Source organism: Serinus canaria, chromosome 2 (genome assembly GCF_022539315.1).
Source record: "Serinus canaria isolate serCan28SL12 chromosome 2, serCan2020, whole genome shotgun sequence".
NCBI classification, from domain to species: domain Eukaryota; kingdom Metazoa; phylum Chordata; class Aves; order Passeriformes; family Fringillidae; genus Serinus; species Serinus canaria.
In genome coordinates, this window is record NC_066315.1 from 134,187,475 (window position 1) to 134,331,653 (window position 144,179).

Consider the following 144,179-nt stretch of genomic DNA (forward strand, 5'->3'; position numbering starts at 1 on the left):
TGCAGTAACAGCCAAGTAAGCCTGTATTAGCCAAGTATTTTCTCAGAAATTCTGTAAACAGATTGTGATTGGGACCTCTCAGGAAGAAATGTCTGAAAAAGTAAGATTTCAAGAAACAAAATCCTAGAAAAATTGAAGCATGGTTTTCAGAAAACCATCTCTTTAAAATATACACATTTTACACTTTGTATAAGCCTATTTAGGATATGCTGAACAAATGAGCCTTAGTTGTAATTGAACACAGAAAAGGAAATGCTGATAGGGAGTGTTTCTTGGTGGTTGCAGCCATTTAATTATTATAGAATGGTTGGAAAGAGACCTTAAAAATCATCTAATTCCAACCCCACTGCCATGGGCAGGGACACCTCACACTAGACCAAGTTGCTCAAAGTCCCATCCAGTCTGGAGCTGAACTTTAGGGCATTCACAACTTCTCTGGGCAACTTTGTTCCGTGCCTCATCACTCACACCGTAAAGAATTTCCTCCAGTATCTAATCTAAACCAGCTTAAATTCAGTTTAAAGCCATTATTAATGGCTTTAAAGCCATTATTAAATTCTGTTTAAAGCCATTAAATTCAGTTTAAAGCCATTTTAAATTTCAGTTTAAAGCCATTATCCCTTGTCCTACCATGCCCTTGTTCAAAACCCCTCTCCAGCACTCTTGCAGGCCGCCTTTATGTACTAGGAGGTTGCTCTAAGGTCTCCCAGAGACTTCTCTTTCCCAGGCTCAACAACCACAAGTCTCTCAGCCTCTTGTCCTAGACAAGATTCTCCAGCCTTCTCCAGCCTTTGTGTCCCTCCTCTGGACGTGCTCCAACCTGCTGATGTCTCTGTTATGTTGGGGTCCTCAGAGCTGGATGCATTTCTCCAGGTGGGGGTCTCACCAGAGCAGAGCAGAGGGGCAGAACCACCTCTCTGGACATACAGGCCATGCTTCACATGATGCAGCCCAGGACATGTTTGGGTTCCTGGGCTGCAAGTGCACATTGCTGGGCCATGTCCATCCTCTCATCCACCAGCACCCCCAAGTCCTTTTCTCCAGGGTTGCTCTCAATCCATTCTCTGCCCAGCCTGCTTTTGTGCTTGGGATTGTCCTGCCTCAGGTGCTTACCAGCATGCTGTGCAACAGCACCCTAGGTTCCTCAAGGTAAAAAATAATTTAAATAAAATAATAAAATATCATTGACTCTCATAGAAGCAAAATAAGAGAAAGACTACTTGATACATTGTTCCTGGGAAACATGATTAGAAACACAGGAGTAACACGGAAAAGGGATGAACTTTTTCCCTGTGTTCAGTTACTTCCAGATGCAAACAAGAACTCCCTTGAAACAGACACACATTTGGAGTATGAGTTCTAGTCATTGCATATTGTAATACCTCTGAAGAGGTAACCATTTTACTTGACTTTGTTTCCTCTGTTGCAGGAGACAGCAGAGCATGTTTCCAGACACGTAACTCACAGCAAGAAGAATTTGACAAAGAACAGCTGGAATTCTCATCTATATTGAAACTGCCTGCAGTAGACCAGAGGTGACAAAGGCATGTAGATTATGATTCCTTTACTCTTTCATTCCTCCATTTCCCAAATATCATTCTTAACTCTCTGTCCCCAAAGATTAAACCTTAGGTTACTAAGTAATATTCATATACATATAAAAGCACTTAATTTATGCTGCAAAGTAATAAGCTACATATTTTTTTTCTACAGGACCTCTGCAGGAATTCTACCACCTTGATTAATATTATTGGACAAAAAATAAAATTTAGATGCAAAACAGTCATGTAATGGTAATACATTCACTGAGCCTTTCCAAAAAGCATTTTCAAGACAGTTTTAAAAGGGCAGAATGAAAAGAGGTTTACAAATCCAGTCCAACTAAAAGTAAAGAAAAGCTTTTCAATATTGGATATACAATATAATCTTGCTGAGAGGAGAAGGAAAATCAGGTTCTTTGGAAAGCTTCTGCATTTGGACGGTTTTTGCAAGCCACAGCTGCTTGCCTCCCTCTTGTTATTTGTAATTAAATCTGGAGAATTTATAAGAGAGTCAAAACAATCACAACTAAAGAAATACTTACTCTTCTCTCAACAGATTTTAACAGAGTTCTGAAATAATATTGGTAGGGAGATGCAAACTAAAAGGCTGCCTGTATTTGTGTCTCTCAGTACTTTGGTACCACAGATGACAGCAGCTTTCTTGTCAGTACACAACATATTAGGCACCCTTTGCTATGGATTTGTAAGCCAACTATGAAAGAAGCCCAACCCAGGGTGGAGCTGTCACAACTGACTCTTTGGAATGCCAATTTAAAATAAGAAACAAAAATCTTCAGATACAACTATTCAACTCAATTAACCATACCAGTTTGTTAAACCAAAGCATCCTCATTGGCTTGAATGCTCTTACATTGCAAATATACCATGTTTTGACTTAGGCATCACAGACAGAACAGTTAAGTGACAATGCAGCATTTGCAGTGGCATCTGAGGCAGAAGGAGCACCTCTGAGTGTCCCATCCCAGGTTACAATACCAGTGCTTTTTCTGTCAGCCGTTTTCTATTTTCTCATTGTAAATAAGTCACTTGAAATGAAGTATAAAGTCAAGTCAAAATGGCACAACTGAGAGTATGGCACCTTAACTAAAAGCACTCGATGTATAATTGCCAGCTATGTATTGACCCTTACTATGCTTCTGGAAGAAGCTACTAAAATGTATTCTAGAAATGTGAACAGACTTTACTGCAAGTATAAACAAGTCCCAAACCAATAATTTAAAATATGCACATACAGTAAACTTGCTTCATTTTATTACCTGTATAAGAAACATAATACCCCATTCATTTTTCTCACATTTCATTCAAAACTACTGAATGTCAAACTATTAAATCAGTTTTTTGGTCAACCATATTTGAACTGGAGATTTTTTTCTCTATGATACATTCTACTTGGCATACCATATGCTTGTAACTCTTTATCTACTTTTTTCATAGGTAAACAGTGGCATTTAAAAACAGCAGTGAATTATCAAAACTCACAAGTATAGCAAATAAAGTCACGTGGAAAAAGCAATGCATAAATCTATTCCTCTGTGCAATAGCAGCATCTGACAATTACTTTGACAAAGATGTTAATGCAGAAGACATTTTCCCATTGCTCTGAAAAAGCTTACTTCCATGGCAGCAAAGTCAAAAAACTCACTTTCTTACAGAAAAATTCTAATGAAGAAATTTGATTCCCCTGTAAAACATCCCCTTTTTGATTTTCAGCAAATTGTACTGAACTTGTCAGATCATCAACCTATTCACTTCTATAACAAATTGTTAACACAAACTACAGCAGAGCACACTGAATAATTAATTTCCAGAGTTCACCTTTATTAAAAACAAGGTTTTTGTTGTGAGAACAAATAATCTCTCACTCGTAGCTTGAAAGCCTAAGATAGGATCATTGGCTTCCAGGGTTGCTACCAGCTGCTTAGCAACCTGTCCTACTTGTCTTCCTTCCTTCCTGTTGTAGAGAACTGTGGCCAGAGGAGTTGGCTGGCGATAGATGAAAACTCTTCGCAAGCACTCGCAAAGAGCAGCGTAGGAGTAATCTGGAGCACAAGCCATGAACTTCTTGTCTTGCTTTGATGCTTGGACATAACCTGTATAGCCCAAGGAGAAGGGATAAGTAATAGATCGGTTTCAACAGAACTTTAACTGGCTGATAAAAACCCAAGCTTAACTTACAAAATAATATGCAATTTGTAACAAAAAAACCACTGAAAACAAACAAGAACAACTAACCAACAAAACCTAACATCAACCAAAAAAACCCCAAACTATTCTTATTACATCAGCCAGTACTTTCTGAGGGGATGCATTAACCAGTTTAATACCAATATACAGTTCCCCTGTACCTCATGTTAACTGGTGCTTTGGATACATATGTACAGCAAGATACTCTTCCCACATCTGGCTCCTCTCTGCCTCACAAGGTCTTTCATTTTCTCAGCAGGATCATAAGGCCACAGACATGGTCCATTATGAGCAATCTTGGCCCAATATTAGTGGTCTAAGTAGAATAAATCTCTTCTCTCTTCTCATCTCCCAGCATCCTAATTTAAAAATTAGGATTCTGAGCCTACCTAATCTTGAACAGACACTCAAAACTTGTCTTCGGTTTAGAACTCGCTAAAAAAAAAGTTATTTTTTAACACACTGTAATTTCTGTTAAAACCCTCCCTTTTCCACTTTCATTACAGGACTCCAGTATCAAATTGGCTCAATTCAGACTGATTTCCTTTCACACTTCTGTAAAGAGAACTGAGATGCAATTCTTTAAAGTGATCTACCATCTTTCTGCAAGTATTTCCTTCCCTGCTAGGGAAGTTATTTTGCTTCACTTCCATTGAAAAATGCAAGCCAATGGTTATCACATGGGTCAACAAGACAGGACAAATCTAAAAGTCACATATTAAAACACCTCACCATAAGATTACACAGACCTAGACACATGATCAATTAACTGCAGCTATTGCTGTGACTTTGTGTGAGTGTTAAGGTAGTGATTATGCTTTTCAGTCTCTAACTCAAGGTCCGTTATCCAAGGAATTCTCCTTTTTACTATGCAGTTCTGTGCTTACATCCTATACAAGGTCTGAAAAGTCTTGTCTTCCTCCCAGGGCATAAACATCTCACTTCTATGTTCTCTTATTTCTAAAATTAAGCTACTGTTGCTGTTGACCTCATGTTAGAGATAGAAATGAGACAAAACACTTCTTTCTTTGGGCCTAATAGCCAAGTTTTTGTTGCACACAGCTCATTTTTACATGGTATCAGAAGGCAGCGTGTTTGCCTCTAATTGGTTAACAATCCACTGAAAGTCACTTCACTGGTCAGTAAATGGCCAGTGCACATGTCTACCCAACCTTCCTCTTTCTAGACAGTTTACATATTTCCTTCACGGATTCCCAGGGGATAGACTTCTTGTTTTCACAGGTGCAAACCCTTTTTCTTACAAAAACAGACTGTTATGCAAACTGATTCTTATGATTCTTTTCTCATGGGAACTTAACAGGCTAGCTTAGCCAGAACAGCAAGACCTAAACCATGTCTTACAAGGCCTCTCTTCTATAAGGTTTTACCTATATGCAACAAGCTACCACGCTGCTACCAACAGAATTATAACTTTTAATTCAGATTTAAGTAAGTGAAATATCAACATAAGCCATACCAGCAGTATTCACATAGAAAAGTCTCAGAGGTGTGTGACACAAGTTAATTTCTTACCTAAAGCATTAAAAGTTGCAATGTGTTCCCACATATTCTCTGGTTGGTCAGAGTGAGGCTGCCAGAGAAGAGCATCAACATCATGCCTCAGGCAGAAGCATGGCATTTCTTTGGGATTCACAACCACTGAGAAAAGATACTGGTTGCTTCCAAGATTAATCTGAAAACAAAACAAATACAAAATATTGATTCAAAGCACAAACAGCAGATTCTGTTACACATGCTGCCAAACTTAGTATGTGATCAATAGTTTTATGTTTGTTACTTGACAAAATGTTTGAAAACATTAAGCTGCGTCCCACTGATCAACAGCTCAATACACCACAGGTGCTTTACACATTTCAAGGAGATGCAATTAAGTTTGTTGTTGGAGTAATATTCAGAGAAACATTATGTCCATTACACAAGCAAATGGAAATGTGTTTTGTGCAGAAATGGTTTTCTAGGATAGATCCTAACCTATGACTTCTTATGTTAGGAAAATATTCTCTTTAAGTAATCACATCTGGTTTTCTGCAGGGCTAACAGGGAAGGAAATACTGTCCATCTCAGAAAAAAGCTGGCAGGCACTGAAACAAGGATTAATTAGAATACTAAAATTATGAAATGTCATCGTATTTTAATTTACTTGCAGTCAAGTAACTACTAAATTTCAGATTAGCACACTCTTCAATAAAAATGTTTGCAAGAGTTGTGGGTAAAAAGCTGTACCAGCCCCATTTCTGAAGGGAAAGGCCCCATAATTACTAACAAGAAACCCCAAACAACTTGAAAGAAGAACTAAATCAAAGTGAAAATATATTCCTGTATGCTGAAAAATATACTGAAATACTCATATTTCTACATACTCAAACATGGACAAAACTGCAAGTTCCCACAGAAGAGGCTGAAATTAATATTTCCTACCCACAGTAACTGTATTTTGATCATAATGCTTTAAACACATTAAGCTTTGAATTACTTTTATGCCACCCATTTTAAAAACTCTTTACAAGCACTCTGGAGTTCATACTTGCTCCACTATGTCTTGCTGCCTGCTAGAAAGCAGCCTTTTGTGATGCACAAAAGCATCCCTTTTGTGATGAGCTCATGTTCCTCCTGGTATGTGAAATGTCTCTGGGGCATTTCTTATCCTCCAGTGTGAGCAGCAGTAGTTTAGGCTGAGTTAGTTAGAACTTTATCTAGTCTGGTCTTGCAAATATCTAGGACAGAGGCTGCACAACTTACTAGGCAACCCAAACCATGCTACAACCATGATGCCGTTTTTGCTTTCATCCAGTTTCAAAAAAGAAACCCCAAAATCACACAACAACGAGTTAATCTGTAATGTTTTCATGTGATTTTGTTGTTTCCAATTCTAGGCAACAGCCCAGATCAAATCCTAGCTCACTGTTAGTCAGAGCTGCTTACAACCCAGATCAAGACTGCTTCTGAAGCATTTTGCCCCCAGTCTGTTATTTTTAGTGTGATTAACAAAGAAGTATTATAAAGTGATCTGTGCTCCAGCTTCTTAGTAAAAAGGTCAGGTTTCTACCAGGCTGTCCAAAAATTACTGAGGAAAATGTAAACTAAGTAATCTAAAGAATTTTATGCCTCTGAAAAAGACCCTTTCCTTATAATTCCTTTGATAAAACTTTGTTTTTCAAATGGCTCACTTCTGAAAGTATATGTATTTTTTTTAAGGAGAACAAATGGAGCTTTGTTTTTATACTAAAATGACATTGAAGGACACATAAAGATTGATAATTTCTGTTGCTACTGTGATTTGATATTATGGAAGATATTTATGTTATTTCAAGAGTCTACAAATTTTTGTACTGATAATAGAGGTCAATTTCAAACAAAAAAAAAGTTTAAAGTATTTCTAAAATAATTTTCAGTACTTACTATATGAGTGATTTTCAAGGTTTCACCATCAAATCTGCACAAGCTTGCACCATCTTCAAGAAAAGCATCACATTCTTCTAACTCTTGAGCATTACAAGGTGGCTTTTCCTTTTCAGGGTTTGGATTCTGAAAAAAAGAATGGACTACACTGAAAATCCAAACTACTGGAAAAAAAAATCCTTTTTATAATAAAAAAAGCAACATAAGGAACAACTGAACATTAAGAATTATTTGCATATCCATACATACTGAAAGATTAAGCTATTATGTACTTACTCAAAAATTAATAAAACAATTTCTGCTATGGAGGACAGCAGAAGCAGCAGGTACAATAAAATCAATTCCATTTTGAGAAAAGGTACATAAACCACTAAAACATGGACAAGAAATTCCAAATTATTCCAAATAATTCTCTAAGTAGCAAAAGCATACAATCCTGAAAACATATGCACATTTAGTAAATGTACATCAATGTAAGCTTGTTCCATCTTGTCATCAGAAATGCAATTAAAAATGGATTAATTAACTTTATAAGCAGCTCCAAACACATGACACATTTTAGTTTTGTTTTAATTTTAATTTATTAAAATCTGTTTTAAATTAATGAAAATATATGATTAAAAGATCATCACTTTAAGCTCAGTAGGAAGTACACAAGAAAAGAAATTTAAAGCTCAAAAAAAATCTAGGGTCAAAAAGATATACTACAATATCTTGCTTACAAATACTGAGGTAGAGAGAAGTCAGTCTGGAGTACTACATAGAATTCATTTTAATAACACTTTTCAGCCTTACTAAAAACAAAGTAATAATCCAAACTTAATATATCAAAAGCCACAGGGAGGCACACTTCACAAGTTTCAGATGAGATGCCATTGTCTAATTAAAAAGTACCAAGCAAATATCAGCAAAAAATTACTTTTTTTTTTTAATTTTACTTGAAATAGATTTTGTGTATAACAAAAATGCCAGAAAGTTCATGAGTCATGTTTATACTTTCCTAAATTTTCCTTTTAAACATGTCATTTACACTCTATAGATCAAGTACAGTTCCCCTAGCAAGACAGTAAAAAAGTTTTGCTAACCTATTGATAAACAAGAAACAGACATCTTTCAAAATCATTTAATTAACTGCTTTCAAACAAACTGGCACATCCTAAACGGTGGGAACAAAGTTTATTTTCAGGCTTCTGTTTGGTGCACAGACACCATCATACAAGTTAAATTCAATCCCCCATGAAGATGTTTTACTGTTTAATGTACATTAACAATTCTAGTGCCAGTAGTTTGTTACATTTTCAATTAAAAATTAATAAATAGCAAAAGAACTGATGAGCTGGGTCAATGCAGTGAAAATAAGGGTAGCAAGAAAAAACAACCTGCAAAAGTACAAGAATTTTAAGTATTTGATTCTTGATTCTTTACCATTACTTCAGAGGTAAGATGCATCAAACTTTCAGCTATTTCAGAGCATTGGGAGGGGTCCACAATGAATTCCCCTCTTGTGTCACCAATTATTAGCTCTGTCCACCGACATCCCTCATTTTTCTTAATCAGAGAGATTTCCAAACTAAAATGCAAAGAGAAGACAAAGAGCAGCATGTGAAAACACTACATCCATTTGTCAGATTAGTCAAAAAGCTCTAAATGTACATAAGAGCACTTCTCTTCAAACCGAATTAATAAGGAAAATCACATAACAGAAACCATTATCATTCAAATTATAAAATAAACTATTCTAACCAAAAAATATTCTAAAGAAAAACAGACTAAGGATTCGATTTTTAATACACAAACCTCAGGGTTTTCAATGTAAGTGTAGTTTATCCTGAAGCAGTCTCATTAAAATATTTAAAATATGGCAGGAAATCACTTCTACAGCAATCTATTCAAAGACTGTCAGAATTTTACTACAGAGGTTTATTTGAAACATAAGCAGTAGTTCTTAGGACTACTTAAGTGTGCCCTACCTCTAAATAACATCTGGGACAAAAAGATTTGTATTTTACAGACCTCAGGAATAATACCTCAACTAATTATCTATACTGTCTATCTAAAATAATATCTCAGAAGAGATAAGATTTCCATAACAAGTAAAAAAACCCAACAACAACAAAGAGAGCCCAGTATAATCACTGAAGTATTGGGAATAACTAATTAAGTAAATGAAAAATAAGACACAGCCTGATGCACCAACATGGTAATTCCATATAAATACTGTGTTGGACAAACACATAGATATAATGGTAAACCTGAAGTCAATTTTATCATACTCACTTTTTAGATACACTTACAGGTTCTGCAGCAATGACATCTGTGGTGCTCCTGACAGAAAACCCTCTAAGTTACTAATTACTGCCCCATAGCAGCAACAATTTAGTGCACTCTGAAGCAATCACACTGGTATTAGGAACAGCATACTTTTACAGAAGACATTTGGAGCAAGTTTTTGACTTTTAATCAACAGATTTATATTAGAGTTGCAGTTCGAACATTAAGAACTGAGTGCAACTTATTACACTGAAGTATGGAATTACCCTTTCCCATTAAAGAAATAGCCTGATATTCATGCAATAACACTCACTGGAATGAGTAATAAAAAAATCAAGTTATTCAGCTTATAAAAAATCAAGGTATTCAGAGTTATCTTTCAGGAGGATACCTAAAACCCAACAACCCCACACATTTTAATCACAGTCAAATTTTAACATCCAGTTATAGTATAACCTATATATAAATATTAGTCCCTCTAATTTTTTTTTTTTTTGAGAATTACTGTCCTTTACAGTTAACCTTTTGGAAACTGCAAAAAGCCAACCTTATCACAACTCAGAGGGTAGCTTTTGTTTTAGATAAACAGCTATGAGCTGTTGAGTGGATCACCTGGTGGTGTACATGTTTCTTCTTGAGTTCATTAAAGAGTGTGAAGATCTCTGAGATAACCAGACCAGCATGGGTAAGCGAATATATGGCTCAAATACTAGACAATGCACAAGGAAAAACCTGACAATGTTTTAGGGAGCTCTGAATACTTTTTTTGCACCCTCTCCATTCTTTTATATTTTTATTTCAAAATGAGAAAAGCACAAAGAAGTTACTTTTCAAATAAAAGTAGGAACATTTCTATTTGAGGTCTACAGCATGCTAAATTCACACAGATTCATTTTCTATAATGCACATAATATATAACTTTTTAGGAAAATATATTAAGGAATTTATAAGTCAAGCCTAACAAATTTTGGTTGTAATATTACTAAAATGCTTGTTTGTGAAAAATAGAAGAGAAAATAACACATACAAAAAGGAACATTCAAGACTAATCAATTCTGAAATATAGTGAAAAAAATAATTGTTGAACCAATTAAGTTTACTCATCTTAAAAATCTTTGTTTAACATTTTGATACTGGGTGGGTTTTTTCCCTGGAAAATAACTGCAAAAAAAGGGATTACTTTCACAATTAGATAAAGAAAAAGTACTGAGACAGTAAAAGCCAGTGAAGTGTTTTCAGGAGAGGAGACATTCTTGCAAGAAGGGACATGAGGCGTAGCATTAAATTAACTTCATCCCAGAAGGGCCAGAAGTCAGATATGGTCTATGTTTCAAAATCAGTGCCTATCAATAAAAAACCTAAAACATATATAGAATACCTTTTGTCCTCTCTAATTATCCATGTGCAGCTTTCGTGGTCCACAGATGAATAGAGCTTTCCTTCCATCAAAGGAGGCTGGTCTTTTAGTGTAACACATATAGTATCAGGGGAAAAACGTATTTTTATGTCATCTCTGGTGATGTCTTGAGGCAGGTGAACTGTTATGGTCACATCATCTTCTGTCTGCTGCCAGTAGTAGAGAGGGTCTACAATTGGAAACATGCAGCAAAACACAAACTAGGTTACAAGGATTACTGGATTCCACAGCACTGAGTGCTGAGACACATGGGATTTTCTGAAAGTGTGTTTTTGAAAAAGTGGAAGTTAACTTTCACTCTGAACAATTTACCCAAAATATATTCTGAACACAAAATAGAGAAACACCTTTTTAGTAATTAAATCCATTTGTGCCCCTCATTTGGAAAGTAATTTATATTCATGTCTATACTCAAATAGGCTGATAGTTATACAATGGGCATTAATTATTACTCTAAAGTTTACTGTAGCATTATGAAATTGGAATGCAAAATATACTTAAATACAATGAAACAATAATGATTAATAATGTGGTTGAGGAGACATCACGTGCAGTATACTAAGACAGTTGAGTACACCCGGAGGAGAGCAACAAGGCTGGTGAGGGGCTTGGAACACAAACCCTATGAGGAACCACTGAGGGAGCTGGGGGTGTTTAGCCTGGAAAAAAGGAGACTCAGAGGTGACCTTATCACTCTCTACAACTCCCTGAAAGGTGGTTGTGGTCAGGTGGGGGTTGTTCTCTTTCTCCAGGCAGCAACTGACAGAACCAGAGGACAGAGTCTTAAGCAGCACCAAGGGAAATATAGGTTGGATATTAGGAAAAAGTTTATTATGGAAAGAGTAATAAAGTAAGTACTGGAATGGTCTGCCCAGGGAGGTGGTGGAGTCGCCATCCCTGGATGTGTTTAAAAAAAGACTGGGTATGGCAGTTGGTGCCATTGTCTAGTTGACGTGTTAGGGCTGGGTTGGACTTGATGATCTTGAAGGTCTCTTCCAACCTAGTGATTCTGTGACAAGCTACTGGATGGTAGAAGTACATATTATTCAGATATGTGAACACTTTTTTCTCATATATTTTGCCAGAAGTTATGCTGACTACTCAATAGAAATGATTCTATAAGACCAAGTAGTCTTAATCTGCCTCAGCTAATGGAGATGAAATAGAACTGCTTGCCCAGAGGTAGTGATCGACTTTTATTACTGTGTTTGGAAGCTGTCTGATTAGTAAACTGCTAGAAGAAATGGTCTTTTAAGAGAAATGTTTATACAAAAGGAAGACTATGACAGCATGAGTGGGTAATGCACAGAACATACAAATATAGATGAATATATTTTCTAAAGAGCAATCTTGTACAAGTTACCTTTCTATTTTGAGAAAACGTAAAGTATGGGCTCCCCTTGAAAGCTCTCAAGTTGGCACAATCCAACCCAAAATTCCACTGATCAAAGCCTCATATCAGCAACTGTAACTCGGGAAGGACTCTTGCACTGTTGCCCTTTGTCACAACTGCCCTGCTTGCAATGGATCAGTCACAGGTGCTATAATTATACTTCCCCCAGAAACTATTACTGAGACATGACAGCCTTCAAAATTGTCAACACTGACACAAACTGTATCTGATATTAAAAGTCCATTACACCTGCAATTTTATATAACTGTGCAAATAAAACTAGAGCCTACATTAGGGTAAGCAAAAGGCAACTGCCTTATGGTGCTCAGTGCACTGAAAAACTCCTTTGCCTCAAGATTTATATGAACAGACTATTCTTAATAAAGTTACATGGACAATATCACAGTTGTCACAGTGTTTAACATTGCCACATTCCCGAAATTTGATCCTTTTGTATTGTTTTCCAAATAGATTTTCATACTATTAGCAAAGATTGTGCTACTATCCTTAGAAAGAATTTGTTGGAATTTGTTGACTAACCAATGTTTCATATGCAGAAACAGAAATCAAACGTGAAATAATCCAACATAATTACATAAACATAGACATTACAGAACTTAGTAATACTTAGAAATAAACAACTCTATTAATAGGTTTTTGCATACTTAGGTTTGTTTTGATTGCAAAGAAAAAAAAAGTATGAATGCATTGAAGATTTTCTGAACGGCTTTCCCACTGGAGCAAATAGAATCCTTCACAGGAGTCTCATTCTTTAAAAAGATTTTTCAAAACAATTATTTAAATTTTAGAGAGGCAGGAATAAATTACATATCAAAAAGCTTTCTGATGAGTAACAGTTTGGGCAAGTCCATGGCCCCTTCCCATCTAGGGCGACTGGTTTCTTAATTTGAGTACTTCAAATAGACACCTAAATTTAGGCATTAGCAATCCAACTAATACCAAAAACTTATTATATATCTGTCTGCAAAATATCTTTTTGTTTAAGACAACAAAATTCTTTAAATGTCTCCTGTTCAAATAATTGTGCCTAATATAGGTTTATGCACAATACAACTGCCAAAAGTAAAAGCAAACAAACAAAATCAATCTGCCCATAAGATAGATATTAAAACATTTATTGCTAGAGTTTCCAAACAAATGCTAAACCAACAAGATGTCCTAAGTCAGAGAGCAGCCTATCATAACCTGTCAGACTAAGTCTTACCTTTCTTTTCATTTGATACTTTTGCTTCATCATTTTCTTCTAATTTGCCACTGTCACTTTGCAAAAATGTGAATGGTTTGTGCGAAATAATCATTAGACCATCTCCACTTGGCTCTACTGCTGCATAATGGGGGACTGATTTTCCTTGCAAAACTCTCCTTTTAATGATTTCATACCTTTGATCACCTATAAAATAAAATATTTTAAAGTCACAATATATTTATAGAAGACAAATTATTATCTAAGGAACACATTACATTTAAAAATACTATGCAATCCTACCTGTTAAATCACAGTACCATGGTTTTCCAGTGAGTTATACTGGATTAATCTAAAACTGCCTTTTTTTCTAACAATGTCTTTGCTGATCATAGCTAGCCCAGCACACTCTCTGTACAAATAATATTTTTCTTGTAGAGAAGGTCAGAAGAAAGCTAAGCATGTCACACTTTCTGAATCTCACAAGGCAGCATGGTGGTTCCTCATTTCAAGCTTTTACAGCAAGTATTCCTAAAAGTTTGGTTAATGAAAGAAAACCAACTCTGGAAGTTGTACTTTCATTACAGTCCTCTGAAGTACCACAGAAGATATGAAAAGACCCAACCACTGCCCCCATTCTGATTTATTTGCATCCTTCCATTCTTTGGTTCTTCGGTAACACAATAGTGGTGAGTGTGATCCCTTTGTCCAGTCTGCCAAACAGGGCAGAGATTTCACATTTGTTGGTGCCAAGAGACATAATGATGTTTTAAGGCTTTGCTTTGATGAAGCACAGATTATGGTAATTTATGAGATGGCTTGTTGCTTAACTACTTACTTTTACTAAAATCTGATTTGATAAACTGCATTCACAGACAGAGTTTCAAGGAAAGGCAAGCAACAGCAACTGACTACTGATGAAAGATTGTAGAGTATTGTAATTTCTCAAAACAGCTTTTATCTTTGAAACTGGTTCATACATCAGTGTGATTCATGAGATGTTCGTTTAAATGAAATAAAAAATTATTTTTCTCTTCATAATTAAAGATTGCTTTGAATTTTGTTATTTGCATCTCTAGTGACAGTCATTCAAACATTTTTTGTTCCCTGGAAATGCTGGAGAACTGGCAGGACTTTTTGAAAGATTTTTAAATCCACTTTTAGGGATTCCAAGAATATTTGTCATAAGTTATAAAACACACAATGTAAAAAAGAATTTTTTATGAAAGTGTACTGTATTAAAAAATATAATAAAAGTCTGTTTTGGTGCTCTCATGAGTAACAATCTTCAGTTCTATACTGACTGTGTTACTGATTTAGTTTTTCTTCTAAGTTACAAACAGCAATGTTCAGAGGATCAATGTTCTCTTGCTGAGCTTGCCACAAAAGAATAAGGCAGTTAGTCTCGTGTGGCTTTCTGAGAAATAGTTCCATCATCCAAGGTTTCAACAGCAGGAAAAAACTAAAGCCACTGAGAGCAACACAGCTGGTGAAAGGTCTGGAAAGAATGTCCTGTCAAGACTAGGTGAGGACTTTAGGCTCGTCTAGTTTGGAGAAAATGAGGCTGAGGGACAACCTCATTGCTGTCTATAGTCTACCTAGGGAGAGGAAGTGGAGACTGAAGTGCTGAGCTCTTCTTCTTGGTATCCAGTAACAGGACCTATTGGGAATGGTTCAAAGCTGCACCAGATGAGGTTCAGACTGGACATCAGGAAGCATTTATTTTCTGAGAGGGTGGTTAAACACTGGAACAGGCTTCCTTGAGAGATGGTCATAGCCCCATCTATCAGTGTTTAAGAGGCATTTGGACACTGCTCTTAACAACAGGCTTTAACTAGTCAGGCAGTTGGACTAAATGACAGCTACCAAATGAACTATTCTATTCCATGCTATGTTATCCATACTATGTATGTAGAAGGTGGAAGAACATTTGGCTAATAACATCACAGTATGCCTCAATTCTTTAGTTCAACTAGTGAAAGATCTTTTTTCTATCAGTATCAAAATTTTATTTCTTGGAAGATAATGAGCAAGACCATATCAGTCATTCCAATAATGTCTAATAATTTAATCCACACATCTTTAAAGCAGTGACACATGGGGTCTTGTATCCTTCATGTAAATAATGATACTTAATGTACATATATAGTCATATTGAATATATAAAGTACCATTTGTAAAACTTTATTAGGATAAAATATTAATTAGTAGGTATTAATATACTAACGAATATGTTTTCAATGTGTTGGTCTAAAATTAACATCATACTCTTATTGCAGGAAAATGCAGAATATGCAGTATTTACTTTTTATGCTATAGGACTTACAATTATCTCATACTACTTCCAATCCCCTACATCATTAATTGGAAGCTAAAGAAAACAACAACAACAACAAAAACAACCAAAGACCCATGTCCAGCTGTACAATGTTTTAAAAAATACTACAGACATTAGTTAGAAATAGTTCCATATAACCTTGATTGTACAAGACCAAGCTAAACAGAAATTGTATTTCATAACATTCAAGTAAAGTGCTATCTTGTTTTCTAATTATCTTAATGACACAAGTGCAAAACTTTACTTCTTGTTTTCCAACTGTCTGTCAAAATTTAGGTCTACAACCAATAACTTGATCTTGAAATATAAAAAAAAAATACCTATGTAAAATCTCAGCTGTGGAAAAGAAATATCAGAACGTGTGGAAAAATAACTGCTAATACAAAGAATAAAAATATGATGTTTATTTTTTTAACCATTACTCACCAGTAATATAAATGTAAAACACTTACCATCTTTTCCTTCTGCAATTGTAACCCATTCCAAAGTAACATGAAATCCACTTCCTTTTGTGTCCAGTTCATCTTTTTCTACCCTAAGCAGCAGCACAGCTAGTGAATGTGCATCAGATTTTACAAATGAAACACTGTGTGCTACAATAAATGGACTTCCTAGTTCTTCATTAAACACTATCTAGAAGACAAAAACATAATAAAAAATCAGACAGTTAAAGCTGGAAGCCTTGCTCTTTTACAGAAAGTGGGGAAAGGTTTCACTGAACATCAAATCAGCAACAGTTTGTCTCCCACAAATCTCTCTGCCAACATGAACCCACAAATGTCACACATTTCTGGTTCTTCCTTCTGTGGCTATCAAGTTGCGGTACTGAAATGTTTTTTAACACTATTGTTTATATTGAACAATCATTATAGCAGCCCATTAAACAAAGCACTAAGATCCCCAAACCTATGTGCATTGTGGCTGCTTAGCACTGCAATAAACAGAGGTACAGCAACTGATGAGAGCAAGAGGGTCTATTAACACTGCCTATCAACTGGGCAAACAAGTCTCACATTCAAGATAAAAATGCAGGCACTTCCCCAAGGCTCTCACTAGTTCTTCAGAGACTTCAACATTATGAAAATCTTTGTAGACATTGACATGTGAAAAGAAGACAACATAAAGGTCCAAAGCATCATTGCCAGTGTTCAATCACTAAATGTGCCATTATTTAGCTTTGCAAGACATCCCATTTTTCTCCGCTATTAAGTAAGAAACAAAAAGCTATAATGAAATGAAGGAGAATAATATTCATGTTCAGGAGAAGCTAGGGTTAGAAGTTCTTAAATTTTTATTTATGTAAATGGATTGGAAAAGTCCCTCTAATATTTAAATTAGTTAGGCAGAGTACATAACTATTACTGTCATACTGAAAGGCTATTAGGCACTACTGTGAATATAAAATGTCATTGATTATGAACTTAAAGTTATAAATTTCATTAATTCATGAAAATTATTTATATAATATTAATAAATATTTCATTAATTTTATACAGAACAACTTCGTATCTGAGTATTAAACATTTGATATCTATAGCTGAAAGTTTTATATCTAAAAACCATGTATTCCAGCTTCTTTCAAAAAAGTACTCATTCAGCAAAAAACTGAAGATATAAACAAAATTAATCCAAACAACAAAGAAGAAGAAAAGAAGCATAATTTGCTAGAAGATTAACACATGAAAATGAAAGAAAAAATGAACGGATAAATTACAAAGAATTCAAGCTGCAGCAGTTGAATGAGTATAGACTCATTCCAGCTGTTGTTACTGAAACCTGATAAAGTTTGAGGATTTATAGGGTTGTGATTTTACTCTAAACAACTCTAAATCACTGCATGCTGTACATACTCAACAAGTCAATTTAAATGATGACAGAACCTCAGATATAAATCTCGTATTTTTGTTACACTGACTACTTCAATGTAACTTATTTATGTGTCAGCGTTCTCACGCAGAATAAAAAACAGATGGTATTTATTACCAAGAATCTAAAAAAAGGATGATCAATTTTCTTTACTGAACTCTCAAAAGATGTAGAGAAAGGAGCTAATCCATCATGTTGAAATCTTACACTTCAGTATATACACCTACATTTCTGTCAATACTAAAACATCTGTGGTTTCTTAGGAAACTACCCTCTAATAAAGAAAACAGATACAAAATGCAGGCACTTTTTACCAGATTCATCTTCATAAACAAAAAGGAACTAACCACAGAACATGAGACTCACAGCTTGAGGTAGAAATGTAACAATTGTATTTGTTGTGTAGAAGCAGGATAACTAATATTATTAATGCAGCTAGATAACTTTGATAGGGATATATGTACAGCTCCTAAAAATATTATTTATTGCAGGACATACCTCCCACTTTTCAGATGCACTGCTTCCACGCTTGCCTGATTTAATTAAATACAGTCTTCCTGTACCATCAGAAAGGGTAACCCACATGGAGGATGGGAAATGCATTGAGGCACAAAGGCGATTATCACACGCAGTCAAGTCTGTAGGTAGCCTGAAAACTTCTCTTGGTTTTTGCAGAGCAGTGTCCTATAAATAAACAGTCATGAACTAAGACTTTATGAAGTATTTATTAATTTCAGTAAATATTACAGGCAAATTAAGAATAATAAATCTCAGTAGGAACATACCAGTTTTGTGTATCATTGAGCATATTTGGAAAAAAGTGGGTAGCAAGCAGAATTCTCACATATGTGTAAAAGGTGGTAGAAATTCCTCAAATTGACTTCTATGAGTGTTTTCTGGTATTTCAGTACTCTTTTTCTTCAATTTTAAGCAGTAACTATATTTTGCATCAGAAAAGGCTTTTATTTTCTCCTAGCATTCCTATATAATAATCACTTACCTCAAATAATTCTAGTCCCAGGAAAAATGTGGAGACTTAAAAAGAAATGAAAGCCACGGAACTGTACTCAAACTAGTACATAAAACTCACCCATACATTTAAAAGAATTTTAGCTTACTCTGTTTCACAATTGACAAATATAATTTCTCAGCTTTTCTAGAGTAGTCACTTTATTCAAAAAGTTAAGAGAAGTAATAACTAAGATTAGCCAGCAAAGAAAAGCTGTGCTAATTCCTACCACACTTTCAAATAACTTTTCTATCACATTATTATTACACTATGGAATTAAATCCAGCTGGTAGCCAGTCACTAATACTGTTCCCCAGGTCTTACCATTGGGGTCAGTCCTGTCTAATATTTCTGTCAATCATCTGCATGAGAGATTTGAGGGCACCCTCACTCAGTTTGCAAAAGACACCAAGCTGGGCAGGAGTGTTGATCTGCTGGAGGGTATTTAGGCTCTGCAGAGGGATCTGGACAGGCTGGACTGATGGAAGACCAATGGTATGAGGCTCAATATGGAAAAGTTCTGGGCCCTGCCCTTGGGTCACAACCCCAGGCAGCACTGCAGGCTGGTGGCAGAGTGGCTGGAAAGCTGCCCAGTGGAAAAGGACCAGGAGTGCTGGTCAACAGTAGCTGAACATGAGCCAATGTGTGCCCGGGTGGCCAAGAAGACCAATGGCATCCTGGCCTGCATCAGAAATAGTGTGGCCAGCAGGATTAGAGAAGTGACTGTCCCCCTATGCTGAGCACTGGTGAGGCTGCACCTCAGATCCTGGGTTTAAGTTTGGACCCTGCACAATAAGAAACACACTGAGGGGCTGAAGTGTGTCCAGAGAAGGGCAGTGGAGCTGGGGAAGGATCTGGAGCATAAGTCCTGTGAGGAGCAGAGCAGCTGAAGGAGGTGGGGTTGTTTTGCCTGGAGAAAAGAAGGTTCAGGGGGGACCTTATGGTTCTCTGCACTGAACTGATCGGAGGTTGTAGCCAGGTAAAGGTTGGTCTCTTCTCACTAAAAACAAGTGACAGGACAAGAGGACATGTCCTCAAGTTGCTCCAGGAGAGGCTTAGATGATATTAGGAAAAATTTCCTCACCAGAAGGAAACAACCCTATAAAACAGGCTGCCCAGGGCAGGTGGTAGAGTCACCATCAATGGATATATTTTAAACATGTGTGGATATGGAACTTAGGGACACAGTTTAGTGATGGATTTAGCAGTGCTGGGTGACTAGTAGGACTGAATGATCCTAAAAGGCTTTTTCAACCTAAACAATTCTATGATTCTACTACACGTCAGGATAAGTTTATCTGGCACTGTTGCAGCGCCACACTGCAATCTTCTTTAAGCTGAACTACAGATAGCTTTTGAGCAGGAACAAACAGGGACACTATGGTGAACAAATTGCACAGATGATATAATTCTTCAGTGAACAATCAAGATGAACAGATTTTTTAAAAATTATGCATACCACTACATTTAAAGAAAAATCAATTATTTCCTACTCTGTTAACGTTACACAAATCAGCTTGATTCAATAAGAGCGCAAAACGGATGTTAGATTAACAATTTCATCTATATTTCTAGTAATTGTTCCTATAAGTCCTGCTTTAGTTCTATGTTGTGTTCTTAATTTCCCGATAATTCAAACAGAAAAAAAAAAAACTGTTTTCATGCTGAAAACTGGATTTCCAACTGTTTTTATTAAGTATAATGGCATGTCTTCCAGCATATCTTTTAGGGATTATTTTTTATCTTCTGCCTTCACTCTCAGATACAGCTCTTTCTTTGCTGAATAAGGCTTTGTGACCGACTTTCTGCTCGTTATTTGGCTCATGGAATGTCAGCCATGCTGCTGCTTGTTCAGGATTAAGATTTACCTCCATTTTTTGTGTTGAAGTAATCTCTGAATACCCAAGATGCTTGTTAGGTTAAAAGAAAGCTCTAACAAAATCTTTATGATTTGAAAATAAGTTTAAAAACCAGTCAGGACATGCTTTATTAGCAATACAGCTTGATCAGCTACTTATGAAGTAGATCAGGCTGCAGTATTAAGAGTACAAACAAAATATTCTCACAGAAAAATATAAGATGCAAACTGGACATTCAACATCACAGTCACATCTCTATACTGTGTTAAATAAATGAAATAGAACTTAATAATTTGAAGTTTTTCAACTGAACTAAGAAGCTGTTAAATAAAATGGGCTGGCAGTCTGTCACAAGTGGGGTCCCTCTGGGATTGACACCAGGCCCCACACACTGAACATCTTCATAAGGCACTTGGATGACAGGATTGAAAGCACCCTCACCCTATTTGCTGATGACACTAAACTAGGTGATGAGGTAGACACACGTACCTACAAGAGAGCCTGGAAGAGTGGGGCAGCAAGAATGCTGGGAAAATAAGCAAAGATAAGCATGGTCCTGCACCTGGAATGGAACAAGCAGAGAGCTCAGAACAGGCCAGGGTCCATGTGGCAGGGAGAAACCCTGATGAAGGGGACCTGAGGGCAACAGGGATAACAAGCTGACCATGAGCCAGCAGGGCAATGCTGCAGCACCAAAGGTAAACTGCATCCTGGGCTGCAGCTGCACAAGTATCACTAGCAGAGATAAGAGGTGTGATCATCCCACTCTACCCAGTGGTTATTAGGCCCCACCTGGAGTAATGTTGAAAGAAGACATGGAGAGATTGGAAAAGGTGCAAAGGACTGTCTCCAAAAGTCCTTGCGCTTGGGCACGTGAATGCAATACAGAGAGAGCACATTGTGCATGCAAAGCATGCAGTGGCTGCATTTATTAAGAGTCCTGCCTTCAAGGGCATTTCAAAACATTCCTATTTTCCAGATGTTAGTGAACTCAGATGTGCATTTAACACATGCTGAAAGGCAAGCAAGAGAAATTGCATTTGGGTAAGTACCATTTTAATAAGCAACAGCAAAAAAAGACCAGATAATAAGCAGATAGCCTGCCTGCCTTTTGGGCCTACTTAAATTCATATTTGAGATTACTGTGTGCTACAAGAAGATTATGAAACCTGCAATGGAAAATTCACACATTTTTAATTATTAGAAGCATACAGGGTCAGTTTCTGATGTCAGCTGTATCCTACACCCCTTGGACTATTCTGCTAATTTATAACACATTCAGAAGGGGAGAATGAAAGAATTAAAAGGAAAAAAGCCAAATAAACCAAAACCACAACCCAAACAAATACCACACAATCACAAGATACAATGAATTTTAGCTTCCTCATGTTTTATTTAATTTTTATATTTCACTGAAAGGTATTTTTTTTTCCTATGAAGTAGAAAAGTTTTCCATTGTAACTAGCAATGATTACTGAGCCTAGTTAAAAAATAGTCAAAATCCTGTGTATCTTATCACAGAAACAGGAAGCATCATTCTTCTCAATAGTGACTATAGGGATATACTATATGACATTACAAAAGACCACACTTTTGTTGGCCTTCAAGTGAATTTTAACAGAAAGCTTCAAATAGTTTTGGATGCAATTAAAATAAAAAAGTATCAACTACCTAATCTTCTAAAGATCACATCAGATTTATCAGCATTGAGCAGGAATTTCAGAACTCAATCTCCTGAAAAAAAATGAAAAAAAATCTTTACTACAAAGCCTTAAAAATTTCCTTTCAATAGGCAAAAAAGGAAATTATCTTCTTCATAACCTTTCTGTTCACTAATTTAACTTTAGGCATTTATAAGAACAGTCTCTAATCTCATTTTGACAATGAAAAGGATGGACTTCCTTGATGAAACAGACCCTGCTCTCAATCCCATTGTGTCAGATTAGCTTTTTGACTGACTTTGTTCACTAGGTGGTTAACTGGGATGATAGTGACTCTCTGCTTTAGAAGCATGAGGGGATGGTCAGTTTGTAGCCATTTATTATACCAGCAAGAACTGGCTAAAACAACTTGGCACTATTCAGGCATGGGTCAGTGCTGGTGAGCAACTGTATTGTCCATCACTTGTTTTTCCTTGGTTTATTTCTCTCTCTTTTCACTATCATTATTATTTTCTGTTGTTATTATTATTAAATTTTGCTTTCTATAAGTTGTTAAACTGTTCTTACCTCAATCTGTGGGTTTTACCTTTTCTGGTTCTCCTTCCCATCCTACTGGGGATGGAGGAGCACCAGTGAGCAAGCAGCTGCACTGTCAGCTGGGGCTAAATGACAATACTGTACAAACATGAGATATTTTACAAAAGATTTAAAATAAAAATTCCTTTTTTTAAGGAAATAACTGGGAATGAGAAAACAATATAGCAATAAAAAGAAATGAAAAAATAAAAGTTGTAAGTCATATGGCAATTCCCACAACGTAGAAATAACAAATACAAGACTGTGTTTTTATGAAAAATCAAAATACCTAGGCATTTGACACATCTCTTTAACTGAAAAAAATGCCCTTACCCAGCATTCTGAATAACAAAGAGACAAGTATTTAACACTGTGAAACATGACAGTGAAAGATTTTGTTGTTCTCTATCAGCTTTCTTATTCTGACTTGTTTGAAATAGAATGCCCACATTGTGTCTGGTGCCACTAACAGCTGTTCTAAATTGAAGTTAACTGAAAGTTACAGAAACAGTATTCCACAGCTAATTCTAATTGGAAATTAAAGAGATGAAAATATATATATCATTAAGGATTTTAATTAGGTGAGAAAAGAGTTCCTCTTGCAACAATTTTTCAATTTGTTTATCTGAGCATAAAAAGAAACCAAGTTGTCTTTGCAAGAAGAGCTTAAGGTCAAGAAACTAATCCAACTGCTAAAGGAGAAAATTTTGAATGTTTTGCAGCTATACTGGAATGCTACAAACACCAAGCAATCAACAAAGTTGCGTCAGATGCATAACACCCCAAACAATTAAAAAAATCTCAAGTCAGTAATCCTGTCACTACCCTACCCATTGGGTGTTTAAAGCAAAGTATCTGTGTGCTGCTGGCACACCAAATGAAAAAAGTCCAACAGCTGTAACAGGAGAAGCTTAAAGCTATTATACAGTACTTCGAGCCAAGTTAGAGCAACAACTTCTTCAATCCGGTATAAAAAACCCACCTGAATACTCATCCATCAACACAGAAGAACTGCTTGTGTTGATCACTTTTCTTTTTTCAATTATGTGTGATTTTGAGCAACTGGCAAGGAATTAAATGCACTTCTCTTCCTTCACAGATGACATCTTTTTAAACACCTAAGTTACAGGGATAATTCATGATATATGATAACCTATACACTGTCATATTAGAATCAAAGCTGCAACCAAAATAAGAAATAGAACTAGAAATAATGATGAGTTAGAAAGTCTATGTGCTCTTTCACTCTGATTTTAGGATGAACTCATTACCCTGTTCCATCTTCTGTTTTAAAGAAGACTGACATTAATTTTAATTGCAAGCTGTACTTGGCCAAAACCAATGCTATTTTTAATATACATTTGACTAATATATGGCTGGGCACATTTGTAATGAGACACCTTGTTGACGTTTCTGAACACAAATTCCTTTTTATTCATATGCAAACATGTTTCCTTTACAAAACAGCACAGTATCATGTATAAGAACACAACATGGTGTCTATTTATTCACAGCTTAATCAGTTTTATTTCCCTCTTCAGGCAGAGCCAAAACTTGTGACCAGATATTAATCAAATGTCATTATCTTGAAATAGGTTCTAGAGAAGAATATTTTGTGTGTCAATTTATAGGCTGTTGTAAAATCTTTTATCTGCTAAGAAATAAATTTACACACATAGTGCTCTCCTAGTAAAGGAAATGCATTGGGTGTCTGTGTTGTGCAGGCAGAGGAGACCTGCAGGGGTGGCCTCAGTGAGGAGGGGTCAGAGCTGCCCAGTGCATATACAGCCACTTCCAGCTGGCTCCACTGGACTCTCCATTGCAGATAGTCGAGCTTGTCAGCTAAGCCAATGATGTGAAACAGAGGTATGCCTACAGCCCTTGGAGCAGACCATGGAAAAGCAGGCTGCCCTCCTGAAACCCACAGGGGACAGATATCCACACTGCTGCTCATGGAAAAAACACACAGTAGAGCAAGTACAAGTTTCTGAACGATGGAGCTTGTTCCTGGTACAAGCTTTCTGTGACCTTCTTTCTTATCATCCTACACTAGTCCTAATTGGCAATATATTAAATAATTTTCCCCAAAGTCAAGTCTGTTTTGCCCATCATGGTAACTGGTAAGTGATCTCCCTGGTTTTATCCTCATACACAAGCTTTTCTCTCCTTTTTCCTCATCATCTTGTTGAATAGCAGGAGTGAGAGTGTTTGGGTGGGCATCCAGCAGCAAGCCAGGGTTAACCAACCTCAAAGGATAAAACAAAAAATGAGATTATGACAAGCCACTGTTAAGAGAAGGCTTTCTTTTAGCTGTTTCTACTAGGAATCCAGATGATCTCAAAAGTTTTGGAAGAAGTCCTAGAAGATTGTTTTGTCACAGTAAGAGTCTGCTGAAGTCTCCAACTGCTACACACTATGAAAAGGAAAGGAATATTTTGCAGCTTCAGTTCTCATCCTACCATGCTCTGGAAACCTTTATTTCCTGAAAATCTAAAACTACAGTTTCAGAATTTTTCTTAGTTTAGTCCTGACCTAGGAATTTCTGTCCCCAGAACCTTGCACAGGTTAAGCCACATGCTCTCAAAAACCCATGCATAGCCTTGTGTTTTCTTTTGTCTGACAGGGTTTCGAGTCAAACTCTGGCAGTATGACAATAGGCATTTTCCTTTCTACACAGTCTTTTCTTTCTTAATGCCCAAGTACTACAACTGTATGTGCCAGAAACATGGTGTCCATAGAACCATGTCCTTCCCTCTCTGAAATGAAGTATAGTTTTACAAGGGAAACAAAAGCATCCCTGCATTAAAATGGCTCAAAAGAAATACTGTTTGATTACTTAGGACCACCAGTATAAAAGCAGAAATTTCAGTCTTGTTCTAGCTTGCTTATACTATTTCAACTTCCCTCACAGCCACCAGCATCTTTTTGCTTCCAACAAATGATGCCTAGATTAAGCATTTCTAATTCTAACACATATACAATGACTGGGTTTTCAAGCTAGTAAACAAACATCAAGTAATACCAGGGAGAAAGAGAAAACAACTAGAAAAAAAAGCATCTTCCCTTTCCTTCAGCTTGTCATCATGTCCATCTTGCCCAGAATGGAAGCAGATCTACCACTATGTAGAAGCCTAAAAGAAAACAGCTAATGTGTATGTCTCCAGCAGTGATAGCCATAAGCTGTGGACTCAACCAAGGTTTGTTGGTAATAACACACTGTGAGAAAGAACAGGATGTGGCTGGAGACAGGGGCCACACAGAGGTAGGACAGCACTTCTCAGGGACAAATGTCCTTGTTCTGGCTCCTGGAGATAAGCACAGCATAGTACAGCATGCATATACGAACAATGTGGAGAAGTGGATGTGGACATGGACTGCAGGTGGGAAGATAGAACCAGAGACCCCCTAAGCCCTCAAACCTATTTCCAGAAGGGACTGAAAGAACAAACTTCACATGATAACTAAGGTGTATAGAAAGCGAGTCACCTATTTTCCAAGTTGAGAAACTGACCCATTAACAGGTACCCCCACCAAGCCCAGGCACCACCTCCAGGACCCTGAACATCCCAACAGCCCACTGCTCTGTGTTTGTACTAGGAGGCCAGGGACAAATATTTCAATTTCCATACCAAATGTTTAACTCACTGAAAGACCTCTGTAAGCTTTTGTGAACCCTCTGGCTTTTGTTTTTCCTTTTGGCCACAAGCATCTTCAACTCCTGAGTGCTCCCGTCCCCTTAAGTAGGGGTACAGGGCCTATTGCAACACACACGGTAGCAACACTAATGCAATATTTTTAACATAAAGAAGTCAGAAACTTCACTTAAAATCCTTTTATTCTTCCTGGTGAAATGCATTTTTGTTGAAATATCTTCCACCTATCTTCATGGCAATAGCTTCCCCCAATTTTTGCATTTGGATCCTACTTGCAATATTTTCTATCTCATCTGCTCCCATCTTTTCCAATCCAGTGGTTTAAAAAAAAAAGATTTTATTCTTACCAGAGTCACTGACAGATTCATAACCCTTCCAAACTGATCAACATAGTAGACATTATCCTGGTACCAGGAATCAAGGTGAAGATAATTATACATGCCAAAAGCACGCATGTGGTCAAGGGTATATTGATCATCACGAAGCTGCACTTCTGCTACAGCTGGAGGGAAAAGAAAAACACTATTTTAACAATTATTTATTTACAGCTTAGTAATTTAAAATTTAAACTAATTATTTAAAAAGAATTCTTCAATTTTCATTCCATAGGTATGCTTTATTTGAAGAAAAATACATTATGTATACATAGTTTAAAATTTCACCATACACTTGGAAAGCAAGTCATCCACCCTGAAGGCCACTGCAGTCATTTGCTTTGATTATCTCATCACCATTATCATTTACAGTGGCCTGTTGTGGTGGGTTTGCCCTGGCTGGATGCAAGATGTCCACTAAAGCCACTTGACATGTCACTTTCTCCTCAGCTGGACAGGGGAGAAAAAACATGAGGCTCACGAGAGAGGATGAGCACAAGGAGAGATCACTCACCTATTACTGTCACAGGCAAAACAGACTCAAGCTGGGGAAATTAGTTTAATTTATTGCCAATCAAACCAGGATAATGAGAAATAAAACCAAATCTTAAAACACATTCCCCTCCAACCCTCCCTTCTTCCCAGGCTCAACTTCACTCCCACGGGTCATTCATTCCCTCCTCCCCTCTCCAGTGGCACAGGAGACAGGGAATGAATGGAGGTTGAGGTCAGTTCATCACACCTCTCTGCTTCTCCTTCTTCCTCATTCTCTTCCCTTGCTCCAGCAAGGAGTCCTTTCCACAGGAGACAAGCCTTCACAAACTTTTCTAAGGTGAGTTCTTTCCACAGCCTGCAGTTCTTCACAAACTGCTCCAGAGTGGCTCCCTTCCACAGGTCACAGTCCTTCAGGAAAAACTGCACCAGCACGGGTACCCAGTGGAGTCAGAAGTCCTGCCACCAAACCTGCTGTGGTGTGGATTCCTCTCCCCATGAGATCACAGGTCCTACCTGGAGCCTGCTCCAGCATGGGCTTTCCATGCCATCACAGCCTCAGTCAGGTGCATCCTACCTGCTCCAGCATGGGGTCCTTCACAGGCTGCAGGTGGATCTCTGCTCCCCTAGGGGCCTCCATGGGCTGCAGGGGAACAACCTGTATCACCATGGTCTTCACCACAGGGGACTCTCTGCACTGGCACCGGGAGCACCTCCTTCCACTTCCTCCTCACTGACCTTGGTGTCTGCAGACTGGTTTCTCTCACACAGCCTCACTCCTCTCTCTGGCTGCAGTTCTTGTGCAGCAGCTTTTCATACCGTTCCAGTTTATTACCCCAGGGGCACTACCACCATGGCTGATTGGCTCAGCCTTGGCCAGTGTCAGGTCCATCTCAGAGCTGTCTGGGATTGGCTCAGTCACACATGGGGGAAGCTTCCAGCAGCTTCTCACAGAAGCCTTCCCTTGCAGCCTCCCTGTTACCAAAACCTTCCCATGCAAACCCAATAGACCTCCACCCTGTCTCTCACCAGCATGTGTTGAAGTCCAATTTATCAATAACCTTCACAGAATGAAACACACATCTACAAACATGAAACAACAATGTCAAACAGAATGAAACACACATCTACAAACATGAAACAACAATGTCAAATGTACAATATTTTGTATTACAGAAAGGGAAAAAAAAGTCTGCTCTATAGTAACTCCAGGAAAACAGTAGCCAAAAGAAATATTCCATACATCCACATGGATTTCATGGTCTTAAATACTTACTATACCAACACGTGCAAGGCAAAAGATTAAAACAGTACAAAGCAGAATTAGTTCACAGTAATTACCAAAAAAAAAAAATCCACAAAAAAACAAAAAAGCACCAAACAAAATTACAACAAAAATCAAAAGCAAACAAACAACAACCCCCACCATGTTCTCAGCACTCTCACTGAGGTTGAAATTTCCAGAAATGTCTAAGATACCATAAAAATTTCAGACTACGTTTTTCTACTTGAAAGAGGCTGCAAAGAATAGCTATTCACTAGAATACTACCTTCTTCAAGGCAAGAAGCATGGTACCTACAGTCATTCATTTGTGCAAGATTTTTCCAAACAGAAAACCTCTACTTAACTAATAGTAATCAGGACTGGATGATCTGTTGAAGACTAACCAGGTTTTTATTTAAATTATGTGCGGTTTTTTCCTCCTATTCCTTATCTGTACAGAGATACAGCAGCTGTAGTCCAAATAGCTCAAAATACATTAGCAGAGGTCTAGTTCATCATTCTGTAAACAGTCTTAGATAGAGATCAGAACTCCATTTCATTCTCCAGTATAGTTGACCCAGGATTCTTAGTTTTCCTATAGGGAACTTATCTTGAACTTCACCTAACACAATTCCTTTACAAAGTTACAAGTAAACATTGTCTATGTTAAGTCTTAGTCTATTATAATTAGCACTCAAGCCCAGAGTATGTGAAATGCACCTCAAGGCTAATCCTTCTAATAGCAGATTGTCGCTCCTTATCTTTCAACTTCTACTTTCTTCCGTTTTCTGCTCAGTACTACTATTTCAGTATTTCACTTCCATCCCATCCCTAACAGGGACCATTCACAACTCTGTGCAGAAGCACTCAGATTTTTGACTCTTCTTTAGCATCTACTTGAACCCTACTGCAGCAGAAGTAGTTTACTGTGGCAGAATACCAATTCCTGTAAAGAGCAGATCATTTGGCAGTACCATCAGTGCCAGTGCACAGCTACCACAAACTCAACAACCAGACAATCCCTGTATGGCTCAGAACAGACCCCTGTCAGAGACACTAGCTAATAACATAACAGTGGCTTTAGGAAACTATGCAAGATTATGTTGCCTGATTAATAAAAAATCCAGTCATACTATACAAAATGCTTGCAAAATCACAGCATAATTAGCAATTAGTCTCCTAATCACTGTTGATATTTGCAAACCATTAGTTTTAATTCCACCCAGATCAAATCATTATTCATATTCACCACAGAGGAGGGATTTCCGTACCTCTGCAATTAACAAATTACTGTTCCACAAGCTACAGCCCTTCAAAACACCCTAGAATATCAACAAAGGAGTGAAAAGAAAATACACCTGTCTTAATGGCAAGGACTGCTACCCATTCCAATTCCTACTTTAATTTATTAGAATATTTTACTCTAAATTACACTGCAAAAAAATAGAATATATTATGAAAACACATTTTAAAGCTGTTTGTGTAACCAAGCTTTATCAGAGATATTTTTCCCAATACAAGAGATGACATGAATGTTTTGTAAACAATTAAAGACCGACCAAATATAATCCAGGATAATTATTATCAGTGAAACCAAGCGCATATAATCTACTCCCTGTATAGCTGATCCTATGAAATTAGAAAATAAATGCAGAAACACGTAAAGATTTTTTAGCTGTCCTGGTTTAGGGCAAATTTAGGAGAAAACCTCCAAAAGGGGGCCCCTCCAGAAAGCAAACCCACACGGCCCCTCCCCCCAACCAGTTCGGGAAGGATTCCTCAGAGAGAAGTGGAAAGAACCTGTTTATTTAACAGGCACAGCACCCCCCAGCACACAAAATGAACAATACCGGATGACACCACTCTTTCACTGCTCTGACAGAGATGACAAATTCAGAAAGTCTCTCCTGGGGTGGTTGCTCTGTTATCAGTCCCTCCGGCACTGGGGCAGCTGCTGCAGCCAAAAGTGCAAACTCTCTCTCAGTGTTTCCCAGGTCCCAGTCCGGAGCAGGTTCGAGTAGGTCCAAAAAGGAAAGAAGAAACAGTCCAGGAAGAAATTTGGTCTGTTTAGCTAAACTAATGAACAGAAGCAGAAAAAGCAAGAGGAAGCAGGAGCAAAGCAGAAGCAAGAGCGAGAGCAAAGCGAAAAGCAGGTCAAAAAGCAAAAGCAGCACAATGTACTGCCCCGTCTCTGTGTCCCACCAGCCGTGGGGGAGTGGCAGATAAGAGACCAAAACTTTCACTCTTCAGAGCCAGTCTTGAAGGCACAGAACATAATATCCAGCATAAACTGAACACACGAATGGGGATACAAGCATCATAACGTCATCCCAGGACATTAGCACAAAACCCCTGAAATGGTAAGGCTTCCTTTCTCCACTTCTCCCTCCACACTCCCCTAGTTGTGTTGTTCCCATCAGAACTGTAACTAAAAAACAGTCCAAACACTCCAAACTAGATGATTCCTAGAGTAAAGGTACAACTTTTCGTGAAGATTCTTGGAACAATAAATTATTGATTAGCTGATTGCAAAGTGATAAATTTTATAAAATCTGGAAGAATATGAACTCTCTGTCCTTTAGTTTTCTAGATTAGTTCTGATAGGCCCTGAATAATAAAAGGGATCAGGAGTAGGATATCCAAATCCCTTGTATTATTGCAATATGTTATTAATTCCATAAAAAGAAGTCAGAAACTATACAATACACAGGTGATTTGAAATTAGGAAATCTGACAAATGTGTATTGTCTTGTCATGAAACATTTTAAATGAGGAGGCCAACTGCTTTCAGAATGTATTATACATATGTATAGCTCTGCCAAGATGAAGCAATTAAAGAACCTATTCCATTCTCCATTAATTGAAACCCATACTGTGACCAAGTAAAATCTGTCATCTGCTATCACATACCATGTGCTTAGATACTTTATAGAAGATTCTACACTAGGATAAAATTCATTCCTTCCTTTCTACAGCCTTCAAGATTCAAGGTTTCTTGACAGTCTTTCAAAAAAAAAAAAAACAGAAAACCAATGGAGCTGAGTGCAAAAAAATAAAGGAGAAAAGAGAAAAGAAACAGAGACTTTTAATAAAATAAATTCAGATAAAGGTAAGTTAATATAAATGTATAAATGGAGAAGAAATACTTCAATCAGATCATTACCTTATTCAGTCTCACAGTTACACAGTTCTATGAGTTTATATTTAGTTGCTCAGTCAAGATTTTTTTCTGATTTGTTGTTGTTTGGTTTGGGTTTGTTTTACGGTTTTTAATTTTTTTCCTGGATTTTAAGGTTTTTTTTTTTTTTTTGTTTATGTGATTTTTAAGAGTCAGACTAATGCACCAGTCTCAATGGGTTCACTAGTTTGTTTGGGTTCAATTAAGAAGCAGCAATCAATGGCAGCTATTCAACAGGACCATACGTGGTCTCTTTCAAATTTCTGATAAACACACCTGCACCATGATAACCCAGCAACATTGATTCATACACAGTTATTCATACCAGAAAAGAAAGCAAGTAGGCAGACTGTATAAACTAAATGTCAGCTTTCAATGTTATTTCCCAACAACCCTAGTTGCATGGGATATTTTGGACCAGTATAAAGAAAGCTATGCTACTTTTTTAGAATTGTATTTATCTCTACTAGTTCCATGCTTTAAAAGAAATAATTTGACTCAAAATAGTTTAAACATAATTAAAGAAAAGATTTGCACTCACAATGCCTTACTTAGAAGCAAAAGTTCTAAATACAAAGTAATTCATAAGAATCAAAAGAAGTAACACAGCCCTAACCTACCTGTTACTCTAAGATCCATAGCTAGATATTATTATAATTACTAGTCTGTAATGCAAAAAAAAAAAAAAAATCTGCTCTGAATAAAGAACACTCAATCAAGGAAGTTATACTTTAAATGAATAGAGAGGTTTTACATCTGCCACCAAACACTATGAAGCAGAACTGGGGGGAAAAAAGAAACGTAGAGGAAAAAAGGATGAGGAACAACCCCCAGAAGCCCCTCCATTTTTAGATGTTTTCCTGAATACAAGAAAGCAACTTTACAAAACTGCAAAAATGATTCTGTGGCATCAAATATTACATGCTTGTATGTCATGCCTTGTTTTGCAATGCCACCCAGTGGAAGCAATTTTGTATTGCAGACACACTGGTCTATTAGTAGAAGAGAGAATTTATTTTCTAGTATTAGCCTTCAAAGATCCTTCTAACCCTCCATTAATGCTTTTTCTTTTAATTATAAAACCCATGTTTTTGTTGTTAAAGGCAGCATCTCATTGTTGTTGAGGAAATATGTGCCTGAGAACTAAACTTCTATGAATTACAGCTGCAAATGTGTGAAAAAGCTCTCAATTTCTTACTATTTCCCATACATTAATTTAAACACTTTTTTATATTTAATTTTCAAATACAAATGAAAAATGCAAATTGAAATCTCTATAAGTGTTTGAAACATACCAGCGCCTTTTGCTCCATGAAAAGTCACAAACCTGTTTTCCATGTAGCACTACTAAAGAGCAACTTTTCACTGAGACAGGCCCTCTAAGCAGCGTGCATTGCCACCATTTTTCAAAAAAAAGTGATAAAACTGATAAATGCACATGATCAAAGGAATGCATTCTCTGTGTATACTCCTGGCTTGCATCAGCAGCTCCATCTCTAAACAAATGTTTACTCTGCCTTCCAGCTGTAGCTATACTGAAAAGCATCCACTACTACATTACAGGTACAAATGGTCCTGCAAACAGACAAGATAGAGAGGAAGGTGATCAGGGACAGCCACATCTGAATAAATTCCAAGCCTCTGGAAAGGAAAGGGAATTATGAGACATCTAACCAGTAAACAGCAATAGTCTCTGTCCCTCTGGGAGCCTCCCAGGAACCCCTGGCCAGGCCCGAGTTGGCAGACACCAGATAAGTAAACCTGACACAGCCGACAGCGGGGAGACACTTTCTTGTACCCCGAGGGTGCTGAGGGCAGCCAGGCCAGTCGCCTTTGCAGCAGAGGAGACACCAGAGACATCGGTGGGAGAACGGGGCCGACTCTTAGCAGGGATTAATCCAAGGTTTTATTCAGGGGCTCCAGGGAGCTCCTACACCTCAGGGGGCCTCCTGCCAAGAGCGCTGGGGAGATGTGCCAAGGTTACATTTAAAGGGAGGAGGAAACCAAGAGTAGATAACATTTTACCAACCAATAAATGACCCAAAGGGATGGGTATGGGGGATAGACATTTCGGCAGCGTATAAAACAAGTCTCGAGGGGCTGACTCCTGGCCTCTAGCTAATCACTCGACATCTTGGACTGAAGCTTCTAGATGGAGGGGATGGGATGCTGAGTGATTGACAGAGAGCCAGGATGGGGATTTGGGGATGATCTCACCAAGGGAGAGGAATTCTATAGGTAAAGGGAAGGGGGCACAGTCTGGGGTAAACTACTTGGGAAAACTATGGGGATACAAAGAACAAAACTATTCAAAGTATTACAAAGTATAAAAACACACTACAAGAAGTCTTGATCCTTTAAAAATGTTATGCAACTTGGACATGTTCCTTCCTTTGCCCTTGTGGGGCAAATCCAAGGATTTGCCCCACAATCTCTGCTTTGGACACTGCTGAGCTCAGATTAGGGCAGAAGAGATAACAACAACCAAGATGCTCATTCAACCCTCCTAAACATTAGGTGAAGTAAAAAAAAGGCATTACAAAACTCAATGCAAGGAAGCATTTGAAAATAAGTTATGGAAATAAACTTTAAAAAGTAAGGAGAAAGACAAAATGTACAGTGAAGAGCTAGGAATTAAAAGCATATTAATAAAGGACTCATTACTAGTTGAAATATATTACCAGGCAGAGAGATGAGAAAACAAATTACTGTGACAGTTTAGCATTAACTAGGACAGAATGGGTTGGAATGTAGAAGATATAAAAGAAGAACATGCAAATCATAGTATTTAAAAGAGAAGGGACAGTATCATACTTCCCCCATTCTTCTTCACTGTGACCATACATTTTTAGAAATTTATTAGAAAATCACCTTCTATCGCAGATCTAATAAATAAACTGTTTCTTAAAATGTCAGTTGCATATCTGACCACAGCAAATTCCTGGCAACCATAGTCAACCAGTTGAAAGCATATTAGAACTGAACACTAGGTTTTACATGATGGTCAGAAAATGAAGCTCACTGTAGTCCTCAGGAATGTGACAACCACCACAAGCTGTCACACAACAGCACATGCTGCTATCCACCTGCTCTTGGGGCTGGAGACTGCATCAATTCCACAGGACTTTTTTTTTTTTTTGGTAATTTTATTTTATAGCTAGCAGTGAAATTCATGAAAATAGATAATAAACATTTCAACTACAGCTAAGTTAAAACTCAGTTCTACTTAAGAACAAGCACTTATTTCTTTTTATTGTCATGTATTCCAAGTACTCTAAAACTCACATAATCCTCTTAACTGCCACCAAATTTGGGATGCCACCCAAGCAGAACTACAAATCTCAGGTCATTTGAGACACTCATTAAATTTTTTTCTGCAAAACAAAAAAATAAACTGCCTTTTTACATTAATCTTCCAGATTCTACTACATTATTTTTACAAACAGTTGTGAATAAAATCAGAAATAATGGTACTGACAGCGCTCCTCAACATTTTACTTTTTTTTTTTCAGCTATTGCACTCAGTCCCACTTTGAGGAAATTAAATCAAATTCTTCACACAATGACAAGTATTTATTTAATAACCCAAAAACTACCAAGCTCTTCATCATGTTCTAGAGGCTTTGAATCTGCATACAAGTGTGCTGGAAAGCAGAAGTTCTTGGCCTTCCCACAGACTACTGGCTTCTTCTCTCACACAGTGCTTTGAAAAAGCCACAGCCTACACACCATCCACAGTCTCTACAACTCAACCCATCACTCCTGCACAACAAAAAATCAAATTTTGGAAGGACACCCTAAATCTAACACGTGTGTAGACCACTCACTGGGAAATACAAAAGTCAGGTACAGAACACCTCTGCACTGTGAGTAAACTGCCTTGAAGGACACAAAAGAAAACCAGCAAGGAGAAGGAGGCAGCCGTATGGCCAAAGAGCAGGCTGCAACCAAAACATCTGGAAGACAGATGTAAGGCCTGATACATGTCCTGTTATTAATTCCAAAACACAAGAACAATAAAAGCTTTCCACTCTTCAGAGGACCAGTATCTATATCTACATATGCACACACAGAACAGAAAATATGAGTTCGTATTAGTGACTCTGTAGCACAGTTGAGTAAGTTAGACTGAATGAGTCAGTGTATTTGTGCTGTGGGAAGTGGGGAAAGAAAAGAACACGGTCACACATATCAATCCTCTACTACACACTTACACAGTTTCTGTAACCATTATGTAAAGTATCTGAAGGGACAAGAACTGAGTGGATCCATCTCTCCATTAGAAACTCCATTGTTCATGTATTTAAATGAAGATCTATAATACTCACCTATTTAGAACAGGTGCACAATTGACTATCCAAGAACCACAAAGTTTGCTTGACCATAAGCAGAACAGCAAATAAGACACAAACTCAGGGAGTGCTCCAATGCTACCCTGCTGCTCTCTCTGACACAACTGCAGCACACTCAGAACATGCACCCACTCACCTGCATTTGGGCTGTCTTCTGAAAGGTGACACCTAAAGCAGTCTTACAGTAAAAATGTTACTCTCATTAAATTGTGCAGTCCTACCACAGATACACTCACAGTCTCATTCACTTAACATTCAATAAAAAATTTATCTAAAAGCTTCCTTCCTACTGCTGACAACTCAGCATGGCAAAAACACCTTTCTGATCTACCACGAACAGAGTATGCTCTACACAAAACTAAAGTAGCATGTAATGGATCACTCTGAGGACAGGTATCTTGTACAGTAAATATACAGAGACTGAGATTAATCCACACAAATTGTGTTTGCTGTCTCAGCTTTACAAAGAAAAGCAAACTAATTCACCCACTTTACAAAAAGGCCTGAATTTCTCAAATCAGTAAACGCAGAGTGCTGAGATACTTCAGGGCATGGCTAAGATTGTAGGCACATACCCAACAGGACTTTGTGCTAATGAACTCCTCAGTGAATTAGCGTGTTAATGGACCACGCTCAAACACTAATGATGCTTGGCAGAGAAAGCAGGGCGTGGAATGCATGACATGAAGATTCACCTCTGAACTCTGGGCAGAGTAAGAAAGAAAATTTGCTGAGGTTTGTACAAGACGTTAATTTCATACGTATTTCTCTAAATGGCATGTGCTCCGTTCACACTCCGCTGGGAACTACCTCAGCCGGTCATTTGGCCTCACCTTGCCTGCACAAGCAAGAGCAGATTTCGGACACAAGTTTCCTTATTCATTTAGGAACTAAGAGAACCAGGAGCGGGCTAAGGCAGAGGTCTGACAAGTCAGACACCTCGGTCCACCACGAAGCCACCTGGCGGGGAGGAAGCCGGACGCCCCTGGCCAACTGCAGCAATTATACCGGGAAGAGCCGAGACGAAGCGCCCGATCTCTGAAACCCCCGCCGTTCGAGAGGCGCGGGACTCCCGGTGCTGCGGGCCGGGCTGTCCCCAGCTCGGGGCACCCTGTACCGAGGGCCGCGGAACACCGCGAGAGGACGAAGGGAAACGCGGGGGATCCGTCCCCCTGCGCTGCCCAAGGGATGCCCGGCGGGATCAGCCCCGCGACGCGTCCGCTCCTCACCCGCGTCCAGCCCCAGCTGGTAGCAGGCCAGCGGCTCCAGCGACAGCTTGTATCCCTCGAACTTGGGGTCCAGCAGCAGGCGCTTGGCCTGCAGGGAGCAGTGGGCGGCGCCCGCCATCCCGCGGCTCCGGGAAAACTTCGGGATGCGCCGGCAACTCCGCGGGCCCTCGGGAAACGCGCGGCACTGGCAGCGGAGCACCACGGGAAGAGGGTGAGCGGGCGCCCGGCCGCCGGAGTGCATGGTGGGAGCCGTAGTCCGGGCCGGGAGGCAGCCGTGGGCCTGGGGCGCGTCGGGAGCTGTAGTCGCCGAGCCCGGACTACGTTTCCCGGCGGCACCTGCACCCAGGAGCGGTGGGGCTGGCGGCGCGTGGTGCGTCCTGCAGGCGGCTCCGCCTCTGCTGCACGGACCGGCGGGGCTGCGGCGGCGGTGAGCCGGGAACCAGCCGGGAGCGAACCGGACCGAACCGGGCCGGGCCTTTCCGCGCCGCTCCCTCGCTCCGGGGCGCCACCCGGCTGCCCGAGCGCCGGGGGCGCCGGGCGGGAGGGCCGGGCTGCGGAGAGGCCGCGCCCGGAGGGGGTGGGCCGTGCCCGCGCAGGCGGCCGGGTGAACTGCCGGTGCCCGGCGCTCGGGTAGCCGGGTGGGTGCCGTGCCGAGCTCGCCCCTGAGCTGGTCACACACTGGTGCTCCGGTCATTAAACGCGGGGACGTGTCACTGGACGGGACACTGCATGTCATTCTGTTTTGGTCACTTTTTTTTGTTGAGTGAATGACACCAGCATTTGTCGAAACTCTGATTTGCTCTGTGTAGGTTTGTGGAAAACCTAGATTTCCAAAATGAATAAAGATGCGCAGATGAGAGCAACCATTAATCAAAAGCTAATAGAAACAGGAGAGCGAGAGCGGTAAGTTGAATTCCTACTCCATGCCGGTGAGAGGCTTTAAATACATCAAGACTGCACTACACCTAGAAGTACAATAAAGTCCATAAAGTAAATTCAATTCTAAATTCTTTAAATGCTTGCACATGAAAGTCTTGAGTGTTATACAAGCTATTTAAAAAAATGCCTTTTGAACAGTTTTATTGTAGTTTTCCCATTGAAAAGAGATAGTGGGGAAATAAAGGATGGGTTAATGGTTTATGAACTCTGAAGCTTTCTCTTATGTAGGTATTTTGTGTTGGAATGCCCTAGATTCATGTAAGAATCATCCTTCCATTCAATTTGCTGCAGCTAAATCTTGTTATTTCCTGATAAGGAAAGGAAACAAAACTTTCCTTTCTGCTTTTAAGTGTTTGTTGTGTTTCTAGCTCTTCTCTTGTTAGGTAAAGCAATATATTTTAGAATACATAAAGGAGCGCTTGTGCAAGTCATTGTAGAGATCCCAACCAAGGCAAACAAGTAAATTGCACAATTTTTTTGGCCTATTGTCTCTTCAGTCTGTTTTATTGATGTTGTATTTACAAAGCACTAGAGTGCTTATGACATTTCCCTCCTCATCGTTTCACTGTGCTTACAACACCATGCACCAAAAGCTCTATTTCCTATATTTTTAATGGCCTGTATGAGAAAATTTTTTTTTCCTGGGTCATGGCAAAGCCTTGTGCCTGGTGTAACCTTTTGTAGCCTGATGTGGTATGGTATCTCTGCTCTACATCTTTCCTGGCTGTGACCATCCCCTTGAAGATTGCACAGAGCTTGAGAAAAGCAAGCAATTTATTGAAATGGTATTGAGATCTATTTTATGCTAATTTAAGAATAGGAAGGGTTTTGTCAGGATGTCAAAAGCTGTCTGATAAACAGGCTTTATCAGAGCTGTACTGTGATCAGAGGCAGAGCACTTAGATTTCTTGAACTAAGAAATATCCAGAGGCAGCCAATTTCACCTGTATTCTTACTCTGCTTTTTGTCATCAGTTCATCTGCCCTCTACACAATTCACTGAGTAAAAGGTATTAGACCTACACTGTTCAACCTCTGGCTACAATCCTTTCATTCATGAAAACAGGGTTTTGCTAGAGTTACTTAGGATTGTACAAGATAAGCAGGCTTCCTAGCTAATGGAGAAAAGGGTAAAAGATATTAAAGGTATTTATCATATCTTACTTTCATTTTCCCTTCTTCTGTTTTTTTAGTACTAATTTTTATCTAACTTTTCAATATTCTATTTTGATATATGGAGTAGATGCTTCATTGTGGCAGATTGTTGTGTCTTTTCCAGTAATGCCTGAATCCTTGTTGCTTAAGTTTACATAACTAACCATGCTTAGGAGGTTAAGGTTTTAAGGTACAGGATCCTTCATTTTCACCCAGAATGAGATAATGTGTAACCTGCAGTTGAATAGTGCTGAATTCTTCCTGAAAGGCGAGGGAGAAGGTTTTACTTATTTTAAAGACCTGGTATCAGGTGAAATACTCAAACTTTGAAAGTCTGCATGCATTTGCTAGCAGAGTAGACTCAGTCAGGTCAAGTAATTCAAGGACTTCTACTTTTTTCTCTGTGGCTGCAGTGTCAGCATTGCCTGAAGCAGCTCTGTGAGTTAGCTTCGGGGCACCAAATCCTCATAGTCCAACATGGCAACCATTTCTGCTGCTGCTCTGGGAGCTCTTGGGTAGTAATTGTAGGCCTGACTTTCATACTGGAGCATATTTAAGCTGTCAGGAATGTTTGCTGTTCTAACAAGTTTTTTATTGTTTTAACAGCCTTAAAGAGTTGCTGAGAGCCAAATTAATTGAATGTGGCTGGAAGGATCAGTTGAAGGCACATTGCAAAGGTAACAGTGGTCAATTAATTAATTTCCTTTGTAGTCAACTGAGATTCTGGACAAATCAAAGTCCCAGATGAAGGCTTTACTGACAGTTTAAACAAGACCTGGGCAAGAAGAATGTATCCCTGGCAACTTGACATTTATGTTTAAACATGCTACTGAATTGAGATTACTTCTCGGCTTTGATTTCTGCATTTTTCAGTAGTGTGCAAGGCACTATAAGTAAACAGTTGTTTCATACTGATGAAACATAGTGATGTGTATTAATAACAGCCTTTCTTTTGCTATAGATTTATTCCTTTTTCTCTGACATACTTTTTGACTTGGCTGAAATATGTACAGAAATCTTGTTTAAACCATTTGGAAGAGTAGTAAGGATTTACTGTCTGTGTTCTTCCTTACTGTATGTTCCAAAGTGTTTTTCCAGTTGCACCTTTCTTACTACTGTGTAAATAATGTGTTTTAAGAGATAAGTGAGCCAACTTGTGAACTGCTCCAACACTCTAGTAGCAGGCACATCTGGTAATGCTCAGGTGAGATAAAACAATTTCATGTTTGTTTTTAAAATATGAGCTGATCAAGATGCATCAGCAGTGACAGGTTCCTATCCTTAAATCTCTGGCATGAGCGAAAGACTAAAATCCACTGTACAGTGCAGTAAGTACTGAGCTAATAACCTAGATTTAGGTCCCATGCTACTTTGTATTCTCCCATGACCATGTAGGCAGGTTTTGTCTCTTAATCACCAGCATAGGTTTTGTCATTTTATGAATGGATTAAAAGACTTAAATTACTGGTCTTGGTCTTCCCCAGATGTCATTAAAGAAAAAGGATTAGAACATGTTACTGTTGATGATTTGGTGGCAGAAATCACTCCCAAAGGCCGAGGTAAGAAAATGCAAATGTGGATGGAGTAGTACATCAATAAACATACCTACCTCTATTTCATTAGTATTTTGAAAGCAGAATCATGAGCTTGTCTGTGTTGGATTCAAGGAAAACTGTTAATAGCTTGATAAATACAAATAAAATGTTAATAGCTTAATATTAACAACCAATGAAACATGTGAATTTTTATTGTGTAGCAGCCTTCAGATTACTTTTGCAGATTATTTAGTCATGTCTATATTCACTTTGATAATTGACTTAATGGTCCCAAGTTGTGTATGCAACACAGATGTTTTAAAATTGCAAATCTTGTAAGATGGAAAATCAGAACTAACAGTTCTAGTGGAATGGGAAGAGTAAAGGACATAGCATACAAATACAAAAAAAAATTAAAATCGCTTAAGGAAACTGCAATCCTCTTTATATTGTTCCTCTCAGGCTCTCTAGCAGGGTTTAATGTTAGTGGTAGAAACTTATTCTAAAGTTCTAAATAAAAATAGAAACTTATTCTAAAGTTCTAAATAAAAATAGGCTTTCAAAATAGTTTGCTTGAGACCCTTGCTAGACACCAGATTTCAGATTTTTTTTGGTTGTTAAATTTGTGAAGAAAAAAAGGTAGGATAATCACACTTGTTCTGGTGATTATATCCTGTTTTCTGTTAAATAATCCTTTTCCTCAAATGTTCCAGTTTTCTGGACTATGAATAAGCAAAAAAAAAAAAAAAAAAAAAAACCCTGACTAGTAACGTATAACATTTGTTCTCAATTTTAGCCTATTTTAAATGGGAAAAATATAGATGTGCTATATGAAAATCAAGTCATTTCAGTTACTTTAGGTATTATCAGAATTGCAAGACAATGAAAGAATAGAAATGGCTATAGTAAAAGTATGGTTTTAGCATACTTTTTGTTTTGTATTTTTTTACTTCTTGCTTTCTTATTTGTGTTTCAGCTTTGGTACCAGACAGTGTAAAGAAGGAACTCTTGCAAAGAATAAGAACCTTCCTTGCTCAGCATGCCAGTCTTTAACTTTGACATTCATCTGGGATACAGTTTCCTGTATTACATCAGTCATGTCAGGATTTGGAATGCAGTTTACATACTTCATAAGGATGAAAAATCATTAATTTTTCTTTGCACTGCATTGATTTCTTAAAGTTGCTGTTATTTTAATAAAAAATTTTGTGGACTCATGGTTCTAAGGTGGTTCTCTCTCGGTGGACTCTAATGTGGTGTCACCTGTTCCAGTTTTTAATAATCCCTAACTTTATACAAGTGTGGAACCTTACAAAGATTTTCAGAAAAGAAGCACAGTTAACAAGTATGTTGACCAGAAAAGCAGAAAGGTATAAAAAAAAGTGTGGAAAATGGGATATGACATACTGCTGAGCATAGCTTTTCTGATTTTCCCAGAGTAAGCAGGACAAAGTTAAAACTACGTAAAACTGTTGGTGAAATTCCTTTTGTACTTCTTTTCTAGAGAATGAGTTGTTTGAAGTCTCTGACATGGGATGCAAGTATTTACTCAGCAATTCCTAAGAGGTTGAATTCTTTAAGAAAAAGGCAGTTTTATCTTTTATCAGCAATTTTTTCACATTTACTTTGAGTTGCTTTTCTAATTCTGATTTCTATCTTTGCCCGTATTACTGGGTTTTTTTTTAATGTGGATCTTTGGGGCCTTTTGAAATTGAAGTATAGTTCAGTACTTTGCCACTGTAACATGATGCATTTTTAATTGTATCTGGAACTGTAACATCAACCAGGTCTATACATAACTGCAAAAATGAATTTGATTAATAGAGAGGATCAAGAAAGAGGCTTTGAAGTGAAAATGTTTAATTTTTCTCATCTTTTAGAATCATTTATAAAGTGATGCACAAGCATAAGAAAAAACTGAATGAGCAATCGGATACTGTTGTGACTCGGTGGCTATTGTGAAAAATTACTGACTCGAAATAATATTCATACTCCCAATTAGAAGAATACTGGAAAAACTGTCCCTTAAAAAGCATTCCTCTGCCAGTGGGTTGTGCTGTTCCAGCATTGCTGCGAGCTCCCGGCTGAGGAGCCGCTCGGGGGCACCCGCGCCCTTCGCCCGGAGGGTGGTGGCAGCTCCCATTCCCTCCCCAGCCCCTGGGCCTGCGGGCAGAGAGCTGCAGTGCTGTGGCACGGACACAGGGAGCGCTCCCCTCGCTGCCCGCCCGCTGGGGCACTGCGCTCAGCCCGCAGCGTCACCTGCGCGGGGCCGGGCACAGCGACAGCGGCAGTTCCAGCCTGAGAGGGCTCCTGTGCCGGGGAAACAGGTCTGGGAGAAATCTGGCAACGGCCAAAGGTGAAGTTTGGCAGTAGACGGGAGTTGGTATAATTAGGGCAATACCAACATCAGCGGGACAAGATATAAGTGGTCATGAACATCTTTGGTCTACAAGGACCAAGCTCCTGCTAAGACTGAAGCCAAGATCGCGGGTCTTCCTCCTGCGCTGGTTTAAATCTACCTTCATGTCTATTAGAGCGTATTTGCTGTATGTCACTGCCTCTATGCTGTTAAATAATGGTGGAGGTTGGAAAGAAAACAATTTTTTCACCTAAAGATCCGTCTTCTTTTTAAAATGTGTTTTTGCATTCAGTCTGTATCATTGATTACCCCTGCTGGCAACTCAGGACCACACAGCTGCTCACTCACTCCCCCACAGCACTAAGTGGGATGAGGAAGAGAATCGGAAGGATTGAAGTTGGAAAATTCATGGGTGGAAATAAAGGCAGTTCAATAGCAAAGGTAAAAGCTGCGCACACAAGCATAGCAAAAAACAGAAAAAATTCACCACTTCACATTGGCAGGCAGATCTGCAAATACCTTGAGGAAAGCAGGACCCCATCCCAATTTTGCAACACCTGTGAGGTTAGTTTTAGCCTCTTTGGTGCTTTGCACTGCACCTCTTTTCCTCCCAGACCATTTTCTAGTAGTCACTAAAGCTCCCAAATTTCAGGAGTTTTTGCTTTTTTTTTCAATTGCACTTCATTTGATGATATCTCCTTTCCAGAGTGTTTGTAAGTTTTCTGTTTTGCAAGATTTCGTTTCCCTTTCTAAAGGAAATGAAATTTCATTCAGGAAGGGAAACGAAATCTTGCGATTTCAATGGGGATCAATTGGGCAAACTTTGGTGCATGTCCCTGCAGTTGATGGCATGCCATGCCTTTTGATGGCTTTCACTTTGGCGAAGATTTTCCCTTTTGTTTTTTAAAGTATCCATGCCATGTCCCTCAAATCTTCTCCTCCAAGTTGTGTCTTCCTCCTTGATTTTTTTCCCCTGCTTTTGCAACATATGGGAGGTGATTTTTGGCCTCTTTTGGTCCTTTGCACTGCACCTGATGTAAACCCGGTCCATTTTCCTCCAGTCCTTAAATTTCCCAATTTTTTTTTTTTCCTCCAATCTCATTTCCTTTGATGGTATCTCCATTCCAGAGTGTTCATAAGTCCTTCTTTTCTGTTTCGGCCTTCAAGGGGGATCAATTTTGGCAAGCCTTGGTGCATGTCCCTGCAGTTGATGGCATGCCATGCCTTTTGATGGCTTTGACTTTGCCAAAGTTTTGGTTTTTTTTTTAAGTATCCACACCATATCCCTCATATCTTCCCCTCCTAGTTGTGTCTTCCTCCTTGATTTTTTTCTTCTGCTTTTGCAACATCTGTGAGGACAGCTTTGGCCTGATTTGGTCCTTGTACTGCACCTGCTTTAGGCCCGGTCCATTTTCTTGCAGTCCTTTAATATCCCCATTTTTTTTCCTCTAATATAATTTCCTTTGGGAAAGGAAACGAAATCTTGTGGAACAGAAAACGAAGAATTACAAACACCCTGGAAAGGAGATATGATCAAATGACATGCAATTGAAAAAAAACCACAAAACCCCGAAATTTGGGAGATTTAGTGACTACTAGAAAGTGGTCCAGAAGGAAATGAGATGCAGTGCAAAGGACCAAATTAGGCCAAAACTGACATCACAGATAGTGCAAAAGCAGGAGAAAAATCAAGGAGGAAGACACAAGTTGGAGGGTAAGATATGAGGCACATGGCATGCATACTTCAAAAAAAAAAAAAAAGAAAAATCTTCGCCAAAGTGAAAGCCATCAAAAGACATGGCATGCCATCAACTGCAGGGACATGCACCAAAGCATGCTCAATTGATCCCAATTGAAATCGCAATTTCATTTCCTTTCGGGAAGGGAAACGAAATCTTGCAATTTCAATGGGGATCAAAGGGGCATGCTTTGGTGCATGTCCCTGCTGTTGATGGCATGCCATGCCTTTTGATGGCTTTCACTTTGACGAAGATTTTCCCTTTTGTTTTTCTTTTTTTTAAGTTTCCTTGCCATGTCCCTCAAATCTTCTCCTCCAAGTTGTGTCTTCCTCCTTGATTTTTTTCCCCTGCTTTTGCAACACCTGGGAGGTTAGTTTTGGCCTGTTTTGGTTCTTTGCACTGCACCTGATGTAATCCTGGTCCATTTTGTTTTAGTTACTATAGTTCCCAATTTTCTTTTTTTTCCTTTAATTGCATTTCCTTTGATGGTATCTCCATTCCGGTGTGTTCGTAAAGCCTTCTTTTCTGTTTTGGCCTTCAACGAGGATCAATTTTGCAGAGCTTTGGTGCATCTCCCTTCACTTGATAGCATACCATGCCTTTTTATGGCTTTTACTTTGGCGAAGATTTTTTTTTTATTATTTTTATGTATGTGTGCCATGTCTCTGTTTTCTCCCCATCCAAGTTGTGTCTTCCTCCTTGATTTTTTCCCCTGCTTTTGCAACACCTGTGAGGTTAATTTTCATGTGTTTTTGTCCTTTGTACTGCACCTCATTTCCTCCCAGACTATTTTCTTGTAGTCACCAAATTTCCCAATTTTTTTTTCAATTGTCTTTTGTTTCATCATATCTTTTTTTGAGCACATTTCTCAGTCTTTCTTTTCTTTTTCTCAAGTCTTCATTTCCTTTCCTAAAATAAAATCAAATTTACTTTCTTTTTTCACAAGGAAATTAAATGGTAGAAGCCTGCCTTCTCACTATGGCGTATTCCCTACTGATTAAATAGATTGTATTGCCAAAACCTTAATGTGTTCTGGAAGGAATTTGTATGGGCATCTTAACAGCCTGACGTTTCCTAATGTTTCATGCTTGTAATTTTGCTTTTCTGTTTGAATGTTGACAAAGAGTAACATCCAGTTTCTCCTTTAGGTAGAAAGTTATAGGAAAGGTACACCTTTGCTACACTAGTGGTTTTTAAATGGTTTTAAAGTTAAAGTCAGCATTGCAAATGTGTTTCTCTTTGAAGCTGGTTTCCATAGGCATAAAGGTGTCAATTCCCACTTCTTCATCATAGAAGTGCAGCCTGTAAGCTTGGCCACAATCATGTCCTGACTTGCTCTGATCTCTACGGATCCTGGACCAGTGCAGACTCACTGGCTTGTCCTTAGATCTGCCTCATCACCAGAAACCTGCCTGGTAGTCTGGATTCTGAGCTGCCCCTCGATCACCCTGCTCACATCCAGATTTGCAGGGTCCTTGCCCCATGGTCAGATACATCATGTTTGGCTCCTTGTCCCTTTGGGACCTGTTTCTTTATGAAGAGTTGTGGATATGTAGTTATGGTGTCTATTAGGGCATGGGAAAAGGGAAATGATGGAACTCTATCTGATACCAGTGCCTCCTCACAAGAGCCATCATCCCTCATCCATCCTCACTGTCTGACACACATAGGGAACACAGCAGCTGAGTAAATCCCGTGGCAGGAAGTCTTTATTGGAAGATATTTAAAGACCACACAAAGAACTGAGTGCTACAGCTTGGAGTTGAGTTGAAAGGAATGCTATATTAGTGCTGCTCAAGAACTGACTAGATTTCCACAGGAGAAAGAGACAAACATCCCCTTTAGCTCACCTACCGAGTGTAACACAACTGGAGGTTTACACAGAGCTCTGGAATGCCTTAACATTAACATCACTTAACCAGCCATTAAAATGGACAAGCAGGTGGTGAACAAACTGGGACACTGGAGTAGCACCTGTCACAAGCGACTTCAAGCAACGTTTGTATTTTAATAACATCCAAATTTACAGCTCAGCCTCCATTCGACCACAGATGAACACCTTTACTACCACGCGTGCAGCAACCCGACACGGCTGCAGTCCGATGTCTTTTTCCCGCAGTTCCCTGGAAGGCCAAAGAGCCGGCTCAAACCCCCCAGCTCTGTGGGGGCGGGAGGAAGGCGGACGGGGCAGGGCGCGGGCCCCTGGCGGGGCGGGCCGCCCGGCACGGCCGTGCCCCAGCCCCTTCCCCAGGCTCTCGCACGGCCCCGGGTGCCCGCGGCCCGAGCGGCGCTGCCGGAGCGGAGCGCACGGGAGGCGGCGCGGCCGGAAGGGGCGGGCGTGTCTCCCGGGTGACGGGGCCGAGATGGCGGCGCGCGAGGCGGCGGAGCGGCGCGGGCCCGGTTGTGGATGAGGGGCGGCCGCAGGCTGCGGGAGCGGCCGCCTCGGCCCCTGGAGCCCCGCGACCCCTGGCGAGGCCTCCCCTCTGGGGCAGGTGAGCGGGAAGGGTCGGTTCCTACGCTGTCGAGTGCCGCTTCTGCCTTGCTGGGCAGGGGTTCGGTCTCGGCACCTTCCCTCCTGGGGCAGAGCTGCCCGCGCGGTTCTCCCGCAGCTGCGCCGCCGCCCCGCTCTGCCCCGTGCTCGGGGCGCCTCTGCCCCGCGGCCTTCGCCCAGCGGCGGGGCTGCTTGGCCGGCCCGGGAGCGCCAGGCCCGCGGCCTCTGCCCGACCGGTCGGGGCCTCTTCCGGGGCGAAGTCGTGGGGATCTTGTGGTTTGCGAAGAACATGATGTGGCGAACCAGTAGACAGGCAGCATTTGGGAACTGAGGGGCTTCGAGCCCTGTGGGAAAAGGCGAGGGTACACGGCCTCTCAGAACTCGTGGAGGGACGGCATTGCTTGGGGTTAGCTACTGTTTACGCTGACGAGCAAATTTAATAATACATAGAGTGAAAATTCCTTAGCACACTTTTAAATACTTAAGAATCTCTTAACAGCTCACAGAAAAATTAAGTGCTACTATTTGGCTTCAGTGCTGTCTCTAATAATATTCAAGATTTGGCTGGTCATTAGAATGGTGGGGTGTTGCTTTTGGTCATGAATTCACAGTTTAAGTGCCTGAGTTGCATCTTTAGTGCTGCTTTATAGCTCTATGGAAATACACATGTGCACTGCAGAGACTTCTTCAGGCCGTCTTGTAGTGTCATTGTTTGTAAATAGCTGGTTCTCATCAAGACAGGCATTGCAGGATGATTTTGTAGTAGTAATAATGAATGTGCTCATTTGTTGTCTCTGGCATTCCATGTAGTTACAGAAAACTTAGGTCTAGGATGGCAGATAAGGAGTGGAATAGAACTGGGGTCTCTTAAACTCTGGTTCTATGTCTGAGAACTTCAGTTTTGTGAATTGAGTTACGTGAATTAGTGCATTATGTAAAAGACTTGTTGCAAAGTTGTGAAGTGAATGAAGTTATAGTGTGGTCTCAAAAGATTGCATTACATCAACCTGTGTTCTGTATGCTGGTTTTCACAACACAGTGGCATCTATAGGCAAGGAATTGTCAAAGAATAATTGATCATTTGGTAGACATAAACTTTCTATCTTAACTAATATTGCCTTGAAGAGTAGAATTTATTGTAATTCAAGACAGAAAGCTTCAGGAGTTCACATTAGTGAAGCTGTAGCTTCAGTTTCTTGGAGATGAAGTGGTGAGATGTGGTGGTATTACTGCAGAAGTTTTATGACTCTGGGAGTAATATGTTTAAAAAAGAGTTGAAACTCTGTATGTTGTATATCAGAGTATTAGTGTCTAGAAATAACTCAGGAATTGCCAGCAGTCACCAACTTTTGCTGCCTTTATTTTGAGAGACAGACATTTTGTCTTGACTTTTGGTGTCTTCTGCAGCTTTCAATAGTATCTCTTTCTGGATTTGAGTGCCTTTGATGACTTTACTCTGCATATGATTAATGTGAGTGAGATGTCTTCTATCCCAGCTACTTCAACTGCCTAGTTAGGGTATTTGCACTGAAAGTTTGAACATTAGTGTTGAAACTACAGTACCTTTACAAATATCTCACAATCACTTACCTACAATTAGATAGAGGAGATGCCTCCTGATCTTCCCTTTCTGCTTCTCTCCCTAATGCCATATTAGCATGGCTTTAGGGTTCAGTTATGCTGCTTCTTAATGTATCTATTTATCAAACTCAGTGGTCAAGACAGGATTTTTTTCCCACCACACATGTGTTCCCAATATTATGTTTCTGTGTAAAGTGATGAAAGACCAAGAGACCAAACAAATCAACCAGGAAGCGGGCAGTGGAACCTCTCAGTTCTGTCTTTGAAATGCAGAAAGTGCTGATTGAAAGCTCTTCTTGAATCATTGTGTTGTCTTTTTTAAAATTCAGAGTGTCTTTATACATCTTGTAACATACATGATTTGGAGGAGGGTTTATGTGCTTGAAAATGGGTTTTTTATCGCTATCTACTAATCTTAATAAAATTCCATCTCCCTGTGAACCTATTTCTAATCTTTGATGTGGCCATTCTACCAGAACTTCATACAGGATCCCCTTTTAAGAATTTCTATCCTTACTACTGAGACTTTTCTAGGGTATTGTCAGCTGTTCTAGTGACAGTACAAAAGCACTAGTATTCTATACTAGAACCAGTATGGATTTTTGGTGCTGATAAATGTAAACACTCAAGGCCGTGTTAGTCTTTAGTACTAGGAAATTAATTTCTTGTTTTGCTTTAGGAGGGTGAAGCGTTTTTGGTGTCTCCTTATGTAAATTGGAGGGGAGCCTTTCAGTTTCGGCCAAGTTATTTTAAGCATCATTGTCTGGTTATTTATCTAGCTGTGTTTAATGTGGGCTAAAATCATTGATTCCAAGGTGTGTTCGTGTTTACATTCCAGGGTTACAAGTGAGCTGATGTGAAAGAAAGCTGATGTGGCAGTAAAAGATGAGTTCACTAGCAGGAAACAAGTTTCTAAAATAATTTTAGTGCCCCAGAGTGACTTTATTTTAGAATTGGGTCTGTAGAAATCCTGTTTAAGTGGTATTTGTATGTGCAGTTAGATATGAAAGAGGAAGTGTTTCTCCAGGTGCCAGTGTGCTTATTGTACAGTGATAAAAGTGAGAGTCTTGTTTATTGCACCATAGTTGATTAACCAGTCCATCCGAGGGTGGACTATGCTGGCTGCTGTCAGTGAAGTCAGAGGTGCCAGGATGAGGCCGCTGTTGCAAGCTGTAAGCAGAGTAAAAATGTTCAATAAAATTCTGAACTTTGCCTCCATTCTATTTCCTTTATGGGTCCCTATAATGTTTGAGTTTCCTCATTCTTCTCACTTGGTTCTAAAGTGTATAATATCTCATGGCTGTTGTCTTTTAGTCCTTTCTGGGCTCATGTTCCATGTGAACACCTGTGACTTTTTACCAGTCGAAGACAGTATGAGATGCACAAGTCAAACTCCAACTAAATTTGGTGTCTGTTACAGAATTGCTGAGTTGACCACAAGTATTAAATTGTCTAAGATTCATGTCTGGATTTATTTGCTTGTTTATATCTGTTGTAATGGAAGTTCAGTTGACCATGAGTCTCATAAATGTAACAAAGCAATTCCAGTAGTGGGAGAAGGAAATCTATCCTGTTTTGTAAATGGAAAGCTGAGGCATGAGGTGTGATACAAAGAAGATTGTATCAGGCTGGCAGACAACCCTTACCAGAGTTTCTGAATTTTAGTCCAGTATTTCACATTTGCCTCTATCTGTTAAGAAATGTTTTAGGATTCTTGATGTAGCACTGCAACTTTGCCTTATGTCTCTGTCATCCTGTGTTATAAGTGACTTCTAATAGAGTTGTGGTTCCTTTTGGGATAGTTTATCAAGGAAAGGCTTAAGAAAAGAAAGACTGTTGTGGCCTGCAATTTAGTATTACACTGTTCAGTATTTTTCCCAGGAGAAAAGGTACATGGCTGTGCTTCTTTCCAGTGTCTGAGAAAGATGGACAAGAAAAGGATGAAAAAGTTGTTTCACTTCAGTTTAGTATAATGGTATCGTGAGAATTAAGTTTTCAGTGAACTGAGGAAAGTTTGGGTTCTGTGTACATCTGTATTTGTACAACTACTTCCCATTATAAAGTGGTTTACCTTGAGAAATTTAATTAACATTAAAAAACTCCCAAGCACTAAAGAACCCAACCCCAAAAGGCACCAAACAAAACTCAAAACCTTTAGCAAACCTTTAACTTTTCTAAAGTTAGTAGAGGTTTCTAAAGTTAGTAAAGGTAGTGCTGTTCTTAGAGCAACAATGCTCACTTTCAAGGGCTGTTTCAGACAAAGGGAAAAATGCTTGACTTTTCCTTACCTTGAGACAATAATTGGTTCAAGATTGTGTTTTAAATTAATTTATAAAAAATAATATTAAATAAATACATATGTATAGCATCATATAATACATAGCAGTGTAAAAAGCAGGTACATTGAGGAAAGTTCTTTTTAAAGGTAAATGATTGCTAACACTACTATGGCTGTCTGATAGCATATTGTTGACAAAAAACTCTGTGCATTTGACAGTTTATAGTGTAGGGAGCTTAACTGGGAAGACTGAAATCAATGCCCAGAAGAGAGGTGGGCAAAACAGTCCTTACTATCTTAAATCATAGAGTCACTAAGGTTGGAAGAGACCTCCAAGGTCATCAAGTCCAGCCTTTGAAGGCCTAGTTCTAGTTCAATTGAAATGAAATGCAGCTCTATCACAAATATGGCCATATGTCTCATTGTAACTCTGAAGTCTTTGCCTGACACGTGGAGAGGTGCAAGTTATCTGATTGTCATGGCCATAATAATAGCTGTTGAACTCTGCCAAATGGGCATACTGGAGATACTGGAAACATAGTCACTCTTATATGGGAATGACTTGGGAAATGGATTAACTTTTGGGGATTAGCTCTTGTGGACTTCACAAGTCCACTGACTCTGCAAGCCAGAGTTCTTGTGGATTATGCTTTTTTTCCATTGTTTAACTTTATATTGAAAACTCAATACAGTATACAATTCGATATATGAAAAAAAGGTGAGTTGAAAACTGGGCTCATTTATATGTACACTTATATGTATTGGTAACTGACACACTTGAACATTGTTCTGGTTTTAGTTTTCTAGTTTTAGTAATCTTCCTAGTTCCTTGACTTTAGGCATAAATAATATTGAGTCTGCAAAGGTTTTTGGTGGCTTCTCAGTCAGTAGCTAGGAGTTTTTAAAATGTAGGGTCTGTCTGTACTGTCCAGTGTAGCAGTTAGATAGCCTGAACGAGGGAAAAGGGCTTTACTCTTGCTAATATTGAGTACTGTTCTGCTCCTTCCCTCCTGCCCCCCAAGCTGATAAAAGTGAATTCTGGTAGAGTGGAATGAGCTTCTAATGAGGCTTTCTTTCAGAAAAGATATACCTTTGTAATAGTTTCAGCAGGTCACATGCTCTTCATGCCTCACATCCCAGGCAGGTAACTTCTAGCTGCCTTTCCTAAAAATAACATTTTCTTTCACCAATTCAGTGTTAGTTTGCAATAATTTCTACCTTTAGGATAGAGAACTTTCCATCTTATTAGTGTTCACTGTTCTTTCACTAACTTCCATTATTTCCTAATAATTCAAATTCTTGACTGATGCATTCTTCTGTAATCTACATATTGTTAACATTGCTCATTCTAAAAGGTAAGGAAGTGCTTGAGCATAATATGAAATTATGGTCCAGTCTTTTAAACTAACAGCTAAATATGTTGGACAGAGTCTCTTCTTGCTTCTTTGTGGGAACTGACTGCTTTCTAATTCTGTTAGATAAAGAGCCAGTCCAACCTTGTATAAAGTTCTGTACATTTTTAAGTCTCCCATGAAATGAAATACGATAACACAAATATTGAAATAGAGGTGATACATGTCCTATGAAGCCTTTCTCCTGAGCTACAGCTCAGTAGTGCAGTCTGTAATTTGATGGTTACTGCTAACTTAAGCCTTCCATTTTGTAGTAAAAGGGTCTGTTTATCACCTCCTATAAGGTTTTTCAGAAGCAGAAAGTCCTGTCCTGGACTACATGTAAAGCACTCTTTCCAGTACTATATTACTACAATGTTTAATAGTAGTTACTTTATCTAACAAATGAGCACCAATAAAAATACATCTATGCTCCGTGAAGCTCACAAATCCCATTGTGTACCTTTTTAATAAAATCCTCAGGACAGTATTGGAGCAGCCTACCTAATGATCCACCTTCCTGACTCTTCCTAACTTAAAGCCTGGAATATAAAAAGTGATTTAAATGCCATAGCATATTTGAAATCAAGCTGTCCTTCCATGGAATACTCATGGCCTGAGGAAAATGTCACAGGGCTGCCTTCTCTTCTCACCAGAAGGTATGTTAAACTTGCAACTGAATATGTTGTTACAAGTGTAGATGTTTATAATGCAAAGCTATTTCTGAAGCCTAACCTCTTATTCTTTCCTCTGAAATGTTCACCTGTAGGAGAGAAAAGGGATCCTTGAATTCCAGCAGATTTTCCTGATTCAGTCTGTAGCTATTCAAGGTGGTATGTTGGAATGATGTGATGTGATAAATATAAATTCTCTAGATTATCAAATTGTCACTGAAAAAATAGCTACAAACAGGAGTGGCTTTAGCCAAAGATGATTTTTTTCTTTTCTGCTATCATGATCCAGTCAGGCAGAGAAATATCAGTAGCTCTGTGGGTTAGCTGGTGCAGTAGTTCACACAGGATGAAAACTCCTTTTTCAACGATGATTTTTCAGTGAGACTAGTTCTAAAATAAGCAGTGTTCTCATCGTACATTTCCATCAAAATGGAAGGTAAATTTAAACAGCTAATTTTTGAGTTTCACTTAATGACTGAATCTATAATTTGTATATGCATGATATGCTCAAGCAAGCAAGAGCTTCTCTCTGATGAGTACTCTGTTTTGCACTGCCAGTGTTCAGTGTCACTGGTAGTGTCTGAAACAGATCAGCTGCACAGGCACTGCAGATGGTTGCCTACACTTCCCCTTTAAGAGTGTCTTCAGCTTTGGCTCTACCTGTGATTTGTGCTGTTTCTTTAAAGGTCATGTATTAGATACTTGGATTACTTACATCAGTGAAATATCCTGATAGTAGGCACTTAGCATCTTTGCTTCAGGTAACTGCTCTCTTTCCTTGCATTAATACAGTTTCACCTGTCTGCTCCTAGCTTAGTAGCAACTAAAGCAATTGGCTTTAAGTACTGTATAAAGTTGTATAATCCTCTGCATCTAACTTTTTTCTTTTTCAGGAAGGGTTCCTTACCATGGCCATAACACAGTTTCGACTCTTTAAAGTCTGTACTTGCCTGGCAGCAGTGCTTTCTTTCATTAAAAAGTTAATATGCAGGTAAACAAGTCTTACTTAATTTGGTTATCTTTTTTTTTTTCAATTTTTCAGTTACAGGTTCTTGCACTTCTGCCTTCCCCCAGCACCCAGCCGCCACTTTTACTAGTTTTGATTTTATTAATTGCAAAACAATCAACACAGATGAAAACTAAATCAAGTGGATTCTTTAATTTGCTGTTTGTTCAGAATTCCAAAAGTCTCTGTGTAGTGTATTTGTGAGTGTATTTTGTTGTTTGGTAGCTGAATGAGGTTTTGTAAACAGGTATTTAAAACCCTGTTTTGTAAACAGCGTTTTAAAATGTCTTTTAAAACTATTCCATGTCAAACTTGAAGAAAAGCTGTGCTGCACATTTTTGAAAAGTACTTAGCAAGTGATACTTTGTGTTTTAAGAGATTCAGTTAATGGGAGCATCCACTCTGTCATCAGTCAGTAGGCTGTAATTACAAATGTAGGCAATCCTCGTCCTGTTTGGCAAAAACAGTTCCCTGAGACTTCAGATTGTTCTGCCTATTGAAGATTCTTTCAGAAGTTTGGAGGACAGTGATTGAAGTTCAAGAAAATGGCTTTTTTTTTTCTTTTTAATGATGAAGAATGGTTTCTTTTTAACACTCTTTTAAGTCATATGTGGTGTTCTTTTGAGTTGTAGACTCATGAATGCTGCACTGTAGTACTTTGAAGCAATCTAAAAACCCTCAAGAGAACGTGGAGTAGTAGAGTTCAGTGATACAGTAGTAGAGTACCTGAGGCAATTCTTGGCACTGTGCTGTCATGTGAACTTCTGTGCTTCCTGCCACTTTTGCAGCATGTTGTTTACATAAACAAATACCAATTGAGAGAAATGTATTCTCTTTTTTTGTATGATGACAATTACTTTCCCAGTGAGGATTAAAGTGTATGCAGAATATGTGATAGACAAAAAATAGCTGTTTATTTCTTCTTCACCTTTAGTTATTCCAAAAATAAGAGGAAGATCTTGAGTTATTGGTAAATTCACTTACAGATCTGGTGAAGCCTTAAAAAGATACATTTTAATGCTGCATACATTTATATAGATGTCAACTTTAGTTCTGTGATTTGAATTCCAAATTAAATTAAGAATACTTGCTGTTCAAGTTCTGAAAGAAGTCAAAACACTGAGTTGATCATAACTTCTGTACTATGTGGATCCTTCATTTCTCTAATTGTATTTTTTATAAGCAGATAATTGTTTTCTAAGTGTAGTGACAGTATTTTCATTATTTTTCCAACTTCTAAATGCCATATATTGAAATGAACAACTGAGAAACTGTTTCAGAGTCCATTAAGTAGAAAACCCTTTATTTGCCTAATAACAATTAGCTGAAGAAATGAAAATTAAGTCTTTCACATAAGCAAGTCACTGGATCACATTAATTCAGACTACTAACCACAGATGTTTCTTATGTTTGCTGTGATCTGCAAAGTATAGTTTGATAAATTTTGTTTTCCTGTAATGCACCTCTCGATATAACTATGCCTAATTATCAGCAAATGTAATTTAATTAAATGTGCATTTTAATTCAATGGATATGAGTTAGTACTTACTTAGTTTTACTTACATAGTTTACATTAGGTTTTCATTTGAACTAGTGCCTGTAGAGATTGTGCTACTTTCTAAGTAGCATAGAGCTTACATATAGTACTAGTCCTTTCTTTACTTAAATCTCTTCTTGATAAACAACAGACTGCCTGAATCCAGTTTTCAGGAAATAAAATGTGTAAGTATAAGAAGAGATGAAACTTCCTTCCATTTAAAATCTCTAATTATCTCCAACTGAGAAATCTGAATATTACGTATTAGTAAGGAGAAACAAATCCAATAATTCTTGAGGCATTTGGCATTCAGAGCAGCGATCAGTATCTAATGGTGGCTGTGGAGCAGCTGTTCCTATAAACATTTTGTTCCCTTCCTAGAGGAAGTGGAGATCTGGCCTTCCTTGGTGCTGCTCTGTGTACTATATCCTTTCTGATGTTGTGTGACAAAAGCTCTTTCCTCCTACCTCCAGCCCTGTTACTGTAACCATTTTGACTTGATTAATGTTTGTTACAAGCCGCTTGCTTGTCTCATAGATCATATAGAGAAAGTCAGTGCAGAAGTGATGGCTTGTAATAGTATTAAAAGTAAATAATATTAAGGATGTGTATGTTGTAGGGGTCTTAAGGAGGATGTTTCCAAGCTGGATTTCCTTTAGAGATGTCAAGTAAATCTTGTCAACCAGAAGTCTCTAATTAGTGTTTGAGGGAACAGTGTTTTCACCTTCCTTTACCCCTAAAATCTGTTGCTTTTCAAACTTGAAGGAACAGTTTATAAAGGGAGTAGAGTTAATTATATAAAACTTGAAAATTTGATTATAACACCTGACGTTGTCTAAGGAGGAATATTGGTCTAGAGTAGAAAAAAATATATCTAGTCACTCACCAGCATACACTAGAGGTCATATTACAAGCAATTCAGCTTGTCAGTTGGTAGTATGTTCTCTAATACTAAAACTAATGGATAGAAACTAGAAATTGAAGTTTCCCAGTTTATTCTCATCAGTAGTAAGAAAAACCCATTAAATTTTCCAAGCTGCATAAGGTCAGTTGCATGACTACGTTGCTGTAGGAGCTTACATTCTTTTTGGAAAACTTTAGTATGAGTCTAAATTTCATTCTGTTGTGTTGTAAGGTGTTAAAATACAGCAAATGTCAGCTAAGGATATTTTAATTATTCTGATCTTTTTACGTCATGAAGTAGATATCCAGATGGTTTATTTGCAATGCATTAGTGTTGTTTTAAATGAAATTTATTTTATATGGTTGCTGAAATGCAGTGAAACAGTTTTTTTTTTAAGTAGAAGCATGAATTGAATTAAAGCTATTAACTTGCATAATCTTGTATTACCTCTGTTTAGACTTTGAAGAAAAAAGAGCTTCAGAGGGGCTTTCAAATCAAGCAGCTCAGAAAACTCTTTCTTAGACAGCGCTTAAAATTTAAGACAAATAGAAAAATTTCTCATTTTACCACAGAAATAGTTCTTTCACAAATATAGATTGCTAGTGCTTGCTTCATAAGCACCAACAGTCTAAAAATTGTAACTGAATTATGCAGGTGAGTTAGCCCATTTTCATATTTCTCAGAAGTATTTCTCCTCTATTTCACTGCAATTGGAAAAGTAAATTGTACTTTGATATTCTTGTGAACACAATTTTCAATTCATGATGAAATTCCTTTGCTTAGCAGACTTTTAGTGACAGTAGTTAATACAAAGGTAATTGAAGCACTGAATGTTTTAGCCATGACTATTTTCAGTAGTGCTGTTCTCAGACTTGCTTTTTTGTTTTTTTTAAACTTAGTGCTCATGTTTTCAGAGCTTGGAGGAATCCTACATTTTTTTTTCAGGTCTGGAAGAGGGCGAAAGTTAAGTGGAGACCAAATAACTTTGCCAACCACAGTGGATTATTCATCTGTTCCTAAGCAGGTAATTGTTAAAGTGGTAGGTGACTTAATCCCTTAACAGGGTGATTATAGAAGTCCTGCAGTATGGAATTGGTATATATCCAAGAAACAGATCATATAATGTAATATATGTGAAAGATATAATAATATGTGATACAGTATTAAGTATCTATATATATCTATATATATCTGTATATATATAGTATATATATGTATAGTGTATATATATATAGTGTATATATATATATATATATATATATATATATATCTTAGTAAGTTACAAAAAGACAAGTTTTTACTTGCAGATAATATTGATTTGTACCATATTCTTATATTCAGCCTGAAGTAGAAGACTGGTCTTCATGGGATGAAGATGCACCTACAAGTGTGAAGATTGAAGGTGGCAATGGTAATGTGGCTGCTCAGCAAAATTCTTTGGAACAAATGGAACCTGATTATTTCAAAGATATGGCACCAACTATAAGAAAAACTCAAAAAGTAAGTATTACATTTTCAACTATGCTTATGTAGGGTTTTCCTTGCTTTAAAATAAAAGCAAGTAAATTGGCAACTTACAGAAGGTGCAATTGGTAAATGAGAATAAATGTTGGTGTGTAGTTTGTCATGTTTAATGTTAAGACCTTTGAGATCTTAACAATTGTGATGCTATCACATGTTTACATATTTAGTCTTCATGTTATTGGAAACTTATGAATAGTTTCATGCTCTAAAAGTTCTTGGAAGTATAATGTGAGAACCCTCTAGTCATTTGTGCTCATATCCTTATTTGAACAAAGACATTCAATGTCTTGCTCTGTTGAAGTCTGAGGGAGCAGCCCTGCTGTTTCAAAAAACAATGGTTAATTGTTTCACCAAGTTGTACTGGGGAGGAATAGGGAATGAGGGAACTGATATTTCAAAATAGCTTGTTCTTCAAATATCCATTTCAACTGTGGAGACAAGACAGGAGGGCATCTCTACAGGAGCATCAAGGTCGAAAATAAATGCTGATTAAAATCTGGTGATTGCAGGTTTTGTTTCTATTTGTGAATCTTTCAGCTGGGTACTTGCAGGTCTTTGAGTCAATTGGAAAAACCTTTCAAGTACTGGAATAGGTTACCAGAGAAGTTGTGCAGCCTCCATCTCTGGAAGTTTTTAAGCCCCATGTGGATAAGCCCTGAGTACTTTCATCAGCCTTAGAGTGACAGTGGTTTGAGGAGGAGATTGGGTTACAAACCTCCTGAGGCCCCGTCAAACCTGAATCTTCCTGTGTTCCTGTGAATTGGAGGTGATACTGGTGTCAGCTTTCTGTATGTTCAGAATCTGCAGTGTCCTGTGGACTGAATTCTTCTAAGGATTTTGATCTCCCAAAATCTGAAGAGTAGAAGAGGGCTAGGGAGAGGTAGATTTTTTCTTTATATCTACTGACATTTTTTGCCTCATAGAATAAGCTTCAGGTTCAGAACAAAACTGGGGGAGAGTCTATGCTAAACACTGGGTTTATAATAAATATATCTCTAGGGATGACTGCAGGCACTGTAAAGAACATCCCTGTTAGCTTGGCCAAATTAACACTATTCAGTATGAATTTGTGTTTATTTCCACCGAATGTCTCAGTATAAACCCTGAGTTTATATTGAGATCTGAGGTACAGTCGACTCATGTTGTCACTCATCTATACTGATCTATTTGGAAATAGAACTCAGTCAAATAAGTCTCTCATTGCTCAATAAGATTATCTAATCCTGTTTCCTTTCTTGGATTAGCACAAGCATACAGGCAGCGAAACCGTGGATCTGCCTTGTTGGGAAGCAGAAGAGGCTCGAAGTAGTCTAAACAAAATTTGTGACTTGAGATCAAGACAGGTGAAAAGGATATGTGATCTTGGCAACTCTTTTGGGAAAAGCACTGCTTTTCAGCCAAACCAGTACAGAGCTTTACTAGTTAATGTTGACAGAGAATTTGCAGCTATTGAAACTGCACAGATATTGGAGTAGTTGAGAGAGCTGACATTACAGTGCAGTACAACTGTGCAGACAGCACTGTCCTCAAAAGTAGTACCTTAAAGTGACCTGTCACAGAAGCAGGATTTCTCCAAGCAATATATAACATAATTGGTAGCTTTTATGAATACTGCGAGATATGGCTGATTGATTTGTGATTCTTTGTGCCCATTCTTTGTCTTGATACAGTCACAGGTTTCTATGCAACTAAAGAAAACGCCAGTGGGGGGAGGAGGAGTTCTTGTCTTTTGCATTTATCTTTCACTTACAAGTTCATTTGGCTGTGCAGCTTTAAGAACCTGGCCAGGTTTAAGACACAGTGAGGTGTTGTGTAGCTGAACCTTCAGAGTTATATAATCACCAAGGAATCTCTGCAGTGTTTTAATCTACCACTTTTTGTTTCTTTTTTTGAATATTTGCAGATAGTTATTAAAAAACGAGAGCCTTTAAATTTTGGGATTCCAGAAGGAAACACAGGATTCTCTAGCAGATTAGCAGCCACACAAGATATTCCTTTTATTCACCAATCTGTAAGTATGCTTTAAGTATCGATCTTGTATTTGTCAATTAAATGCTATTCTCTAGGGGAAGGAATAGTTTGCCTAAGGTGTGCATTGTGGGAAGTAATTGGAATAGTTGGGGATGTAAATTGATTTAAAATTGAGTGAAGAATGAAGTAGTCCAATATGTTCTGCTGAGAAACTTGACAGATCAGTGATAAAAAGGTAAGAAGCTTCCATATACTTACAGGCTTGCAAATCTGCTAAAGCAATGAACTGTAAGTTTTGGATTTTACACAGTAAGTTATTAACAAAAGAGTAGAAGGCTTTTTGAAAGCCTCTAAGTTACCTTTGCTTTATTGTTTTGGTCCCATTTTTAACCTTCTGCTTCTCCCTTCCTTTTTGTGTAGGGATTGTAATGTAGCAGTCTCCTAATTTTTACTCCTTAGCCTTTGAAAAAATTGTCTAGTTGTCAAACAGCCTGGCCAGTTAGCAGGACATGCTCTCCCTCCCTTGCCCTTTGCCTTTTTTAACAGTGTTTCTCTTTTGATAAACATTGTGCACAAAAGGGTACAGGCAGGAAGCAGTACAGAATGGTCATACCACCTCCTTGCACTGTCCTTTATAAAAATAGTTCAGGAAAGGACTTTTAGTGAGTAAAAGTGTCACTCAGCTGATGCTGGACATAAAAACAAGTGGATGTACGTGTTGGTTTGTCCATGCAACTGCCAGAAATCTTTTACACTATCTACTCATATAATCTGCTCAATCTATCTTCCTCTTGCTAAAAATGCACTCTGCTGCTTCCTTCCTGTCTTTGTCCAAAAAACCATTTGACAAATGAAAAAACTTTGTGTTATAGCAGGAAAAAAATGCATGGACAGTAAGATGAGAAGCACTGCCATACCTCAAATATTTCTGTAAGTCTGAAGCATTAAGGTTAAAAATAAATGTTAAGGAAACTTTGCTGTCATCCAGGAACCACTCTGGCCATCACACACCAGTGTTTTATCTTATTTTTCCATGTGCTTAGAACTTCTCTTTTGTTTCAGCCTGAACTGGGAGACCTGGATACTTGGCAAGAAAATACAAATGCCTGGGAAGAAGAGGAAGATGCTGCTTGGCAGGCAGAAGAAGTTCTTAGGTAACTGAAATTAATATAACACTATGTTAAGGTTTTACATGTAAAAGAATCACATTTGTTTATTTAACACCTTTCTGGTCAGTGCCAAGAATTGTTGTTAAACACCTCTTAAGAGAAATTATTTTCATGCATCTAATCTCTGTGTAACTGGTACTCACCAGAAGACATTTTGGATCTAATTAATTTAATAAATGAGATAGTAGAAGACATCTGAAAATCACTGGAACAGCACATTAACATAGGCAGATGCAGGTGCTAAAAAACCGGCGCCCCACCAATCCCAACAATTTATTATGTTCAGATCACATTACTTGATTAGGTAAAATACCGCTTGATGTCCTTATAAAAAGTATCACAACCATGTGCTTAAGGTAAAAATAGTTCAGGGTAGAAGGTGAAGTGATAAGTATGTTCTTGGAATCCCTGTAGGAGCTAGGCTTTTCTAATTTAACTAAACTAGCTGATAAGGCTGAATGTAAAATCAAAGTCTTGCACAAAGTTAGTGTGAATACTTCAGCTGTTCACTTTGTGTTCTTTTTTCCTCTCCCTTAAGGGGAATGGAGAGTAAAGAGATGCAAATTAAGTTTAAATTAATCCTGTGGAATGATTTGAACTGGTAGTGACTTACAGTTGTAGCAAAATTTATTGTTTGCTACATCATCAGGTAACCAGCCTCAGATAGTTTTAGCTTCCTAGGCTATTGTAATTCTACTCACTTAATGAAAAGCACATGGTTTCTGTGGTCCACTAGTGATAATAAAGACATGATACAGTCAAAAATAATTCTAAGGAAAATAGGTATTGTGGGGAAAAGAAAAGAAGAATCTGATCAAGTATTTATTTTAATGTTTTGAAAAATTTACATTTTCAATCTGTAAAATAAGACAAGAGGGAAGTTACCAGCTCATTTTCAATGTGCTAATCATAATGAGAATTTATTCAATTTATTATCTCTGTCAGCCTTGCTTTGCAGCAGCTTCACATGTGAGAATAGGGTTGTAATGCAAATATTTTTGTTAACTTTATCTGGTATCTATGTGTACATTCTGATCAATACCTCCCTTGTCTTTTTTTTTTTTTCACCTTTTTTTTTAAACTTCGTTACTGTTTCAGATTTTGTACTGAAGTACAATCTTTGTGATATGAAGGATGTGCTTTTGGGCTGTTTTGGTTCTGCAGATAGTACTTTTTCTTGTAAAGAATATCAATAGACTCAGTAAGATCTTTAATAGCTAGGGTGCAGTCTGCTGAGACTTAAATGAAAGACAATGAAAATTTTTGTTTGGTTGGTTTTTTATAGAGAAATGAAACAGCTACTTTTGCTACTGCAGAGGCTGCATTGCATTTGCTTAACCCTTGCCACATTCCATTATGGATGGTTTGTCATACATGAATTAGCTATTAAAAATTACCTGGTGTGTGTATATGCCAGTTTACTCTTGGAATATAAAATTTGTGCAGTGAATATTTCCAGGATGGGCAAAGTTATATTGTTTGCCAACAGTCAGGTTCATGCTCTAGAATACTTAGGAAGAGCGATCTTTTACATGGTGATAGCAGTGAGGTTTCCCAAAAGCTGTAATTTTTCAAAGTGTCATGATAGGTTGAACCTATCCTAAAGATTTCAGCCTACCATCTTTACTGTTGAAAGGGTTCAATTCAAATGGGTACTTCTCATAGAATTTCTTTTTGGCCTCAAAAGTATCAAACTGCAGTTGTTATAGATGGGATGTGTGTCTAAATATTTCCAGCAGATAAAGCATGATTAGAACTCCAGATGTTTATGGCTTTCCACTTGTCCAGCTATGGCTGGCTACCTCTATACAGCTGGTCATTATGTAAGCTGCATCCCAGCTGGATGAAGTAAAACCTTTGTTTAATTCATGACACAGAAATAACAATGTTTATCTGTAAATGAGTCAAGTCCTGGCTGATTTTTAGCAACACTGATAAAAAAATCCCAACTGGGTTTAGTTTATTTTGCAGTAGACATCACTGGTGTCTTTTAACATCTGAAATTTAACATAAAACTTAAGCATAGTACTGGTCAGGCCTGACTCTGTTTTCAACAGAGTGTAGTAAGGAAGTGCTATGGAGTCTCTTCTTAATGCTAGAAGTCTGCATCTTGATCTGCAAAATGATCTGGAGATCCTGTGGCCACTCTGGTGAATTAATGTGCAAGTGAAAGGCTATCAGAACCTGAGAAGTTCCTGTAGTCTCTCTTTTCCCCATTTTCCACAGGTTCTAGGCTGGGATACACTGAAATTTTCCAGTCAGTGATGAATTGGTGTGGTGGATGACAAACTGCATTTTCAGTTAACTTGAGTTAGTTGGAACTTAGTTTCTTCTGCAAATTTTTGATACCTATCTACAACTTCAGACTTTATATTACCAACGAAGTTTTTATCCCAGTGGAAGCAGTTAAACTCACACATTTTTAGTTTATAACAGCAACTTGTTTATATTTTTCTTGGCGTGTTGCTGTGTCTGAGGCGAGGTGAAGGTCTGTCTCTGGGCAGAACTGAGTGCAGGTTCCTAGACTGTAGAGGGCGTGGAACCACTGCTGTGCGCAGGACCTCCATGTCCTGTGGGTCATCCCGGAGAAAGAAACAGGAGCTGCCACAATCCTCCCTTCAGAACTGCATGTGATCAGCAGCATTAACAACATGTGGCTTTTTGGAACTTTACTGTCTCTGTATATTGGCTGGTGAAGAGGCACAGTGCTTCTTGCCTTCTGCATCAGTTCAGATATGCGGGAAATGCAAAAATCTGCCACAAATAAAGTGGCAAATATTATTACTCTGCATCTTGCTAGACTGACAGCTCTGTCAGCTGTCAGGTAAAATGTACAGTAATGGGTGACAATCTCATAAAAATCCCTAAACCAGCAAAACCTCAAGACTTATGAGCTGCTGTTGAAAGTATTTGATAGATGTTTAGTTTTTGCTCTAGGCCTTACAACTGTCCTGTACTCTCACTGATTCATTTACTCTGAATCTTTGAGAAGCTAGTGGCTTTTAAATTGCTGAATTGAACAAATATTAGTGCCTAAAACTAGATTGGGTTGGATATTGGAGTATGATCACTTGGAGTGTGATCACTGGAACAGGCTCATCAGGGAAGTGGTCACAGCACCAAGCCTGCTTCATCTGCATGTTTTGAATTGTTTGAACGACACTCTCAAGCATATGATGTGATTCATGGCGATGGTCCTGTGTAGGCCGGGAGCTGGACTTTGATGATCCTTATGGGTTCCAACTCAGAATATTCTACAATTCTAGATTAATCTGAAAAAAGGACTTCAGTACAGTAAAAGATGAGCTGTTCTGAGCCTAATGACAATAGACTGATGCTCTGTTTTTATTAGTTATAATAATCTGTGTATTGACAGGAACTTAAGGTATGAACATGCTGAAAATTGAGTGTGTGTTATTTAGCAATTCATGTTTTCTTTAATTACAGACAACAGAAGATAGCAGAAAGGGAAAAAAGAGCAGCAGAACAACAGCGAAAGAAAATGGAGAAAGAGGCACAAAGGCTAATGAAAAAGGAACAAAACAAAATTGGTGTAAAACTGTCCTAACAGAAGCCACACAGCAATGGCAGTGCCAGTGAAAAGAGAATTTCAGCTCCACAAGATACATATTGGTATTGATTTAACTATTTATAGGACTTCAACACACTGCTTGGTTTCAGTGCATTCTTCAGGTCATCTTGGAAGCCAGGATTTTCCCAAAATATCTTGAACTACTAGTACGTAGTTCTTAAAGAAGAAAAGCCCCACAGAAAATCATGCGTTGATGGAATGTTTCCTGCAATAGTTCTTTTCCAGCACCCTTCTTTACAGCAAGTGATTGACAAGTATGTTGATTGAAAAACACTCTAAATGAACAGCTCAAGCCTAGAGAAAGGAATGTAAATATTGAGTGGTGGGAAATCTACCTGTATTGTCTGTGCTTACCTGAAACATGTAATTAAACAGTTTTAAAGAACCTTTTGTTTCCTGCCTGATAAAAAAAGTCTGCTTTTGCTCTTTTATGAAAGTATTTGTAAACACTTGAAAGTTCTCCATGGAAGATCATACTGTGTAGAAGAAGGTAACTTATAATGGATGACCTGCAACTCAAAATGTGCTCCTGGTGGGTTATGCAGCTGAACACTGAAAGTGGATTTCTTGTCACTTTGTTGCTTGCAGCTTCCTATGCTCCCATTTACACTTGACACTGCATTGTCTGCCAGCAGTGGCATCACTACACAGGAGTGGTGCAGCCTATAAAGGGCTGATGCGAATGTAAGGGAGCATTTTAGTAATTTACTTGTATTGGTAAATTTGTATTTCTAACAGAAATTCTTATACTTTCTACAGATAGGAATCCTCACACCTTCTAGTTGTTGCATAGTTAGCGTAAATGAGAAGAAAAAATGTGTCTTCTGCTAATAAAGCTAGTGGGAAAATTCTCAGTTCAGTTACAAGCACTTTTCAAACTCCATTTTTTGCCCACTCTTTATGTGTTTACTCTGTAATTCCCCTGGTGAAGTGTGAATGGTGTATGTGCAGTAGAAGGCAACAGTGCTTTAATGAAAAAATTCAATGTCTGCTGAAAAGAGGTAGATGGGAGGGGGTCGGGGTCTATGTGCTTCATCCAGCCCAGTGCTTCAGTGAATGCTTTTTTCCAGGTTCTGTTGTGTGGGTGCTGTTATCCCTGATTTGTGGGTTGTATGGATTTCTTACCTTATGACAGGTGAGTGATATCAGCACATTTTGCACGAGACTTGTTTCCTCTTCAGTCAGGGACCAGCAAAGGAAGTGTCAGTTGTAAGAGAATAGGAAGGGGAGGAGGGGGCATGTGACTAGATGTTTCCTGCCTACAAAAATAGAATTTGTAACTAAGTTCTAGTAAGTTCTGGCACAAATTTTGCATCGAGTATAAGTAATTGAGAAAACAAGACAGTAAGAATTAATTTTAATGGCTTTACTCCCAGAGAAATGTTTTTTTAAAATGTTAAGTATATTTGTCATATAGGTTCAAAATTGCACAAGTCAACTGGTGTGACAGCAATTTTCAGATGTTAAATTTTGAAATATATTTTGAAGCCAACAATGCCATGCATGTTATCTGCACAAGTCTTCTAACTGGAGTAGAATAGATTATTTCAAGTGCAGACTTCACTGCAGCAGTATGGCAAGCAAATCTGCTCCTACTATACCTCCAAAGTATCTGACAAGGGCTGGGAGATGAGAAAGGTTATGAATAAGCTTTAATAACGAGCTGTGTTGGTCCTTTTAACAGCTCTCAAGAAGCAAGGAGGTACCAGTCACAATTATTTAACTATTGCTGACATTGGGCAAGGAAACTGGCTATCTACTGCCTGTTTAAAGTGAAATCCATTGGAAGCTATGTTCAATTTTTTAGAAAATTAGTGATTACTGTTATTTTTGAGACAATATAAAGTAGATGTAAATCAATACTGTTTATTAAAAATAACAACAGGTGGGTCAGTTACTAAGTTGCAAATTAAGCCCCTTAAATACATCATGAAAGCACATTTGATCATTGAGCCTTCAGCCGTTTTAAAAACCCTTGAGTTCTGCCACCTTCTGCTTGGGACTCCTCCTGTATTGCTTTTCCCTCCTGCTGTGTACTGCTTTGCTGTTCTTCCATCTACCTGCCAAATTTGAGTACAGCTGCTCTAGAGATTCCTCCCGTCTCTGCCCTGTGTTGACATGGTTCCAGTGGGGAAGACACTACTCTTGGAGGAAGTCTTGAATGGTGATAACCCCTGCATTAGTATCAGTTTTGCCTTTTTCCTGTGGTCTCTCTTCTGTCCTCCTTCCTATATCTTGATTTTTTATCCTTGATAAATATGTAAACACTTTTGCTAAACTTACTGAGGCTGCTGCTCTGATACTATCTTTTTCATTGGTTTGAGTTTCTTGAAGACCGTGTACACCTCTGTGTGCATTTCTTGTCTTTCCCTTCTACTGCCATATGCTCCTCCTTTTCTCATTCATATTTTAGTTGTTGGTCATGTGGGTTTTTTTTTTCTTTCTTGGCTGAAAGCTGGACTTGATTGCTTTCACTAATATTCTTGACTGTGGAGGACTGACCTGCTAGGATGACTGAAAAATCCTTTCCTTGACTGTGCTGTAGTTGTTCGTGCTTGCCTGGTCCTGTGTTCATTTGTCTGAAGTGATTTGGAGCAAAATACTTATATAGGGCATATGTGAAACAGTGCTAAATATGTTTCAGGAGGTTGGGATTAAGGGAGAGTTGATTTGCTGGGAAAGGAAGGAGAAATGTGTAATTACAAGTTGGGGACAGCCTTGTGAAAAGGACATAAGGAAGGGTGAAAAGAGTCAACAGGCAGAAACTGATACACAGCAAGTTCCACCTCAACATGAGGAAGAACTTCCTTATTTGAGTTGAGTGTGCACTGGAACAGATTGCCCAGAGATGTTGTAGTCTCCCCCCACTAAAGATACTTGAGAAGTGCCTGCATGCAATTCTGTACCATGTGCTCCCTGCTTGAGAAGGGAGGTTGGACCCGATGACCAACTGTGGTGCCTTCCAACCTGATGCATTCTGTGATTCTGTGAAGGATAGAGATGAATCTCTAGTGGGAAGGGAGTCAAATGCCTGAGCCTCAACATTTTCAGCAGCAGGGCATGTTGGGTACCTCTTGAGCTGAATGAGAAAGGCTTTTTTTTGTAACTGGATTAGAAATAAAACATATAGTGGGATTATGAACATGCATCCCTTCAGGCCAGGAAGAAGCTGATTTGGTTCCTGTGCCCTAAGCCCGAATTCAAGTGTTCACTATTTTACCTATAGTATATGAGCTGCATGTCCTCTTCATCTGCATGTTTTGAGATAAGACTTTCCAGTGAGGTAGAGGTGTGGGTATGAGCAATTTCTAAACTAAGGAAAAAAGTATGGGAGTTTCTACTGAACTGTTTGGAGGCTGATTATCCTCCCCTAGTTGTGTACAGCACCATTGAGATTCAGGTGAGACATGACTAAGACTTAGTGTAATATTAGAGGGAAAAAAGCAAAGTTGGTATGTTTGGAGCAACAACTGGCATATCCTCTATGAATCATGGAACAAAGACCAAGGTCTGGGACTGGTGCATTATAGTAATTCAGGTGTGGTCTAACAAAGGGTACCTTGAGCTGTTATGTCCTTGCCGTGTGGAGGAGGAAAGGTGGAGGCTTAGAAGTGAGATGAATTTTAAATAGAGATCAGAGCAAAGGCTTTTATCAGGAATGTGATCGGAGTGCTGTCACCTCTCAATGAACATAGTAGTTAAATGTCTTAGGAGAGTTGAACTGACTGAAAAATCTTAAAGGCAGAAAGAAACTTTGACGTTGTTCTGGTTATGAGATCTGCCTATTGGCATCTTAAACGTAAATGTAGTTTTTTGCTGCTGTGTTGCCTCTTGCTGCAAAACCAACAGTGAATGTAACTAGAACTGGAGATCACTTTTTCTTCTAAATTATGGTGCATTTCAGTGTCACTCAAAGATCATTTAAACAATAATGGCTGTGAAAGGAAAATCCAACATTGTAATGACATTGGTAACATCAGGTATAAAATACTGCTGTCTTGGCACTGCACAAACATATTTTGACGTAGGAATAAAATTTTCTGTAATGTGTTTCAGTCCCAAGAAGGGATATTCAGGAATTATGAAAGTCCATGTAGTGTAAAATTCATATTGATATCTCCAACTGGTAATTCTGGTCCCTATAATGTAAAAGCTTTTGAAAGTGACATTGAGTAATATGCAGTGCAGCAGTGTCACAAGGCAAGCCAGATGGCTGCAGGCACCCAAGAAGGTGGGAGAGCATGGAAGACAAAGTTACGGCAATGTCAGCAAGATGCTCTCGTGTCCATCTCTGTTATTACTTCAAATGATATGTTAGAGTTCTCTTCCTTAATGTAATGCTTAATGAAGCCTCTAGAATCTCTGCTGCAAACACAAAATAATTCACCACTCAGGCACCAAAGGGACATGAAAGGTGTGCAAGTCACCTCTGTCAGCATCAGTACCACCCTGCTGAGCGTTGCAAATGCTCCCCACACATGGCCAATTATACTCCTTTGTGGAGTACTCGTAACTTCCTTCCCAAAAGCTCCACGTCAATACATGGCACTGTCACGCTTCCCTCGATCCCTTCTTCTCTGGGTCACTCAAGGAAATACTACACTTGTTTTGCTGAAGGGGAAAACAGGAGGCCAGTGAAGTTTATATGGCCACAGGGGGGGTTGAAAGCTTGGGTGAAGCCAGACAAACCCCACTGTTTTACCTGTTGGGTATAGCATTGCTGTCCTCTGATCTATCCACAGATCTTAGGTTTTGGACATGGAGAATTCATGTTTTGCATGCACACTGAGACCACATGACTGTCAGATGGGTTAAATGCCAGAAGGACTGGTATTGTTCTGGGATTGCAGCGCTGAGGCGTTACAGGTTTCCAGATGATTGCACTGGCTTAGAGATTAGGTCACTTACATCTGTGAAGGCAGTGTGAGGCAGCAGAGTGGGTTGTGTGTGTAACTGCAGCCCAGCTGGAGCCTTTAATCAGCCTGGTGAGTGCTTACACCTGGAACTCTATCCAGGTTTTCTCAGTCTAATTCTGATCTCCTGGAACAGTATCTGATACAGTACGTCCCCTAGCTCAGCCTGTACCTGACAGCTCACCTATAATGGGATACTTTTTTATACCTTTCTATAGTAAAACACTCACACATTTGACATATCTATCATGCTTTACTGAACTTGTGATTATAAAGGTAATTTACAATAAAGCAATTAAATAAACAATAAGTTAAAACACAATACATTTATACATAGTTTTTCAAAGGGCTCAAAAGACTATCAGGTTCCAATACATAAAGACTTTAAAACAACATTAAGAATCAAAGTGTATCCACGCCTATACTTACCATTGTAACAAGTGTTAAGACTCCCAACGATGTACATTTTTGGTTACAGTCCCTGTATATGCACAAGACCAGTGAAATGCTCAAGCAATTGCACAGTTGAGAAGAGCACTACATGAGACAGGCACAAACGATGTGCTGGAAGCTGCCTGGGGAATACGGGTTTTACCTCTAAATTGAATTGACACTTGGGACAACAAATGGAAAGCGCTAGCATGCTTTCTGGAGCACAGGTGTGATACCCAAAGGGAAGGTTAGTGCTGTCTAGAGAAATACCCCACCTTTCTCCAACCACTTGTTCCCTAGTGCATCTCACACTACCCTTGAGCCAGTGCAAAGTACTTGTACATTTGCTCAGTGAACCAACCAGGGAGAGTGACTGAGCTTAATCCTAGCTCAGCAGTGGAACATGAAAGAGCACGAGGCTTGAATTCCTATTTCTCTGGTTATGTTCACTGTGCAGATGTACTGGCACCAGAAAGTCACCAGCACAGGGGAGAGACATGATGCCTGGGAGCAGGAGGACTATTTCTGTAAGCAGCAGTACTGTTAAAAACATCTTGTGGAAGTAAAGGTTCAGCTCATTTATTTTGAAACAAGGAACATGTTTTTAACTGATTTATAGTGCAAATCAAATACTCAAAAGCAAAGGATGGACCCTGCCAGAATATACGTAAGCTTTTATGATCAATCTCATCCCTCTTTCTCTCTGCCTCAGCCAGTAGATGCCCAGGGTCAGAGGAGACTTTAGGTTTTGATATTGAAGGGTGTTCGGCGTAAAGAGTGCAGGGCTACCAGGCAGCAACCACGAAGCAATGCTCCAATATTGTAAATAGGATCTGTTCCTCCTCTCTGAGTACTCAAAGCCCACACAATAGTTGGTACAACAGGGGCTGCTACAGCCAGAAGATCCCCGAGGAGACTGCTGCTCCAGTATCTCCTCTTTATTCCTGTATTAACATACTCAAATGCTTCATCATCATGAGTTTCTGTAAAATCAAGTTCTTTCATGAAACGGTTTTCATTAACTCTGTGCTCCACTTTCCTGCATGGAGACTCCATAGGAGACAAAAGGATGGCAGAATTGGGATCACTTGGGGTCAAGTCCACTATGATACCAGAATCACTGAAGCTTCCAAGAGAAAATTCACCCAGTTCCTTCAGTGAAGAAGGTGGGCTTAGAGGACAGGTGTCTTGAGCTCTGAAGATGTTTTGAATGAGCTGCTCCACATCCAAGCTATATGGCACCACATCAGTCTGGATGGCCTGTTCCACCATCCTGTTGCCTTTTTCTTCTTCCTGGCAATAAGTTAGTTTTCCATCCAGAATGATTTCAAGCATCTCTTCATTTACAGCAGCACTGAAGGGAGCTGGATCACTCAGCTCAGAGGTTGTGGTGGTCAAACTCTCTCCAGATGAGTCAGTCCCGTTAGCTCTGTCCTCACTAAGAAGCAGATCACTGTCTGCCACATCCTCCAGACCTTGGTCCTCTGTGATGGGGCTGTCTGGCAGGGTGGCACTCAATGATAACAGCTTCCCCTCTGAGTCGCTCGTGTACTCCAGGCACTGCTCATCCCTCCCAGAGTGGCTCTGAGCCACCTCCATGCTCTGCAGCAAAGATTCCAGCTTCTTGTTTTGAATGTTTATGTCTAGAAAGTATTTCTGAATTTTTTTGTCTTTCTCAGCCAAGCTGTTTTTCATGCTTTCAATAACCTGCTTGAGTTGTTTAATTTCACTTCTTGCTTCCTTTAGGGCTAGCTCTGCCTCCACACGATTGCACTCTTCTTCGATCCAGTCTTCCCTCATCCGTCCCAGCTGAGCTTTAAGCTCTTCTATTTCTGTTTCCCTGTAGCAAAATAAAAATGATGTAACACTTCTGCTGACTGCTCATTTAAAATCAACGTGAGGCCCCAACCACACAGTGATGGTTCTGCTGCTGAGATGCTCCAAGAAGGAAGCAAATTTCTCCAGGTGCCATTTGTGACCACCTCTGAGAGAGCCAAGATATGCCAGCTGATTGCTAATGGGAGTCACTGACCTCCCCAGGAAACCAGCAGCCTTGTGGGCTGTGCCATGGTCTTGGACAATTTGAGACACAAGTGGTGCCCTCTAGGTCACATCTAACCACTGTAGTGCTTTAAATCTCCCCTGCTGCCTCACCCTGGAGCAAATGGGAAACAGCTGCTTGGATGCTGCCTCCCAGCAGCTTGTCACATACTGCCAGAGCCAATGCTGGCCTTGGACAGCCAGGATCTCAGGTCTGCAGGCACATGGCTGGCTTCCCCCAGCAGGGAGCCAGAAGCTGCTGCAAGCACATGGGGAGCAAGAGCACAGGGTCCCTGGAACTCTGTCTTGGGCTCCATTCAAGCAGCCCTTTGTGCCCCCTTGGGTTGTCTGTGCTGGACAGCCAGCTCTCTGAGTGCAGTTTTAGTAAGAGACATCTGCTGCTGTCTAATGCATGTTGTCACTTCTTGGCTCAGCATCCACACAAAGGGCTACTGTGAAAAATTCAGTATGTAAGTGACAAAAACACAAATAGGCACAGTGGTTTGCTATGAACTTTTCCTTCACTGGGGAAAAGGGGGACATCTGCAGTTCTACTTCACTGAGAGAGGTAGAACAGGACACTATGGTAACTCATGCTGGCAGGTAGAAACTGTTCCTTGTATACAAGGTCTCAATCTAAATCAGACTTGTAAGAAGTTGTCCTTTAAAAGTATTTTATTGTGAAAGTTCCAAGAAGGAAAAAGAGACAGCTATATTTTAAATAAATTCATTTTTCTGCATCCCCTTAGTACACTCTGAAACCTGAAACACTGAAAACAACCTAACCAGACTAATCGTATTTAGAATTTCCTAATGCAAACTTCATTGGTCAAGAAATGAGTGAAAACCCTCAGGATTCCCAACCCTAAATGTTCCCAAATAAATCTTTCTGACTGATTTCTGAAGTGAGGTTTACCTTTCTTTGAGTTTGCTTTCAGATTCCTTCAGCTTGGTTTTCAAATGTCGTACTGCCACTTCCTTCTGCTGCAGAGGAGTCAAATACTGCTCTGGATTTTGTGGCTTAACGCTGTGATTGTCACCACAAGAATTGTATCTCCCTGATCGCCTGAAAAAAACCAAACCAAACCATCACATAACATCACTCTTACAGCTCTTAAGTCCTGGCAGAATGAAAAACATCCTGCTGACTGATAAATGCAAAACATGGCTCATGTGGGGCTCCTCACTGTCCACACAAGTTACGTCACCTTGCAAATCAAAGTACTTGAGTAAACAGCTGATTTGTAGCTACAGTGCAAGATTTACTATTTATTGTACTTGGTTTCAGTGTCATTACATCAAATGAGGCTTTTAACTTTATTTTAAATTTAAAATACCCGGCCATCCCCTCACCCCAAATGGATGGTGTGCCCAAGAACAGGCAGGGCAAGGGCACCCATCTACAGCCAGCCAGGCAAGGCAGCCCAAGGACTAAGTTCAGCTCCACACAGGATTTATAAAGCTGAGCACACTGAAATTTACACTCATCCTGTCTAGCTCTGGGTGTGTATCTTACATGCTTGGCTGCTCAGTTGTCTGGGAGAGAGGGCAACAGCAGCAGCATGATAGCCATTCCTTCTCTGCAACACGTGTCACATGCCCTGGCAGGTATCTGTATTCTTTCCTACACAGGAAACTGCACTCCTCAGGGAGGTGCCTAAGGCTAGGCGGGGTGAATTTTCACCCAAGTGTATCATGTTTCCTACACTACCCCACCCAATTCTCTTTGAAGTGAAAAGAACCCTACAACAAACAAACCAGTAAATCCTCATGAGAACTGATGGCATGAAATACCCTGCCTTGGAGTGAAAACCATCTGCAAAGGACTTTGACTTACAGTAAACTTGAATTTTACAGTGCTGAAACAATAAAGCTTTTACATGGTATGGAGAACCTTGTTGACAAGTCACCTATAGAGTCATCATAACTATGGTGAGGAGCCAGATGACCTGCATGGCAACTCCTGCAGCTGATCCCACACTACAGTGCAGAGAGAGTGTCAATGTACCCAACACCAGGACGCTGAAACACAGACTTGCCTCATCACTGGACTGCTGTCACTTCCTTTGTATGAGCCTGAGTTGCTGCTGCTGGCTGAAGAAGCCCTGTAACTCTGATGGATGTTAGCAGGACTCAGATGGTTTTTGCACAGTGTTGATGAAGCGTCCTTTCCATGTGAAGCAGGTGGACTGGCCCCAGACTTGTAGGATAAGGATCCATTATTCCGACCATAAGGACCACGACTGGAGAAGAACCAAAATGGTCAAAGCATTATTCTCATCACACAACCCATTATATGTCTTATTTTACACACAAAGTTCTCTAAACAATAAACCAGAGAGATAACTGTAAGTTGCTACAAAGAAATAAAGCTCTGACATGATCAGCCACTGCATGTTCTTTCACTGGCAGGAGGCTCTCAGTCTGAATTACGTGTTCTAAGGAAATCTCAGCCATTTCACATCTCTCTGTGGACAGCACAGTTCCCAGTGACTCCATCAGATCATCCACATTCCCTGAATCTCTGACTCTGTTAAGCAAGGAGAGGCCTGTGGTCTGGACTAAAGCCAAAAGAACCACACTCCAGCTTTCCTGGCCAGGCCTGCAGAGTGGTGCCTGTGCACAGAGGGTTGCTCTAAGACTGCTTTCATGCTCCTCGGCAAGCAGCCTGAGAGATCACAGTGTGCAATGAAAACAGATTTTGTTTGGGCCACTGTTCTTTTCTGCCTTTGGCATACTGGGTGCTTCATCTGTCATGGTCAGCTATTCATTCACTTCGATACAGTCTGAGCCCCATGGAGAGCAGGCTGAAATAGTGTTAAAAGAGACAAAGGAAAGCACAGTATTTTCCTTTTTTCTTCCAGTCTTTCTCATACATATTTACCTTTTTCTTTCAATTCTTTATTAAAGAATCTGTCAACTGTGTGTGCTTGAAAGCAATTGGTATCCTCCCTGCCTGACATCTGCCCAAGGGCTGGAGTGCTCCGAGGCCAGCTTCCCGGGATGTGCCCCTTTCCTGCTCACTTGGTTTGTCATCCTACACTACTATACTGTTACCTTCACTCTTCCATTGAAGCGGTGGTAATGAAAGGGCAGGTTTAAAAAAAGTAAAATAAAAAAAATTCCAAACACAAAATACCAGAAAAAGGCAAACCCAGCCAGCAAAAGAGAAGGCTTGAATAAAAAAATCAAATACCACAGAATTATGAAGCAACATCTCTTCTTTAAATTGTTTCACTTGGTTTTTTTCCCTTCTCAGCAAATGGAACAGTTTATAAGGAACAGATGGTTGAGTGGCTGCTGTGAACCTTCATCACAGTGCTGTGGTTTGGGTGATTTTGTAATTATTTTACAATTAAGTACAGGACTGTGGTTTGTGACAACACTGAAGTGTTTCACAGCAAGAACAGTTAAAAAAGAACACATTGCAAAGGAAATATCTCTTTCCACTTCATACAGTGTATCATCAGCTCTGGTGTGTGGCAGAACTTGCAGAGACTGTGCTTAACATAGCAGGGCATCTGAAGGAGCCTTATTACAGAGGATTTCTGTCCAATACAGGATATCAGTATGCTCTAGTTTAAAGTTATATTAAAATGCCCAGTAGTATATGAAATGACACAGAATCTGACTGAAATAGTGTGATTTTGGGGCTTCATATTATACTTAGTACCATTTTCCCACAGCCAGTAACTTTACTTGTTGAATGTAATCTGAGGGAACTCAAGTAGTGTTTATTTTTCTATGAGTCTGATGATACAGATAGGAAAGTGCTCTCAAGGCCTCATTCTGACAGCCCCTCTGTGCCGGGCACACCGCGACCTTCAGGACGCCGGCGTGACCCAGGCACACGGGAACCCTGCTGCCATCCCAGCCTGCCTGCAACCCTGCTGCCATCCCAGCCTGCCTGCAACCCTGCTGCCATCCCAGCCTGCCTGCCAGCTCTTCCACCACAGGCAGGAAACCAGTCCTGTCCCTGTCAACTCCTTCCTCCTGCTCCACAAAATGTAACCAGCAGGGATTGCGTGGGCAGAACACAACGTGCGCTGCTCCATCCCAATGCCCGTGTTCTCAAGCTGCCTTCTGTAAGAAATTATCTGTGAATTTGCAATTCACAGATAATTTCTTACAGAAATCTTACAGAAATCTTTCATGAAAGGTTCACTTAGACAGATGACTATGATATAATTTTTTTAAAAACTGCCTATAGGCTGGGCAAGTGTATTTCAGAAAAAAAATCCAACATGAAAGGCAATACTGTCTACTTCTTACAACAAAAAATAAGATCATGATCTGGAAAGGTGTAAGCTCAGCTGACAATTTATGACAGAGATAAAACAAATTGTTAGGACCAAAAGGTTTAGATTAACTGGTTAGAAATACTGCTGTTAACGGACACACCCAGCTCTCTCTCCACTCCAGCCAATGCCTTTTCTGCCTTACCTGATTCTATTTCCCATACTTGCCATGAATAAACAAAAAACCCCCAACAGCTGGCAGATCTGGCATACTGACAATTTTTGTGCACTGAATGCAGCATTTTTTTCTTTCTTGTATTGCAATTCTCACCAGTGTACAACCCAAGAGCCTTGTGTTAACCCAACTGTTCTAAAATGCAAGACCTTACACATTAGTCTATCTCTGCACTAGCAATATTCAGGAAAAACTGCTTTGCTTACTTGCGAGAAAAAGAAGATCTCTTGCTTCCAGCAGCTGACATATGGACTTCAGGTGCTGAAATACTGCCTGTGCTGCTTGAAGAGCTAAAATCGGCTTCACTGCCTGGAAAGGAAAAGGAAAGAGTGAAAACATGGAAATTATAAGTCAAAGATTGTTTTCAAAATAATAGTGAATCACAAGCATCCTTCCTTTGTCTGTTCTGGGTGAATTTCAGAAGTTGCATGGATTTTCAAACATCCCTGGGGACAAGAGCTGGATTTGTTCCAGATTTTCCCAATTTCTTCAGAACTGGCACTTTAACAAGAGCAGAAAAAAACACATTTGGACACAAAATCCTCACACTGCAGAAGCCATTTTAGGTCTCAGACAGGAACACTTGTTATGACAACCTGTTTGCTCTCTCACAGACATCGACAGATGAATGAGGCTGCTCACGTGGCTCCTTCAGGAGCACAGTGATTAGGAACACACCACTGTAACTGGGTATTTCTCATGCTTCAAACCATGGAGAAACACTGCTCACTGCTTCTGTTTTGCTTTCTCAGATAACATAAATGTACATATATATATATATATATATATAGGTATAAACCTGTACAGGCTAATGGTATATCAATACACATTTATCTACACACATATGGAGATTTTCATGTGGTACAGAAGCATAGTGAGGAGTTCTAATAACCTTAAAATAATCCAGTAATCACATGTAGGTCTCAAGTGCTTCTCAGGTACCAAGTCATCTGATTACTGATTTTCTATGGATCACACCTTTTATTTCACAAGCTCTGGCATATACAAGGAAAACTACTCTCATTTTGCTAAGGTAGATAGATGTACTAAGAAACTCTTATCCTCTGGAAGACAAACACACCAAAGCTGTACATTTTTTTCCAATCTGTCAGTCTAATGGCAAACATCCTATGCGATACCCAGGTCTCATGCTGTTTAGCCACAGTAATGAATGGTGACTTTAGCTGAGGGGATGGAAATAACTCTCCAACATCCTTTAAGCAGCTGACCAAGCACAGCATTTGTCACCTGGGAATTTCTGGATGTCATCCCATGGCTAGACATCCCCAAGCCAGCAGCTACAAACTTGCCATTTTTGCTATCTTTTCCACACAGGAGAGATGCAGCTGGAGCCACCATCATCCGCTGCAGTTAGATCTTCTAGTCCTCAATCTCTCTTAAATTCTACACAGAGGTGATGGTGAAAGGTGCATCTTTCACCCTGAACACCTGAGACTGGGAAAAGGGTTTGTCAGAGCCTACCTTCACAGCCTTAAAGAGGCTGAGACAGCCAGGAACCATTCTTACCATTGGGCAACACTTAGCAACGTAGGAGAAGGTGTGAATGGATTTAACCTAGTACCTTCCCCACCTCATGACATCTAAGATCAGCCTCTATTTCTCTGTGCCTCTGCATCAGCCCATCCCAGGATATTCCTCAGCCCAATTTCAAAGTGCTCAGATAACAAAGCTTAGCTCTTCAAAAGGGGATCCCAGGGACTCAGCTCTAGCACCTCTAACCAGCTCCATACTCAGTACAACGCCCCTGATAATCAGACCCAAGCCACCACACCCATAACCAGATCAGAGCTGTGTGCAAATTTGCAAGGGGAAAGGAAAGCAGCAAAGCTACTTGGTTTCACAGAGTATTTATATCATGTTTACATATGTAAATGTGAGTGACCCTCTCCTTGGGAAGCAAAATAATCATGGGACATGACATTCTTAGATGCAATGGAGTTTTCCTGATAAACAAAATATCCCCATCTACAAGACTAACAGACACTCCAAATAACCTCTTGGTATCACACTACACCCAAAACTACTTTTCTAAACAAGACCCAAACAGGTAAACACGTCACACAGATGTCATACCTCTGGTGTTCTGATCCCCAAAACATTCCTGTGCTTGCAGGACACCAGCAGCTTTCCCAAGGCAAGTCCTAGCTATGGCACAGAGAGCAGGAGCCCTAGCCAAGGTTCATCTCTGGGTAAGCAGATCACATCATAATCAGATCTTGCTATCGAAAGCATTGCCGAGTAGCAAGGCTTAACAATTGCCTCTCCCTGACCTGCCTGGCCTGGAGCACCAAGAGCTGCAGGGCTGGGCACTGCTGGTAAGAGCCAGCGGAGCCTGAAAACACAACCACACCATCAGCAGAGCTTTCTGAAAGACTGAACTGCATCTGAGACCAGGAACTGTGTCTGCAAAGCATGAACTAACCTTTCTGGCCCCAGTTCTAATAACAGCTACACACAAGCTTAACACTTCGCACAGGAGACTACTTATGTTTAAAATTAGGCATGTGGCTATTTATAGGATCTTTGAGAACATTTTATAAGTTAAAGGGGTCACTGCTAGTAATGGTTCCAAGTGTACAAATGATGTTCAAGCTAGTTTTGTGTGTAGCAGAGCATGACAGCAATGTTATTAGGAGACCTTAAAAAACATCTTTTCCCATTTGATAGACATCTCTGAGCAAAATAACATGGCACCTATCCATAAAATAGCCATTGCAACATATTCTCCTGGGTAGGCGTGACTTCTGTCTTACAAATATCTTAACAAAACATGAAACTTTATGTCTAGCAGCAGTGCAGGCAAGAGCTGAACACGGCTTCTCGTTCTCCTAATGCCATTCTCCAGGCTGACAGCGTCCTAAGGATGACTCTTGATTATTTTTGTCACTGTGACTATGTAATGGCAAAAACTCACACATGTAAGCTCCAGAACAGCCCATTAATTTAGTGCCAACAATGAAAGAGACTGACATTTCTCAACCCCGCATTCCTTTGTCCTAACTGGCTGTAACACTTGCTTAGCTCCAATCACTTTTCTCTTAAAAGGACTCTTACCCCTTCCTGCAAAAGATGCTACCCGTTGAGTCACCAGCTTCAGCAGTATGTCATCTGGAGTTCACTCATTCATGTTCTTCCAGGCTGCAGCCATCAGTGTCCCAGCCCATGGAGCCAGCCCGGTGTCGGCGCTGGGCAGCCTGTCCTCCGGCCTCCCCCCGTCCGGCAGCGGGCTCCCAGCAGCACGCCCACGCTATGGGAGCAGAGCTCTGCACTGCTCTGTGCAATGGGAGGAACAGCACAGGGATGGCCAACCAAGTACCGTCACATTTTCCAGGCTTGCTCTTTGCTGGCAATGGGTATCTGAGAAGCAAGAGAGCAATCCGGCAGAGCCCAGCGCTCTTTACCGCTCGCTGGGCTGCGGCACAGAGCTGAGAGCGCTCTGCAGGCAGCATCACGCTCTGTGCTGCCTTTTCGCCTCCTTGCTGCCCTGACAGCATCGTGACAACCGCCGGGCTCGGCTGACACCGAGGGAGCAGAAGGGAGCCCGTGCCAGCTGCGGTGCTGGGTAATGGAGCCGAGCGGGCAGCATGGAGCCGAGCGGACAGCGCCACCCGGGCAGAGGCGCACAGGGTGGCCACGGTCCGGCAGACGCGTGTGGCATCTGCCACCATTGCTCGGGGAGCTCACGCTCTCCTGTCGCAGCACAGGAATCATCTGGGAGACTCTTACGAATGTCTCAAGGGCAGGTTTCCCATCCTGCATCTGATACAGTGAGAGATTTGGGGGCGGGATTGAGGAGCGGTAGAAGGAGCCGCCTGTGCGGGGGCCGCTCCGCCCCCAGCTGGCACGGCCGCGTGTTTACCCCAGCGGCGCAGGGCGGCCACCGCGCCGCGCTCTGGGCGTGGAAAAGCCTCACCTTGAACCGAATCCTCTGCCCTGCCTCAGCCAGAGCGCAAGGACAACAGCGGGACAGCTCCCTCTTAACAGGAGTGTCTCACCCCTTCCTGCAAAAGATGCTACACGTTGTCACCAGCTTCAGCAGTACGTCATTTGGAGTTCATACATATACATATACATATACATATACATATACATATACATATACATATACATATACATATACATATACATATACATATACATATACATATACATATACATATACATATACATATACATATACATATATTATATATTACATAATACATTATGCAGGTCATGTTTCTGGAGTCAAAAGATACATTTTGTACACCAGAAACGACCTAGGAAAGAAAACTACACTGCTCACATGCACTGAAAAATGTAAAAAAAAAAAAAATGCTGCAGAGAAGCAGTGAAATCTTACTTTAACATATCAGGCTTTTCTTCAAAACACACCCTTAAAAATGACATATCTTTATATGTATATCAGTCTTGAAGTAGGTTTTGCATATAGCCAGTGAAACAGAGCTGTAAAAAAAAACCAGTGCTGACAAAACCAGCTTGTCCTCAAACTGTAAAGCATTTAAATTTGCTGATCTTTCTTGCCTTCAGAAGCACTTTGTGACACAGCCAAGTGACCAAAATATGCATACATATTAACCACTTTGGTGCAGTTACTTGAGGAATAAGTGGCATGCTGTCTCTCTAGACCCCCAGAGCTTGGGCCTGACTGTGTGAAAAAATATCCAGCAAGGTCATTAGAAGCATCTGGAAAAGTAGAGAGAATTCAGTTGTAATGCCCACTAATGAAAGGACCTGTATTTTTAAGAGATTTGGTTCAATTTATCTTGAGAACTTTAACTCCCAGCTACATCTCTAGCTCCAGTATTTAACAGCATAAGCAGTATCTTTCCAGAAGCACTAATGCTGCTTTTATTTTTATATTTAATATGGGGTTGTTCCTGCAAGATTTTGTACACCACAAATGACCTAGGAAAGAAAACCACACTGTTTACATGCACTGACAAATGTAAAAAAAAAAAAAAAAAACCAAAAATAAACTGCAAAGAAGCAATGAAATTTTGCTTTAACATTTCAGGTTTTTCTTCAGGTAACACCCTTAAAAATGACCCATTTTGAAGCAAAGTCTCCTAGTGGGAAATGTGCTAAATTCAAAGTGTCAACACTTTAGATGACAGTGGGTTTTGGTTCCAGTCCCTGGCCTTTGAATTTGACTTAGGATTATAGTATGGGAGACTCTTATTTTGGACTTAACTATTACATTTCTCACTGAACAGTAACTGGGTAAAAGCAGATGTAACCATGAGAGCAAGGAACAGGTCACAGCTCTCCTCCATGTGGACTGCTGTAATCTTTGGGTGACAAAAGCTGTTCTCACATGCTCTTACCTGTGCTGGTGTCAGTCTCTCCACTATAATGAGATGGGAGGAAGCTGAGGATGCCCAGTAGGGTGCACTGGTTCAGGAACTCTTAGGATTAGTGTAGATTTGGGCTCCTTTGGTCTAAAGAGGCACTGGACTCAGATCTTTTCCTCAAGCTCTAACTGCTCAGGTGTGACCCAGCACAGACTGGTAGCACTGCCCATATTTCAGAGGAATGAACCCTGCTGGATGCCTGCACTCACAGAGATGGTCTGGCTCTGGTATGGAGGTTCACAGTGAATCCAAGGCATGCATGTGGGCACACCCAGGACTACAAGCAGGTGACTAAGTCTGGAACATGGGCACTTCTCCCTGGCCTCTCCTGTGAGCATGTCTGGCATGCTCTCTGCTATGAATCTTGGATTTTAGTGCCTAATCACCCCTCTGGTTTTATACGAGGTTTAGTCATCAAACTCACATTTGTGAGTTGTGCTCCACGAATAATGGCAAGAAACTGGGTACAGCAATGTCTGGCATCCTCAGTCCTATGGCAAGAGGCATCCCTTCCCTATCCCACTGCACTGGCCAATGAATGAAGCCACCACTCCCACTCAAGGGCTTGACAGTGCTCCCTCAGCAGACAGGTCTGTGGTCACATTTCAGCTGAGTGCTTGGCCCAGTAACAGCTAGCATCTTGGGCAGCTGGCAGAGATGCAGTCAGAGGGGATGTGGAGAGAAACTTTGGGTGTGGGTCTCCATAAATTGTTCAAACATGTTGGGCAAGAAGACTTCCAGCTTAAAACCAGACAGACTTTTGGGAAGGACTGCAACACAGATTCTGCTTCCTGTGTTTTGGATCAAAATGCAATTTTACAAATGATTATTTATCTTGATTTTTGCTCATTTTTCTTGCTTATTCTTTTTACTTTGAAAGAAGGATTGTTATCAAATAATTAATCTCATTAAGTGGTTTTGTGATCTAAGTACTATAGTTTTAGTAGTAATCTGAACCACACTAATGCAAATTATAAGCATTACAGATCTCAACATGAATACATAATGTGACTTATGTATTCTGTGAAACCACAATCAATCAAGCTCTTCTCTCAAAACAGTCACTACAAAATAATTACTGACATTGGCTGAGAGCCATCATGCATATTCTGCATATCACTATGATCTGGGCTTGTGTTTTTCTTAATTGTTTCTAATTCACTGGTTTGTAGAGAAGCCAAAAGTGGATGTTGAAACAGACAAAGAGCATTACAAGTTAGAGTTTTTTGCTGCTTTATGTATTTTTAAGGCTATTTTTCATATAAAAGTCAGCTTGACCTAATTATTTTTTGTGCTTCTGTATGGAGCTTGAGCCATTCTAACAACACCTTAAAAACGACTCCCACAATTTCACTCTTCTGAGCCTGAAGTGACCTTTGTCAGGGGGAACATATGCTCATGGAGCAGAAGGGAAGAGTCTGGGGAACTTATCTTCATGTTCAAACAAAAAGGCCCTTTGTTATCAGAGACAGAAGGATGCTGCTTTCCTACACCAACCTCAATACAAACATTGAGACTGGAGGTCCAAAAAATACACTGGGAGTTTTATAACGTAATGCTAAACTTGCATTTGACAGTTTTATAAATTATATCTTTAATCCACCTATGGACAAGTTTATTTTATAAGCAGTATCACCTCAGGGGATTTTTTTATGTACTGGGCAGTCCTATTTGGTCTGTTTGAAGGGAAATGGATAGGCTGGTCAGAAGTATTTTTAGGAACTGGAAAATGTCATCTTTGGCAGGGATAACCTAGCAGTACACAGAGAGGCAGCAAACTTCATCACAGACTGGGAAAAGATCCCAGCCCTCCTGTCACGTTGGTGGCAGAAGTTTAACAAAGGGCTTTCAGAGGGCCCCTCAACACATCTCCCAAATCTGGTTCCTGTGTGCAAGGAGGAGGGCACAGTGTATCTGCAAGTGTGTGAAACTGCATGCAAAACCCGATTCAAGTGAAAGCTTCTGCATAGTCACCCTTAATATAAGACATATGGTTTTCATTTTAATGTGCATAAAACATTTTAAATCAGTTCGACATGTTTTCAACGGGCAAGGGAAAAACACTGAAAAGAGAAACATATCTGGGGGGTAACTGATGAAACAACCCTGCAATTCCAGGATGAAAAGCAAAATTTGTTATAAACGAATAAAATATTTACTGTAACACACATGTGGATATAATTACAAAAAACTAATGAAGTTCAAGTGCCATCTGTTGAAAAGAACAGCAAAACCTTACACAACTGGTTGCATAAACTCTATTTTTTACAATAACAAATCCAAGCTAGGTCTGAGGCCAATACATTTCAAGTTAATACTGCCATCATTTGCTGCTTTTTTTCACTCTTAGTGTTGAGAAGCAAAAATGACAGACAAGAAGCCTGTGCTTTTTCAGCTTATTAATCCTTGCAGGTTTGTGGTCAAGCTGTGTTCCACCAGCTCTAGCAAACAGAACACAGCCTGCCCAGATTTCAAAAGCCAACAGCTTCCTATTATTTACAGAATCTAAGAAAGGTGGAACACAGACCTGCAATGAAGTGCCTCAGCATGGAAGCAAGACAATGTAATACTAATAAAATATGAAACAAACCTGGCAGAATTTTCATTTTTTACAAATATATTTTATGTAATGGCGTATATAAAATACACTATGATAAAGCAGGTTTGCTATTTTTTATGCCACATTAAAGGCAGTACATTTCAGAGTCCTTGGGGAAGCCATGTCCACCTTGCAGTGGCTGGAGGCTGAATGTACAAAACCAGGTCGGGTCTCCAGCTCCTGGGGAGAGTTATGGCAGTTTTGGAACTGGTGCTCTCCCTAACTGCCTTCTCAGCTGGGAACCACCTCCTAACAGTTTCACTCAGCAAAGCTCCTCAGCTCTGCCAAACTCATTTCTGTGCATGCCTAGAAGCAGGTCAGCTTAAAAAGTAGTGAACAGTTTGGTGCCTCTTTCTAAAGACCTGGGTAGGTGTTTCACATTACACCACATAAATCAGGATCCACAGAAAACAAACCCAATGACAGCTATTTTATGCAGGCTGCTTTTCTTGGGAAAGAAGGGCTCCACCTGGGATTCTTAGGGCCGGGCTTAGCTTTGAACTGGGAGGATGCTGCACATGATCTCCAAATCACCCCCCCCAGGAGCAGAGCATCCAGCAATAAGAACTTGATAAAGAGATGAGGCCCCATCCTTGCTGCTTATCACACCCTTCTCCAGCTCCTCCATAAAAACACCTAGTAGTTTGGAATACCTTCTTCATTAACTCCTGCTACATGGGTGAAATCCATACAGGCTGAATTTCCCACAGTTCCCACCTCCATCAGAAGGCTCCACCCTGCACACAACACAGCTGAGAAAAACTGTTCTCTGCAGTCTAGAGTTTCAGCAAAGTTGGGAAACTTCTACCTAGTTGTTCTGGCTGTGTGTTTTGTTTTATGAGTATTGTGGTTTCTTTACTGGAACAGGGACTGGACATGCACTTTTCCTTTCTCCTAGTTTCTTCCCAAGATCAGCATTCTTTACTTCAAGGGACAACCAAAACAGATTGAAGACATCTAAAGTACAGCTTCATTGGGATTTAGATATCTATGAACATAAAAGCAAGTAAAATACCACTACTTAAACAGGCCAGATGTTTAAAATGACACCACTATCTGCAAAGATCTGATAAGTAGTTTATGCTTGACCTTCCTTTGCTGAGCTCAGTCACCACCCACTCACCAATGCCTTTATACGACACTGAAATCAAGCGAGATTTGCATGACTAAAATAAAGACATTCCTTTAGCTTTCCATCCCTATACATAAATACAGATATATAAACAGAAAGAATGTATTAACTTAAACACTCAATACTGCTCAAAAGTATTTGAAATAATAACTCTGAGGGAAACAAATCTTTTAGGTAGTAATTTTGTCACCAAAAAAACAAGATTGGAGAACACTGATCTTTAAGTCAAACTGATCTTTAAATCTTGATATTTAAGTCAAACATGGCCAGAAAAATGTAAAATCAGATTTTTCTACTTTCTGTTTGAAGTGATGCTTTAATTATGAAAACTAATAAATGCCTTTCTTTTAAAAATGGGGTAAAACATAAAAATAAATCCCCCAAAATTCAAAATATTTTAGACTGAATAACGCCTTTGATCGGTTTGAAACAAAGATTTTCTTTAAATGTTTTGATTTGGCAGCAAACCCCAAATCAATTGTTTGCATAGCTCTGCTTTGAACATAGTAAGATGACAGACAAAAAAGCAATAGGGGATGAAAAAAAAACAGAAAAGGAAATAATCTATCAATTCCTGAGTAAACACTGCTCAGAAAACACTTTAAATCCCACGATTCTCATTAAAAAAGCATTAATAACCTGGAGAAATTCCAAAAAAGGTCAACAATAATGATAACAGCTTGACAGGGTACTGTTTATGAAGGGAGATTAAGTGAATGCAATTTGTTTATTCTAAAATAAAAATGCATACTGACAACACAGTTTATCATGGGAGGGGGAATACAGCTGGAAAACTCAAAAGAAAACTATCTAACAGCAGCACAGGGTTCTGGCTGTGATGCATGTTATTTCATGAAAAATTACTTGAAATAAAAACTCATGGTGAGTGGGAGTTGTGCATAGTAAAATGTATCTGGAGTAGGTTCAGAGTACTTTAACCAGGGAAAGTTAAGAAGCTATTTTAAACATTGGCATAAATAATACAGATTGTAATTTAAAAGCAGAGGACAAAAAAAAAATTCCTAAGGGAAGATTCATAATGGACTCTTTCTCATGCACAGTATTTCATTCTGTGAAGTGGGCCAAAACCCACAGAAAGCAAACACAAGCCACAGAAAACTCATTGCAGTAAATACACAAATTTCAAGGCATGTTCTATGTTGATCTAATTTTAAAACAAGTACTTAAGAGTGTGCAGCATGTTTCTCCTTTTTGGCTCAAATTCTGCTCTGGATTAGCAGAGGAGAAAAAAAACCCAAACAAACCTGCCCGAATATACAAAAAGAATTTTATTGTTTGTACTAAAGATCACAGCTATTGCCATCTTCAATAATACCTCTAAACCCCAGGGCCCTTCTTATGCCAGGCCCTCAGCTGCCTTTTCCTGATGCAGGAGCACGTCCCTGCAAGCCCCAGGAGACCTTAATTCCTATCAAAAGGCATTTGGGTCTAAAAGATGTATGGTGTGGCAGGGATGTCATCCTGTGCAGAAGCCCCACACCCAGGTCCCCTCCTCCCTGTGACCTGCTGTCACAGCAGTGGCTCTCTGGACCAAGGGAGAGGCCCTCTCTGGAGATCGCGGGCATCCTCGGGCCACGATCTGCCTGTGACAGTGCTGTCCCACTTTCTGTGTGTCTGGAGCAGCAGCAGCACAATTAATGGGCCAGGGAGAGAGAGACAAAGGAGTCACCGTGGGCCTGCTGGGAGCTCAGCTCCGATCCCCCAGGAGAAGAGGAACTGAATGGAAGCGGAGCAGCTTCCCTGGGAGCAGCCGGCCCGCACGCCCTCAGCCTGCCCGGCCGCTCTGCATCAGGGCGCTCCTCTGCTTTGGGCTAAGTCCATACCCCAAAAGGCACACAAAGACATCTAAGTTTCTTTTCCATTTACTCCACTAAGCAACAAGGACATCCTTTTATTTATTTATTGATTGATTGTAAGGAAGGAGGTATGTAACTGCAGTGTTTGGCCAAGGCCCTGACCTGCAGGAGGCCTGTGCCACCAGCTCGGAGCTGGGCAGGTCACTGTGGAGAACAGGTGGGACTCAGGCTTTCAGCTTTTACTTGCCAATTTCTCCTTTACAACTTGCTGGCTTCGTTTTGGGATCTTCCATTTTTGCTGTGACACCTGGGACCTTGCTGCAGCCTAAGAGTCTTCTGAACAAAGAAATATATTTTGAGAGGCCATGGCTACCCACTAATTGCCTATGTCTCTAGTAAGCAACATCTAAAATAATGGTTTAGAAAGGGCTGGATTATAAAATTTGTGACACAGAATTAAAAGAAGGTTTTTCTATGCCACTTTAACAGGAATTTGTAGATCTGCGTTAAATCCTATGAAATGCTTTGAAGCTGAAGCACTACTTGTTGTTTCTATTTTGATTATTCATGTTTATAAGAAATGTTTGAGTATTTGAACATGTTCTTCCTCAGAAATTCAAGCAAATTTGTTTAAATTACAAGTTTAAATCTAAAATACATATAAATCTAAACTAAAACCCTACTGCTATGCTAATAATTTTTACCTACCTTTCTAAATATCTATTGCTTAAAATATTTAGATCCTCATTATATTCAAGTATTATTTTTCAGAAGCTATAGAGCACTTATTTCACTTCAGTGTATTTAGTTAGCTTTAGGAATCTAGTTTAGTCCTAAAAATATTTAATTTCTGTGAATCCATAAAGCAAAATGGGATTCAGAATCTCCCCTTGTAATGCTAGATAGTTTGGGCAGCAGTCTTCACAAAATGGACAAATGGAGAGTGCCTAAGCTTATCAGGGATGAATGGAAGAGGAAAAAGCATCTAATTAGAGCTACTTGAAGGTCCATGTGTGCTCTTCAAGCACAAACCTTCTTCCTCAACTGAATGCCTAAGAAGTTCCCTTTCCATTAAAAAAAGAAAGAAGCCAAAAAAGAGAAAGAAAAGCCACAGAGACTGTGGTTGACTTCAATAAGAGCCAACAGCAGAGGTGTCAGAGGCCTGATGAGGACACAGGAGAGGCAGGCAGGATTCCTCTGACTAAACGTTGAAGTCTTCCATGTCTGAGCCAACCTCAGTCCCATTCTCAGTCAGTATAACAGGTGAATCCTCAACTAAATGCTTTAATATTTGGTCAGAAAGATCACATACCAAATACACTGGATTCATTTTTTCTACCTCCTTTAAAACAAAATAGGACCTTAGTGCACTCACGCAGGCAAATATAATTAATCCCTACACTACAGATTGGGAATTGAGGTCAGATAAATTAGGGGCCATCTCTGCTCTGTTCATCTGGGATGAAGACCATGAATTCACATGTCCCTCACCTCCAAAACAGCTCCCGTAACCCCTAGAAAGGAAATGGCAGGTTCACCTGTTAAAGCTGTTTTGTGTCCCTTGAGCAGTGGAACCAGTCACTAGGAGCAGAGACAGTCCGACCCCATGTGCTACTGAAGGTTGTCTAAGGAGACAGTTAGAGCCCAGTTTCACTTCCTCTGAATCACAAAAGGTGAGGGATTTATGCCAGACAGAGGAGCTCCAACCAGCAGGATCTACTGGCTGTGCTGGGTCTAGAACTAGAAGGAAATATTCAAAGGGGCCATAAGAATCTGGATATCCCGGCGTTTGTTGGTGGGGGCTGGGCTTTGCAAATGCCAGACCCTCAGCAGTATCACCCCCACCACCATCCCCCAAACCTCGCAGGCTGGCCACCTTCCAGCCCTTACTGACTGCTACAACCACCAAACTTCTGCAGGGTGATGTCCCTCTGGGCACAACTCTGCAGCACAGGCTCTGAGGATGGCATGGGCTGGTACCCAGACATGGTGTCCTCACTCCTGGGGGGTGAGATGTGCATGTGCATCCCCCCAGAGCACACCTTGCTCCTCTGGGACCCATGGAATGGAGGCCTTAGTAACTGCCTGTGCTGGCAAGTGAGGCAAGCAAATCTGCACTGCTCCATAGCAACAGGCATGAAATCAAAGCAGTAAAATATGCAGGAGGACTCAGCACACAGAATTACTATCCAGAAACAATTTTTTTATTTAGAAAATCAGCAGTAGCTATTTTGCAGCTATTTTGTGTGGCAAAATGACAGGTGAGGGGAAAGAAGAAAAGCAAAAGTAACTGAGGAAAATGAATAGGGTCAAAAACTGCCTCAACTGTATTTGTTAGATTCTGTATTAGAAAAGGTCTCAGGAACTTCAGTGTCACAAATGAAATTATGAAATACACATAGTAGAAAAGGAGAAGAGTGTGATGGAAATGGTACAGGAAACAAATGATGCATACTGTTGGATTTGAATGTCAGGATGGTTATAATGGCTGCTATCAGATGTGGGATAGAAGGGAAGCATTCAAAGCATGTGCTTACATCTGGGAAAGATGCTTCCTCCCTTTTTATTGCCAAGGTGATGTTTTAAAAAACAGATCAAAAGCCTTCCAGAAACACAAGTACTTAACCACTGTGTATCTGCTCTTTGCCAAATATCAAGTGACTTAAAGATATAATGCTCAAGTTAAAGCCCTCCTTATCTGGTTTAAGTTACTCAGGGAACCTGGTCTTTCGCTCTTCCTCTTTTCATTTGCAACCTCCTCTGTACTTGTCAGAGAATCCATGCTCTACACTTATCAATAAACACTGTCAGATCAAGAGACTCCTTGTTATTAATTCAAGTAATTTAAGGGAAGAACTAATGGTCACAGGCAAGACATTCCATCATTTGGTATCAACTCAATTCACTTGGCCAATCTTCAGAACCTTTTTTTGTTCTATGACCAATTATTTAAAGTACACTGAATCTGGAGTAGCCCATTTCCTAATTTCAGCATTCTTATGCTAGTGACACCAGCCACATCTAAGTAATTGAATATTACTAGGAATGGAAGCATGAGTTTCCCAATTTCACCACTCAGGCATGGTTATCACTGGTTGCAGATTGGGAACATGGTGTTCACTGATTGAACACTGCATCTGTAACCGGGTTAAATGTTCTTTGCCATACCCTTGTTCTAAATTATCCCTCTCGGAAGAAAAGCTGCAGTCTTGGAATGTGGGTTATGAGGTGCTGTTAAGTAAGTTACAGCAAAAAGACAGACACCAGTCTTCTAACTGCTCTTACCTTTGTGGGATGGAATGAAGAATGCCCATTTGTTTTAAGGAGTCAAGGCATTTTTCTATCTCCAGAGGTTTTCCATTGGTTTTGGTGTGGGTTTTTTTCAAACAACCACACAGTGTGACTTTGTGTTAGAATACACAGTACACCATCAGCATTTTAAGAAGTGTTTCAACATAATAGGTAGATGTCCTAGCCAGTAGTTAAAAAGATTCATGAATTTCCTTGTGTGCCATAGGAATTGTTCAAGTTAGCACATTCTGTAACTTGTTTTTTGTATTCTGTACTGCTGCTCCTGAATAACAGGGACAACAGATCTATTATTTTCCAACTGCTTACAGAAATTTGGTACAGAGAATAAAGAAAAGTCATGCAAATACCAGATACAATGTTCTTGGATAAATGTGCTGGTACAACATATCTTTCTAATGTTTCATCAAACTTTCCAAGATAAAACAAAGTCCTATCATTGCAAAATTATGCACTCACAAGGAAGTTCTTGACAGTGAAACAGATTTCCAGAATTACCTGTAAGACAATCCTCTCACAGAACTTACACACCAACTCATGTCTTTCAAGTGAAGCACATCCACACACATACATCAGAGTCAGTCACTGCTATTCCCTACACTGTCAGACTGAAATGAGGAAATGAGTTGACAAAAGACCTGTAAAACAATACAGACAGATGTCAGGACTATAACTACATCAAAATAATGTTTTGTTTTTAAAATAACCGAAGTGACTGCCTTTAGAATACAGGTTTGGAAGTAAAGTAGCAATATGGATTAATTTATTTGCTAATTGTATACTAATGGATTAACTAGTCAGTAGTCCTTGCTTTCACAGGGGACTCCCAGAAATAAGTTCTTGGACATTTAGCGTCCTAGGAATCCAATCCTCACACACCAGACAATTAAAAAAAGAATAAAGAAATCCCAAACTTCAGCAAAAGCATTATGTTTTAACAGCTAGACATTGTTAACACGTAAAACATGTTTTGCAGCTAACACATGCATTTCTTCTCTGATCTGTTTGGCTTATTTAAGTTCTAGTCTTAATATTTCCAGTTGCCTAGGGTAATTTTCCTTGCTTCCTTTTTGATCACTATCAGCTCCAACACTGACTAAAAAAGCACCTGCACCTATTGAATACTCACAACCAAGTAAGGGCAATACATTCTGCTCCACCTGTCTCTTCTAAAACTCCTAACTGTCCTAAAGCCTTCCAAGATTAATCCTTTCAGACTGGGACACCCTATCCCAAGGGTCTTTTATGGTGGCTTAATAAATTCACCAGGAAAAAGTAGTCTTGTATGTTGAATACAAGACTATTTACTTTGCCTTGTATTTACTATTTGATAAATAACGGTTTTAGCTGAATAGTGATTGTTAAAATATGATTTTTTTTCAATATTCCTTCTTTTTTATCAACTTAAGTGGCTAAGCAAGGGCAGAAAAAACACAAATTGTGGCTTGCAACTACATAACTATAGATCTGGCTGATGCACTATTTAAAGGACACAAAAAAGTCCAGCAACACAGGATTAGAAAATTGCTGGGAGGTAAAAGGGACCTTCCTTTTGAAGCCACCCAGCCCAATTCCCCACTCAAGCAAGTCTAGCTGGAACAGGCTGTCCAGGACCATATCCAGTTGAGTTCTGACTACATCCATGGATGGAGACTCCACAGCTTCTCCAAGCAATGTGTGCAATTTCTGACCACAGAAAAAAAAAGTGTTTTCTCGTGTCCAGATGGAATGCCATGTTTTTCAATTTGTGCTGATTGCCTATTGTCCAACAAATGTAGGTGCTCTGTGTGGTGGAAGCCTCTGAGATTCTCCTGTTAATCTGAACAGAAAAAAATTGTAATGTCCAAACTCCCAGGGATGACCCTTCTTGAAATATAATCCATAGCAGTTCAATGACACTGAAATCCAAAATATTGCTATTTTAGCCAGATTCAGTAATAAATGGCCAGATGTTTTGTTAGCAGTGAAAAAACCAAACCCTTTTTGCATAGTCCTCTGCTACCTGGAATATTTATTATTGTACCAAGATGTGAATGACATTCAGCCAGTCCTTATAAGGTTTGGGAGCTCACCCTAACTGGGGCTCACCTAGGCCTCCTTTTGTGGCACAGTGTTTACACATCTATTCTGCAGGATTCTGAACGTGCTAAAAGCTCTGGGACAGCCTTAATGTTGTTTTCTTAGATCTTAATAATTTCATGTGAAACTTCAGCAATTCCATGGCTTCTAAGAAACAGCAAACAGCTCAAAGAGCAAACATTCAGAAAATTGTCTCAAGTGTGCCTGTAACACCAAAAGCAAGAAGACCTGAACTTTACAGAAATGCTGAACACAGCTGATCAGGTGCCCCTCTCAAATTCTGATGCTCACAGAGATTTAAATACATGTCTGTGTTAGTTTAAACATGCAAGACTTTTAAAAGTTATTGCCACAACTTCTGCTAAAGATTCTTTTCTTTATCCATGTCTTTGAAAGAGGCAGATTGTGAATCCTTTCACTAAGTGTTCTAATGGATATCAAAAAAGCAGATGAGAAAGACTGTCAAAGGAAGCAAAACAATTCCCACAGCTCTCAACAGGATGTGAACATAAACTACAGGAATTCAGGAGGGATCTTTCTAGGAGGACTACACAAGAATGTGAGCATGCAGAAGTGCTTATGGTTCTGTTTATTCAATTACAAAAAGTGTAGGATTCAGTACAGCATCTTGATACAAAACTATGGCTAACATTAATTAAGTCTTTTTGTGCCTTTCTGTGAGGACATTTTCTGCAACACATTTTGTATTACTTTTAATATTATGTAAATGAATCACATCTAAAAGAAGGACCAACTTCTAAAATCCAGAAATTAAAAGGCTTGTGGCTATCTCTGAGAGTGGATGCTCTATTATTTTCCGTAATGTTCCTGTTCTCTCCATCCCTCCCTGGAAAAACAGGCACAGGTTTTAAGCCAAATTCACTTCTACACTGCTGTGATTCGGATTTAATGCACAATATAAACCATTTCCATCTCTCTCAAATGAATAATTTCTCCATTATTATAAATATTTTATAGGTTTAGCAAGAGCACTTCAGGATTATGTATGGTTCTCTATGCAAACTACATAAAATATGAATGATAGCCTAATCTATTTTGTTAATACTTCAAGAGGTGAAGATGGCTTAGACTCATATAACAAGGCCTTAGGCTGTTTGAGAGGAAAAAAAGGCTATGTGAATTTTGCATTTTGAAGTACAGAAAAGAAAGATGATGTGATGTTACTAGAGAAGCAGAAAAGTATCAGAGCATGGGAACCACCCAAAAACATCCCAGGGTTCATTCTCACTGCTATTCCTTTCTGACATTTCCTGACTTATCTAAATATTTGTGTGTTTCTTCTGAGATTCAGCATGTTCCAGGAAAACAATACTGGAAACAAACAAATTTCAGCAAAATGACAGGAATTTTGAAGGTCCACAGTGATGGATGTACTTGTGTAAAAAATGTAGTGCAGGACATGGTAAAAAACAGTAGCAGGCTAGATTTTTGTCTCTCATATGTGACTTCTGCTATGTGGTCATTGTCACAAGCCATTTCAGATTAATATGAAGTAGATATAATCTCTATAATCAAGAAGGGCTTTTGATAAAGAGAAAATGACACTCTATTTCTTTTACATATGACAAGGACATGTTACTGTTATTCTCCTTCATATCCCACTTCCCTTCTACTGATCCCTGGCTACTCTCTGTGTGTTTGCTACATGGTTATGCCTCCTCTTTGCACAATGGGTACATCTTCTTAACTGAGTTACCAGAAATTCATGTGCAAGTAGGTCATGAGGAAGAGATTGGGTCCACCTGAAGCTATGGAATGAGATAGCAATGGAAGAAAATCACATTAACCCCTGTGGCCAACACTGAGGAAAATGAACCGCAGCTCTTCCCTGGAATCTATGTCTGACATGTCCCACTTGTGTCAGCTCTCACACTATGACATGATTTTGAACAGCTTTTCACTAAAAAATTGTGAGATATTTGACAGGAGGAACTTAGAAGTGCTCTGTAAAACAGACCCGGTTGCTGAATATTGCAAAAGGCTAATAACTTCATAGTATAAGGCAATTAAGGTTTACAACCAGAAACAGTGAAATAATTTATTGAAAAAGATGCATAACTCTTCTCCATGAGTACAGGACTCTTCATTAGAAAAAAACTTTTGCATTAATTGTTCACATTTTGCTAAGCGACATTCATATTCACAAACAAAATGCTTGTGGTAACCACAGCTGAGGATTTGACTGTCATGTACCACATTCACTGCAAACCTTGTAAAAAATATTACCTATCACCCATTATGCACAGCAGTGGGAGTCTGGGAACACTCAAGTAACACAGTGCTATGAAATGAGCCAAAGAACTTGCAGAGATAGTGGTAAAACAGGTTTAATCAACCCTTCCAATGACCAAGCCAGTGAAGAGATTTTGCAACAGATTTTCCACTGTTTCTGGATTAAACATGGCACTGGCAAATCTGAGCTGGTTTTTCATGGAAGTATCTAAATTGCTTCCAGAGGTAAAATGACTCTGGATACAATATAGCCAGGAGGTACCTGAGCTCATAAACCACGTCAGTTCTGCAGCTGGCTATGTACAGGGCCAACTCTGTCTCCAAGATTAATTAAACAGCAGCACAAACATCCTGACCATTGTAATCAAGAGCTGCCTGTACATGAATCAAATGATATAAAATATTTTATACCAACTAACTAAAATTACAGGAACCAGTGGCACATCTGGGTATTTAGTCTTGGATGTGCAACAAGCAGGTGCTGATTTAGGTGGGAGTCTGAGTTGGTCCCTTAGCCCAAAGCACTGGGAGATACACTCTTGATTCAGCCATTGCAGCACAGGTCCAAATCTGTGCCACTCCCACACACAGGCTGCCTGTCAGACGTCTTGTATCCCCAGAGCTGTCAGAGCCTGGCAGCACAAAGTTTAGGCAGGATCTAACAATAAATTACAAGACTTTTTTCTTATTTTAAGCATCATGGGCACTGAAATATGTGTGTAATTGCTATGAAACAGAATAAAATAAATTTCAGCTATTTGATATCACCATCGAGCCTCATAAAAAAAGTGAAGATGTCAGTTGATATTATTTCCATGAAAAGGACAGTAACTATAGTGTTTTCATACCTTTCAGGTGGCTCCACAGAAAGAAGCCACCTATTTTATTTACTATCAGGCTTAGTGATATGACAGGTGGCACAACACAGGTGTCTATGTATGTAGACATCTGTAAATATACCAGTCAATTAGAAAATGTAATTAAGGAAATGAAAGGAATTGTACTCACCGGGCTTTACAAGGCTTGTCTTTGTCTCCTTCTTGTATCGAGCCAGCTGCGTATTCCCTTCACTCATTGACCCTGGACTGAATTTCTTCCTGGAAAAGTCTCCATCACTACCAGTGCAAAAACTGATTGGACTGTTTCCAGCATCAGAAGGAGTCTTAACTGGAGATACTGACTGGCTACTAGGACAGCCAGTGTCATCTGAAGAGAAAAGGGGGAAACATCAACATTTCTATTTAATAAGTATATGAAAGTTAGCAGAATAAAAGAAAGAGTGTTAGCAGAGTAAAAGAAAGACTGTTTGAACTACAACTCTTTACAGTAAGTGATATGTACAACCTTGGCTCTGAAACCTGGTGAGAAGCTATTTGTTTGATGCATTTTGTGAAGAAATCTTGAATACCTTATGGTGAGCTAAAAGGCAAATACTTGTACTCAGTCAGACAAAATACAAAATCAGGGGCTACATAATGAAAATTCCTATCTAAGATGGATTCCTTCAGCAAGGTTAGGGAATATTGCAACATGAAGTTACACGAGACACAAATGTTGTGTAGTGCACACTGGCTGCAGAGCAAGCATGGGCCACATGCCTTCAAGAAATGTTCCCATATCTAAACAACAAGACAACAACCTACAGCCCACGTGCACGAAGTCAGGAATTTCATGTAACTGGAATTAATACAGGTTCCTCAAAACTGTCTTTCATTTAGAAGCAACCACGATCACAGAACTCTTCCATTCTTGACAAGTGGCTGTTTTAGAAGAGAGTGGGTTATACACAGATTGCTTTTAAAGCTGAACTCCTCTGAGGGCACACCAGCACTCCAGGGCATGAACAGCCACCCTGGGAACAGACCCAGGATCCTGACCTCCAGGGATACAAACACTCCACCTTAACAACTGAATGCAAAGTAAGCAGCCTGACTTTGAATGAAATCCACATATCAAACTCCGACTTCATCTAATCATGTTCCATGTAATCTGGAGTAATTGCAGTTCCCCTAAAAGTCATGGTGGTTTAATTGATCCACAACAAAATCAAACACGCTACCCTGACTATCCTGGGGAAGTCTAATTCTTCTTTCCCAGGACAAAATGAAAGTTGCCATCTGAATCATTGCACTCTTCTCCTGATGCATTATCTTTAACTAACATGAAACCCAAAGAAGTACTGGCAACTGAGCCAAATAATTTACATGACTGTTTTGCACTTACCTCTTCCACCCTGTTCATGATGTAGGTCAAGAGTCATTTTGTACTGAGCTTTGCATGGGCATATTGATTTGAAAGTCAGTGCATGACTGCATGTTTATGAGACAGAAGGGACACCACATATCTAACACCTTTCTGCCTACCTCCCTTTAGCAGAACAGCTTTTGCTTTTTTAAATTATTGCTCCCCCAATACAGTAGAAAAACTTCTTTCATGTGATCTGGTTTTCCTTCATGCCTGGGCAGTTTTTCTATCCTCACTCATCTGTTCCAAGGTTCTGCTTCTCATTTTACCTGTCCCAAGCAAGGTACTCACAGCTGTTGACTGTCCAGAGCAAGCTGCATGTTTTAGGCTGCAGGACCAGCCAGCAGCCTGAGGTGTTGCATCCCAGGCCTGTGCAAAGTGCCAGGCATGATGCCAAGCCAAGGGGCAGCCTATCTTACTGCCAGAAACACCTCCCAATGCACAAAGGGCAGTAACAGTGCAAAGCACCTAATCCAGTTTAATCATCTTTAATTCTCTCAATCCAAATCAAGCTCAAAAGCATATCTTTTTGCCATCTTGCTGCTGCCTTCTGTAACTCAGAATTAGTTCCTAACAAAATAACAGAAAAGAGAGAACTGCTTATAGGCTGTATAGCCTGTCCCTACATTCATCCCGACTAATGCAGGATCGCTGCCCACAGGACTTTAGCTTACTTTTTATCCTTTCCATTGCCACCAACATCACAATATAACTCAACACAAAGAAGAGAGAAGGCAGCAATTTCCTCCCAGATCAGCATCTGTTTCTCCAACTCCAATTTGGAGTCTCTTCTGCAGGCTGGGTGAATAGTGAATATTACCTGCAGGACAGTGGATCAGAACCACTTAGTGAGCTCCTGAATTGCATTTAAGCAGCTGCTTGAGCTGTGTCCAAAGCATCCTCTCTTCAGAAGCACACAAACATTTATAGTCAAGTATATTCAGAAATAAGTGACAGCTTGTTCAGTTTGTTGTTAATTATGACTTTTCCACGTAGATGTTTCTTTATGTGGCATTAGTTGCCAAACTTTCTGTTAGAACAAAAACCTCCTCAAAAGAAAAAAACAAAACCCAAGCAAAGTCCCCTTCCAAAACCTTCCACCCAAACCCACAAGAAACTATCTGCCTCATCTCTGCACCAATAGAGTTACTGCAATACCTGCACAGGTTCTGCAGACCTCACGTATCGCTTTTATATGGGAGAATTTATGTAGAAGTAACTCCAAAAGCTATAGAGATGCACCCTGGACAGGAGCTGATAAAACTTTACACAATGAAAGAACTAAACTACAGTTTTAAAAATTGGGGTTCTAAAACCCTCAAATATGCAAAACTAACTACAATTAGGAAAAAGGTAGCTAAAGAATACATACTAAAATAGCACAAAAATGTTTCATTTACCACCCCCCAACATTGCCTGTGATATCACACTGGTGACACTGTACCATCAGATTATGCCATATCTACACATCCTTGTTTTACTGTTAAGAACTTCAGCTTTCAGTGCAACAGGGCATTTCTAAAAAGAACCAATAAGCCTGGCACAAAGAAGAACAGCTCTTCTCTACTCATACCCCTTGTAACCCTTAGCTACACTAATAATAATAATAACCAGGCAAGCACTCCCACTCCAGCTACAGTAAAAGAAGGATTTTATTGCATTCCCTCTCCTGTGATAGTTTATTTTTTTATGTTATGTAAAAATACTAGTTCTACTACTATTATCCAGAAACATGAGCAAAATTATAAATGTTCCAGAACTAGGGTAAGCTGTAGAGAGAGATTTTTCTGTGTCAGCCTTTTGAATAATCAAAATATTTGCTACCACAGAATGGAAGAGCTGCGTATGAAATACTGGTGCAAGCAAAGCTCTGTTGTGCATTGGGGGGATCCACCTGACCCACAGCTCACCCTCCTGACACAGGGAAAAGTCCTAGTGAAGAGTGAGATGCTCTCTAGCTGCTTAGTGCCAGCCAGCTGCCTGCCTACCTCCATCTTTCCTGCTATTGAAACCTTACCAGGCTATTGATTTGTATTTAATACTCTAGGTGAACTGCCCACAGGAGAGCAGCAGACCTCCCTGTGGACCCTGGGGAGGTGATCCCCCCCTCCATTTCCACACAGCCTGACCACCCTCCCTGCTCACTGCTGCAGCCACCCCTCTGCTCCTCACCTGCCAGCAGAACGTGACCGTGGCACTGTGTGTTCAGTGCTTCCCCCAGACCTGCAGGCTCCTCCTAAACCCTGCTGGAAACCCTGATGGAAGGAAGTGAAGACCTCTACCTGCCCAGAAATGGGCCAAGATAAGGAATCTCTCTCAAAAAAGCAGGAAAGGAGTAGATGAGCCCACAATGGGATTCACTTTCTGATATGATGTGCATCTAGTTTTCAGCAAGGTCAGTTAAGGATTCAACCCTGTAACTCAACAGGAGTTTTGCTCCAGTAAGGACTTCAGATCTTAGACTCCTCAAGAGCAGAGGCAGACCTTATTTACCTCCTCAGGCACATCAGCACCAGGAAGACAAAAAAAGAGAAAGCTGGTAAATAGCCTGTACTTCTGATCTTGCCTGAATTTACTTACACAAGAGGTAAAATCACATAAATTTATTTATACACAATTTCCATTGCTTTCTTTCACAGTGTCTTTTTTTCCCATAGGGGCCTCCTAGGAGCATTCTGGGAGCAGACTTTTCCTTTGAACATCAGCTGGATTTCATCACTTGAAATTCTGTGTCCAAGGCCTCTCCCAGATCAGACAGGCCTGCCAAATTTCAAAGCCAAGCAAGGGATAGAATCTCCTCAAACAAGCCATCAGAAAAGTTGCTCAGAGCACTCTGACATTTGCATGCCCTGACTAACCTTTAAACAGTAAAGTCAAAATATAAACAGCAGTATTAAAGATAATAATACTCTAAACAATTGTCAAAAATACTGTTCTTGTAGACTTTTAGGCTATATGTTAAGATGTGATGATTTTCTCAGCACAGATATCTTAGAAGGTTCACTAGGATATGGCTTGGAACACTCTTTAAAAAAATACTGCCTTTCCCAAAAGGCTTCAAGAAGCTTTGAATATGCAACCTCCTTATATAACACATGTAAATAATTAATGATGCTCTCACTGAGGAAGCACTGACTTCTTTTTACTTTCACTCCTAGCTGCCAGATCGAGTTAGGCACTCCTGTGATACTGAATGGTCCAGTTCCTGCCTGATCCCTATTTCACTGTCCAACATTTGTCTCCTCCTAAGAGTCCCCTGACCAGTGTACATAGTCTGAATTTCCACCAAGAAATGTGGATCCTGGAATTAAACTTGTGGCTCTAATGAAATTTTGAATGTTCAGGGTACCAAGACAAAAACAATTTCCTGATGGTTATGTTTGCATTCGTTCCAGGATCTGTTAGTCTGGGTAGCCACAGTTCTGCACTGCAAGCTGGCTATTGGCAGTGAGGGTACCACAAAAGGTAATTTTTCAGGGTAATCTCCCAGTCTGCTTGCCTGCCTCACGTTTTTTGACCCTCATTTTTTGAACTGTTTTGGTCTTTTCTCCATGGCTAGCCTTGTAGCACAGGGGGGGGTTATGCAATTATGAGAGCTGCTGACAGACACCAAGGGGAATGCAGCACCTACCTTCCACCTGAAAGTCTCTTTCTGCATTAAACAGAGAGAAAGAGGCTCCTCTGGAGGGTGAGTCAAGAGGACAGCCCCATTCAGGCTAAATCATCCCAGTACTCTGAGCCACTGCCTGCAGGGTCACAGCTCTCTCCTGGACCAACACAACCACTGCTCTCACCTGGGCAGCTGAACCAGTGAGTGTAAGGGCTCAGTGCCCAGGCAGAGAAAGCTGCTAATGGGAGAGTCACAGTGTCCTTCTGGAATAGCTGGAAACACAGTAAAAGCAGCAGATGAAACATCAGAGTGTAAAATTAGTAGTACACATAGAAAGGCAGAGGTAGGAACACATTCACATTCACATCAGCAGGGCCCCAACAGGTATAAATCCTACCTCATACCTCTGGAGGCACCCTCACCTTTCCAGCAACCACTGAGGGAGCACAGCCTAAGGTAAGAAGAAGGAATATTCTCCTCAGCTCCTGATTGTACTAAAACCTTTCATTTTTACTGAGGCCATTCCAGTATGTGGTTGTATGTACTCTGTAAGTTTAATAATTTGCTAGTAGCAATTTGTGGCTTACAAAATCACACAGACTTTAGAAAAATATATTTAACAACTTCACTAAAGGTAGAATCCTAAAAACACTGTTAGTTTTGGTCCTTCTGATCAATTGAAAAGTAGTTTCTTAGCTATTCTGAAGACCTGTTTGGCTTGGTATTTAAGAAGAATTCTCAGAATATGACGTACTTGTGAGCCAAGTCTCTTACCAAAAGTCAAGCATAGTAAAGCAGAGCTGGAGCACAAGGACAACTACAGCAGTGTCAGGAAGAGACAGGAGGCCTACTTATGCAAAATCCTGCCATGCAAATAATTTCCACTTTTAATCTCGGTGTCTCTGAGGGCAAAACTTGAATTAACTATGCTCCATTTTGCTTGTGAACAAAGGTTGGCTAGCAGCTCCACCACTCCCTGAGGTCATCTACAAAGGCTGTGCAAACTCCCGTCCTTGAAGGGTTTCTAGACTCTGACAGACAAATACATGACTGCTGGGATGTGCTGGGAACAGTCCAGCTTCAAAAAAGAGGCTGGATGAAATGTTCTCTACAGGTCCCAACAACCTACATGCTTTTCTTTTTGTCAGATATTCTACATCTAGAAAACACCCTGCTATTCACAGTCCATTTTTCAAGCTAGAACTTTTGACTTTAGTGTTCTAGTCATAAAACCTAACCCAGCAAAATCACAACTAAACATCTTCAACTGGCAGCTGAAGATCATCAGTGCACAGGCAACTTCTATCCCTGTTGCTCACCAGCCCCTTTGAGCTGGCTTCTGTCACACCCACAGGCTGCCCACTATCTGCTTAAAATTTAGTATGAGAGCTGCTCACTGAATTTGGTAAGAGGCCCTCTCTGCTCATTCACAGCATGGCAGGAACACTGACAGGCTGAGATTATACAGCAGAGGAAGAGAGGAAGGTGAAAAAAGATGGACTGACCTGCTCCTAAGCTTGGGCATCTTTTGCAATGCAGGATTTCACATAAACATGTCTTTAAAGCAATCTGCTCTTGATGTCTGACTGTGCAAGTTTTAAGTCATACTGAATTAGCTAATTTTAATTGATTTTGGCAGCATATCTACTAAGGTTCCTTCTACTTGAACATTTCACTAACAAACAAGACTGACATAAGCTCTGTCAAAACACAGAAAAGAAAGAGGACTATATAATTGTGGTTTACTGGCTTTGTCAGTACATTTTACTGGCTTTACAGTACATTTTACATTTATAGCCCTACTAATGGTGTATTACAGAAGAGAAGCATAAGGGCTGACTAGTAAAAATATCAATAAAAATAGTACTGTCACTAGGAGAGCTGTGGTCAGGAATAGCACAGCTCCCTGAGTTTCATTTTCAAATCACAGAAAACATCTGGATAAGGGGTTCAAGGTCATAAAGGACTGAAAAATCTATTTGAAAATTTTATAGAAGTTTTTAAACTAAATGTATTGGCAGGAAAAAATCTAATAAAAAAAAGACAAAGAAGAGTTGCTTCTGTTTGGAATGGGTTTAAGCAATTTAGTAGACCTCTTTAATCTTTTCTGAGGACAACAGCTGGAAGTGGAACCACTGCTGCTACCTCTGGTGGCAAAGCATTGATTACATCCACTGTAAGAAATACTATGCATTTAATATATGAAATATATGTGTATATATAGTTGGGTTTCTGTGGGGTTTTGTGTGGTTTAGTCTGTTATGCAGCAAAGAAAGAAATTAGAAATATTCTTTCCAGTTTTGAAGGCACCATTTTGGGAAATAAAAATCTTCAATAAACCACAAAGAATTTTGTACCTATTCCTCAAATGGTGCAACGTGTTATACTCATTTGGTCTCATTTAGCTCTGCCTCCATGGCTAACAGGATATAACTGTGACCCTCACAGCTTCAACATCACCTCATAAGGTTGCTTTGCTTACCTTCTCATGGAAGGAAATAATATATATGCTATCCATTGTTGTTTTATGTTTATTTTTATTTTCTCTTTTCTTTTAACTATCCTCAAGCCTTAGCAGCACCACAGAATCTAGTCATATACACTTCAAAACACGGTTTGAAAATTTCATGGATAGATACTAATCCTATAAATGTAGGGCTAAAATGTGTAATGTTGAATTTCTCTTAAAACATCAAAATTCTCTTTTAACAAAAAGCAAATCGAAGACCTCTGATTCAAGTTCATTTCTGCTACAAGTTGTTATTTTCTTCAGAGTGCATGACAATATTCAACTTAACAGAAAGTTGCATGAAAAGCATTGTAAAAAGAAAATATTGGATTATGCATTTGTGGTGAAGAAAATACCAGGTAGTGTTTAGAATTCAGCCCATAGTACACAACCAGCTACAACTAAAAGGGCAGTAAAAGGCTTAGGGGCAGTAGAAAGGGTGACTGTTCTCAGGACACCATGCAAAATGTTCCAGGGAGAATGGGAACTGTCCTACTGACCCCAGGAGGCTCTGGGTTGGGTTTTAAAGGTTCACAGTACTGATAGACACATAAAAAGGTGACAAAAAACATCCAAAAGGTCAAATATTTTGGCTTCCAGATGTTGTTGCGTGGCAAAAAGAACAAAAGGATTGTTACTTAGTCGGGGGAATAAATACTGAAGTTGAAAGGGAAGCAGGGAAAGGCCGAAAACTGGGGAACAAGCAGACTTGCTCTTTAGTACCTAGGCACTGTTCTTATTTCCAGGTTTGGAACAGATCTGTGCCACAGAGACAGAACTGGTGGCTCACACTATGAGCCAGTAATAAATTATTGCATGTAGGCTGGTCCAGCAGGAAATTCTCTAGGGAAGCAGCAGTGAGAAAAGGAAGCATGTCACCAGCGCCACTCTCATGAAAAAGGCCATATGTGTATTTTTGAAAACAGATTTTGTTTCAATGTTTTTGTAAATTAATATCACAGTCATCACTCAGCTGCCTTACAAAGTGCTGCAAATAAAAGTGCTAGAAAAGTCCTCCAGAAAGTCTGAAAAAAAGGCAAAATGAACTGTGGGAAAGCATAGCATAAAGTACTGCAGGAAAGAGAAACTAACTTTCAATATCACATATTTGAGAACTTTTAGGCATGTTTCTTTGAATCAGTAAATTAGAGAAAAAAAATCAAACACATAAACCAGTAAGAAGCAATTTAAAAGAAACAAGAAGAATGAGAGAGCTCACTGTTTCCATAGTAATACATACATATATACAAACAAATAGTAGAAGCAATTGCTTTCAGTAATTTAAACTAACTGTCTGGCCTCATTTGACCTGTTAAAATACAAAAAAAATATTTTCTGTATCTATTTCTATTCAGAAATATATATTTCAATACACATACTTATTTTGTGTAGTCTCCAAAGCTAGCTGCTTTATAATGCAAAGTGCTTCAATGCTCTAACAGAGAAATGATTTACTGGAGTGCAAGAAGGTACAGCTTTTTTCTTCAGTAACGGTTGCACAATCTCTTCTTCTTGTCTGTGGCAAGCAAAATGGGTTGTGCATTCACATGGACTTAATATGCCTGCCTAAAGCCTACAAGCTTTTTTGGACACACACTGTGAACTCAGCCTCAGCATCCACCAATAGCTCGGCCAACTGGCAAATAATCTCTCAAGGGCACAGGAGCAAGTGAGCAAGGAATGGCAACACTGAGATTCCTACTGCAGCACCCACACCCCAGGCTTACAGTGCAGCCGCTGTACGTGTGCACATTTATTGTGCCACAAAAACAAAGGACAAGATTTACATAAAATCTCAACCCCAGAAAAGAACAAGTTATCAAACGGGGATTGAATTTGAGTAAGTGTTGAACCAGATACTGAAATTTTAAAGAAAAAGCAAGAATGAAGCTTCAAAACTCCTATTTTTGAAGACTGTGTTGGAGGGAGTCACAGTCACTGATGTACAGAGAGGCTGGTTTTCAATAGCTTGCAGGACTATTCAGTCTAATTAAAAAGGTGATTTACAGGCAAGCCCAAGAAAAGAGGAACTGTTTGCTACAGCTATAAACCAAGTCCTCTGGCTCAAGAATTCTTTTGCTGAAGTAATTATTAAATATACAAGAGCTTCCTGCAAAGCTACATCTTGGGTACCAAAGCTTCACTGCATTCCCTGATGAAATTCTGGCAGTTGGCATCCTAAAAAAGGCTGAAAAAGAACTTGGGCAGTGTTGTAAAGGTACTGTGTAACAAGTCATCTTCATATAGAGAAACTGAAAAGCTGAGCTATTCAAAAAACAAAAGTAGAAAAGAAAGTATATCCCAGACTAAATTCCTTTTTAAAAGAAAAGCTGAATACACTTACTGAGCTTAGCACAGGATGACTTCAAACCAAGAACACCAAAACTAAGGACAGTGCTCTGCCCAAAGTATCATATTTCTTTCAAAGCAACCTCTAACTGGAATGACCAAAGGCCCAGCAGCTGCTCCTCCATGGATCCCTCAGCAGGAGGCTTGTTTGAGATGCTCTGGATCACATTCTCTGCACAACAGACAAGGTAAGGGCACGACGCCACCTGAAAGCCAAGTGTAACTCAGGAGAGAAACACGCTTGACACAGGCAAATGCTGAGTAGCAGGTGAGCCACACAAAGCTGCTGGCAAAGTGTTCTTCCATCCTTTGACATTGTATGAGCTCTGTGGCTAACATCCAAGCCAAAGAAGAGAAGTGCTCCCATATCAAATGACAACCAGGACCCCAGATGTTCTAAGGTTTTAAGAAAGGGCTGTGCATGGTGAATTCGGACACAAAAGCTCAGCCTGCCTACACAACATCCAGACAGCATCCACGTTCACTTGGCAGAAACAAAGAATATTAAAAACACATATAAAAGCATATTAAAATTTTGTCAGGAATATCCCAGATATGACTAACACTCTCAATGTGTTTCAAATGGACTTACAAAGCAAAACTGACATAAAGTCAACTGCAAATAATTGACCAACATGATCAAGTGAGGCTCTGATTCACTCAAACAAGACAAAGAAGGAGCTGATCATGCAAATTTAAACCTATCACAGCCAGAACTAACAACTTCTTCAAAAGAAACTAAGCATTACAAAAGCTGTCTCTTTTCTGTTGCCAAGAGATATTTTTGCTGTTACCACCGTGCTAGCAGCACTGCCATGGCTCCCAAGACCAACATTATTAATACCTACAAGATTTATCCTCATTTAAAATGAAGGAACTCCAAGCCTTCACTTAGGGACTGAGACCAGTGTGAGCACACAGGGAAAATGGACAAGATCAGAAGCTCTAGGGAATGAAGCAAAAAATACATATTTAATGGATGAGGGGAAAAGAGTAATTTCTATTGGGGTAAAAAAAAGTATATGGATCATTACTTGGAGTCAGTAATAATGGAAGAAAGTTAGAGAACAATCTGACAAGAGAAGGGTAAAGAGGAAATCAATTATTCCGGGGATCAATTCATACTATCTTCTGCTTATCAAAAACATTTTGGGGCTTAATGCTCAAAAGAAATTACAAAAGAGGCATTTATCCAAATGCTCACAAACTTTCCCACACTGCTACATTAATGTTCCCATGTGCTCTCGTCTTCCAAATGTACTACTTGCTAATTTAAAATAACCTTTTCTGGACATGCTACTTCTAAATTAAGGAGAAGCACCAGGAGAGGCAGGTTAGGGCTGTGGCCCCTCCACTCACCTCTCCACACATCTGTTCACCATCCCCACCCCAGAAACAGGAATTATCAGCCACCTGCTGCCCCTGGGGGATTTCACTCTAAATCAGACAAATGCTGATAAAGAAGGATCATAAGTGGAAAACAGGAAAGAGATGTCAGAGAACGAGGAAATCAAGTCAGTGACTGTTGCCATACCTTCATCACAGTGAAAAATCCATCAAACCTAGCAACAACTGAACCAGGGTCTAGGATGGAGGACAGAGCCTTGGATGATCCATGGCTGTGTAAGGTCTGAAGACTCAGAGCAGCAAACCACATAGCATGTACCTGTATGGGTGCTGCAGGCAGATTTAGGAACACAAAGTGCTCACATGGAGAAAAAAAATTCAAACTAAATCATTGCAGCATGCATGAAATAATAAAAGATAAAATAATAATAAAAGAGATGAGCGGTTGTGCTTAAGATGCAGGCTAAGAGACCGGCATTGCACGCTGCAGTACCTCTGGGAAAGGTGCCTTAAAACTGTCAAGCCATGAGATCAGACACACCCAGAATAAAAAAACGTGCTGCTGGGACTCAAGACAGCCTATACAGTGCAGTGGGACAGCAAGGGTGTATGACAGTGGCAGCTACTCGTTGAGTAGATCTGAAGAGCAGGGTACAAATGCAAAAGATGAAAAAAATGTCAGTGATCAAGATGAAAGGCTTGTCACCTCAGAACCAAAAAATCAGGACGAAAAGCAGCCATTTGGGAGAGATCATAAAAATAACATTTTTCTAGAAAGCTTCAAAAGATTTTATTTCTTTGGAACACGCAAACTCAAGCAGGTAAGGTGGAGGGATTAAAAAGGCATGGGAAAAAGACTTCAGCATTCTTACAATCCTATGATGTTTGTTTAACACTCTGCATTGTTCATTAAACAATAACCAAATAGATCATTCCACTGAGCCTGAATTGCAAAATCTGGCAGAGCTAGATGCAAACATGGATATTGTGTTTCTCATCTAAGAAAACTTGTACACTGTGTTCAATACACTGTTTTTTTCATGAAAGGAGTTTAAAAAAGTAATAGCAGTAATCTAATCCACTGTAGTGAAGACCAAGATAAATAAGAGCGTTCCTGTCTATTCCCAGGAACACGTCTGGTAATTGAAAAATACTTTATGAACTAAAAAAAAGGAAGATTAAGAAGTTGCTCTGATACTAACTATTGCAAAAAGACTTCTTATAATTCAGATTTTTAAACAGAGAATCCCAGAATCATAGAAAGATTTAGGTTGCAAAGACCTCTAAAGTCATTGAATCCAACCACTAACATAGCACTTCCAATTCCACCACTGAAAATGTTATGCTTTCCAAAAAATTGACTATTGAAAACAAACTTCTCCACACCAAAAATACCTTTTGAATTACCACAGGCATATAGAGTCCAAGGTGTTCATGATGTGACCCTCAATTCTGTTTTGTGTGTACATTAATGTAATTTACAGTGAAGAGTTTCACTGAATTTAAAAATTACTCACCACTAGTAGGCATCTGAGTCTTTCACTGCCAGTTGAGGCATTTAAATTGTGCTAATCTCTACACAGGGCAAATATTCAAAATAAAAAAAAATCTGTTTTCGAGTTGCCCCTCATGTGATATTTTGAAGAGCAAATGACATTTTTTGGTCTACAGTTGGAGAGTACTAATTTCTGATCAACCACGCATCCATTGCCCTCTCTGTAGAGAAGCCATCATGCCCAGCACATATCTGGCAACACACTCATCACGAGAAGCCTGAATTCTGGAATAAACAGAACTTATTTCAATATGACAGTGAAGACTTCACCCACACATTCTGTTCCAATTCATGGAAATCATTGTCAAGAAACCAAAAGGAACTGCAGTCTGACAGCAACTCTCCTGTTTTACCGACTTTTGATTTAAGGGCTTTTCAAAATGCCTTAATACCACGCTGCAGTTGTTAAGGCAAATATTTCTCTTTAAAGCAATGCTTCTGCCGCAATAAAACCGCCAACTTTTTTAGCAGTGGATAGCAGAACTCGGAATGGAAACATCTGGTGTCGCTTACGGACACATATTAAAAGAACAGATACTAGATTTCCCTGGAAAAATCAATGGTTGCCCTTCTTCATCGGTAAAACGGGTTGCTCATGCGGGCTCGATGGGAGCCCGACACACAGATGCTGCGGCTGGGATGACAGCGAAGCCTCGGGGCTGGCCGTGTGGGGCACACCGTGTTCCCCAGAGACCCCGAGGCCGGGGGGATCTCTCTGCGGTACCTGAGCAGAAGCTGTTGCTGCTGATAGTCCTGCCGGAGCCCACGGAGGAACTGGGCGGGTTGAATTCCCGGCTCTCCTCTTCCGAAAAGGGCGATTCGGAAGCGGGAGATACCTTCTGCTGCGGCCGAAGGACCAAGCGAGGGATGCGGCTGCGGGACACCTCCTTTTCCAGCTGCGTCCTCTGCTCCTGCTCGGCAAGGGACACCCCGTCAGGAACCTCTCGGATGTGCCCTCCTCCTTCCCTCATCGAGGCAGGGGCAGGCAAATCGCGTTTTGCCCCCGCCCTGGGGGGGCGGAGGGGCCGGGATTTGCCTGCCCCTGCTTCTCCTCGCTCCCCGTCGCGCCGTCCATCCCCGGCTCCTTACCTTGCTGCTCTCCCGCAGAGGCCCCATCGCTCCTCAATCACGGCGCAGCCGGGAACGGGCACCTGGCATGGGCGAGAGGGATGCGCTGAGCGGGGCTGCGCTGCCGCTGTCGCTGCCGCTGCGGCGCTGGGGGTGGCGTTGCCCGGCCCGGCCCCGCCGCCGCTCCCCGCCCCGACACGTGGTGCCGCCGCAGCGCCCGCGCCGCGCCCGCCCCCGGCCGCCGGCAGGTGCGGGGCTGGGGCGCGGCCCTGGGCCCGGCCAGCGCAGCCCCTGGGCACCGCTGGGGGGGCAGCTCCCGCCGGCCGAGCGGGCTGGCCGGGCCCCGGCCGCGAAGGGCGGGAAGGAACGCGGGCTTAGGGGGCAGGGGCAGAAGGCAGATGATGCCGGTGCAGATACGATGGATGTATAGCCGCACACAGAGCAAAATGCACCGTCAGACTTCTCTGCTTCTTAGTCATAGAATCACAGACTGTCAAGCGTTTGGGAGGGACCCTAAAAATTATCTAGTCCTGTCCTCTCCGGCCGTGGGCAGGGACACTTCCCACTGGGCAGGTTGCTCAAGCCCTTATCCAAGCTGCTCTTGAAGACTGCCAGTGCTGGGGCATTCCCAATTTCCCTGAGCAATCTGTTCCAGTGTCTCACCACCCCCACGGTAAAGAATTTCTTCCTCAAGTAAAGAGTTTCTTACTACTGTTTTTCAGTAATGTGTTTATGGAACATGTAGAGAGACAAAAACTTACTTGATTCTGACATAAAAACATACTTGATTCTCAGATGATACATTGCAAAATATATAAATATATTTAATTGTAATATTTTCTCTCTTACCATTCATTGTGGTAATTGTCGTTGACCCTCCTATTGATTAATGTACATGTGGTAACCTTGTTCATCTGCTCTCTAGAGAGGATCTATTTAAAAAACAAGCATTAGCAGGACTGCATTCTGGGCTATAAACATATGCACACAATGGGTGAAAAGGACTGCTTTTGCAGAAGAAGGATGATGAAATTCTCAATATGAAACTCATTTGAGGTTCCACATATATGTCTGCCTATAGGACCTATTGAGCTAGCAGAAGTTGTACTTCCATCAATCATATTTTTGAGCAAAGATTCCCTTTACATTTATGCTTCCTGCTGTCCTGCTTTCAGCTGGGATATAGTTAATTTTCCCATGACACCTAAAGGTCCCCAGTTTTCCTTTGGAACTTCTGTTTACTATTAGACCGTAAATATTGAATACTGTCTCAAAAATAATTAAGAGCAAATGTGCCTTCAATGTGTTGTGCAGAGAGCACAGATAGCATCAGTAACGGGAAAGGTGATGCATTCATCTAGACCTCGAAGAGGAAAGAGGACACTGGTAAGTACTGACGCACTGATTGTTGTATATCCAAAGAGTCTAATTACTAATTTATTAACCTGGCATCAGGATTAGATCCATTACTTATGTAGAGCTCCAAGCTATGCTTTGCCAAAAAGATGATACCATCCTTCCCTGGCACTGACAAGACATCTATAATTCAAAGACTTGAGGTAGTTGCAGCTGAAAAAAAAGCCTAAAATTCCTGTAATAAAAATTCTGTGCTTGTAAAATATCTTCTAAGCACTGGGACCTACCTTCCTGCCACAAAAAATCAGGAAGAATTCTGGACCTTTCCCTACTGCTCCAAGACTGTTTCCATGGAAAATTGCAAATCACATATTTTAATCACACAAATTTGCTCTTCCGTTCAGTAGAGATCAGGGCACCTGAGACCGTGGGCTTCTCCTGACACCATGGGCACCCGTGGCATGCGGGGGGTGGAAATTTCCCACATTTTGCAAAGCTGCTGTACCAGTAGTAAGAGTAAGAAGAAGCTGTGCAGCAGCACTGCCATTGCCATAGTAACTCAGCTCCAGAGCTGCTGCTGCTGCTGATTCAATTCTCGGAGCCTGTTTTATCTTTTTCATTTCAAGCTCAAATTTTTTGCCGTGCTAAGAAACAAGATATAAGAAGTGAAGTCTTCAGGCTGCCTTAGCATTTATAATGGGATGTGATTCCTTTTGATCTTCTCTCCTCTTGGCATAGGGATTTATAGCCTTATCATAAATCATAAAACAATCATTAACCTTCAAGCAAACATTTTTTCCCCTTACAGTCATGTATATTTTATAAATATTGAGGAATTTTCAGTAATTGATGAATTAGTTAACTTCTAAGTCACTTATTAAAATATTTTTACCTTCCACTAGTTGATCATCAGTACTGGGAGAAAAACATATTTGATATGAAATTATGATATAACTCTTACTCCTCTCATGTCTTTTACAAACTGCCAAGATCTCTGCATGATCTATAAAACTAATTTCATAACCAGTGTGTAACTGAAGAAAACTGTGTTTGCTGGAAAGAAAAAATGTTATGCATTCATAAGGGCCTCAGAAAACCTACAGAACACAGTGTCTTCTTAGCCTTTCCTTGCTTTACTCCCTCCTGAAAAATAACAGCTCTCCAGGAAGCTGCAGAGGGCTGCAGATTCAGCAGAAGCTCCTGGACTCCAGGAGCTGCCAGGGGAAGCTGGGCGCTGCGCCAGGCCCTGGGGTTAGACCTTATGCGTTCCTGAGTGGGGAACAAGGTACATGAAGCAGTTTTTATTCCAGGCTTTTCTACCAAGTTCTTCATTCTGGTAGAGTGCTCTTCCAGAGGTAAGCTGTGGGGGAGAGAAGATGTGGTGAAATACAGAGGATGACAGAGTACATTTTGTTGCTGCCTCTGAATTTTCTCAGTGGGAGGGGGAATGGGATTCTAATTCAGCAAAGTTTTGCTGGCCAGCATTTAGCTGTGTCCATTAGCACAGTCACAAGGAACTCATTGCATTGACACTTCCACTTCTGAACTGCTGAGAAAAAAATCTTCACCTGATGTATTTGCAAAGCTTTCTGTGAAATTTGTTTTTCTAAGTTTATTTGTTCCATCTGATGGCATATTGTTTTGTGACATCCACAAATGCTGTTTTCCAGTTTGCTTTCTTGCAGTGTAGTAGTTTTGCTCATGAGCTGCCAGAACAACAGCAGGAAAGCAGTACAGTAAAAATCTCAATATCTTCATGAAGTGCCCAAATACCTCAGTTTGGAATTGGGTATCTCAGAAGAATAAGCAGAAACCATAAGATACTCAGGAGAGAGTTGCCTAGAGCTCAGCAGTATGAACAAAAATACCTTTGCACCATTCCACACAAGTGGTTTATTCATGCTGCCAGCAGAGACCAAGTCTCAACTGCAGCCTTCTCTGTGGTGTAGCCTTTAATGTTTCTTTCTGTTTCCCTGAATTTTCCTTTTCTGTGTAGTAGCTCAGCTTCAGCAAGAAGGCTTCAACTCCTCACTTTTGTTTTGACCAGTCCTTCAGAATGGAAGCAAGCAGGACTTGTAGGAAGTCAGAGACAGCAGTCATTCCAAGTGGCAAAAGGAGTGGAACTTTCCTGGTTTTGTTTTTGTTGGGTATTTTTGTTTGGGTTTTTTTTTTTTTTTTTTTTGGTTTTTTGTTTTTTTTTTTTTTTTTGGTGGGTGTGTATGTGTAATAATTAAAATAATTAAAAGGCTGAACAAGGATTCCTGTGTTATGTGAATTCTTACTCAACAGTCACCTCACACACCTTTGCTATTTTTATGTTGTCACCATTGGTAGTTTCATATACTTCAAAATTTGACTTCGTGGAGAAGTGAATTCCACACTCGGATTATCACCCAAAGAATGCTGGTCCAAAACCAGGCTGGCTCATGGCTCAAATCAGGGCTCTTTCAAATTTTGCAATACTGAAAGTACTTATGGACTTTTGGGATGGAAACCAAAGACACATTTTGTGATCTTATGTTCATTAGGGTTAAATGGCTTTCTCGCAAAGTTATTTTGAATTGGAGAGTTTTGGTGCCTAAATCTCTCTAGATTCAACTTCATGGGTCTGATTTTTTCTTTTATGTTTTGGCACTGGGCTTTCAGAGGTTGACAAAGTGCAGGCATTACCTGTACTGGCCATAGGCCATGTTTTGGTTTTGAATTACATCACCCTCTGAGGTCACTGATGAATGAGGCAGAGGGCAGAGCTGGGCCCTGTAATCCCAAGACTATATGATTTCATTAATGCAGGCACATAGCTGATAATGCTTCTGTTGGTGACTTAGAAAGCATCTGTACTTTGCCAGCTGAGACAAGTCTGCTTATCAAATGTGTCAATCCTGTTTTTCTATTCAGGTGGGCTGTATAATATCAGCAGATCTCACTCAAATGCTTCACAAATGCTAAAAAGAAAACCAGCTGGAGCTAACCATTTTCATAGCTATAGTTTACATTAGAGGTCAGCAGAGAATTACCTGGAAAAATTCTTTCATCTTCTTTCAAAAATACTAGAAAATGAGAGAAAGATGAGAAGACTATGAATATCATTATAAGACAGGGAAAACAGAAAAGGGGAAGGATTGCTGCACATTGGTCTTCGACAAAATAATGGAATAATTCATTTGGGACTCTGACAACACAAAACATGGGTTAAAATATTAAATTATGAAATATTAAATATTAAAGTAACAGGTATCAGGGCATCTTTAAAGGAAACATATCTTGTAAGAAGAATTTATTGGAGTGAATAGTGATATTTTAAAACTTACAGCCAAATTCAAAGAAAAAACATCTGGGACAAATAATAAAGATCTGCCAACAGGAGGGGAAACTGTTTTGGAAAGCAAATTTGAGAAAACTACTTTGAGCCCTTAGTAGCCAATATCTCAGTATGAATTCTTAGACTTAGACTGTGGTTAAGAGAACTAATGCAGAAGTGGAATATTTCGCTGAAATAGGGGAGGGATCTTGCCTGTGTACACAGTGAAAGATGTCTGCTGGAACAGTGTGTTCAGAGCTGTTGGGAAAGAGTTCAAGGGAAATACTACTTACTGCAAGACATTTATTTAATCTGACTTCTGATAAGAGTTGTGTGATCTTTTTGTGCTAGGTGGATCTCTGTCAGTTCTGCTCAGTGAAATGCAAGCCAGAAGGCAACCTAAAGCACTCTGCACTCTTGGATGTTTGTGAAACAGCCTATATATGTAGAAAGAACTTGGGCTGACTTCAGGCATCTGAAGTTACTGTGTGAAATTATCAGCTACAGAGAGGCAGAGGCATGGCAAGCAGGCACATCTGTGCCCACACTGGAGATGGAGGTGCAAGGAAGGATCTGTGGCCAGCAACTGCCTGGAATTACCCTTCTCTCCCCAGGGATGCCAGAGCTCTGCCAAAACTCATGACTCAGCTCTGTATCCAAACAGTTCGGTAAATATGTGAAATTTGGATTAAAGTGCAGATTTGATCTGCTTTTCAAATAGTGTAAACCTATTAAAAATCTATCTAGAAATTATTATGATTGCTTATTCTAACAGGCACTCCCACCAAAATCTGTTAGTTTGTAGATCTGCAGTCTAAGTGGCACAGAAATATTCTGTTTTAGACTTCAGCTGTACCTGAGCTGTAACAGAACAGAATCTGGTATTGCTCTACAGGTCAAATTTTCTCTAATTCATAAAATGGTTGTACATAGCAGGACAACCTGATATTATTTTGATAATCTATGAGAAGATTACTGCATGGTCCAGTGTAAAAGATTAGGAGTGGCCTTGTTATGATTCCTAAAATCCAGCCATCTAAGCTCAATAATGCTATCCTATTGCAACATATGGGTTTTTTATATGATGTAAATTCTGTACAGATTTGCAATAGAGCTTGGGATGCAGCTGTAGCGAGGTCCTGAAAAAGATGATGGTGTGCAGCTATTTCTGGAAGATGAGTCCTGGTGTAATCTTCAGTCTTAATTGGTTTAGGTTTTTGGTATGATAGTGCTGAAACCTGAATACTCTGAGGAAACAGACTGGTCAGAGACAGACACACACAATGGCTTTTACCTCGTTTTGAAAGCTTTTCTGCTTGGGGAAAAGTGCTCACTTTTATCTTGGCTCGGGGTATCAGCCAAGCATTATTTTAGCTGGAGGATACAGACACATTTTAGCTGGTGAATGTGAGACACATTTTTTATATTAAGTCAGAATAAGTGAGGAAGTAAGTAGAGGTGGTATTCAGCAGTTAATTATTTCTGAGTGCTGCATCTCTTAGGGTTATCAAGGAAATTATTTTAGTATCTTGCTTTATTTTCCCCAGTACCTTATGTATGAAATTATGAGATATAGAGAGGCTTATAATATATAGCATTTGCATCACAGAGTGGAGAGAAAAAGCATTTGATTGGGATCTGAAGTCCAACTTGGATATTTTTAGTTCTATCTGGAAACAAGTGTCATTTGTGAAAGGATTTTTATGACCCAAAAACAGGTGTCTGAGAAATGTCTTCTCATTTAACCTGCAGACCTAACTGGATTTCTATGTTCTGATGAGTAAAAATTTAATTTCTGATCTACTTTTATTCTGTTCTTAGTATGCAGGTAGGGAAGAGTCTGATTTTGAATCCTCTTCACTGTGGGAAAGGTAAAGGATGCAGTGAAATGTGTATATCAGAAAGTTTCCCAGGAACTGAAGCACACTCTTTCAGAGCTCTTAAGATGAGCTCAAAATTAGTTGAAGACATTTAATATGTTTAAAAGTATGAACTCCCACTGACCTGGTGTCTAACATGGTTCTTAAGAGCTCTCTCCTTTGGATCAAGGTAATGCCTTGCCAATTACCACACACTTCTGCCAAAATGGTATGATTGGAACCAGTATGAATTTCATCAGTTTATAAAAACACTCACCCAGGAATGAAAGGCAAAATGAGATATCATGATGGTGTAGAAGGAGATGGCATCTAGAATGTCCCCACAAGCTCCTCCATATGAGACAGAAGGAGATGGCATCTAGAATGTCCCCACAAGCTCCTCCATATGAGACAGAAGGAGATGGCATCTAGAATGTCCCCACAAGCTCCTCCATATGAGACAGAAGGAGATGGCATCTAGAATGTCCCCACAAGCTCCTCCAGATGAGCTCTGCATGGGCTGTAGCCAAGTGAGATGTGATACAGGAGGTGGCAATCACTTCTAAGTCCCTAGGAGGCAAACACAAGGCAATGGGGGAAGGATGTCAAGGGTGCCCATGTGACCTGAGGCACTGCTGGTCAAATAATGATATGATTTCCCATGCTCCATAAATGAAGCACGAATCCATTTCAACTGCAACTGAAGTAAGAAAACCAGCATAAACTGTACATAATTGCCAATGTCAGTAGCTGTCCAGCTTCAGGGAAGAGCAGAAACTGTGTTAGCAGAGCACTGTAATTTGAGCTCAGGATAACTAAATTGAATTTAATCGTATTTCAAAGGTAACAGCAGAAGAATGGTCAAAGCAGAAGCTTTTTACCTTGGTCCTTTTAAATGGTAAAGATATGAACAATTCTTCCCCCCTTCCACCACCACCAAGTAGACTAAAATCTAAGAATCTTACAAAGTCTTTTTTCTTCTTATTAAGCACTCTATTAGTCCTTCTGGGGTTGCTTTAAAAATAAGATTTGGGATATGTGTGAACTTTTCAGTACTGAGGTCCAGTATTGAACAAGTAGTAATTTATATATGTGTATTCATATGTAAACTAATTCATGAAAACTTGAATAGTTCAGAAGAAGAGCCAGAAATATGGTTTTTTATTTACTCAATTGATGTTATAGTATTTATATTTTGATCTTATTCTTAGAGCCTGGTCTTGCTTCTATCAACTTCACAGTATTGATGTAGAAGCCAAGGAGCTTAACACAGTTGTTGTCCTCCTGCCCTCGTTCCTTTCTGTCTTCACTGACATTCTTGGCTAGACACTTACCCAGCAGTGTTGTCCACATAGGCACTCTCTGAGAAGGTTTGGAAGTGGAATTGTGAACAGGGACAAGGTCTTTTTATCTATTTTTTCAGTATCTATTTCGATGTGATCTTGAAGAGAGTGCTGAAATGCTACTTCATATAAGCAATGGATGGTGATATTAATATGAGTAAATGGTTAAGCTTAATGCCCTCAACATCAGAAAGACTATCAGGATGCCAGTTGGGCTACAAATTCTTAAATAGTCAAATGGAATGATTACTAAATGGATTCAAAATCACTGTTGTAAGGGTTTTGGAGCTGCATGTTTGTAGTTCACAAATTACACTAACCTGTGTATGGTTCCTGACAGGTAATTTCTGCTTGATAACATCCACCCACATAACATGTGAATAAGGTGTGTTGTTACCATCCTCTCATTCCCTTTCAATAAGACAAGCCTGCCATCTGAGACATTGGAAAGGCAAATGCCACGCCTTTTTGCTGCTTTGATTCAAAGCCTTGTGAAGTTTCTGAGAACATTGGATGTGTGAAGGGCATAAATAAGAATGCCTCACTTTAAAGAAAAGATGTATGTTTGTGAGGCTGCTCAAGACTTTTAATGTCTATAAATGTCAGAAGAAAAGAGAACTTTAATCTCGATTTTGCCTCTGTTTTGATAATATTATTTATATTCTAAGTTTGTAATTTTATTTCATTTTTCTCTAAAAGAGGACAAGATTAACATGGAAATATTTCCTACTGATAGGGACTTGTTGACCATGTCAAACATACTGTTGATTTATAGTGTGGTTATTGAGCTGCAAGAACTGAATGCAGTTTGAGCCATGAATTATGGCTGGCAGTGCAAGAGTACATCAACCCCCCTTACCTATTTATTGAGAGTCAGCTGTGTTTTGCAGGCAGTGCCCCTCTCTTTAGAGAGGCCCTTGGCTGCAGTGGGTGAGATGGCAGAGCTCCTGCTGAGATGTGTGTTGGCTCTCTCTGTGTTGTTCCAAAGTGCCTGGAGGCGCCCAGCCAGTGATCCCCAGCTGCACATGTCTGACACCCAGTCCCTCGGCTCCATTTAATTGCTAATTGCAACAAATACCTCCCAGAATCGGAGAGCAGGGGCATCTGTGTAAGTGTAGGGACAGGAAGGGATCGCCTCAGAGCTGATTTCATACCCCATTCCCCCTGGGAGCTGCCCTGGGTACTGTGCCACCTGGCACCAATGGATTTCAGCATGCCCTGCTGCAGCACAAAACAGTCTTGGGCAAGCTTTAGTTCAGGAAAGAAAAGGGATTGGGCTCAAATATTTCTGAAATATGATTCAAACCCACAGTCATTGTATATAATAATTACCAGCACAGCTGAAAGGTTGTGTTCTGCCCTGTAGTTCCTACCAAAGGTAAGGCCTGAGCTTTGAAATCTCCTACTGAAGAATTGCTGTTGATACTAAGAAGGACTTGAATTAATGCAGTTATTGCACACTCATTGGTGATAGGAATTTCAGAAGATTCCAAATCCTTGTTAGTAAAAATATATGTCATTAAAAATTGCCTATTCTACACATTACTTTTCCTGTTTTCCTTGTACTTCACTGTCTTAATCTAGATGTAAAGTGGTCAGTGGGCCTTTTAAATTATTTGGGGGGGTAATAATTCAGATTCAGACTTCCAAAAGTGGTAATTTTTCTGTTGATTAGTGAATAGAATGTATTTAAGGATGGTCATTTTATTTTATTATTCCATACAACTCTGATTTTTTTCTTATCATTTTCATTTTAATATAGATATTTTATAAATCATTATGAGGGACTATAATGGTTGTCAGCTGTGGGTTTCAATTGAGTTTAAGCAGTCAAGAGCACCCACTCAACCCACTCAGAACATTAGTTTTGAGTTTTCACGGAAGGCAGATTTAACCCACATCAGCACACAATGCCACAAATGCAGGACTTTGATGCAAGGAGGACTGAAGTTCTGCTCATGGCAAATCTGCAGGATCTGCCCTCAGATCACTATTAAAATTGCATCACTGCTGTAAGAAAACTTAAAATCTTCATAAACAATATTTAAATAACACCCAGTGTTACTTTTTATGGTATCAGGCGAGTTAAAAGAAACATTTGAGCCTGGACTCAAGAGAGAACTTGTGACAAAGTGAAATATAGCCTCCTGAAACCTACTGTAAGCAAATACCACAAGCTGTGCCAAACAATTATGTTAGTTTCACATTAAAAGAAATACCAAATGGAAAGGGAGAGCTTACATATTCATGTCACCACTGTTTTTAAGTGGTGCACCCATGAATAAGGGCAGCAATCATCTGGCAAAAAAGGCCATTAAACCATAAACAGTTTATACAAATATCCAAGACAGAAATGAGTTTTAAAGACTTGTTTTTTAATAAGGAAGAAATGGATTTGAGTATCAGAACTGCTTTCTAATACTATCTAGGAATATTAGAAACACTGTTGTTATTTAAGAATTTAGTTTTCATTACAGTTTAAGTACAGGTTGTCTCCTCTGATCCTGTATACATACAGACTGTTTTTCTTACTTTTCATTGTGAGAATTTATTGTGCAATGTCTGCTCTTTGGAGCAAAGCAGCAAAAAGGGGATTGGTATTCAGTTCATGCCTGGTACATGGCAACACTTTTGAGTTTATAAATGGATTTTGGTGGACACCACTGAAGTGATGAGATTATATCTAATTAAAACATCAGGTGAAGGACTTCTGTCAACCCCAACAGTTTGTGGTGTATTCCTGTCCAAAGATACCAAGATTTGTATGCTGTTGGTTGGTGTGGGATCTCCTGCTCCTGCTTCAGGGACATGATGCAGTTTCTCATCAAATACTCCAATGCTTTTGCAAACAGTTTGTATCTGTGACCTGACCTTGACCTCCAGAGGAACTCCCTTCTCCACTGCAGCAGATGAAACTGGATGTGGCTGGAGAATACAGGGCTTCATAATGAGGGGGCATTTTATCTTTAGAGGTTGCCAGAACACACTAACAATTTTGATTTCAAAGCTGAGTTCAACTTTTTTTTTTTTTTTTTAAGAATGCCTTGTTTTTGCCAGCTGGAATCTTCACAAGTAGGTTTAGCAATGCCTCAACAGAAATACAAGTACTTGTAGGTTTTATATCTATATTTTTCAAAAGTTTGTATATTGGTTTATTTGTTGCCCCAAATATGTACTGGAAAGGAACCTTTCTCTTGGACCTCACAAAACTTCCTTTTCACAGTCTATCATGAATCAAAATTATCTACATATCACTAGTTCTACACAGTCTATTCTCACCAAAATTACTGCATTCAGCTATATTTTTTTGTATCATTTGGCAAATCATTCAGTACATTTTCAGGATTGCCTAATTCATGTTCTCCCAAGTACTGTACAATTTTTCCTTCCATCTTCTGTGTACTGCAATATATAAGAAATAATAGTTCAGAAGTCTGAAGTTTGTTTTCATCTAAGATAAGAGCATTTAGGGATTTCAGAAGTTAGTAGATTTTTGGGCTTCGTAAGGTGGAAACATTCACTGACAGGCCCTAATAACACTGACAGGCAACTAATAGCATCAGTAGAGGTGGTGTTACTTCTTTCTTCTTCAATTAGAATCTCATGTTCTGTAGACAGAGGGAGAGCAGTTACATCTCTTACTGGTTTTGTATAGTAATGTGTCACAAATGCTGTTCACACTCCTGGCTTTTTCACAGTTCTTAGATGATGGGATGCTTTTTCTGATTTTTCTTAAAGATCACTTACTTGCTTTTATTGAAGACATTGTGGGTTTTCTCCAGCTTCTTGTTAGAAGCCACTATTCAGTTCCAAATAGAACTAGGAAAAAAATATGAACAATATGAAGTCATACTTGGAATTGTTCCCACTCAGAAAATGCTTTTAGATTAAGGGCACAACCTCATTCAATATTTAAAATATCGTCAATACTAAATCAAGGTGAATTCTGTCCTATGGAGTGAAGAAGTTACGTGGTACCTTACTCCTCAGAGTAATTAGGAAGTCTGCATGGAAGTTGGTTTAGTGTTTCAAATAACAGAATTTTTTTATCTTCATCCGTCAGGTTCTTGATCTTGGCAAATATAATTGTCTTTGTAATAATTATAAATGCACTTGAAGTGTTCTAAGTGGTAAAATGGCATATTTTTCTGTTGCTTCTTATGGGAGTGTTGGAGCAGCATGAGAGAAGCCTTGATTCTGCAGAGGCCATGGTGTGCATGTGCCTCCCCCAGGCTGTGTAGAGGCTCAGGCATGTGCTTATCTGGTGACACTCAGATTTTTTGTTGCTGAATGTAACAAATCAGGTTCCTTCCTATCATCAGTCTGTATGTGGTTTGGTTTTCTCCTCTGTTTAATATATAAAATAATAAATATGTTCTCTAGATGGTAACAGAAATTATTCTAGGAGTAAGAATTTCAACTATACCGGTATTGATTCTGGTCTATACATGTCTGACTTGCTCTTAGAAGTCTCAGCACTGGTTTCCACAACATCCCCAATTACATTGCTCTTCCACTCTTAGTTATCCTTACTTGATGTTTGAACTTTCTGTGCTAAAGTGATAGAGTCATTATTTGTCCTGTCCTCCACAGCCAGAAAGAACAGCCTGTGCTGTTTTTAGCAATTTTTTATGCACGTGAATATTGCTCCCTGCTTATCTCAGTTCCTCCTTATTCTGTTCAGTGCATAATTTCTTTATTTATTTTCATTTATTCTGTTTAAAGCAATCATCGTATCATACTCAGATGATCTAACTTGTTAGAATTATTATAAATTCTAGCCATTCTTTAAAGCTCTGATAGTCCCATTCAGCTTGGAGTTGTTGGCACATTAACAGTGTAGTCCTTATTTCATTATGCAGGCCACTAATGGAACTGTTTGCCAGACCCAGGATGGATCCCTGAGGACCCTACTGAAATACATGTTGCCATTTTTACAATGAGCCATTGATAATTGTACTCCTGGTAATATTTTGTAACTGGTTTCACATCTAGTAAAAGATAGTTCCACCTCTACCACATGTTCCTAGTTTGCTTTGAGAATGCACTGTCAGTACAGTGTCACAAGTACTAAAATCAAAATATATGACTTCAGCTGTTTCTCTCTTACCCACATGCCTGTGACCCTGTCACAAAGGAATTTATTTTGGCTCGACATAATTTATTCTTAACTAATCCACACTGACTCTTAGTCATCTCCTTCTCTGCCAGGTGCTTACAAATAGTTTGTAGAAAAATGATCATTTTGGTTCAGACTGGGAGCAGGGAGACCATCACCATGGGTGGCTGTCAGCTAAATGTCAGTGGATAACACCAGAATAAAACCTACCTCTTTAGACTCTTCACCCCAGCTGCCCTCCAGTCTGCAGCAAGGATCCTTGCTGCCTGCAGTTAGTAACAGGCTGTGTCTGTGCCAGCCAGCCCTTGTGCCAGGGACTGGCTCCTGGCACATTTATTGGACTCCTTGGGATGCAGCTTCTTTCTTCTTAACCTCTTGCATCCCTTTTCAAAACTGAAATCTATCACAGTTCTCACCAGTGGTAAGCACTTGATTGGCAAGTGATCTTTTTAGTGAAAGGGAACTTGGCAGCATGATTTGTTCATACTCACTGAATGGTACACTAACAGTGCAAGTTTTTCCTTTATGACAGAAGTCCTCCAAATGTCTATTGCATCAGTTTTCTTTTTCCCTTGTCTGAGAGAGTAATAATTTTGTCTTGAAGTTAAAATCTGTTATCTGATGGCCCTTTTAGAGTGAATTTTATTGAAGTGTTGGCTCAAGTGCTTATTTTCACTAAAATGTGACAGCTTAATAGCTGTATTTATCTCACTACATTTTAAAATGATGTCTGGGGTTGTTTTTTTTCCAGAAAGTGAACACGTTGAACATCAGAACAGATAACATATATATACATATATATTTACATGCATTATGTATAATACAAGAAATGTATTTATCTAGGAATAAACTTTATATCTATGCCTTTTAAAAATAATATAATCATCAAAATCAGTTTAATTATGTTATTTAATTATCCCATTCCTCTAGCACAGAAAAAAAGAGACAGTCCCTGGATGTTGCTGGCACATTCCCTGAATGCTTCTCCAAGCAAGTTGCAGCACTGCCAGGCAGGGCAATCTGGAAAAGGATGTCTGTGTGTCCTGTAGGCTCAGGCATGATGGGTAGGAGTGGTGCCTGAGGAAGGTTTTAGTTGTTCCATTCCCAGAGCTGTACACTAGCAAGGTGGCCTTGCTGTCTCTTTTCTTCCATTTTGTGACTCAGCCAATGATTTATACAATGATAAATGATAATAGATTTTCCAAAACAAATGGTTCTATCATTCTGTGGTTCTATGATTTTATACATAACCCTTAAACTGGTGCATAGGTGAGACATAAATTCAGATTCAGCATTAGAGGATGTTTAATCTTTTTCAAATAATGGGCATATCTGTCCAAACAAAATTCCAGAAGTGAAAATATATGGGTATAATTTGTCTGCACTTGTAATATGCCACTTGAAAGGGACAGAGTGGATACCAAGAAGCTTCAATTAGCAAGGGAACGAATTAAAGAGATAACAGAAAACATAATAACTGTAATGGACTTTGGTTTGCATTTTGAGGAGTGAAATTACCCAGGGAGCCGTTTGCAGACTGTGTTCTCCAGCACCCTCTCCTGGCTGGCTCAAGGGTGGTCACACAGCTTTGGAAAGTGCCAGGTCTTCTGGGGAAGCAGAGGGTGACACGCTACACCTACATTTTCAATGGAAAGTTAAAGTGGAAATGAAGTGGATGAGATAAACAAAATAATTTTTTCTATTTCCTGTAGGTACCATGAGCTTATTCGCAGGATTGAAGAGGGGTTGTGTTTCTCATAAAGTATTATTTGGGAAAATAAATGCTTGTCATAAGGTATTATTTGTTTGGGAAATGAAATCATGCATTTGCAGTCTCACACTGGGACACAGAGCCAGAGCAGCCACCTGTGATGTGTGCTGAAGCCACAGTGCTGGGGCTGCAGAAAGGTCACTCCAGTGGGTACAAGCACATCCACCTCCCTGTGCCTTCCCAAACAGTGCATCCATGGCTTCCAGTCACAGCACAGTGTATCCCACAGAACACAGGACAGGGCTTTCAGCTGTAGCTCTGGAAGGAGGGGAGCAGTAAAACAAAATCTGTGTTCTGTCAAAATTTCTTCCAAGTATGCAAAATTTCTTGAATAATTTCTTCCAAATATGCAAAACAGAGAGAGAAAGAATATTTTCTAACCAGGTCACCACTTACTTCAGTTGCAGATGTAGTCCTAAAATGAAGTAATTGCATAAGTCTTAAATTTCACTTGATGCATATGAATGTAAGATGTTATGAAATTAAAGGCAGGGCTCTTAGTATCAGGCTGTTTTATGAAAATCTTGACATTCCCTATTGTAAGAATTTCTCTGATAAATGAAAGTTAGACATTTCCCTGCCTTAATGAGATTTTGGTAAGGATGTTTATACTTAGAGATGTATGCAATACATAAGAGTAAATTAATCATTTATAATATATGCATATATAAAAATAAATACATGTAAAAAAGATTGCATCTAAAAGAAAATATATTTCTAAATTACTATGAAGATGTGAGTGATTTTCAAGGCTTTTGACAGCCATTTTCTCAAAAAACTCAGAATAAGCCAAATACAAGGTGGTAGTTTATTAGAGATTTGCTATCTTTGATCAGGAGGTATGTCATGAAGGTACACAAAAACAACCTCATGTTGGTAACAAACTCAGCCACACTTCATACCCAGCCAGAGCCAAAGTCCCAATCTCACACACAGCTAACTCACAGCAGGGTGAGCACAGCAGGGCCCCAGTGACCATTCACAGGTTACAGGATTGCTGCCAGTTACCAGGCAGGGGTATTAGAACCAAAGAATCGTGGAATCTCCAAGGTTGGTAAAGACATCTTAGATCACCAAGTCCAATCACCAACCTGCACTGCCACAACTTTCACCATTAAACCATGTGCTCAAGTGCCATAGCCATTTGCTTTTTGGACATTTTCAGGTCTGGTGACTCCACCGCTTCCCTAGGTAACCTGTTGCAATGCTTGGTGACCCTTTTAATGAAGAAAATTTTCCTGATATTTGATCTAAACCTCCCCTGGTGCAACTTGAGGCCATTTCTTCTCATCCTGCCACTTGTTACTGGGGAAAAGAAACTGACACCCAACTCATTTTAACAACTTTTTTCAGAATCATTTAATCAATCTTCCACTCAGAGTAACAATAGTCAAGCACCAATGTCTCCACCAGCATGAATTTGACATAAAATCCCACCCCTTGTGCGGTATGAACAATGGGAGAGAAGAATTTTTTTTCCCCTAATGCATTTTTTTCTACCATTACAGAAATTATTACTGTCTGAATAAGAACAAAAATTCATTGGAACTATGAATATTCTTTATTAATATTCTTTTCATTTTCCAGCTATTTTTAGGATTTTAGAGAAACTACAATTTTGGCAGCTGTGCAGGGGAAGAGAAAGTCCCTAAAAGATTTGCTTACTCCAGTGTTAGACAAATGCAACTGTCCAACCTGTGAATCACAGAGGGGTCTCAAGGAACAAAGCCAGTAGCAGTGAACCTCTGCATGACACCCAACATCTCTGCCTTCGTGGGCTTCATCTGGCCTGTTTGAACTGATGGCTTTTAGTGGGTAAAAGCACTTTTCATTCTTTTAATAGACTCTGAAATGTCCTATGAATCGTGCTAGAACTGTTGTAGAGTGTAATGATTACTTTTACATGAAGAACAATGTATAGATAATGGCAGTCATGTTGATAGTCTAGACTGCTGCAAAAATTCCTGCAATATTTAATTCCTGCAGTATTTAACATCCATTTGCCCAAACATTCAGTTTTGAGCTAGAGAATCTACTTTCCACCCAAATGAAATTTGAGTAAAAATTGTATTGATATAATTGAATTAATATAAATGTAACTATCAGATTCTATTTAGAGTTTTTTAAACATAAGGATCAGATCTTTTGTACTTCCCTTTTAAAGCCCGCATCTGCATTCAAAGCAAATGCACTAACACCTTCTAGAAATACTGCAGAAAACTAGGTCAGGAAAAAATGCAGTGCTACACTCAATTTAAGGGAATTTTATGGTACTACAGAAGTTTCCAGACCCAATTTTTATACTAGTTCCCTGAAGTGGCACTATTTGAGTGACCCAGTCAGCATAGCACCACTGGAGCTGACATAATTTGAATTAACTATTACTATTTAGGCTCAGAAACAATCTTATGAATAATATTTTCAATTCTATTTTTATTGAGATTTAATGGTAAGTTATCTTCCAATTCTTAGTATTCTGCAGACCTGTTGTAAAATATCAATTTCTATTTATCATATCGGAATACTAAATTCTTTTATTGTAGAAATGATTTTAAAGAATTTAAAACTAGTTTACCATTCTGCTGCTCTTCTTTTAGGCAACATGAGTCATACAACCTTTGAAATGCACATAAAAGAATTTATTTCTTTTTGAGGAAAGCACAGACTCAAGACTTTGCTGAATATGTACTAGGAGTGGTGCTCTGCTAACAAGTAGATAGTGGTTATATATGAGCATCATTTGCAATTGCTAATCAATTATTAGTAGTATTTATATAAAAATTCAAGAGAGTTTGGGACCCAAAATGTTTTAAGTTATTTTGTTTAGAAAGGGAGAATCTGATAAGAAATGTAGTGTTTCATATCCATGTGTCTGATGAAATGCTTCTTCATATTTAATGTAAGAGACTGGTTGGCCTTTAGACTTGCCTGTATGAATGGGGGCAGGGGCAGTGGAAGTATGGAAAATGAACTCATGAATATATAAATATGATGTCTCCTGCTTCTTTGTCTATGCTTCAAATATAGATTTTTTCACATGAGTGTGTTACTGACACCACTATGGAGAGCCTCTTGGGTAATTGTCTGTTTGGAGAGAGAGAACATTGTCTTGGATGTCATAGAACCTCCTTTACTTCAGCTAAGAACTTGAGTCACAGCCAGGAAAAGGACAAAGCCTTAGGGCTTTGATAATTCTTAGGTGGAGGTCTCCCAGCCTATTTGCTATAGCCATTCAATCAGTTACAAATTAATTGAATAATTAACTATTTTTAATAATTATAATTAATTAGAGCCAGAAAAAGTGTTACCTGTCTGAACAACTCAACATTAATTTCCAAAATTATTTTCCAAGCTATTTATTGTCTTGAAGAAGATTAAAACTAAGGGTCAAATTCTTTCCATGAGTAGAGAACAGAACAAATTTTTCCCATTATCTGACAACTTTTCACAGGGGTACTCAGGGTCTCCTGATGGGTTGTAAGTGGAATTTGAGTCAATTTACATCTTCTGTGATAATGTTTGTTGCATTTTTTCAGCCTTTTTTTCTGAATACTCGAAATCTTCATACACACAAATGAAAGGAAATAATTTCTTTTGCCATTTTCTGAATCTGTGGCATACACAAATGAGACGCGATACTTATTAATTGCTCAGCTTTACATGTATTCAGCACATCTTAGAAAAAAGCAATTATAATTAATTTTTTCACAAAATTAATAACTTTAGTATGGTAATTCTATGAGTAATAGCAAGCTCTGAAGCAAATAACCAACATTTGTAATCTCAAAGCCCATTATGATCAGGTGAATTATCTCTTTAACCACCTTTGGTCCAAGAGGATCTATTATGTTGCTAGTGATCTTCTTTGTCATTATACAAAGCTATTTAATTAAGTTCATAATAAATTCCACCCCTCTTCCCTTGCACAGTTTATGTGAAAAATGCAATTAATTTATTTTTGCAATATAGAACCTTTAATAAAGACAAATATGTAAAATAAAATGTCTCTCACAGTTGTTTTGCATCCCTTATAATTAGTTTTTATTACAGGCTAATGTATTTGTTATGGAAAGATTAAAAATTAGTGAGTTTCTCAAAAAATCCATAAGCCTCAAACCTAACACTGTATGTACTTGTAAAAGCAAAAAAAGGACTGACTTCAATGAAGTCACCATGTTCAGTTCTAAGCATGTTTTCTAAAGTTGCTTCAGGTGCAATGGAACATTATAATTTCACAGCCTGATGTGTTGTTCTATTCTACAGTCAGCACAGGCTGAAAATCAGAGAATAGAATCTTCTTACTGTCAAACATGTGTGTGTGTGCACAGCTGTGCAAGATTACTGCCATGTTCTTTTTCACAGGTGATGAAGCAAATAATCCATATACTAAAATTGGTCCTTGAATGATCCTGAGACAAGAAATTAGTCAGGCACAAGTCTTCTACAATGTAGCAAGCTAAATTTCATTAATTAAGCTTTAGTGATGAGCTCTGTGCTTGTTTTTATTATAGATGCAAATTCAAAATGATTTGAATTACATCACCCTTCTGCCAGACAAGAAAAGTTCAACCTGTAATTCAGCTGATACACTTGAACACTTGTTTCAGTTGCCTTTTTAATGGAATATTTTGTTTGCATTTTCTTGAATAAATTAAGACACTTTAGAATCTCTGCATTACATTTAATCTTTCTGAAGAGTGAGGATAATTTAGGCTTGAACACTTATGCATGCTGTTTTATTTACTTCATGTCTCCAGAGATTTAAAATCTAATAATAATCTTGAGTGTCTAAGAATATTTTGATACTTATTAAATTTGATAAATATAACCAGTGATTCAGTGTATTCCAGATTATACTGTTTATTATGAGCCTTTCCATGCAGAAGATGTTGTGAGGTGAACTAACACATCAGCCAGCTACTGTACATCTGTAGCTTTCCAGCAACTGGCTTTGGAATTGGTTGCTTCTCTCAAATGAGTGGAGAAGAGCCTTTCAGCCTACAAAGGGTAAGCTTTCTTAAATTACTTCACACTTTTTAGGAGATAAAAGGGCATGTGGAAAATTACTGTGGAAAAAATGCTGTATGGTTTCTTATTCTGTGCACTCAAACTCCAAGCATGGAATTGATGGTAGAGTTAAACAGTATCACAGCCTTCCCTGTGGACTGTTGACTGTGAAAGAGAAAATTACTGTGAATTATTAGGGGAATTTAAAGCAAATAAGCATGGCAGATCAGATGGAGCACCTTTCCCTTTTTAATCCCTAGCCTAGATATTGCTAGAAGCAACCTTTCTGAACTGATTCTGAAAATCACAAGTTTGATCAAATAAACTGGAGATGGAATAAACTAATTTTATATCATTTCAATGTAAGTAAAAATAATCTACAGAGAACCTTTCCTTAGGTCTTCTGAACAGCAAAGTTTATGTGTGGCTTTGCAACAAAACTGAAAACAATAAAAAATTGAGAGAATATCTTATTTCACAGATGTCAGCTTTATTAAGGTATCCATTCTTTATAGCATCCAGAACCAAAAGCCTGATTATACAGAAACTCCATATGAACTCTTTATATGTCAAATAATTCCAGTAAATTTCAAATGAGACAGTGTGCATCTATATTGGAGTGATAGCTGGCATTCAATGTCATGCACTTTATTTATGCTGACTTCAGCAGGGCTCACTGGAGTGCAGCAGAATGTGAGTGTGGCTCTGTGAAGCACATGGCTGGGGGCATCCTTGGCATAGGAAACTTAAAATAAAAATGGGAATTTCAGCTTTCATTTTCCTGTGAAGATAGCACAGAAAAAGAAGCCTGGCTATTCCTGTGTGCAAGTTTATGACAGCATAAACTAGGGCACCTGTCTGTGGTGGCACTGCCTACATTTTATTCAAGATCATAGGCTCTTCTCATAAAAATTCGTTGCTATTCCTTTCCACCCTGTAGCACATTTACTACTTAACATCAAGGAATAAACACTGGCAGGTATTGCAACCTTTCCAGGAAGCCTGTTTCAGTGTCTGAGTATCCTCTTGGTAAAGAAGTATTTTCTTTGTACACTTCAAAACTAAGGAAAATTTACACCAATTTTTTTAATGTCAGACCTTTCCAATAAAATTTTTACTTCTGGAAAAATTATAAGGCTAAATAATAGTAAACCTTAGGAAAAAAATATATATGTGATCTGCGATCAAATTAATAACTATTGTTTGTCTGTCAGACACTGTAAAGTTATGCTGAATTGTACAAGATATCTGGGCTGTTTTTCACTCATCTCAAAATGCTGCTTATGTTGATAAAGACTTCTAAAATCAGCTAGTATGAAATGATCTCTAAAGGCTAAAATGTATCAAAAGAAATATTTTAAGGATTATTGTAACAGAGATTAAGATTTATGTGTTACTTTTTGAGATGAAACATGCTGATTTCTTGATTGCTGTATTATTTTGATCCATGAACATGAAGAATGTCCAAAATGAGTTCCCTCCCACAAGCATTATTTTCTTAATCGTTTTAGTGCTGCTGCCTGGAACAAGTCCTGTTGATTTGATTCAGGAAAGCAAGCAGAGCTTCAACCAGCAGTGTCAGTACAATAGGAACAATAATTCTCCTTCACAATTTAAACAAGAAAATACTTGCCTTTTGAGAAGAGATGAGAGAGCACAGCAACAGCCAACAGCTGTGTTCTTCTTAAAGAACCCTGTCTTGAACACTCTGGTAAAAGAAATTTTCCTTTTTGATCTGGATCCAAAAAATAAAGCTGTTCAAATACACTTAGCATGCTGCTGTTGCACCCTTTCCAGACAGAAAACAAAGAGACATGCACTAAGTCCTTATTTGCTGAACTGCACCTTTGTTCTGGGCAGAATGCTAATGGAAAACCTGCTACTTACACTGCTCCTGCTACTTTGCAAAGCAATGATTTGATCTGACAAAGAGCTTCTAGCAAAAAATATCCTGTTAATAAAACCAGAACTGCTGTGCTGCACCCTTTCAGAGTGAATGGGGGCAGAAACCAGCAGCAGTTCAGGGCATGAATAAGTGAAGCTGAAGGATATAAAAGCCTTGGCCATCATAGTGCATGGTAGTGTTTGTTGCCCTTCCAAGGAATTCTTGTGCAAGCACTGAAAATAAGATTTGATTGTTGACTAATTCTATCAATTTCTTAATATGCTTCTATCATCTCCATTGAGGCAGTCTCAAAGACAATGTGAATCAGACATGTCAGTCCTTTCCTGGAGCACTATACCCCTTTTGTGAAGAACATGGATTGTTTAAAATGAAAAAGATGTAAAAACAGCTGTAAGGAGATGATGTGTATCAAGGAAAATACAATATAAAATTAGGAACACTTTTTTTCCCCCTTTTTTCTTTTATTCATTAAGTCCATGATAGTGTTTGAGTAATTTAATTCTATGAGGCATAAATCAGTGAATTCTGGTTTGGACAGTGCCATCTGTCCCATTGCAAGTGTCACAGCTGGGACTGGGGAAAAATATCCATACTTTTAATGAATTTACTCTCATGCTTTGAAGATTGTAAGTAGAAAGTTGATTACATTGGCATTCAGCTTTTTCACTCATTAGTAAATATTCACAAACTCCTAAGTAATGGGGGGTGAAAAGGTATGAAAAGTAACAGTTAAATCATAGGATAGCAGTGGAGTTAATTGCTATCCTACTCTCTAGAAACACTCTTATCCACCCCAGTTCCTTGGGGATTTTCCATGTCTACATTCTAGGTAGCCCTTTCTGATCTGGGGGATTTCCATCTTGTTTTCTTTGTCTCAGGAGTGCTTTCCTGCACTGCTTATGTGTGTGACTGCTTTATTGCCCTTTTTTATGTGAATCTCATTCCTGTCCTTCTTTTCTGGCCACTTGCCAGCCAGAGAACAGCTTCTCATATCCCATTTATCTTCCTAATAAGTCTCTTCTTGAAACTCCTAGAGTCCCCATATAAATGACTCACAATCCCCCTGTGGAAGTAGCTGCTGTCTTAAGTGCTTCCTTGACTCAGGTGTTTGATCTCATCTTTCTCAGATCTCTTTGAAGTACTTTATTAATTCCAGAGGGAAAAGAATATCACCTGAAATCCAGGTTTCTTCTTCAGTTCAGCCTCCATGTTGTCCTGTTTTCAAGAAGGAGCATGGAATCTCTTGAAGATTCTGTTAAAACTGGCTAATTGCTGACATTTGATCACAGGAACCTTTCCACAATGTAAATATGATTGTTTAGTTTAAACCTACAGCAGATTTTGAAAAATCACTGGGGAAAATCATGGCAGTATGTGCCTGCACTTCTGCAGGAGAAAACCGGTTTATTCCAGTAACATTGATATCAAAAGGAGTCTGTTTTGGAACGGGATTAGCACTGTTTTAATTTCTTTAATATTCATAGAATCATAAAGTGGTTTGGTTTGGAAAGGACTTGAAAGATCATCTAGCCCACCCCATGTGAGGCAATATCATATCAAGATGTTTATATACGAATAAATGTTTTGGGGTTTTTTTAAATAAATCAGTGCGGGAGAGCCTGCCAAAAACGTTTCCCGCCTGCCGAGGCGCCTGCGGGGCAGAGGGGCCGTGGCCGTGCTCGGTCTCCAGCACCGCGGACAGCGCCCGGCTCAGCGCGCCCGACCCGCGGCCGGCGCCGCTCCCGCCCCGCTCCTGCGCTCCTTCCGCGGGGCAGGGCCGCGGTCAAAGCGCTCGGAAGCGAGCATGATGTATGCATGAGACGGCCATTAGTCTTAATGGGATGCAAACCAGACTCCAGTCTTACGGGAACCGCGCTTATGCAAAGAGCATGATTGATGATAATGGGAAATGGACTCAGCCTTGGACATCCTGAGTAGAAGAGCTGAGTGATTTGCACCTCTCTGAATGCAAAGTCGAGAGGGCTTTGAACAGCAGAAGACACATAACATAGCGAAGTGGATTATATATACACCGAGGTCTACTCAGTGTTGCATTAGATAAATTTTATCTGTGGCATAACCTGAGTATTTCACTTAGATGAGTCAGAGAATTTGCTTCATAAAACTTATGCACCAGGGTAGATGGTGTGAATTGCAGAAATGGAAAGGTATAAGCAAAATAATATTTACATCTTATGTTGTTGAAAGGCTTGAGTCTATACAGCAAATGCCAGCAGCTGTGATGGTGAATAACACAATTGAACAGAGCCAACAAAATAACATGCAAGCTGATCTTGCAAGATAGTCTTTCTGAAGCTTCTGGTGATCAGGCAGAATAGCCTTTCTGAAGATTCTTGGATGATTCCAGTGCTGCTCTGTTGCTTAGCAGATGCATAGAAGGACTGGTGTTTTCTCAAAAAGTTCTGCCTTTATTGGGCGTGAACTTCTGGATGTAGAGCACATCCATGAGAAAATCTCCTGATTTTTCTGCTTCCTAGATTTTGGCTCTTGATGAAAGATCAGAGCTCGTTGCTGTCATCTAGTGCATGCAGAATAATTTGAGCCCTTTCATCTGAACTCAAGTATTATTCAGGCAAAACTTAAAACAAAAGGGCAATTCTTAAAATTCCATGCAAGCAAGATAGTTCAGTGGAAAGAAAAAGTGATTTTTTCAGGGTAAAAACCTGAATATATAGTACTCCTGGTTAAGAACAAATGGTCTTGATTATGTGTGTTTAAAGCTGTACTTGATATTATTGAAGTTTTCACATTCCCAATCTGCTGCTTCTCCAATCTTGAAATACAAAATGGCTTTCAAAAAAGCAGACATACTTCTGAGCAAGTGCAGCCTGTCAAGCTCTGTGCATAAAAAGAAATCCTATGACCTGCTTTTCTGTTCAATGTGTTAGCTAAAATATTTTTGGCACAACAACAAGACTCCTGGCTCCTTGCCATCTGCATCTTTTTCATACCTGGAATCATCAGCTGCTTGACTGCCCTCCCTTTCTTCCTCACTGTAGCCCTAGAATACAAAATACTTGATAAATGTACATTTGCTTGTGCATGAATTATAATGGTTCTAACACCCCAATGTTAAATTGAATGTATATATGAAGTTCTCAAAAATGGGTGGATAAGATATCCTGTCTGTAGGCTTTTGTGCAGAAATGAGGTAATTCACAGTAGTATTTTTAGAGGTGCATGTTTTAAGATTGTGTTTTTTTTCCCTTGAGCTTCACACAGTCCTAGGATGCACTGACACAGATATTCTTAAACACAGCAGTGATCTAAGCACAAACTGAACAACAACCAGTTTGCCCTGCAGTGTTTGTGAAGGACAGAGAAGGCACAAGGAGCAGTGCTCATGCACCCCACCAAAACTCCTGTTGCAGCTGTGGAGATGGCAGAGTGAGCTGTGGAGCAGCCCTGCCATCTCCATGGAAACAGAGCAGCAGGATGACGACTCAGTATTGAGCATGCACTATTCCTATTGCTATGCAGCCTCTTGCCTCAGGAATTTTTCTGTGCTGTCTCCAAACAGAACCTTGCTTTTCCCCTCAACCATCTGGAAATAGAGCAGAGCAGTCCTGTACTGCTAGGCAAGACTGAATAAACAAAGGTGAATTTTATGTCAGAATGCTAGGCCACCACAAATATAAAAGCCATTAATCTACTTGTGGAAGAGACTGTGGAATGAATTCTGCACTTATTGAATAAAGAGTTAGGTGACATTGCATGCTTTTAGATTCCTTCTGCTCCCTCCCCACTCAGGAAGCTCAGCTGTAAATTTTCCTGTTGCTCAGTGAAAGGAGATGGATTAGTCAGTGTGCTACCTGCAACTACCTCTGTGAATCACTTGGAAAAATCTGGGGGTTTTTTCATCAAAGAGGAAAACAGAAATGGGTTCAAATTAAATTAACTGAAAATCTCAATGGGGGAAAAGTATTTTCTAAACAATATTTTAAAAGCCTCCAGTGGTTTGGAACCCTGTTATTGGTGGATGGTTCCTTGTCAGCAGACTGAGCCTGCTCTATGTACACACCAGGTTTCTCCTCTTTTCTCCAAGCCAAGCAGTACCCAGATAACTGGTAGTGTGAATGTACACTTTGGTGCACCTCTCATCAATGTTTTATAGCACAGACCTACTGTCATTATCACCACAGCTTCTGGGGTGCAGACAATGTGAGCTCAGGGTTCCCAAGGGCAGTTGAGCAGATATACCACAAAGACTTTCATACATTCTGTTCCATGGTTAGTGCAGAAAATTTGTATGCAGGCACCACATTTCACTTAACTCATGCCTGAGATTCAAGTTTGCACACACCAAGGGCTGCACATGCTGCAAAACCCCACAGCTAGAACCATGACCTTTCTCTTTGCTTATTTTTCTGCATATAACACTGATATTTAGAATATAAGGAAGTGTGACTGACTCATCTCCACAGATTTTGTCCTTCTATTGGCACCTTTCTCATTTCTTTCCCCAGCAAATTAATCTCTTTTCACTCTCTGTGTACTGTAAGGTTTTCATTATTTTACTATTTTCATTGCTTCTTTTTCTGGGATTTCCTACTATATCTGTATAGAAAATGCTGGCATGGCCAATGGGCAGAGGGATTGGAATCCCTAAGGCAGGAAAATATAATCTGATTTGCATAGCATTTTTCTGTAATGGTGAATCTTCCACTGAAGCATCCAAAAGAGGGTTTATACATGGTCAAGGATTTAACCCATAGTTCCTAGATATGACAGTGATAAATATGCCAGAAATTCACCCCCAAAGACATTATTGTTAATATGCACAGGAAATTAGGTATGTAGAGCTGCCTGTACTTGTTTTTTCTAATGACTAGATTCTAAATATTTTCCTGGCTTTAAATGAAATGTTTTAATTACATTTCTTTTTTAAACTGTGTGTATTTTTTTTGCTGAACATACCAAGTGGTGACACATGAAACTGCATGTCTTAAGAAGAGAGGAGAATAAAGAAAAGGTTTCTGAGATGCTGTTTTTGAAACTAACATTTACTGACAAGTTTGTTACACTACCCAGCAGTGCTGACCTTATTATGCCAGTCTCATCTTCAGGAAGCCTCCATGCAGCAATGGGAAAAGAGGGTAGCCTATTTTTATAAAATACAAAATGTTCACAGATCACAATGCTCACTGAAGCAAACACATCTTATGATGACTTTAAAGGAATAATAATAATAATATTAATAATAATAGGGTAGTTTTTTCTTGTAAGAGAAAATTGCTACTATTCAAAGCACTGTGCTGGATTATAACCAGTACAGATAGGCAGCAAATTTGCCTGAGAATTCAAGGAATAAGGCATTTGAGAATAAATCTCTAAACCAGATGTTATTAGCAGTGGTGTGTTTGTTTATGTACCAAGGTTTTGGGAGCAGGGGGGCTGAAGGGGTGACTTCATTGAGAAGATAGCAGCAGCTTCCCCCATGTCAGACAGAGCCAGTTCCTGGCTCCAAAACAGCCACTGGCCAGAGCTGAGTCCTTCAAGCTTTGTTGGGAGTGCCTCTGTGATAATGTGTATAAGAAAGGCTAAAAAGTGCTGCACAGCTGTTGTGAGAGACAAGTGAGAACATATGAGAAACACAGTCCTGCAGACACCAAGGTCAGTGAAGAAGGGGGGGAGGATGGGCCCCAGGCACTGGATCACAGATTCCCTTGCAGCCCCTGTAAAAGACTGTGGTGCTGCGTATTGTCCCCCTGCAGCCTGGGGAGGACCTCACACGAGAGGAGGGGAATATGCCCTGAGGGCAGCTGTGGCCCTTGGAAACCCTACAGTGGAGCAGATTCCTAGCAGGAACTGAGGTCTGTGGGAGAGGATCCATCCAGGAGAAGGCATCACTGGCAGGATGTGTGGAGGGCCCACCCAGGAGCATTTTCTTCCCAAAGGACAGTTCTCTGTGGGAAGGATCAACACTGGAGAGGTTTCTGAAGGATTGTATCCTGTAGGATGTGCCCCATGCTGGAGCAGGGGAACAGCATGAGGAGGAAGGAGCAGCACAGGCAAAGTTATGAGACAGTTGTGAACTGTCTCCAACCTGCATGCCCCATACCCCTGACCTACTTGGGGCAGAGAAAGTAAAAGAGTCAGGAGGGAAGCTAAGCCTGGGAAGAAGGGATGGTGGAGGGGAAGGTGGTTTTGTTTTTATATTTCCCACTTTCCTGCTGTTATTGACGAACAATAAATACAATTATTTTTACTGAAGTCATGTCTTTTTGCCCATGATGGTAGTTGGTGAATCATCTCCCTGTCCTTAGCTCAATTTATGATCTTTTCATTGTTTCTTCTCTGCATCCTGCTGAGGAGAGAGTGATGAAATGACTTGCTGGGTATCTGGTGGCCAGCCAAGGTCAACACATCACAGAGTGCTTCAATTTTAACAAACAGTTCACACTAGAAAGTTCCTTTTACCTCTTTTTGGGGTTAGCATTCTTAATGAGCTTTAAAAGAGTAACAGGTATTCTACCAAAGGTATTCATAGGTTCTGTTCTTTGGAATACCTTTGGTCTAGCTCTCACCATCTGCAGGTCTTTTCATGCCCCACTGAAAAGGGGTTCACATTCTCAAACTGTGTACCACAAGTTTTACCCCTGTCTCAGAAACTCATGAGACATGGCAGGGGAATTGGAAATAGATGATTTTCAAGGTTTCTTCCAAAGCCAAACCATTCTATGATTACATGATACATTTAGCTGTTGCCCAAGGCTCCTCCTTCTGCAACAGGTTCACAGAAAAACTGATCAAAGATAAATATGTATCCATTCACTGGAAGATGAAGAGCGGCTTCAGACCAGAACATGGAATTCAGACTTCATCAGTGGTGCAAAGAGAGGATGGTTTTATTTTGAAGGGCAAAGGCATCCATTCTCTTCCTTCTTAACTCCTCTATATCGTGTGATATTGCAGCCTTGTTTAAGGGAATTAGTAAAAATTCAGAATAATTTGGTAATTTTTTATGAGTTTCCCAGGAGGCATCAATAAACCAGATAGCAATTGAAACTTTGACTTGCAGAATAATACAAGAATTAGCTGTTTTTTTATAAGCCAATTTAGCACCTACCTGCAGATAGATTAGGATGATGTGTTGTACCAGGTGATATAGAGTTATCTGAGCTTTACCACATATGGCAACAGGACTGTCAAAAAAATTGTAATTATTAGCACATATCCTGCTAGTGAATGAACAGGCAGAAACTGAGCAATTCTGGACAGTCTTGGTGCAGTATTTTTAGTCAGAAGCACTATACCTGTGACAGCCTCCTTCAGTCCCCTACTGAAGATCACTGCTGGATTCTTCACTGACAGTGTTTCAACCCTTTCCACCTGACTTCTATTTTTCACATTTTTTCTGCTGTCTCTGCAGCTCTGATGTAGTTCCATGATCTATTCAATGGACCTGAAGCTCCCAGAGCTTGGGAAGCTCAAGCTGGTACATATCACTGTGGAATTAGTGGCAATGGGCGCTACAAACCCATCAAAGAAGTTTCAATGCAGTGCTGACTTCCCACAGAAAATCTCACCAGGTTTAAAACATTTGTCTTGTGTTTTCAAACTACTAAAACACTTGGGTTCAAAGAGTCTAAAAAGTAATTTAACTTTCTAGGTTGAACTCAATGACTGAAGATAAAGGAACAAGCAAGTGAAGCAAGTTAATCACCTATGCTTAATAGAATACCAGAAGAACTTGTATTATGCAGAGAGAAAAAGGATAATAAAACAAATGCACTTGTTGCAGTCTGGCTCACTGCAACGCCGAGTCTGGTTCAGCCAGGGGGAGAGTGGCAAAAATAGAGGGATGGGAATGATGGACTTGCCCAAAAAATAAAGAACCTTTATAGCAAAATAACAAACGTGGAAACTGCATGTTCTGAGGGGCAATATCCAAAGACCAGGGGCCTGGTGAGCATAACAATATTTAGGGAAATTCTGAGGGCAGGGCTCCAATCACAATCATGAACTCGGAACATGACCTTACGTGTGACAGGTCCCAAACCAACAGAGAACAAGAACCACAAACATGACCTATTATAGAATATTCCCATTAACATACAAATTCCCATGACCACACTCTTCTCTCCATAACCTGACCAGGTATCTCCCTTTCAGTATCCTGCTTTGGTCTCTGGTTGATGGAGACCTCCTGTATATGAAACCAAGGCTAAACCAGCATTCATCCCAGATGGTTGTGTTCCTACACTTGCTCAGTGGAGGTGACAGAAACAACTGCCTTTTGTCACCAAAGCAGATCACTTGTTTGGATAAGTGAACCATGCTTGTGAGAGGCTTCCCAGTAATGGCTTATCTTGTATTTCAGTGGAAGAGCAAGGATTTCAGTTTCCACAGCTGTCAGTCTGATGTGTGTTTCGATGTCTCATACCTCCTGACGGTAGTAGCCCTGCAGAGCTTTCATGTTTCAGTTTGACTCAGATCAAGCTGATGTTACTGACCAGGAATGAGATCTCAGTATGACCTTCTGCTCTGTGAGCTCATTTCATTTGAAAGGAAACCATAGAATTGTTGAGTTTGTAAAAGACCTGTAAGATCATCAAGTCCAGCCAGTAACCCAGCACTCCCAAGTCCACCACTAAACCATGTCCCTATACACCACATGTCTGTTAGTTATCTCAAGGGATGGTGACTCAACAACTTCCTTGGACAGCCTGTACCAATGCTTTACAACTCTTTCAGGGAAGAAATGTTTTCTAATATCAAACCTAAACTTCCCTGGACACAATTTGAGGTGATTTCCTCTTGTACTATCACTTGTTGCTTCACAGAAGAGACCATATCCCACCTTACTGCAAGCTCCTTTCAGGGAGTTGTAGAGAGTGATAATGCCCCTCTGAGCCTCCTTTTTTCCAGCCTAAACACCCCCAGCTCCCTTTGCTGCTCCTATCAGCTTCCAGCTGTCAGTCTCAGCATTAGAGTAGATTTATTTTGTTTACATGCTAGAGAAAATAAGGAAACCTGATTTTCTGGAGACTTCAATCACTTGCTGTTAAGAAACCTGGGAATCTTCTTGTTACCAAATTTAGAAGTTGTGCAGTTCTTTGAATCAGTCAAGGTGAACTTTGGTGCTACTGTAGCCAAACATTTAAAATCAGATAAATGAGAGATAAAATGTTCTAAAGTCCCATAAAGCATAAGCCATAAAAGAATACATAAAAATATTATGAGTTTAATGAAGGTGCATGCACACAAAGAAGGTAGGTATTTGCTGTAAAGTTAAGAACCAAAGTAATGAGGAAAAAAGTCTTCCTTTCTTTGATTAAATATTGAGTTTACTTAACCTTCTATTTTCCCAGTCCCTTTAGAATTAAGGGAAATGTGGTCTATGTTTTCCTCTGATGCCAAATACTGCTGTGAAGTCCTAGCCAGAATTTGTGAGTACAGTCCAGAAATAAATTTCCCCTCCTATTTTATAAGTAGATTAGAAAAATACAAAGCTGAATAAATGTACCTTTTTGCCAGGCAGGTGGATGGATACACCTTACCCCAAACTGCAGTCTGTGTGAAAGAAATATTGCTTATCTATAATTTATCATGACTAGTCTGGATTCCTGTGCCTTTTATATGAAGTGATGGTGATGGCATGCTAGGAGTATGTTACTGAACTTCAAAGAAACCAGGCAAACAGAGAAAAGAGAGTGAGAAAAGTTGAATACTGATCAGACTTTCTACCTGTCAGCAGCTGCATTTTAGATCAAAGATGTTATTTATGTGCAAAAACTGTAGTCCATCTCAGTAATCAAAACCATTTCTAACACCACAGTGAAAACAAAGCCATAGAATTTCCCACTGGTTTTTCCAATGTTTCCATAGGATTTCATCATCCCTTCTCCATTGACAGGAAACAGGAACCCTTGTCTATGTTCTGTGAAGAAAATGTCTAGATCCACCCTCATGCAACCTTCATTGTATTCGTAACTGAAAAATCAAAAAAATCTTAGGTGTGTATATGGTATCTCTCTTCTCATTAAACCCTTTTGTTCAGGTGCTGTGTAACAGAGACCTCTGAACCTGATAACTCTGGATGTGGGTTCTGCTGTGTGAGCTGATCTGAAGATGTCTTCACACAGAATCTTCTTACTGATTCTTCTGAGCTGGTTTTCACAGCAGCCAGTTTGTTTCAGCAGCACTTCTGTTTCTACTCATAAGCACATCAGTTCTGTATATTATTTGCAATGTTATTAATTGCAGAATGATATGTAGCAGGTATTTTGCTTTTAGACTAAAGTGTATTTTAAAATATATGACAGTATTTCTTTTAAATTGTAATGTGGTGGCTGTCCCTGATATAGGGTTGTTCTGAATTCAGTGCTGACTACTTCTGCCCTTACATTCACAGTTAATATGAGAAGAGTAGGGTAGCAGTTATCAGACCATAAATTTATCTATAAACTCCTACCCCAAACCTCACCCTGTAATCTAAAAAGTCTTAATGGAAGACAGAAGTAGCTGACAGTAAGAAAAGGTCACAATCACTAAATCACATTCCATTTGTTCAGGCAGTCTGCCTTTCCTCAAGCTTGTCATGGGGGCTGTTTTTCAGCAGAGATTGTCTTTTCATGCACTGTGAGGCATTGAGGAACATCAGAACTCAGTAACTCACTTTAATTTTCTCACTGAAATTAAGCATTCATGCTCCTTTTCTGCTGAAGAAAATGATAATAAATTCATGACTACAGGCAGATCCTGAGAGCTGTTCAAAGCAACCTTGACTTTCCAGTCTATCTCTTTGGTTTGGCTGTGAGGCTATTATGGACTACTTATGCCTTGCTAAAGGCACTTTTTTCCAGCTATTCTATGACCCATTCATCTCATAATACAGAGCCATCAGGCTTGTCAAGTGTGAGAGACCCTTGATAGATCTGTGTTGGCTGCTCCCAATCAAATTTTTGTGCCTGGAAATGTCCTTCAGAAAAGTTTGTTTCCTAATTTTCCAGTGGACAAATATTAAGCAAACAGGCTTCTTATTTTTTTTTCCCTTTCAAGATGGGTGCTACATTTGCCTCTATTACAGTCACTGGGGATTTCTCCTAACTTCTGTGACCTTACAATGATGACTTAGAGTGGCCTCACAATAGCAAATGGCAGCTCTTGTACCCATCTAGTTCTATAGGCTTGTTTGCACTCTCTTTTCTTAAGTGATCTCTAATTTTGTTCAAAGGCAGAGACAGCTGCATAGTGGGAAAGTATCTTCACAGCTGATCTTAATATGAGAACATTTACAGCATCTTCATTATATTTAGATGTTATAAAAGTATCTGTAAATCCAAAACAGTTTATTAAAAGATTGAAAGGGGGTAAATTGGGCTATAATAATACTGCTCCACAATCTTTAGTTTAAATCAGACTACATTTAGTCTGGTATGGATTTCCTCTTACATAAATTTCAGGGGTTTGGTGTTTTGGTTTTTTGTTTGTTTGTTTGCTTGCTTGTTTTCTTTTTTTTTTTTTTTTTAATTTGAATCTTTCTTCTGGCAGATTTAGGTAGACAAAACCACTCTGCCTGACAGAGCTGCTCAGTAAATGTCATGCATTAAATCTGATCTGAAAATAAGTGTCTTTCAATACAGGAGATAGCAGGGGCTTTTGAATGTTCACTCTTTCTAAGGCATTTATTGTCTTAGCACACATCTGAATGCAATGAATAAAAATTGAAGAAAAAGTCATTAATTCCAGCCTAAAACTGTATGTCATGCTTCAGGGGGTCAGCATTCTAAAAACATACTGTGTTTGTCAGACTGAACTTTTTAATGCATGATGGTATGAATTATAAATTCACATGGGACAGGACCATTCTGGTTTGCATGCATGAATTATCATTTATTTCTATTCTTTCAGGAAATTCAGTCTTAACTAAATAACCTCCTTGCAGAGATTTTTTTTTTGTGAGGCTTGTTTGTTTGTTTGTTTGTTTTTTACATTGGAGATGACTGGATTTTACATTGTACTGTTGGATTCAACAGATTGCCATCTGGCCAAGGAGGTGATTGTCCCTCTGGGGTGACCCCACCTTGGGTGCTGTGTGCAGTTTGGGGCTCCACAGTACAAAGTTTTAGAGAGTGCCCAGAGAAGGGCCACCAAGGTGGTGAAAGTCCCAAGGGCAAGACTTACAAGCAGTGGCTGAGGTCACTTAGCTGGCACAGCTTGAAGAAAGGAAGGCTGGGGAGTGACCTTATCCCAGCCTGCCATTTCCTCAGGGAGGGCAGTGGAGGGTGAGGTGCTGATCTC

The 144,179-nt window shown here is 39.6% G+C and overlaps 4 protein-coding genes across 8 annotated transcripts; 2 read left to right on the forward strand and 2 right to left on the reverse strand.

Moving 5' to 3' along the window:
* Positions 1 to 2,796: 2,796 nt before the first annotated feature.
* On the reverse strand, positions 2,797 to 37,529 carry NUDCD1 (NudC domain containing 1). The gene is made up of 10 exons (XM_009087614.4): positions 37,303 to 37,529; positions 26,761 to 26,915; positions 18,154 to 18,339; positions 16,242 to 16,422; positions 13,473 to 13,658; positions 10,816 to 11,023; positions 8,592 to 8,736; positions 7,167 to 7,292; positions 5,280 to 5,439; positions 2,797 to 3,652 (listed from the first exon to the last, which is right to left on the reverse strand). The coding sequence occupies exons 1-10, from the start codon at positions 37,418 to 37,420 to the stop codon at positions 3,360 to 3,362; spliced, it is 1,758 nt and encodes a 585-aa protein (XP_009085862.2). The 5' UTR covers positions 37,421 to 37,529; the 3' UTR covers positions 2,797 to 3,359.
* A 59-nt stretch (positions 37,530 to 37,588) lies between these two features.
* On the forward strand, positions 37,589 to 42,143 carry ENY2 (ENY2 transcription and export complex 2 subunit). The gene is made up of 5 exons (XM_009087634.4): positions 37,589 to 37,729; positions 38,112 to 38,205; positions 40,002 to 40,072; positions 40,880 to 40,954; positions 41,907 to 42,143. The coding sequence occupies exons 2-5, from the start codon at positions 38,138 to 38,140 to the stop codon at positions 41,981 to 41,983; spliced, it is 291 nt and encodes a 96-aa protein (XP_009085882.1). The 5' UTR covers positions 37,589 to 37,729; positions 38,112 to 38,137; the 3' UTR covers positions 41,984 to 42,143.
* Positions 42,144 to 47,365: 5,222 nt separating this feature from the next.
* EBAG9 (estrogen receptor binding site associated antigen 9) lies at positions 47,366 to 65,531 on the forward strand. Of its 2 annotated transcripts, XM_050970471.1 has the most exons (8): positions 47,368 to 47,520; positions 53,253 to 53,428; positions 54,337 to 54,434; positions 57,836 to 57,914; positions 58,232 to 58,390; positions 60,318 to 60,425; positions 61,448 to 61,539; positions 65,002 to 65,531. In XM_050970471.1, the coding sequence occupies exons 3-8, from the start codon at positions 54,352 to 54,354 to the stop codon at positions 65,120 to 65,122; spliced, it is 642 nt and encodes a 213-aa protein (XP_050826428.1). In that variant the 5' UTR covers positions 47,368 to 47,520; positions 53,253 to 53,428; positions 54,337 to 54,351; the 3' UTR covers positions 65,123 to 65,531. The 2 variants fall into 2 exon arrangements, with proteins under 2 accessions (XP_030092580.1, XP_050826428.1); XM_030236720.2 differs by lacking the exon at positions 53,253 to 53,428 and having other exon boundaries at positions 47,366 to 47,520.
* Positions 65,532 to 70,056: 4,525 nt separating this feature from the next.
* SYBU (syntabulin) lies at positions 70,057 to 110,371 on the reverse strand. 4 transcript variants are annotated; one of them, XM_030236692.2, is made up of 7 exons: positions 110,272 to 110,371; positions 109,907 to 110,093; positions 96,577 to 96,774; positions 77,211 to 77,313; positions 74,571 to 74,774; positions 73,448 to 73,597; positions 70,057 to 72,331 (listed from the first exon to the last, which is right to left on the reverse strand). In XM_030236692.2, exons 1-7 carry the CDS (start codon positions 110,296 to 110,298, stop codon positions 71,233 to 71,235), a joined length of 1,968 nt encoding a protein of 655 aa, XP_030092552.1. In that variant the 5' UTR covers positions 110,299 to 110,371; the 3' UTR covers positions 70,057 to 71,232. The 4 variants fall into 4 exon arrangements, with proteins under 4 accessions (XP_030092552.1, XP_018768688.1, XP_018768694.1 ...); XM_018913143.3 differs by lacking the exons at positions 96,577 to 96,774; positions 109,907 to 110,093; positions 110,272 to 110,371 and adding an exon at positions 80,080 to 80,239; XM_018913149.3 differs by lacking the exons at positions 96,577 to 96,774; positions 109,907 to 110,093; positions 110,272 to 110,371 and adding an exon at positions 79,099 to 79,314.
* Between the last annotated feature and the right edge of the window lie 33,808 nt (positions 110,372 to 144,179).

Bases quoted from the DNA above. Each gene is read 5' to 3' on its own strand.
- NUDCD1 (XM_009087614.4), bottom strand. From the start codon at position 37,420: ATGGCGGGCGCCGCCCACTGCTCCCTGCAGGCCAAGCGCCTGCTGCTG. The intron at 16,423-18,153 runs GTATGTCCTGCA...TTTGTCTTCTAG, and splicing joins GTGCATCTGAAAAGTGGGAG to ATAGTGTTTAATGAAGAACT. The intron at 13,659-16,241 runs GTAAGTGTTTTA...TTTATTTTATAG, and splicing joins AATTGCAGAAGGAAAAGATG to GTGATCAAAGGTATGAAATC.
- ENY2 (XM_009087634.4), top strand. From the start codon at position 38,138: ATGAATAAAGATGCGCAGATGAGAGCAACCATTAATCAAAAGCTAATA. The intron at 38,206-40,001 runs GTAAGTTGAATT...TTGTTTTAACAG, and splicing joins GAAACAGGAGAGCGAGAGCG to CCTTAAAGAGTTGCTGAGAG. The intron at 40,955-41,906 runs GTAAGAAAATGC...TTTGTGTTTCAG, and splicing joins AATCACTCCCAAAGGCCGAG to CTTTGGTACCAGACAGTGTA.
- SYBU (XM_030236692.2), bottom strand. From the start codon at position 110,298: ATGGGGCCTCTGCGGGAGAGCAGCAAG. The intron at 96,775-109,906 runs GTACCGCAGAGA...TTTTCTCTTCAG, and splicing joins CAGCAACAGCTTCTGCTCAG to ATGACACTGGCTGTCCTAGT. The intron at 73,598-74,570 runs GCAAGTCTGTGT...GGTTTTTTTCAG, and splicing joins GACAGCAGTCCAGTGATGAG to GCGATCAGGGAGATACAATT.
- EBAG9 (XM_030236720.2), top strand. From the start codon at position 54,352: ATGGCCATAACACAGTTTCGACTCTTTAAAGTCTGTACTTGCCTGGCA. The intron at 54,435-57,835 runs GTAAACAAGTCT...TTTTTTTTTCAG, and splicing joins ATTAAAAAGTTAATATGCAG to GTCTGGAAGAGGGCGAAAGT. The intron at 60,426-61,447 runs GTAAGTATGCTT...CTTTTGTTTCAG, and splicing joins TTCCTTTTATTCACCAATCT to CCTGAACTGGGAGACCTGGA.